The sequence below is a fragment of the Pholcus phalangioides genome, unplaced genomic scaffold, assembly GCF_987345545.1.
Source record: "Pholcus phalangioides strain wild (caught in Gottingen) unplaced genomic scaffold, Ppha-v1.0 ptg000008l_1, whole genome shotgun sequence".
NCBI classification, from domain to species: Eukaryota; Metazoa; Arthropoda; class Arachnida; order Araneae; family Pholcidae; genus Pholcus; species Pholcus phalangioides.
This window is the reverse complement of record NW_028301601.1, coordinates 22,060,221-22,204,399: the sequence shown is the minus strand read 5'-3', so window position 1 is coordinate 22,204,399 and position 144,179 is coordinate 22,060,221. Positions and strand designations below refer to the sequence as shown.

Sequence of the window (144,179 nt, the reverse complement as noted above, 5' to 3'; positions counted from 1 at the left end):
AGAAGGCCAAGAAGAAAATGTGTACATGTTTGTAGATAGATATGTGTTTGCATGAATGTGTAGTGTATGTAAAAAGAACTGGTCAAATTGGTTAAAAGTCATGATCTGGCTATAAGCAGGCAAATGTCATCACAGTTCACAGAAGCAGATCACACAATCTGTAGCTAGCAACATCTATTCGAAGTGGAATGGGGGAAAAAACATCACATGGTAGTCGTGGCGCAAAAAACCCCAGCAATAACATCAAAAATGCAATACAGGTAATAAAGTTCTGTTTCAACTCAGTGCATCAGAAATTAATGACTATTGACAAATTTTATGTAAGCAGAACAATCCAAAGTTCAAAAAGAGTCTTCTCGCTCTTTTTTTTTTAACACCTTTTTCATATGCACATCATATACAGGTCAAGTTCAATATGCAAGTTCAATTGGGAAATATATGTGTATATACAAAATTCAATAATGAGAAGATACAAATCGAATAGATGCGAATAAACGTCAAAAGTGGATAGATACATAGCATGCAAGTAATGTGAGTATATAAAATTGAATGAGAGAATTTATGTATTAAAATAGTATGTATACAATGAGATTTGTAGAAGAAAGCATCTTTACAAATTCTCCCATGTAAGGCGCCCAATTTGTTTGGGCCTCCTATATTTCCTTAAGCAGTCAGCATCATAGTCAACAATTTCCTCAGATGTTCGAATTGGGAACTAAACATTCGCTCGAATTGATCATTGTTTAATTTCTTGATGTATGTGAATATGTGAGGTATGTCCAAGTCTTGTCTGATGTTTATTCCGCGAACAAACCAAGGGGCTCCAACAAATCTTCTGAGTATTTTGTTCTGCATAGTCTATAGTTTTTTGATATTCGTTTTACAAGCATGCGCCCAAGCTGGCGAAGCATAGAGTAGAGTAGGCCTTATTATGGATTTAAAAAGAATAATTTTGTTTTTTAATGAAAGTTTTGCCTGTGGAAATGTGATGCGATTGAGCATACCCATAATTCTATTAGATTTGTTTATTACATGATCAATGTGTGAAGAGAAAGATAGATTTTTTGTTGAGGATACAGCCCAAGTATTTTATTTGTCTAACAGAGCTTAAAGATTGTGTACCAATTTGAAGTCGTCTGTCCGGTATTTTACGACGTCTAGTGAACCACAAAAACTTGCATTTGTCACTATTCAGTTGGATGGCAGATTGATCACACCGATATTCTATTTCATCCATGGTTTCTTGTAAATTGTTGAAGGCCTGATTTGCATCCCTGCTACTGCACAAAACTGCACAGTCGTCTGCAAATATGAGCCTCCACTGCGACGAGAATAATCAAACATAGCCTCCGTTCACAGTGCTGGGTGTCAGCGATCACATTTGAATTACCCACACATATTTACATAATATATTTATATAATATACGCTATTTACATAATATAAATTTCCCTTTTTATACAATTGTTGATACACATAAACATTACTATGTACGACACATATATTGGAAACAAATGCCATAATGAGCTCATAATACTCAAGGTTACAAGTCACCATCATACCATGAAAGTGTATGTACAAAAACATTCATAAATTATACAGGGTGTATTACTAAAATATTATGGTTTAGGAGCCTAAGTGCGCCTCTCTATATTGAATCTGCATCTGTTTCTACTTCCGAATCACTAGTGGATTGTTCACTGCTCCCACAGTAATTATGAAAATAGTTTCTTTATTATTTATCAGATAGCCCAAGTCTTGTCGCGGGTAACTTGAGTGATGTAGAACCACACTGGGGGCCGCTTAAGTGCTCTAAAACTGTACCACATGTCACTCAAGGGATCTCTAAATGTGCCACGGACCGTTCAAGTGTTCTGTAACTGTGTCGCGGGTTACTCAAGTGATTTTTGAATGTGCCGCGGGCCTACTTCAGTGATCTGAAAATGTGCCACGGGCCTCTTAAATGCTCTGGAATTGTGCCACGGGTCATTTAAGCGATTTGTAAATGTGCCACTTAGTTCATTTTTGCAAAATTAGGTTTGAGGGGGCAAGCCGCATCAGATAACCTTCAGGACCACATTTGGTCTGCGGGTGAAGGGCTTGCCATATGGCTTAAAAGATGGGTCGCAATGAATTTCTTAAAGATAAATTTTCAGTTCTTACCCTTCAGATAGCATTGAAATTAACAGAAATCGATTATAATAACATATAAAGGTATTTTCTTTCGAAATTTTAATTTTTTTGTACAGTAATTACGCATTGTTTGCGTACAAAACTGTTTCTTTCAATGATTCTGAATTTTTTTTTCTTCAGAAATTACATGAGAAATATTTTGAAGAAAGTAATTCAGAAGCTATTTCCCTCTCATCAGCTTTTTTTTCCCTTTGTAAAATACAGTACTGAATCGTATATGAATACTTTAGTTTAGGGTTACGAAGCGTCCTCCTTTCCGATGCCATTTCAAGCGTCCTCCGACGTTTCGGAAAATTCATACTTTTGTCCTACTTTTCAGGTTTCCGGAATTATTTTTCTGTTTTTCTGGGGAAATTTTTTCCCCCACTTTTGAAACATGTATTTCTTCATTGATATGAGTGTTTTTGTGCTGTCCCCCCTCGCACTCGAGCACTTCCAGTACTTTGGGGCACGGGGGCGGCAAAATGCTGTTTGCCCCGGGTGGCAAAAATCCTAGCTACGGCACTATCAGAAGGTACTCGAGCACCTCAGCATTGACTCAGAAATCAAAATTGCTCATGTAAAGCTCAAGACGAGCGGCCACGGGCCTGAAACACTTTCGAAATGTCCCAGATCTATCATAATGATGAACGAAACAAAAAGGCAAGATAAACAGTTGAAAGAAACAATTATGAAAATTGCATTTTAGGAGCTTCATGTTATTTTAATCAATCATATTCCCATAGACATTAATGTGATACATCGAATTTTTAAAATAAATTGAAGGCACTGAACTAAAAACTTATGACGAGTTGAGAATGAAAAATGATCTTTCCCCTTTCGAAAATAAATTAAAAATATAAAAACCCCTAAAAGAAGGATAAAGTTTTATCTTTCCCCTTTTTCGGATCATGTAGATTACCTGAAAACGCGTTAAATGGTCTGGTCATGGTGCTTAAATTTATTTAGTTATTAATATTTTAAGAGAATTCGATCCGGCAAAACACAGGGTCATGTTAAGTATAGGGAAAAGATCGGTTTGTTTGGGCTTACTTGTCAGCCCATAGGGTTGCCACAACGGCTTGAATTTTCGTGCCTGATGTTGTCACCTCCTTGTATTCTTTCCTCCATGACTATATTAGCTTTACTTTAGTTGGCGTATTTTACGAGAGAGAGAGCGCCATCTATGTATCTAACATTGAAGTATATCTTATTGGTTGAAATATTCATAATATTTTAGACTATAATAAATACTTTTATGCAAATTACACGTACGCCTTTAAATTCTCTCATTCACATAGCATTAATATTGCATAACTCTCTCAAGGCTTTTCAAGTCTCGTGAGAGATTCTTAGTCGAACGCAAAGGGGTCGTTCAAGTATCACGTCAGCATCGATGGGGGTTTGAATGATGTTTATATACGTCATCAACTACCCTTTACAAAAGTATGAAATATATTTAATGCTATCTTACTCGGTGTGACAAAAACGAGAAAAACCTTTCGCTAGTTTGTGGGTACCTGAAGTAACATCTTCCCTATTGATGCCACTTCCGTAACTACTCGCCTAAAGTACGAAAGGATGTTTAGAGGTGCCGCGAGTTCGATACCCGATTTGTCCTTGTCAGAAGACTTTCCTGACACAGGGGTACAACAGAAACGGCGACATGACCGCAGAAAAAATTGCTACGGCAGGGAGTCTGCCATCGAGGGGTTAGCGCACCAACCTCTCGATGAGTATAAAAAACAAGCTTGCCGTTCGGAATCGGCAATAAATTGTAGGTCCCGGTCTAATTAGCCCTCATGTGCTGAAAATAACCGTGGTGTGACAAAAAATGATCAAATGACCACTTCCGTGATCTTTAAATGTTCCGCGGATCCTTCAAGTTATCATGAAATATGTCCGGGCCGCTCAAGTGCACTAGAAATGTGTCGCGGTCAGCAGGGCCGCAACTAGATGCTGGTCAGCCGGGACAAGAGCGCATTTTGGCGCCCCCATGTAATGCTGAAGGAGGGGTTGATTGGTGAAATCTACTCCCTCCCTCCGGATCGGCGCCCAGGGCACCAGAACCGCCTGCACCCCCGTAAGTTGCGACCCTGGCCGTCAGCTTAAGTGCTCTCGAACTGTGCCGCGCGTCACTCAAATGATCCGTAACTATGCTTAAGTAATGTGGGATGATTTAAGTAATCTGGGAATGTGCCGAGGGTAAAGTGAGTGATGTAGAACTGCACTGGGGCCACTTATGTGCTCTAAAAGTGTGCCACATGTCACTCAAGTGATCTGTGAATGTGCCACGGGCCTACTTGAGTGATCTGAAAATGTGCCACGGCCAAGTTAAATGCTCTGGAATTGTGCGATGGGTCACTTAACTAATTAGTTATTACTAACTTTAAGGAATTGTCACTAACTGTTCTTACTAACTATTCAAGAACTAAATTGAAAAAAAAACAAAAACAGAGATAAAATAAATATTTAGTGTGGGGGGTATCAAAAACTAACTACTACAGTCGAATCCCGTTATAACGAACTCCAAGAGACCGGAGAAATCACTTCGTAATAACGAAATTTCATTATAAAGGAATTCTAGGTTTTTTTGCATTATTCCTATGTAAACTTATCTGTGGGATTAGAAACGTCTTCGTTGAAACGAGATTTTCGTTACATCGGTATTCGTTAAAACGGGATTCGACTGTACTATAAATATCCGTGAGTGATTTTTCGATGCTAGAATGGGCTTCGGAAAACATATTGGCAGAGATATGCACAAAGTACGAGTAGTTACAGAAGTTGGGATTTGTTTCGCCGGAATCCGAATTGAATCTCAATCATAAAATACTTTTGTGTGCATAATTAGCACATACTTATGCTTCGCACGTATGAGCGTATGCTCTGAAGATTAGTTACAGGGAGGCTTAGTAGGCTGTAGCAAAGGGCGACAAATTCTGAAGGGCAGTGAATTTGAGCAATGAGTGCTGAAATAGTAAAATGGGAGGAGGGTGGAAAGCTTTGTAGCTTACAGACGGTGAAACCGCAAATCCGTCTCTGCCTAGAGAGTGAGAGAACTATCTTAGTTAAGTGTCCAAACGAATGACCAAGAGAGTTCGTAAGCATGTGAATGACATAGGCGGCAATGGACCAGGTCATTGAGCGTAGAAAGAGTAACATAGTGATAACATATGCAAGCGAGTTTCTAAGACAGTATGCAAATGACTGACCAAGACAATGCGCAAGCATGTGAATGACAACAGAGTGAATTGGAGAGCGTACGTCAGTGAGCGACCAAAAAACGGCGTAGAGCGTTTGGAAGCATGTGAGTGATCAAAAGAATGACTTTAGAGAGCTGGGGACCAGGTCAGTGAGTGACCTGCAGAGTTTGAAGCTTTGTAACTGGCAAAAAGAATGACCTAGAGAGCATGGGATCAGGTCTGTGGGCGAATAAAGATTAACGTAGTGCTAGTGCAAGCGAGTGACGAGAGCAATGTGCAATAATGTGAATGACCAAAGAGTGATCTAGAGAGTGAGGACCCATTTAAGAAAGCAACCAAAAAATGACCTAGAGCATTTCAAGCATATGAGTAATCAAAAGAGTGACTTACAGAGCTAATGACTAGGTAATTGAGCGAGCTACAGAATTTGAAAGCATATAACCAAAAGAGAGAGAGCTACGGATGAGGTCTTTGGACGACGAAAATTATGACCTAGAGCGTGTGCAAGCGAGTGACCAAAAGAGTGTGCAAGCACGCGAATGACCAGACCAAAGACCTACGTGGTTTGCAAGCATGAGAGTGACCAAAAGTGCGTCCTAGAGATCGAGTGACCAAAAAAGTTACCTAGTGAGTTTGCAAACGTGTGAATGATCGAAACAATGACTCAGCTAGCAAAGGACCAGGTCTCCCTACAATCAAAAAAGTGACCTGGAGCGTGAGCAAGCAGATGGGTCAACAAAACAGTGTGTAAGTTAAGTGAATGACTAATAGAATGACTTAGAGAGCGAGGGAACATGTCAGTGAATGACCAAAAGAGTGACCAAGAAAATATGGAAGAATGTAACTAAAAGAGTGTCTTTAATATAGGGGTGGAATCTGAGCGGGCCCGGGGTGGCAAATTTGAGGATTCTGTGGTCCAGAAAATTAGAATAAGAGAAGGGTGACAAAATTCATATATCCCACGGGCGGGGTAACCTTATAACCACTCCTTTCAATGCTACGAAAAATAACATGTAACACATTACAGTAACTCAAAACTAAAATTTTTAAGAAGATTCACTGGAGCTATCGAGTTTTTTAGAATCACCGATATCCACAAAGAACTTTATGAATTTTCCTGTTACTGGTGCTTAAATAAGGTTTTTTCATAGTGATATTGACTTTACCGGATAAAGCAGTGTAGGTGAAGTTGCTTCACCTCACGCCGGCTGAAGCTTTACGAGCGTTTCGGACACAGAAGAGATTGATGAAAGGTTCAGGTCTAATCACCCCTACCGGACTTTTCTGCAACGCCGTCTATTGACAAAATTCTGGAATAATTTTTATTTTTCTGTACCAAAAAAAAATCCCTTTCCGTGAGAATAATTTTTTCGCCAGTGGCATTCAAATATACAAATTCCTCCCATTTTTCGTGGATTTTTGAACTATTTACGAATTTTCGGAACACCCTGTATATCCAAATTCGCTATCCATATACTGCTCTTAAATGTTGAACAATCTTGAAGCTGATATCATGTAATAATCACTGACATGATTTTTGAAGTTGCGATTCTTACGTTGGCTACACCGGTGTCGTCCAGCCTCTGCGCCTCGCTGATTGGTGCAACAAGACAGGACCAGTAATACATGAAATCCTACACGCAGCAGGCTTCCTCCACGAACACATGCGGTCCGATAGAGACTTCTACATAAATGTCAATTACCAAAACATCAGGAATGGTAAGGCTAATAAAAAATCCAGTGAATTGTTCATAATACACATTCACAGAGTAATATATCTTGCTAATTTCCATAAAATTTTTCCATATAGGAAAGAACAACACAAATTTCAAGAAACTCGATCCATCCGAAAACATTTTGCTCAACCCATTCGATTATGACTCGATTATGCTGTACGGTCCGTACAATGGCGCTAACAGACGTGGCGTGAAGGCTATGGAATCTGCTATAGCCGGCCAAACATTCGTTTCTCCGGAATATAAAGGTCTGAGCCAAGGAGACATCGACATGGTGAATGATTTCTACGGTTGCCAGACTCCATGATGGATGACTGATAATGATAATCAGTTACTGAGCATCAGACTATTATAGGAAATAATAAAGAAACGAGTGCATTCTTCTGAAACAAAAACTTATTTTTGAGAAACTTATGTGCTGGAGTAATCGTCTCTTCATATTTATTGAGAAAAGCAGCAATATATTATGATATTCTCTCAGATGAATAAGGGGCCGTTCAAGTATTACGTAAGCAAATTTTTAGCCATTTTTGACCCCCCCCCCCCCCTGCTAGCAAAATTTCGTCATCAGCTCTGCTCCTCTGAATACAATGATGGCTATGAACTGAAAATTTATTTTTAATAAATTCATTGTGACCCACCCTCTACGCCATATAATGATAAATTGCATAAACGTCCTTGGCCCGAAGAGCAAATATAGCCCTGGCCTGCCCTACTAAAAGTTAATTCTGTAAAAATGAACTAAGCAGCACATTTACAGATCGCTTAAGTGTCCTGTGGTACAATTCCAGAGCATTTAAGTGGCCCGTGGCATATTTTTAGATCACTTAGATGACCCGGGACACAGTTCCAGAACACTTAAGCGATCCTTGGCACAATTAGAGTATCCCTTGAGTGACATGTGACGTAGTTTTAGGGCACTTAAGTGGCCGCCCAATGCGGTTCTACATCACTCAAGTTACCCGCGGCACATTCTCAGATTATTTAAGTGATCTGCGGCATACGATTACGGATCACATGAGTGATGCGTCGCACAGTTCCAGAGCATTTAAGCGGCCCGGAAACATTTCCAGAGCACATTTAGAGAAAATTATAGTGCTTCTGTAGGGGACTTATCAAAAGGTAGAATGTTAGTTCAGGTGCCCAATAACTATCGAAAGGTTTTTCCGTTTTTTGGCGCACCGAGTAAGATGCCATTAAAAATATTTCATATTTTCATAAAGGGGGTTTGATGACGTAAGCATTATCCAAACCCCCCCCTCCCCCCTTGTCATCAAAGGTCATCAAATCGGAACCCCCCTCCCCCATCGATACTGACGTAATACTTGAATGTTCACTTATATGGGAGAATTATACCCAATAATATTCAAATTACCAAATTCCCGCGAGCGAAGCCGCAGGTAACAGCTAGAAGAATAATATGAATCTTTAAGTTAAAAAGCAGGGCAATTATGTTGGCAGAAATTAGAAAAATTCAGAAGGAATATGAGATTGTAGATTTAGCTGAGAGCTAAAATATTCAAAAGATGGGGCTTCGACAATATAATGGAAAAAAAAAAAACTCTTAAGGTTCCGCCGAGATTTGAACTCAGATCGCTGGATTCAAAGTCCAGTATGCTAACCATTACACCACGGAACCACATTTAACCCCCGAGGCTATTTTTTTATCGTTAAGCTCGTCACTGTAAGTGCTAAGATCTCGTAAGACAGGTGATAAAACATATCGGCTTTAGAAGCGAATGAATACGGAAATTTAGTGCTTTTTATTCGCGTATGCCCTTACTACCAAAGACGCCCTTAGAGGCTATGCGACAGGTGCGGTTGCATCGGGCCGGTGGTTAGTGAGGGAGGTCCCACACTTACAGAAATAAAAGTGGAAAAAATATACACACGCTCGTATATAAAAAAATACGATATACAGTAAAACCTCGATAAGTCGTCACCTCAAGTTATCGAAAAATTATGACGGCTTAAACGGAGTGACGACTTGAGAGCAGTTTCGTCAGTTTTAATATGCGATGTTATGAAAATCGTATAAATTTGAAGTAATATGACATTTATTAAAGTATGAATCAAAATAACAATATTAATAACATTTATAGATTGTGAAAGAAAAAATAATAGAATTTTTTTATCTCTTATTACTTAAATTATTGTGGTAAAATGTACTGTACACTTTGATTTAAACTCGCAATTTTTAATTTATAGACTAACAGAGCAACTGTTTGAATAAGTAGCTTTTCTTCATAACAGAACTCTCAATTGCACATTAATTTTACATATACATCTGATTTAATTTTAGTGTTTGAATTCTTCATCAGTAGTTCATGATGCAACTACAAAGTAATCTCGAACACTTTTGACTTTGTGGAGGGGCCCCTGGGCACGGAAAATTAAACTGAAGACCTCAACTTGGGAAAGAATGTCTAATTTTTTTCAGCAAAGATATTTTGTTTAAATTTCAAGCCCTAAATTAGTTGAGTCCATGCTTTCTATGATTATTTATTATCCGTGCCCGTTGCACTTTGACTTGATTAATTTGATTCTTCGATTTACATAATTTTTGATTTCCTTGCACTATATGTAATCTTTGACATATCAATAAATTTTGCTTTTGCCGAAGATGCCCGGGGGCGAAGTGCTTACGTTGCTTCTTGCGACAGAGCCTGGGTGTCTTGCGCAGAAATGAGATCTAGCTTGAACAGTTCCCAACGTTCCAAAAACCTTAGTCGGCAAATGAACTTCCCAAGCTTATTTTTCGCTACTTAAACTATTCCGTTTGGGTTTATAGGATTTTATGGTGACTTTTAAGCATATGGCAATGCTGTTAACAAGCTCTTTTGTTTTTTAATGGGAGCCATAAAAATAGTCTGTGTTCCTCTTTCTCAAACTTTTTCATAGTGACGACTTAACCGAAATTAGCGACGAGTAAACGAGGGTTTAATAACATTGTGGTCTATGAGAGCTGGAAGGGTCTGAAGAAAAATGACGACTTAACCGGAGTGACGACTTATCAGAATGACGGCTTAACGAGCTTTTACTGTATTTACTAAACAGGGTGTCTGAGATCCAACTGTTTAATTCTGGAATTATTTCTCTCATTAATTCTGAATTTTCATCAATTCTGGGCTTTTTCTTCGATTAATTTTGAATTTTTGTCGATGCTGAGGAATTATATCTTTTTCTTCAGTTTTCTAAAATTTTCTTCAGTTCGGAATTTTGTGATCGGATCAAAATTTTTTATTAATTCTTTCGTTAATTTTTCCATTTAATTATGTCGATATTTTCTTTTGTGGATGGGGATTTTTCAACATTATCCTGTATATTCTGTGATAATGTACGAATCTTTGAGTGCCCGATTCCCCCCACCCCTCCACAAAATGTATAAAATCCTGGCTAAGTGGGTGGGACCGCGTCTGATAAGGGCAGCTGTACTTACCAGAGTGGTGTATAATAAAATATAGTGGTAGCTCTCTCTCTCTCTCGACTTACGAAGTTAAATTGACGCGAAAAATCAATCTTAGACTGACCATATTTTCTCGAGAAAAATACGGTTGAATATAGGAGATCATTTCATGTCGCCAAAACGTTGCCAAGGGTTAGTAAAGTTTCAATATTCTTTGAAATAAAATTCTGGACGAAAACGAGCTCTTTTGTCCAAATTATACACAATTTTTTTAATAAATAATAAATTTTGTATTATTTTTTGAAATACGACATTTTTTTTATTGTAAGTTCATTTTTCTGAAATATGTTTTTTTTCCTTTGAATATCTCACCATTCTACAAAATGATATTCTCCCTGTACTTGACTTTTCAAGTGACGATAAGAGTGTCTATTTCTTGAGAAAAACACGTAGCAGCAGGAATTAATCAGGGTTCTTATTCAGGGCCGATTATCCACAGATTATCCTCCAGCACCCAAGGGCATCCCGGCACTCAATCTATCACCGATTATCGCCAATGTCGCTGGAATATTGCCAATTGAAAGCAATGCGCTACTGCAAATTAAAATAGATTCAGAGCCGTCTTAAGACCATCATAGCCGCCCCGGGCAAAGTCATTTTTCTGAGGCCCTACCTGGAAAACTGGCCCTACCTTCTCGAAAAATTCAACTACTGCTCGTTTCTCTGAGGCCCCCGGGCCGTGTCCGGGTGGGCCCATGCGTTAAGATGGCACTGAATAGATTAAAATGAAGTTTACAAAAAAAAAAAGTGCAACATGACAAATTTGTGAGATATAATTTATTCAGCTCAAAAGAATCATCTCAATGTTGATTTCATTAAATAATAAAATTCTCCGTTGAAATTACGGGAAAAAACGGGACATCTTTATAAAGAGTCGGGATAGAAAATACGTATCATATGGTCACCCTAGGTATATGGTTTCATGATATATAAATATTGTACATGGTATCTAGTATGTATTTCATGAAGAATAAAAGTAACAATAATACTTAAAAAACAAATACAAGAAGTATTCGTGTTTTCATCTTCTAAGAAAATAGTGATAATGATCTTTTAAAATTGTCTAGAAAAAATATTTTTCTTTGATGAAAATAAGATTTTTTTAGAAGATAAGAATCTTTTCATCGCTTACAAAAAAGAGATTTCCATCATTTAAGAAACAGGCTTTTATAGTACAAAAAGATTACACTGGCCAAAACAATTTTAATTTTTCATAACGAGAGTGAAATATGTTTTTTTATACTAATTTCGGGATGCTGAATATGAACGTAGAAAATCTCCATCACGTGCAGGTTTTTCGTATGCATGATAGTCATTTTTTGAAGTACACATCTTAAAAATGGAGATAATTGGCATATTTTTAATAACAGATTATAATATATTTATTGCGATAGTTATTTCGGCAGCGCCCGAGTGGCGTGGTAGTAAGATGCTCGTCTACCACCGTGAAGGTTGTTGTCACGGTCCCGGGTTCTTCACACACACATATATATAATATCCATAGAGTACACGTGTATATAATCAAAATGAAATTCACACGCATTTTTTTAGTATTTTACAAGGAAATAATATTATAAATCATTTTTCTTTCTCTCATGTATCGTGTTGTCTTCTTTCTGCAAAAACCAACAGTATACACTGATCATTGAACGGTCCCACGTGCCTCCTCCATAGTTCTAATGTCTTAGTAGAATGCTTCTCGTTGTTCATCATTACTAACTACTCCCAGGTTATCAGGGGGAAAAAAATAAAAATGGATTTCTGCAGTCATTCAATATCCAAAATTTTTTGCAGGAACAGAGCAGGTCTTGAACAAGCTGTTGTAATTTTCCTTGTTGGTTTTGGTTCCCTAAATACCCCTTGATTACGAATGTGAATGATTGCCATACATCGAGTTCTATGTGCAAACAAAATGACTCGATAGTTTCCTTATTTGAGGACTTGGAAATACTTCATCTTTCAGTTTTGTCTCATGTAATTTCTAGAAAATTTTCTTTTAGGTGCGAGAAACCTGGGCAACAAACCTTTGTCTACATCCTTCATAATGTTTTCCATCAGGGTCGTAAGTAGGATCGACTTAGGAGGGGGTCACAAAAGTTTTTGTGGGGGGGTTTGCACAACGATTTCCTTAAAGATAAAATCTTACTTATTAACCTTTAAAAAACAGAAATTTATTAAAATAGCGGAGAATTTTCATCCAGAATGTAATTTTTTTTTTCGAAAAGGTAAAAATCGCTCTCTCATATAAGTATACATTTCTTCAATATAAAAAGTTCCAGCAGGTTTCCACCACTACTGCCAAGTGCACATGATAATTGAAAATACAGTGTAAAGTATAAATATATATTATTGCATTGTCTCAGCTGTGAAAAGTTTCATAAAGAATTCGTAATTGTGAGAATGAATAAATATGAGGGAAAAACTGAATATTACATCATGATATGATTCATAATCCACTTTGAAGCTTTATATTTGGTCCAATAGCCGATATTCTCTTCACTCTTATGTGTTTTCTTACCCTTCCCTTCAAACCGCAACATGCAAACGACAGAGTAGCTGATGCCAAGGCCATACACTATAATATAGCCGCCCTGATCTGATGCGCCACGCTAGGAAAACACAAACGCGTAGCGTAATTATGTAACACATTTCTGCCGGCGCGAAATGGTCTGATTCGGTTCACGCTGCGCAAAAAACATATTCCTAGGAAAACCCGACTAAAGGAACGATTCCCTTCCCGTGAAAGTATTTCCGTCAAATATCGCCAAGGTCGATCTACACTTTCCCCAATTACGCCTAACATTTCGGCTCGTAGTACGAACATTTCTTTCGCAAGAAGGTGGAGCGGCTGATTTTTTTTATACAGTTATGGATGATAACAGGATCATTCACCTTACGTTGCAGCATCCCCATCAAACCGGTCCAGTTTCCATCATCTAATTTGTTCCCCCAACCATCATCTGGTGGCTTGACAACATCATACCTGCATAAATTAACCCAAAAAAAAAAAAAAAAAAAAAAATCATTCTAGCATTAATGAAAATCGTTTGAAATCGATAGAAAATAAACTCATACACAAAAAATACTTCAGTTTATGAGCATTCGCAAATAATAAGAATTGCCTCTTTTTTTACCTGAAACCAATTGTCTTAGCCAGCAGCTGCACGAAATTGAATTCTAATCCTGATGTCGGGGTACCATCAGTGTCCATATCAAACATGGAGGATATCTACGGTACGAAATAAAGCAAAACAAAAATTTACAAATTCAAATGATTTTGAAATAGTGCAAGATTAATGAGTAAAAAGGTAACTTCATAAAATTAAATTTAGATGTTTGAATTGATTGGTCCTATGACCTACATTCACCTGGATATTCCGTATTTTTTATTTTTGTCAGTCTCGACATTTTAATAAAAATGTCCAGTTTTTTTTCATATGAATATTCATGGTATATAAAATATAAATATGTGCTATGAATATTCATATTTCTAGTATTGTACATACAACCTCTGACAATAAAGTTCGGTGAGTGAAGTCAGAACGGCCGATCTGACAACACTGGCGAGAGAGAAGCAAAACGCTGCACATGCGTAGCGGCAGGTGTTGACCATCTGCCGCCACCGTTGTTCAGTTGAGCGTCGTTTGTGTTCCGTGAAAGACTTGTTTTACAAAAGTGCTTGTTTAGTGCGTTGGTTCTTAACTGAGAACAGGAAAATGAACGAACAAAAGATCACTGAGGATGAGTCCTGGTGTCTCAGGTACGACCCTGAAACGAAACGGCAAAGCAGGGAATGGCGTTCTCCTGCATCACCTCGTCGGAAAAAGGTCAGAGCAGAAAAATCACGCATCAAAACGATTCTAATCACCTTTTTTGATAGTCAAAGCATTATCCATAAGGATTTTCTACCTGAGGGAACGACGATGAATGCTGCAAGGTACATTGAAATTTTGACCCGTTTCATGAAACGTCTATGCAGGGTACGACCTCAGTACGAACAACAAGGTTCATGGTTTCTTGTTGACGACAATGCTCGCCCTCACACAGCCAATATCGTCAAATAGTTCCTGGCAAAAAAGGGGGGTGGTGCAAATTGAACATCCACCATACTCGCCAGATGAGGCTCAATCCTCCAGACTTCTTCCTATTCCCACGACTCAAACTCGCTTTGAAAGGAAAGAGATTTGACGATATTCCTGAAATCCAATGAAACGTGAACTCCATCCCAAAAGAAGACTTCTTGCAAAAGTTTCCAGGACATGTATAGGAGATCTCAGCGGTGCATAGTAATGGGAGGTGACTATTTCGAAGGACAGTAAGGTAATTTTCGTTAGCATTTCATCTACGTTAATGTTACAGGACTATTCACCGAACTTTATTGTCAGAGGTTGTATATAAGTACTATATGCTATATATTTTGAGAATTCAACGTTTTTATTAATAAAACAGTACATTTAAATTTACTGTAGACTATATTCTGGCTATATTTTTCGAAAGATGCAATTTCTAAGTAATTGCAGATATGATTTTTAAAATTGTCAACGCAGTTGGCAGTGTCCCACATTTTCCCGTATTTGCGATCCGAAAAGAAGGATGTGTCAGAATAAGATGGTAATCTATTTCTTAGAGCAGCGGTCCTCAACCGGTGCTCCGTGTGCACTTCTTAGGGGCTCCGCGGTGACTTGAGGAAAATAAAATAAATGAGTAAATTTGATAGATATATATAAAATGAAAAAAAGAGGTCTACAGGGTTCCACCATAAAAATTATATACAAAAAGGGCTCCTCGAGTCAAACAGGGCTCCGATATAAAAGTTATGTACTGAAAAGGGCTCCGCGAGTCAAAAAAGGTTGAGAACCGCTGATCTATACTAAGTTGTTCCTGAAACGCGGATGTGTATCCCTTTTGAGAAGCACACGTTACAAAACATCTTAGGAAAATAGCTTCCATAGAGTAACATGGCTAGAGAATCCATTCAAATGTCATTTCCCACGTTCTTTTGTTTTTTTGCGAGGACATTGCACATTCGTGATTCTGGTATGACGTAGCCGATATATTGGTTATTGTACAAGTAGAATTTGACAAAATTACGTTACAAAACAAATGACAGTATGATACATGGTAATTAGCTCAGCTGAATAAAGGCATTCTTTAGTTTTGACATATTTTTTAATAAAAATTTCTCATTTGTAAGTTTTTATTTTGGAGAATCTCTCATGATCCCCCCTCAATTCATTGACACGACCCACGGTTTGCACAATACCGTGATTCGCCCTTACCATAGTTGAATAACAATGTGTTTCAACAAATGAATTACTTACTAGCTCATTATTGAGCAACAGAATCTCCTAAAAATACATTTTGGAGGTGTTGAAACGTCTGTTGAAAATCATTCGTGTTGGAGATTCCATTCCGGTAAGACGTGTTTGCGTCTAACCTCGAAGGAAGGCCTCTGTATGAGGCTTAATCTAGATTCAGGTAAGAATCACAGTTTTTAGGGCTTCGGGTCGTGGGCATTGACACGGTTAGGTAGCTCTGGGAAGGGTTCCCAATGTTTTCGTTTGATGTTTTTGTGGTTCGTTGTTCTTTCTCCCCTGTTAGTTTTTGGCTTAGCTCTGTGGACCAGAGAGGTACCGGGCATCGTGACCCCCGGCAGTTTGAGTGAGCGAACCCTTTGCGTTCGTCCTCTCTGCATTTGGAGGTCAGTTGCTCAGCCGCTTACACTCAACATCGTCGTGGCAATGGTATCACTGGCTCGTTGTTTCGAGTCACTGTGCCAATGGTGCCGGGTTTTGAGGTGGTGGGCTAAGGGTTCGCAGAGCTGAGCAGAAACCGTTTCATTCAAGACAACTGCAGTCAAACGTTGATTTTTAAGTCAGTCTGGGTGTCTCGCGGTTTCTCCAGTTATAACCGAAGTGACTCCACGCTGATCCAAGGAAAGCCGCCCATTAAGTAAAGCCACTCATTTGCTTAGCTTAAGAGATTTAGAAAGTATTAATTTGTTTACTAGTGAGTGTAATTAATGAGATGATTTTAAGTACAGTAAAACCTCTCTTTTGCGGTCACTGGTGGGACGAAAATAAAATTCGTCCGTAAAAAATGGGTGACCGTTCATCAAGGATTTCAATGGTATAACTTTTATTACACCAAGGGAAAATATTATTTGGCCGTAAAAGAGGGGTGACTCCATCAGTGGATTGTCCCCGTTAAAAGGGGTTTTACCGTACTACACTTAACCGCACATGCATCTCGTAAACATTTCTCTGGGAAATTTCTAAGGAATTTGTGCATGCAGAACGTGTTGTGTGCATATGCGTGACTCCCAACGTACAGTCAAACTCGGTTATAACGACTTCGGTTGTAAACGACACCTCGGCTGTAAGTATAGCGTCGATAAAATGCAACCACCTCGGATACAACGACGAATTAAATTATTAAATTAAATTTCGATCCTCACGTATTCCCAAGGGATCAGCATGATCCGTCCAGGGACTTTGCAGGACCCAGACCTTCACAGCTAGAGGCTAGCTTCCTAACGGCTCGACTGCCAGGCGGTGACAAGCGTCACTTTTGTTCCTATGCTGATGACGTTTCCTCAAGAAATTGTTGAGATTAGAGCTGATTACATCCAGGGAATGTCCGTCTGTTTTTTTATACCTAACGTTGGGGGGAAAAAAGATTCATTGCATGTAAATCGTAACAATCGTAAAATTTGTCAACCAGGTGTTTGTTATATCAAGGTCAGGTTTCAGAATTCATCAAATATGAGCTAATTATAGGTGTTATTTCGAAGATGTTCGGAAAAATTCGCTAAATCAGAGTTCATTATATCCGATTCCGATAGTCATCTGGATAATAAAATGTTATCACGGAAATGAGACCGATTCATCCCACTTACCAATACGAAATGTCGATTATGCATAATAACCGGCAAATGTGATGAATTCAGCACGATTCATCATGTCATGGACGACGCTTGGGTATTATGCATAATCGACCGTAAAAGTGATAAATCTAGGGAAGTTTATCAAACTTACAAAAATGGTAGGTGATAACGCAAAATAAACGTATTTATCACATTTACCGTAACATTATCACCCTAATTAGTATAAAGTACACTGATTAACAGGGGGGGGGAAACGAGTCGCTATAACCGCGGGGTCGTTGCATTTTCATTGACAATAATGTGGGATGAATATATTTATGTGATTATAATTAATTATACTCATACTGAGTTATAATTATCATGATATAATTTATACGTTATTGGGGGTGTGGGCGGGGTGCATGTGTGGTGTAGCAGTAGTAGGTAGGGCCTCCAAAAAATGGCTCGGGGATCCATGATGTTCTTAAGTCAGCCACCTCGTTGGGCAGTTTACCTAATGTGGCGTTGTATTTGTATTTGTATTTGTAAATAATCTTAATTATTGATTTCAAAACTTCAACTAAGCCTTGTTGAAAATAGAGAAAAAATAAAAGGGGCAAGAGGTTCGTTAACATTATTCTCTATGAGAATTAGTTACAACCGCCACTTATTGACGTTATAACCGAGTTGTCGTAACAACCGTGGTCGTTGTAAGAAGGTCGTTGAGCGAAAATATTGAAGTAATATTGAAAAATTATGCAAATCCAGTCGTTATTGAAGAATATCTTATATCCTCGATTCATGGGAAAATTCGCCGACAGCAATTCATCTCGCCACGCAATTCACCAATATGAAAATTTCACGGACAAACAGTTCGTCACGAGTGAGTGAGTGATTGAGCGAGCGAGTGAATGTGTGATTGAGCGATTGAGCAAGTAAGTAAATATGTGAGCCAGTGAATGAATGTGTGAGCGAGTGATTGAGCAAGTGAGGGAATGTGTGAGCGAGTGATCAAGCAAGTAAGTGAATGTGTAAGCGAGTGATTGAGCAAGTGAGGGAATGTGTGAGCGAGTGATCAAGCAAGTAAGTGAATGTGTAAGCGAGTGATTGAGCAAGTGAGTGAATATGTGAGCAAGTGAGTGAATATGTGAGCAAGTGAGTGAATATGTGAGCAAGTGAGTGAATATGTGAGCAAGTGAGTGAATATGTGAGCAAGTGAATGAATGTGTGAGCGGGTGACTGAGCGAAGGAGTGAATGTTTGAGTGAGTGAATGTGTGAGCGAATGATTGAGCAAGTGAGTGAATATGTGAGCGAGTGAGGGACCGAATGAGTTGGTGAATCAGCCAGTGAACAAGCTAGTAAGTCACTAAAGTGTTCATGTGCTCACCAGCTCACTCACTCGCTCACTTGCTCACCTGCTCTTTCACACGCTCATCTATTTACTTACTCGCTCACCCACCCACTAACTCTCACTCACTCACCTACTTATTTTTCCAGTCACTCGCTCAGCACTCCTTGACTTATTCTTATTTCTCATTAGCTGTCACTCGATCAACCGTCAGTTTCTGTTATCCGTCATCGTTTTAAAAAAAAATGCGTAAATATCAACACAAACAAACAGACATCTTCAAAATTGTCCACGGATTACTTTTACACCCTACTGCAGCGGTTCTCAACCGGTGCTCCGCGGAGCCGTTGGGACTCCTTGTGCGCTCCTCAAGGGCTCCGCGGCCACTCCAGGAAAATATAAAAAAACAGTTATTTGAAAAAAAAATTATAATTACTTTAGAATAATAAAAATAAATCATTAATTTTGCTAAATAAGTAAACGGGGCTCCGCCATAGAAATTATATGCCGAAAAGGGCTCCGCGAGTCAAAAAAGGTTGAGTACCGCTGTCTTAGAGGAATAGTATCTCTTTCATAGAATATAAGAATTTATTTCGTAGAATATAAGAATTTATTTCGTAGAAGATGAGAATCCTTTTCTGAGAAGATAAGAATCTCTTTCCGAGAAGATAAAAAAATCCGTTTCATAGAAGATAAAAAATCTCTCTCTTAGGCCAGTATTACACTATAGAAGTTTGATAAAAGTCCTATTATAAAGTTTGATAAAAGTCCTATTATAAAGTTTGATAAAAGTCCTATTATAAAGTTTGATAAAAGTCCTATTATAAAGTTTGATAAACGTTCTATTATAAAGTTTGATAAAAGTCCTATTATAAAACTTGATAAATGCAGCCAATAAGGTCAACGGTTGCAATTTCTAGAATGTAACCAATAACCTTATTGGTTAAATTTTTCAAGTTTTATAAAATGGATTTTATCAAACTTTTATAGTGTAATACCTCCCTTAGAAAGTAATCTCTTTCGTAGATCTCTTTTAGAATACATCTTCCTTGGAATGAAGAATCTCTTCCGTAAAAGATAAAAATCTCTTCCGTAGAAGATAAGAATCTATCTCTTAGAAGATAAGAATCTATCTCTTAGAAGATATTTCTTAGATGGGAATCTCTTTCTTAGATGATAAGATTCTCTTAGATTTTCCAGAAATTTCAATACAAATTTCTGGTATTTTTCATGATAAAATTTTACCCCCTTAGGTATGAAATTCACAAAGATGATATCGTGTTAGAAGTTTTTGAGCTACAAAAGGGGAATCTCCGAAATTGAATAAAATCTCAAAATGGAATTTATACGCAATTTTATTATCTACCATAATGCTATTTGAACTCCAAGCGCTCAAAAATGAATTTACGAAACGGAGGATAGGAATTTGTGGTATGCTTTACATACTAGACTTATATTCAGGCATCCAAAATTTTGTGCTCTTGAAAATGTGTTGACATTTTTATCAACGATATATGATCTCGAAAGCGAATTTATACTTTTCATCTAAAATTTTATGCTTTCGGAAGTGAACTTAAATTTGATGCAAAAAAATTCCGTACTTCAAATTCCCATTTGGTGTCAAAACTTTTATGCTGTGGAAAGCGGATTTACAAACACTTTATGCTCCCGAAAGCATATATTGGCGTTTGGTATCAAAAATATTTTACTCTCGAAAGTGATTTTTTACATTTGATGTCAAAACTTTTGTTTTCCAAAGTGAATTTTCATTCACTCATTTCAAAATTCTATATATCTGCTCCAAGTTCACAATTCTCATCAAAAATTCTAGGTTCCTAATTCATATTTGGTTTGGAAAATTCTATGCTCAAAATTCATATTTGGTCTAAAAAATTATATCAAAATTTTAATTTATAAATTCCAGACTCATATTTGGTATCAAAATTTTCATTTATAAATTCCAAATTCATATTTGGAATCAAACATTCTTTCTATGTTGCAAATTCCCAATTGATAACAAAAATTCGATGCTCTCGAAAATGAATTTAAATTTAGATATGAAAAATCAAAATGCTACCAAAACCAATCTACTTATAAAAGATATAAGTAGATTAGTATCCCAAATTGAATTCTCAGAAATGGGAATCCAAATATTCGGTATCAAGAGTTTCAACCCCGGAAAGTGAATCTACGGAATGTACATGATGTACTGAGACACATAATCCTAAGAAAAAAAAACTTACATTGAGAGCAGCTATTATGTATTCCCTCACCATCTTCGTTGTTATAAGCCAGTCAAATAAAACGAGCTCTTGAGAGAAATACTGAGAATATATATAAAAGCAACAATTTGTTTCCGCGCTAAGTTTTAGGCAGTTGGATTACGTGAGATGGAAATTTATTCAACATGCATGTGAAACCACTTTAGTATAATACGAAGGCAAACCTACCGTTTTGAAACATGACGATGTAATATTGATAATTTTGTTACGTATTTCGAAATATTATAATACGTTATTTAGCGTAGCATGGCATTATACGTCCTGATGTCATAAAAAAGATATATATATATATATACAAACAAAAGCATTTAAGAGTGCTTGTTTGAAATATTTCAGCTATATTTGTGTGTGTTAAATTATTTAAGAGTGAAAAAAGGTTCACAATCAATCCATTACATAATTCACAATGTAACCATAGCAAACTTGAATAAACATCATTGAGTTTAATGGTTATTCCCGAAAGTCATTGAAAAATTTCGCCGAGAAACTGGCAAAAAAGATAAATAAATGGGAGAAATAACTCTCTTACGAAGCAGCGAAAAATACATAAATAGGAGATATAATTTGCAAACCAAGAAAAAAAAATACATTAACAGAAGAAATCATTTACGCACCCGCACAAATACATAAATAGAAGAAATAATTTGCAACTACATGAATCAGACGAAATGTTTCGCGGACCAGCAAAAAGAATTCCCACTTATATCATATGAAAAAAACAGTGTAATAGACTAGTCGGAGGCGCATATATGGCTTTACCGCCTGCAGTCCATTCGAATTTTGCTGCCCTTCTCCGGTTCTGATTTAATGTTCCTGACCACTAAAAAGGCAATATGCATAGACTATACCTTTTTCAAAATCAAGTATGTACTTAGAAGAATGGTGGAGTCACCAAGGTATTTCAAGGTTGCAAAACTTGCACCAGGAATTGAAGGTAGACTCAATATACAAATTTGTCAAACAAAGTTGGACAATTCGAATGTGCAACATCTCACAGATAACAGTAATTATGACAAAGTAGGAAGAAAACATTTTGTATGTAAAGTATATTATTGATGGCAATAAATATTGATGGCATTATTGATGGCAATATATCTTGTTGGCAATAAATAACCCAAAATATAAAGATAATTTTTCGAAATTGAATATAAATTGAAATATTTTTCTTTTGCTTAGCATATGTAAACATGTACGTAATTCTTCGCATTTTGTTAATAACTTTGAAATTAAGTGCGAATTTAGTTTTGAATCACTTACATACGGAGAGTTTTTTGCATGCATGAAAGAAGAAAAACATGTCTATATATTTTATTATAATTTAATTATATTTAGAACCATGTATATTTATTAGGACAAAGGATCCATTTTTTGCTAGTATCAGTGATAATTTTGTTTGCAAGTAATATATTTTGTTTAATTTGATTTTTGGAATAATATCTACGTATAATTATAGGTCAAAAAGTCCGTTATGTTTTGCAAGCGTGGAAAAATTTGATTTGAGTTAGGAGATAAATTACTGAGAAAAAATATAATGGGACGAAAAGAGTCAGTTATTGATAGGATAGAGTCGATTGGATAAGGTCTAGATGTCAAAAGCAAATTATTGCATTATAAAACAAGGGCAGATTTTACGACTTAAGCAAAAGATATAGTTGAAAGAAGCCGATAAATGCAATGATGGTAACAGGAGGGTAAAAATAGGCAGTCTGATCACGTCCTGATGTGGCTACCCGAGAGCGCAAGTAAAATTAATAAATATTCCGTCAGTGGAAATGAATATTTCCCTCCATGTGGATATCTCACTGAAAAAAATCATTTTTTAACATGCTTTTTTAATTATACCGGGTGTCCTGTAAGTGCTAATGTGGCCTCTATCTCATCAACCGTCCGCTTTAAGAAATGCTCAAAAGGCATTCATGAATTACCCTGTAACAGTTTTGAGAAGTGAAAACACAGCGTGTAGCAAAATAAAGAATCTAAATTTTTATACTGTCCCTTTGTCTCTCAATTTACAATAAGTAAGTTGTTGCACTGTATCTCCTGAGGCCAACAGAAAAAAAAATTCCATGTTACTAAGGACTTGAATATTGAAGCCTTACAATTTTTCTTTTGCACCTTCTTCTATAACTTCACTTACTTTTTCAGCTTATCCTTGTCTCATCACCACAGGTTGGGCGACCACTGTGATAGATAGCTATAAGTTTAGGTTAGGGGCCTTTCAAGTATTACGTCATCATCGATGGGGGGGGGGGGAGAGGGTTTCCGATTTGCTGACTTTTGATGACATTGAACATTGAAGGACCGGACACACCCCGCTTTCCAACTCATGGAGATATCGAAGCGTTCCCGAAAGATGGGTGCATCTGGAATTTTATTAAATGTGTATATGTATATATATTTATATAAATTTGTATAACAGAATAACAAGTCCAATTACCGGAGTATAAATCAACGAAATAATTATGATGAATCGTGATCTAAGAATGAACTTTAAATTGATATTGTAGCGTTCTTGGCACGTCTGGACTCCATAATCAAAGTTCCGCTGGTGGCGGTCCGTCCGCGTTCGTTGGATGTCACAAGTTATAGTCGTATAGGCCGTACAACGACAAATCGATGTCATGTTTGCGTCACATGGAAGTGTCCAAGTCAGCCAATGTTCGGAAACCAGCCTGGTGTTTTAGCTCATTCTAGGCACACATTCCTGTTCCATAAGCATCCTACGTCTTAATTCTCCTGGGCAATCAGGAGATTTTCATCATTCCCGAAGTTACATCGGCTGGCTAGCCGGATTATGCGTGGCATTGATTCACCGCGTTTACATGTTAACAGTAGAAAGACAGATCGCGAGAGTATACCTAGATAGACGGGATGGGGTCAAAATGATCCCTCCATGGTTTTTTTTTGCAATTTTTGGTTACCTTAATTTTTCAAATCACGGTATATCATTTTTAATACATAAATATAGTTATAACACAAAAAACAAAGGGTGAAACCACTGATCTGTTAATTTATTTTTTTTTATCTGGCACTTTAAGCATTCTGTACAAATCACCTCTGACGATGCACATTTGCCGCACACTGGGATTTTTGTATTGCATACAAGATTGAAGTGTTTTATTGTCTTTGCAGTTCCTTCTCACTTGGCATTTCTGTCGTTTTTTGTCTCCATCAATAGGTGTTTTGCATATTATCGCATTTTGAATTGTAGTTTTCAAGTTTAAATACTCAGCACGGAGTTCTTCACATAACTGCAATATGTAAGTTCTCCGATTCATCTTTTTTCCTGTTACATGTTTGTACAAAATCCAAGCATTTATCGCTGACATATCCAGAATGTTAGAAAATACATGCATTGGATAACGACGACTTCCAGTCTTGGTCGTGTATAACCGCACCAATTGATCCACGATGTCGACTCCACATATTCAGTTTCGTTATTATAGGCAACTGTTTCTGTGGTCTTTTTCCGACAAGGTAATCATTTCTCACGATTTTACGTTTCTTATTTCTCAATGGCGTTCTATTTTGTACCAACTGATGCACCATTGGAGAAATAATTTTATTTTGATTTAAATTTTCGTCATCAGAACCGCTACTTGCTTCTCCACAGTTCGGCATAAGGTAGATCTCGTGCTCTTCTGCATTTTCATCATCACTGCTTCTAGAGTTTCTCTCATCTAATCTTTGTAAGTCCTGGAGTATTTCTTCTTCAGTAAATATACGTTTTCTCGCCATTTCTAAACTGTTTGAAATGATCACGTGCACTCAAACTTTCTACGTCAAAGGACAAGCAATTTATCGGATAATATGGAAAGAATGCTTGACAAAAATCAAAAATTACACACCTGCTGACGGACACTTGCAGATAAGAATGGAAAGAAAAGAAAGGTCAAATGCAAAAAAAGACTTTCAGAAGGATTATAACCTATTTAGAAATCAGTTGTGACGATAACAGTAGTATTTACCGCATAATGTGCTAGGATATAAGGAAGGGGCCATAATGACCCCCTTCCATCTTTCTAGGTATATCCTCTCGTATCTTCGTTGATAAAAAAGACAACGAATAAAACTTTGGTATACAATAAGAACATGCTAATTCAGGAAAAGTCGATAAATTTCAGGTGGTTCGGTTTATTTTTAGCAGAGATATGCAAGCTTAAACAGCGTGCCGGGTAATAAAGACCCCCGCCGTCTTTCTAGTGTTAAGTTTTTATAGTTTTTCCAACAAAGTTCGCCGTTCAACGACGTATCAGTTTCATGAATTTCCAGTACCCCTACGTGGCCGCAAGTTGTAGACTCTACCTGGTTGATATTATAGCGTCCTTGGCACCATCACTGGTCTGGAAGGCTGAAATTCATCCTGCTTCTTCCGTAATCCACCCTTCTTGTCGTGCAGCAAGTATAAGTTACGGTCTAAAAATTGAGTCAAATTTTGAATGCGCGAGAAGTTCATCGGACTTTTTAGTATTCTTCTTTTGAATGCCGTCATCTGACTTTGTGACATATGACCAAAATGAAACGCCGATGTTTGTGGACATTGGCAGACGTAATACCATAGCGAGCCCGTAGCACCACACTTACAAGCATTGTGAGATGGTCGTCCAAAGCTCTGCAAGTATGTCGGAAATGGACCATGCTCAGTTAAAAGGATCGTTTCGGCCAAAGTAGAGCAACCAAGTCTTTTAATGTTGTCGCCTCTTTCGCAAGTTGATCCGCTTTTTCATTTCCAGCAATACCTACGTGCGCTTTGACCCAGACTAATCTTATGTTGTCGTGAGCGCGTAGGATAAGACGAATACTTCGTACGTAAGGGTTAGGTGAACGAGGATCATGTATGGCTAGGAGGCCAGATGCGCTATTTGTCAAGATTGTTACTGGACAAAGCATCTCTTCCGGGCTCGCTATATTAGACACAGCATTGAGTCTGAAAATCTCGGTTTGGAATACGCTATTCTCTTTAGCTAACCTTCGACTCCATTGCTCCTCTATTGAACCATCTTCCGCTAGTACCACATACGCGCAGCCAGTAGCCGTTTCTGTTTTAGAACCATCAGTGAATATTTTCTTAGAGCCCAAGGAATCAATATTATCAATACCGAATGACATTATTTCGGACTTGGTGAGATCTGTGCTTGGGTGAAACAGCCATTGCTTATGTCGCTGTTCGAATTGGTTCGATGAAATTCGCTGCTCGTCCAATATTATGTCCTTTTCAAAATGTAGCAGTCTGGTCTTGAGAGCCTCGTACTCCATGTAAATACTCAAAGCTGGTTTGCCTGTAGCCACATACAGAACTTCGTTCGCGGTTGCAACGTATGCTCCTGTAGCATATAGAAGAAAGGGACGCTGTGCGATATCCAGAGCTCTCTTTTGCTTTTGAGTTGGGTGCTGATACCAAGCGGCGCATCCGCATGAAAGTTGCCTTTGTACAATAGTCTTATACAAGATGTTGCGAAAGGCTCGCTGCATTCCCCATTTCGATCCGGTCAATCTGCGCAGTAATTGCAGTGTGCCATTTACTTTGTTGACCTGTTTTTGGATGTGCACCATAAAGTTCAAAATTTACTATCAAAGTACACACCAAGGTATCGTATTATCTGAGACGGTCGAATTCGTATACCTTCAAAATGGAGATCTTAGGTTTCTTTTTTTTCTTTGGGTGCGGCCACAAGAAGTGGGGTTTTTTCTACTTCCATTTGTAGTTTATTATTAGCCAGCCAAATGCTCAATTTTTCGAACACTGTCTGTGCTTCATCCGTTATTGCTCTATGGTCTTCGCCGGATATAACATATTCCAGATCGTCCGCAGATGCCTGTAGATATACCCGCGGGTCCCAGTTAATCTGTAAAAGCGTGTTAAGGACAAGTGACCACATCAAGGGGCCACTGCATGAGCCCTGTGTGGACACCCTTTCATCTGCTTTTTCATGGTTATTCCTCCGTCTGTGGAGATCATTATATTTTTCTTTCAAACCGAGCGTAACTCAGGTGTATAACCATCTATGGTCGATTTACTACCTAGTGAGTTGTACCGGAAGTGTAACTGTGTGTGTACCTAACAATCTGAGTGCGTATTGCTGAAGTGGTCGGCTGAAGTTGGTTTTCTGTGGTTCCCAACTTCAAGGCGCAAATGCGAGCCGATCTCCCCGTTAAAAAGTCTCGCCACAGAGAGCAACAGTCCTACAACGATAAATCATTCAATCATAACACTTCACTCATAGTTAGAAAAACTTGTGGCAGATGGCAGCACTACACATAACAAGCATTACAGAGAAACAACGAAACTTCACGTGAGGTTTCACTACACGTACATTCCCGCATGTACCCATTCGTTTGGGGGTTCCGCGGGCGGGGGGGGGGGCTGTGGGCGGGGTGCATGTGTGGTGTAGTAGTAGTAGTAGGTAGGGCCTCCAAAAATGGCTCGGGGATCCATGATGTTCTTAAGTCAGCCACCTCGTTGGGCAATTTGCCTGTTGTGGCGTTGTATTTGTATGTAGTGTTGTGTTTGTATTTTCAGTGTCGCCATCTATATTTCAAAAGTAAAATGAATAATGTGTTATGATTGAATTACATTTATATTGTTTGTCACTTCAGTGATCTCTAAATGTTTCGCGGATCCAAGTGATCTGGAACTGTGTCCGGGCTACATAAGTGCTCTGGAACTGTGCCACGCATCACTCATGTGATCCGTAATTATATGCCGCGGATCACTTAAATAATCTGAGAATGTGCCGCGGATAACTTGAGTGATGTAGAACCGCACTGGGGGGCCACTTGAGTGCTCTAAAATTACGTCACATGTCACTCAGGGGAAGTCTGAATGTGTCACAGATCGCTTAAGTGTTCTGGAACTGTGTCCCAGGTCATTTAAGTGATCTGAAAATGTGCCACGGGCCGCTTAAATGTTCTGGAATTGTACCACGGGACACTTAACATTTTTCCAAAATTAGGTTTGAGGTGGGCAAGCCACATCAGATAATCCCCCGAGGCCATATTTGGTCCGCAGGCCAAGGGCCTTTATGCGATTTACCATTATATGGCTTAGAGGGTAGGTCGCAATAAATTTATTAAAGATAAATTTTGAGTTCATAGCCTTCAAATAACATTGAAATTAACAGAAATTGATTGTAATAACCATATAAAGGTATTTGCTTCCGAAATTTCAAATAAAAAAAATATTTTTTATGCCCCCCCCCCCTTCCTATGTACGTCTCTGATCCCACCAATATGCGTTAGGATTCAGAGGGGCAGAGCTGATGACGAAATTTTGCTGACAAGGGGGGGGGGGGGGGGTCAGAGTTTTGCTGACTTGGGGAGGGGGTCAAAAAGGACTAAAAATTTGCTTACGTAATACTTGCACGGCCCCCTTAGAGTTCGGTTGGTTGGGGTTCAGCCAGCACCTGCTACTAGAAATAGAAGGCCTCGGCACGGGTTGACAAGTTCATCTGTAACGCGTCATTAATAAGACTACTTAGCGAGTTTGCCTCATTTTGATCCACAGCATTCTATTCCGTTTCTTCTTATTTTTGGCGTAGAATCTTCCTGGTTGGCTCGCAAATACCGCATGGTGATTGGATGTGGGGGCATAGAAATCGCCAATTCTCAGCCCGATTGGTTCTTTCCTGCACGACGATGATACTGGCACGAGAAGGGAATTTTCCCCCCTGAATATTCCAAAGCCGCTTGAAGAACTCTTAATGCAGCTTTGGAATATTCTGAGGGAAAGTGGACTATTTGCTGGCGTCACGAGCAGCGTGCGTACGCCTTCTATCTCTAGGAGGTGCTGGTTCAGCCAACGCCATCTACAGAACAGTTCTATAGGTAGCGTGCCTTCTCGGGCCCATTAAAAGGTAATGATTGTATAAAATAAGTATGCATTTTTGTGGGGCTCTGGTTCAGCAATAACTACATGACATTCAATTGGCTCCACGATCAAGGACACTGCCCTCATCATCAGATCCTAATAACTTCAGCGAAGCCAAAGCCGTCCACAAAAAAAAAATTGTATTATCTAAATTTAAATACCCATAAAAGCAAGTGATACAATTATAAAAAATAAGTATGAAATTTCTGATACCAGATAATTTTTGATGCTAAGTAAAGTTGATGTTGAAGTTTGAAAAATGTGAAATCGTTTACAAAAATATATAGAAATTAGTAAGGAATTAATTGTGAATTTTTAAGAGCTAAAAGACAAAATTTTCAAGAGATGGCACTTCAGTGACTCGTAAAATAGTAGGGTGAAATAATCAAAAAGTCAAGGTTCCGCCGAGATTTGAACTCAGATCGCTGGATTCAAAGTCCAGTATGCTAACCATTACACCACGGAACCACATTTACTACTGACGTTTTTTTATTGCCGTTAAGCTTTCCACTGCTGTTAAAGAGCTGAGACGAGACAGCTGATAAAATATCCCATCGGGCTTTTGGAATGAATAGACACGGGAGAATAACGTTTTTCATTCTAATGTCTTTATCACAGTCGTAAAGAATAGAATATAGTATTTAGCTCGACTTACGAGATAAATTCTCTCAAAAAATCAATCATCACGACAATATTTTTTCGAGGAAAATATGAGATGCTGCTAATTATCACTAACAATGTTGCGAAGGGTTCGCAAAGTTTTAATATTTTTGGAAAAAAAAAACTGTACAATTACGGGGTTTTTAGTGCAAATTATACTCTATTTCTTTAATTAATAATAATTTTTGTATTGTCTTTTGACCATGCACGGATCCAGAAAGATGTGTCGGGAGGGTGACATACTGCGTAGGTTTGTTGGCTCGTCCCGTACTTTAAGGGCCCCCTGGCAGTGCTGTCTTAACGCATGGGCCCCACCTGGGCACGGCACGGGGGCCTCACAAAAATGAGAATTAGTATAAATTTTGGAGAATTTGCCTGGTACGGCCTCAGAAAAATTACTTGGCCCGGGGGCCCATGATGCTCTCAAGACGGCCCTGGCAATTTTTTTTCATATTTTTCTACTCGTGAGACGGGTGATAGTTCCCTTTCTTCTGGATACGTGCACGAGCGAAAGCAGACATCTTCAGAGCTGTGAATTCATTGAAAGCAGGGATGTTCATCTGCTAATGAAGCCGAGGCAGACATCTTAATTTGCGAAAATAGCGAAGGCAGGCATGTATTCAAGGCGATGTGTTAAGGGGGTCATTTAAGTATTACGTCAACATCGGGGGGGGGGGGGGTTGGATTTGCTGACTTTTGATGACAAGGGGGGGGGGGTTTGAAGGTTGCTTACGTCATCAACCACCCCTTCTTGAAGATATGAAATATTCTAAGCTGCTGACGAAATTTTGCTGAGAGGGGAGGGTCAGTGTTTTGCTGAATTTTGCTGACAAGGGGGGTCAAAAATGGCTGAAAATCTGCTTACTTAATACTTGAATGGTCCCTTATTAGAGAGAAGGTCCAAATGTGGGTTACGATATAAATATGGGCAGAGGAGCACACATAGAAGACCATGGGGACTCATGCCCCTCCCCCCCAAACCCGACCAAAAATTTAAAAAATAATAATGTTTTCGTGAAAAATAATTGACTAAAATATCATGCAAAACGTATTTTCTTTCAAGGTTTCAATTTCATTTGATTTAAATGCTTTTTGAAGGTTGATAACCCTAAATTTCTCCTTAAGAAAATTTTTGTGCACACAAACTTCCTTTGTGGCCCTTTTCTTTACTTTGTGCTCGTTAAGAAAACCGATTCCAGGTGGGACCCACAGGTTTCAAACAGCTCAAGAATCATTCACAACACAATAAAAATTACTGAACAACCTTGCAATGAATGCGTACGTTGCAAGATCCGCGCGCTAACGTATACGCGAATGATTGATAGCACATACATCGCAGAAAATCCTTCGGAAAAACAGGTACGTTTTTGTTTTTGGTCAAGTGCTGTTGTACACTCTCCTAAAACACCCTCTGTCGTTTTTTTCTACTGCTATTCGACAGCACATTCTATGATTAAAAATGCTTGTTTAGGAGTCGTATATCACCTCTCAAAGTTTGTGCCTCAAATTTAGAATCACCCTGAATTACATGTAAGAAACATCAATGAAATGAAACCCCTTCCGCCACCTATCAAATGAAGCTGCTACAATTCTTTGATCAAAATCAGCGAACATTCGCTGTTATACGCGATATATTACACGATTTTTTTCGTAATTTTTTCCACGCAGCCAATCACGTTGCTTCAGCCTCTACGATAATTTGCGTAACTCTACGATATCTTCATTTTTTTATCTGATCGCGGATCACAGTGGTACAAACAAGGTTTAAGCCGGGTTTTCCTTGGAGCAGGTTTCCTGTGCCGCCAGACCAGACACGACCCGTGTCCCCATTCCGGGATATAAGCCTTTTACCCCCCGTGTGGGTTGGAAGGTTTCCTGTGCCGCGCGCAACGTGATTCGCCCAGCGCGACACAAGGCCATATAGCCGCCCTGATCTGATGCGCCACGCTAGGAAAACACAAACGCGTATCGTAATTATGTAACACGTTTCTGCCGGCGCGAAATGGTCCAATTCGGTTCGCGCAGCGCAAGAAACCTACCTATTCCTAGGAAAACCCACCATTCAGCACAGGTGGATATTCATGCAATAACATTAATTTCAGCTTTTTATTTACACTGCTGGCCACCGTAAATGCAACACCCTGAAGGAAGCATGCAAATAATATGAAATTTACAACATGCATTAGCGGAGGTGAGATATGCAAATGATTAGAATTTCAGCGCAGACGCACATCACGCGCGCCTGTGGCGCCACTTCAAAGCGCTATTTAAGGCTTGGAGATTTCGACGATTTGAAGTACGGCAATTGTGTTTTTCTTGTGGTTTTTTCACAAAAACGATCAATTATGCCTCGTAGAAAACAGCGATCATCTTTTGATCAAGTATCCGAGTTCAACAGAGGAAGGATAGTGGCCTACCGAGATTGTGGATTATCTTTCAGGGAAATCGGTAGTCGTGTTGGACGAAACCAAACAACTGTAATGCGGATATGTGATCGTTGGATGCAGGAGGGTACGACGGACCGACGTGTTCAATCGCATCCACCTCAGTGCACCACTTCACGTGATGACAGGCGTATTGTGCGTATGGCAGTGACGGATCGCTCAGCCACATCACGAACCATAGCACAGCACATTCAGTCTGTACCGCATCATCCGGTGTCTGCGCGTACCATTCGACGCCGTTTACAGCAGAGTGGTCTGTCCACAAGACGTCCACTGCTTCGTCTACCCTTGACACAGAACCACAGACGTCTCCGCCGCCAATGGTGCGATGAAAGAAAGATGTGGACGGCACAATGGAATGAAATTGTCTTTACTGACGAGTCACGCTTCTGTCTGCAACACCACGATGGTCGGATTCGAGTCTGGAGACACCGTGGAGAGAGGATGCTGAACAGCTGCGTTATGCACCGCCACACTGGTCCTGCACCGGGTATTATGGTATGGGGCGGTATTGGATATCACTCTCGTACTCCTCTATTACGCATTGCCGGTACTTTAAAAAGCCAGCGCTATATCTCCGAGGTGTTGGAGCCAGTTGTCCCTCCTTACCTTCAGGGCTTGCCCACAGCCATATTTCAACAGGATAATGCGCGACCACACGTGGCACGCATTGTCCAAAGGTTCTTCGTCAATCGCCAGATTGAATTGCTTCCCTGGCCAGCTCGCTCTCCGGATCTTTCGCCGATAGAAAACATGTGGTCCATGGTTGCTCAACGATTGACCCAGATTACATCCCCAGCTGCCACACCAGATCAACTTTGGCAACGCGTAGAAGCTGCTTGGTCTGCTGTACCCCAAGAACACATCCAAAGTCTCTTTGAATCAATGTCGAGGCGTGTGGCAGCGGTGATCTCCAACAATGGCGGCTACTCTGGCTACTGATTTTGGCAGGAACCACACTTCACAGAAGTCTATAAATTTAATCATTTGATGCTTGGTCAACATGTTATCTACAAAATAAATATTGTTGCGATATCTCTTGTCTTTCTTGGTGTTGCAATTTGGGTGGCCAGCAGTGTATATCTTGATCTCAAGCACGAAAATGAAAATTAATGTCTCCGTATTGTCTTGTTATCCCATTGCATCGCAATCCGTTTAGTTTAGGGTGTTTTGAAATTAATTCTGGAATTATTTCTTTTAATTATTATTTCTTCCATTGATTCTGAAATTATATCTCATTAATTCTGGCATTGTCTCTTTCATTAATTTTGGAATTATCACTTTTTCATTAATGCTAGAATTATTTCTTTCATTAATGTTGGAATTATTTCTTTTAATTATAATTTCTTTCATTACTTCTGTAGTAATTGCTTTAATAAATTCTGGAGTTGTTTCTTTCATTAATGCTGGAATTATTTCTACCTTTAATTCTAGAATTTTTCTTTCATTAATTTTGGAATTCTTTTACTTTAATTCTGGAATTACCGCTTTCATTAATTTTGGAATTATCACTTCATTAATGCTGAAATTATTTCTTTCATCGATTTTGGAATTATCTCTTCCATTAATTCTATAATTTTTTTAATAATTTTGAAATTATCCCTTTTTCTTAATTCTGGAACTATTTCTTTCGTTATTAATGCTTAAATTATCGCCTTCATTTATTTTGGAACAGAAATGATCTCTTCCATTAATTTTGGAATTATCTTTCATTAATGCTGGAATTATAACTTTCACTAATGTTGGAATCATCACTTTCATTAATGCTGGAATTATCACTGCCATTAATGCTGGAATTATCACTTTCGCTAATTCTGGAATTATCACTTTCATTAATTCTGGAATTATCACTTTCATTAATTCTGGAATTATCACTTTCATTAATTCTGGAATTATCACTTTCATTAATTATGGAATTATCACTTTCATTAATTATGGAATTATCACTTTCATTAATTATGGAATTATCACTTTCATTAATTATGGAATTATCACTTCCATTAATATTGAAATTATCAATTTCGTCAATGCTGAAAGTATCTCTTTCATTAATTGTGGAATTACCTTTAAATACTCCCATGAAAGGAATGCCACATGCGACTCATAAAAAGAACAAATCTTAATGAAAGAAACATAGAAATGAATCGATCTGCCTGTTTTTGCTTCAAAAAATGCTTGATTAAAGCTGCAGAATTTCTTCAGTGTAACTTATATGGGCCAATAATTAATCTCAAAACATCCTAAACCATATGGATTCATGCGATTGGATAATATAAGAAAATATGGACACATTAATTCACATTTTCGTGCTTTAGAAGATATAAATAAAAAGCGGAAATTAATGTTATTGCATGGATATCCACCTCAAAAGTGGGTCTGGCTCATTATTTTATATTCAATTTTCTGGGCTTCGTATCTCTAAGCGAACTCGATATTTCATAAACCAAGAATTCAATACAATTTTAAAAAATTATTTATGTGGCGGGAAACTCGACTAAATTTCCTCATTTCTATGCTAAAATCGGCAATTTTAACATTGATCTCTATGGGGGGATCGTGTTTGTTGGCACCGAGTCAGGTGGCCTTCCGACGAAAGATGTTGCGGGACACTGCCAAGGCCGAGACCGCTGACGTCATACTCCCCTCAGTAATATAAGCTCGATGGTTGTGGGACACCGTTCTCAGCCATGGAAAAAAGAATACACTCTCTCTTTTCGAAAAAAAATGTATTCTTTCCTCTATGGTTCTCAGTAAGACGCTTTCATATACCAGTGTATAAAGGGTCTCGCCCAGCGCGACTCAACCTGATTGGGTAAAAGGCTTATATCCCGAGAGGGACAGAGCCTGGGTCGTGTCTGGTTAGTAGTAGTGTATAAAGGGGTTCTAGTTCCCTCGATATACTGGGAAGGCACAGACCGCTGACGTCATACTCTCTCCAGTAATATAAGCTCCTTATAAACAAAGCTTATAAACTGACCTGAAAGATAAAAATTCCAGTCCAGTTATTTTTCCAAGTCACCAAGAGACATTCAAAACAAAGGACCTCCACATAGGCACACGCGCGCAACGTGACTCGCCCAGCGCGACACGCCATCCACTGACCAGTAAGAAAAAAGGCATTACTGTCTTCCTACAGAGCGCAATACGCCTCACGACAGTGCTTTACGTCGGGCGTTATTGACCGACTGCTTCTGGAGGAGTCAAATGCGTCGTGAGCCGCGCGTTTTGCCGATGTTCTCTTCACTCTTGTGTATTTTCTTTCTCTTCAGCCGGGTTTTCCTAGGGGCAGGGTTCTACAGCGCGCGCAGCGTAAAAATGCTGATTGGTTCAATGCGTCGTGCTGATTAACCAATCAGCATTTTAACGCTGCACACGGCGCAGAAATTCTACTCCTAGGAAAACACAGCTTTCCCTTCAAACCGGAGCATGCAGACGACAGCCCACCACATACTATAATATAGCCGCCCTGATCTGATGCGCCATGCTAGGAAAACACAAACGCGTAGCGTAATTATGCAACACGTTTCTGCCGGCGCGAAACGATCTAATTCGGTTCACGCTGCGCAACAAACCTATTCCTAGGAAAATCCGGCTTTAGAGCAGAAATAGAGTTATATTTCTTCTCGATGGGTAAAGATCGTGAGAAGTGAATTTTCCCACACTCCACTTTATAGTAATGTGCTGCCATCTAATGTCAAACTTGAACGTGACTCATGTGGTGACGATGAAGTTCAAAGTAAAAAAACTATATTCTTTATTCCGCTTAGTTCCTTATCAACGAAGCTCATAAACTGAACTGAAAATTGAAACAAAAAGTTCGGTTATTTTATATGAGCATAAGGAGACGTCCAAAACAAAGAACCACTTAACGAGCAGACGACAGACAAGAAGTCGATTTGTTCGGTTCCCTACAAGCTAGGCTCACAAACAGAACTTGCAGTTCAAACGTCCAGTTCAGTAATTCCCCAGGACACAAGGAGTCGTCCAAAACAAGGAACCTGGACAGAAGCAGACGACAGAGATTCTGAGACTTAATTTATATACTGTTGGTGCTGTCATCTAATCTCGAAATTTCAAGCAACTCATGCGGTGATGAAAAAAAAAGAGGGAGTGAGTTATTTGTTATTTTTAAGCATTAAATTTTTTTCTGGGACGAAAATTTCGGTAACAAAATTCCTATATTTTCAATAATCGATTTAATTTAGAAAAAATAATTATTTCTTTCCACAAAAAAATTCGGACTTTATGGATGATCGAACAAATAAGTGAAAACACGGATTATGTGGTCTTCAGATATAGGCTTAACAGATTCATAGGGTGGATGCTGCAAACCGAAGCCTACAGTGTTTTTCTTCGAAAAATATGGTCAGCTGAATCAAATATCACGAAATACGAGTTAAATGGTCAACTAGTTCGTCAACAAAACGAAGATGAAAACTGCCACTCAAAAAGTGGAACTGACGCAATTTTCAGTGGTCCCGGCGTGGCAGGTACAGTTTGTGCCTGATTTGAAAAAAAAAACCTTTATAAACTTCGAGGTAAAACCAAATTCAATTTCAAACAAAAACCAATGTAAACATTGAGATTTTAATTTAAAAATTTTAAAATAAAATTTCACGTGTAATAATATAATACAAATTCATTTAAACTAATCTAGACGTGCTCAAAATTTTTATAAATGAATTATGGTTAGGATGGTAATAGTAAACAATCTTGGTTTAATGTCTAATTTATCGCCTAATAAAACGTTGTGTCGAGTTTAGAGGGAAAATCAATTTTGATGTGCTGATTATGTAAAGATGTAGATCAATTTGTTTCGATGAAGGCTTTGATTCAGTTATAAATGTTAATGAATGCCCAGGGCCCCCCCATGATTTGAACATGGGCAGAAACTTATATCCGGCCCATGGCCCCGGGCGAGCTCCCTTCCCCAAATATTTGCCACCGTCTTCACGATGCCTATAGAGATTTTGGCTTTGAGGGGCACCCCCCCCCCCGTTGGATTTAATGAGCATTTGTCCAAGACCCCATTTATGTGGGAAAAGGTAAAAGCATAAACAACAGCTATATAATCTACTTTTTGCAATGCTTTCATAATTCCCCCCCCCCCCCAAGAAAATTGCCTGAATGCTCGAGGATAAGTTGCCAAGAGTGAAGCATATGCATGTTTTCAGAGGTCTTCCCTGCCAAAGAAAGAAAAAATCGCTGAAAAGGGGGATTGTACTGTGGCTGTTGAAACAAGGAAATAACGATAAAGAATGTGCAAAAACAGTAGATACATTCTCAGACTAAGGACATAATATTACTGGAGCTGCAACTAAATGCTTGTTCAGCTGGGGCAAGCATGCATATTGGCACCCTGCTGTAATGTTGAAGAAAAGGTTAGAGGGGCAAACTTTGCACCCCTGTGGTCTGATGCCCATTGCACCAGACCCGCCTGGTACCTTTCTAGTTGTCACCATGATTATTATACTATAAACTATTGTGGGGTTTATAACTGTGATGGCTCAAAGAAGAATGGAAGGCATGGGCGGAGATATGGGGGAAAGGGGGCTTGGGCGGGCATTGCCCCCCCAGAGTCAAAGGTGGAGTCGAATGATCTAATGTATATATGTATACATGAATTGACATCATCGTGCCCTCCAGACTTCCAAGTCTATCTCCGCCTGTGAATGGAAGTATGAATTGTAGAACCTGCAACATGATGAAACTTTGTTGTTTCTAGGCCGCACTAGATATACAGCACAAGTACATGTTTTAAGTAAAGCGACAGAAGAGCGTCCTATCAGTACCGTGTGGTTTGGCCAAAAGTGTCAACTCCTGATGTTGCTAGATTCATATCGCTTTCTGCCTCTTCCTGGCACTACTGGATCTACTATTTGTTGTTTCTAGGCCGCACTAGATATACACCACAAAACAAATCACAAATATGATATTCTATTTGGGAAAATAATTTAATATGCTGGGAAAACAGTACATATAATACAAAGTATAAATGGACAAATTCTTCCCCTCCTCTATAAAATTCCAACGGACTCGGTTCAAACACGGTTCTCGGGACTGTGTACAAAAACATATTGTTACTAGCAACCTTTAGGGGGTGACATCTTCAGACGATAACCAACAGCAAAAGAGGAAATGACAACTCACAAACATGTGTTTTAGACCTGTGGGTGCTCGACTTGGGCTATTTGTGGAAAAGTTTGATTTATGAATTAATTCTGGAGTTGCTTAAAACCTATGACTGCATAGGTGCTTGAGCATCACCCTGCTCTGATGACAACTGTACGAAATTCAGTGGTCAAATGTAAATCAGTGTTTCATAACCAATACAATTATTCAATCATTACACTTCACTCATAGTTAGAAAAATTGTTGGCAGATGGCAGCACTGTACATAACAAGCATTACACGGAAAGGAACTTCGTGTCAGTTTCACACGCAACACATACATGCACATTCCAAAATGTACCAATTTGTTAGAAGTTCCGCAGAGTAATATGGGCAAGGTGCATGTATGGTTTAGTGGTAGTGTTTCATAATTATTCTTTGCCAGGGCCTTTTTTTTGCCATATTTTCTGATGTTCCCTCTTTCTTGGAAAGGCCCCTCTTCCACATCCAGATTGAAACCCTTTCTATTGAATTTATTTCTGATAAAATTTTTATGTTTTTGAGAATTGTCAGCCGTCCATCATGGAGGCAGGGTTCTCTGCTTTGGCTTGTGGTGCTCAAAATGTGTCTCAGGGCTTAGGCAGCCGTGGATCTAAGACGATGTATAGCGAGGAGGAGCGATTTACTAATTAGGTTCATTAAATCATTCTGTATCTTATGGGTTAGATATATTTTCATCTCATTTTTTGGCTCTAGAGTGAGTGATCAGCTGTAAATGCAGCAGCAGATGTCTTTAGCTTTGAATGTAGGTGAGGCAAACGTATTTGACATCGAATGGAGAGAAGGCTGACATTTTCAGCTGAAAATGAAGCTGAAGCAGGTGCTGTTCCTGGGTGATGTGTTGGGAGAGGTGATTTATTTTTTTTAGGTTTGTTGAATAGTCCTGTATTTTTTATGGGACCAATAAATTTTCCCTCGCAAGTGTTGGTTCTCTAGAGCCATCGCCCCCTCCCCTGGATCCACACATATCTTTGGGGTACCATCAACCATTGTCAGGGGTGTCGCAATGACGTGTGCCCATTCACTACCATGAAGCGGTTCTTGGTTGGACTATTCTGGTGAGCAGTGGATACATGCCCCCACTCTGTTAACGATCAAAATTTTCCTTGTCTTTGATTGATATAGCCATAAATTGTTTTTCTTATTACGATCTGTCAGATATATGACTGGTCTTAAATAAAGAAACTAGGGCAAGGAAACTGCGGAAAACAAAAGTTTGAGAACCACTGGCTTAAGCTGTGCACATACTTGGACAAAGAGGTATCAGACGATTACGACTATGAAAAAAAATCGCATGGGGAGGAGGAAGAGATGTCTGCACATAGTCAGGTGGAAGAGCATAGAGAGACTGACCAATGAGATTCTGAAGGTTAAGGGGGGGATGATCATTCCTCTGCAGTTTTTTTTTAAAACGAGAAATATTAAATGGCGAAAAAGGACCAATCAGCAGATAAAGGTTAGAGGCAAAAACAAACTTCTTTGTTGGAGTCATGCATCTCACTGAGGTGCCTCTTTCTGTCCTTTGTCTTGCTCCTCGAATATGTGCAGTGTATAACAAAACAATACAACTGTTTTCGTCACTATTCTACATTCTCATACCTCTTCGTTGCCTCACCACGTGCATGGTCTTATGCACCAGAGCATAGAGATTCAAAGTATTCGAACCTCCCGTTATAAATTTTTATGTTGACACTGAACCACCTTCCAAATAGTTCACAAATACACTAAGAAGGGTTTGAAGTACAGGTTTGATCTGTTAGTTACTATGTGTGGCGCACAGTAAAATGATCATTTAAAAATGTTTTTGTTTTACGTTAAAGTGTGTGAAACCTCTATTATGATGCTAACTTCTCAATGCATATAATTTCTATCCCAGATGCCATCTGATCAAGGAGACGTCATTGCCCATAACAATGAGGAAGCTGCTGCTGCTCCGAAAAGCGCGGCTCAGCTCAAGAAAGAAGCCAAGAAAAAGGACAAACTCGAGAAATTCAAGCTGAAGCAAGAAAAGATGCAGCAGATGAATCAGAACAAATCTGAAGTAAGAGGCTATTTTTCATTTTGCGGCTTATAATTTGATGAGTTATCTATTTATGAAAAATCAGTTTAATGAGCTATATGTCGAGGGCTCAGAAGTCAATCGGTGTAATAAGTCAGTTAACATTAAAAATGAGATAAAATGATCTTTTTATATACTGTGGTCAGTACAAGTGGTGCTATCCTTGAAAACAGTTTAGTTACCCTTATTGTGTGGCAAGTTGGCTTCAAGACTTTGGGTTGCAACACTCATGCCACCTGATGTGGGGGAAAAACTTTTTTCACTGCTCATCGATTTTTCCCTTCATACTCCTTTCTCTGCTGAAGTAATGATTCAGTTTATGTCCCGAAATAATCCAACATGCTTAGAAACCATGGAATTTAATGAATGACGCACTGGTATTACCAATTACAAAAAAACCACAAGAATGGAAAATAAAATTTGTCAAAAAAAGTAAATTCCACACGGTTTTTGAAGTTGTGAAGCCTTGGCCCAACAAAACAGTTTAATACAGTGAAATAAAAAAGAAAATTGACAATGTGAGCAGAATATGCAGCAACACCACCCTGTAATGAAAGCGAAGTGACACAAAGTTCAACAACACAACAGTGTAGGAAAACATTTCATCCAATCACTAACATGCCTGCATACGAATATGCAAATGCGCTCTAATTTTAGCGAAAATACTAAAATAAAACGCTTTTATCAAGACAAGATATCTTCTCATTGCCCCTTAAAGGGTAAACAAGTAGCGCTATAAAAATCGGGCTACTATCGAAAGAGTTTTAAATTCTGGCGATTAGTTTCCGAGCCTCTCCATAAATTTGATGCACTCAACTTACAGAATCTGTCTCTATCGCTATTCATAGATAGTGAATATGCTGTTATGAAGATTATAATAAAACTGATGCATAGAGTTTTTAAAAAAAAATAGTTTTTCTGTTATTTTTTCCCCAGACGAAGAAAAAGCCAAAAGAAAAGAAAGAAAAAGATGTGATTGTATACGACAAGGAAACAAGTCCTGGCGAGAAGAAAGGTATATCAAATTCTGCAGAATAGGGATCTTCAATGCATAGCCTGCTGACGTCTATTGTGGTTCACTAGAATTATGAAAATGAGCCAATTATATCAGGGATTGACACATCTCAGCTACCAGGTCGCAGTGTTGACTAGGAAATCACTATTGACGCATAAAATTTTCTTTATGTGTGACTTGAGTCTAAGAAGTGCACAGAATTTTCTGATTTCATAAATCATTTGTGCTAGAGAAACTCATTAAGTCAAAAGTTGTAAAAAAACAACATTATTTTGGACCGTTTTTCTTAAACAAGAAAGTCATGCTCAGCTTTTTTAGAAAAGCCTAAAGTGTCTAATTTTTTGTTTTTTAGATGGATTATATAACAATGGTAATCAGATACAATCAGGTGAAAACGACTGACACATTTTCAATTTATTTAGACAAATTAATTTAAGACCACCAACGTACATTTCGGCACTCATCTGTGCTGTTTTCAAGGTGAAAAACAAAGGGTTCTATATCAATGGTCAGAATGGGAGAGCGTCTATGGGGGAATCAAAGGTGTTTGCTTCATTTCAGTATCTTTATTTTCAGTTTTGACATCATATGATTTGCTTGGGCCCCCCCCCCTCCAATTATTATTGTTCCGGTTTTTATTTTTTCAAAATAGAATTGTTTTGGGGTCGTTTTGTGTCATTTACAGATTGTTCTTGATTTACTGATAGCCTTGATATAGGTATCGTCATTTCAAAGAAATCTGAAAGAAATTTAGGGACCTCTTTGAAAAGCTCTTTATAGAACCTGTTTCCCACCTTGAAAATGACACCCATGATTGCTTGAAACATGTCAATGTTCTCAAATTTATTTATATATCGCCTAAGTACATTGATTATTCTTAGCCATTTTCAATACACTAAGGAAAGTTTTTGATTTCAATTAATACAGTCAGACCTTAACGGGTTCGACAACTATAAATTTTAACTTTATCCTGCTTATATATGATGTTAGTTTTTAAAATTTCCAGTCAGCATTAATAGCAAATTTAGCTTACTAGCTATGTCGTTTTCGTCATAGTCACTTTTGGGTCAAAAGGGTGACATTAATGAGTGAAATAATGAGATTTATTATATGAGTGAAATATGAGATATAATTGTTTTATGGAGTCTTGACTGCAATCAATGATGAATCTCATATTTTGCCTTTTTCTTCCTCTCGTGTTTAAGTTAAAGCATGTAATACTTATCTTATGAACTCTTTTTCAGATATAAGTGGTTCAATGCCTGACTCGTATAGTCCATTATATGTTGAAGCTGCTTGGTATTCATGGTGGGAAAAATCAGGATTTTTCAAGCCAGAGTATGGGGTGAGTCTCACCATAACATTAATTTTGGCCTATTGAATATTGTCTATTTTGCCTAATTTTGGTCTATTTTTCTGTATTTGTTTGATGCAATTTGCCTGCGATCGGACTCGACCATTTGCAATTTGTTGTCCCTTTCTGAATCAAGCTCTCATAATTGTAGAAGTTGTTAGCCATATTTAATGCACGTACAGTCTGATCACGATCATTTGAATGTCCTTGAAACTTATTCTTATCTGATCAGTGTCAAAGGAGACTACTCTTCTGGTATGACTTGCCATTTGGTTGCTGGGGCATGGCAAGTTCGATCATAACTCATATTGTGACATTGCATTACTATTACTACTTGCACTGTGACAACAATTCACATAGAGTGAGCCCATTTGTTTCAACATGATTGGGCAGCCTATACTGCTCTTGGTGAATGCAGCTCGTTTCTTGGAATGGATTTTCGGGAATAAGACAGTCTTTTCAGGGCTTTGAGCTGCACCCCCATTGAAAACTTTCAAGGGTGAACATTATAAGGGAGAAATTTTAAGCGCCATTTTCAGCTGACCCCAGGCATGAGAAATGGAAAGTAAGTATTTTCCTGTTTGTGATTGAAAGTTGCGGACACTTGCTGTGATGAGAATTTTTCTCAAGGGCAGAACATGAATTTCCATTTCAAAGTTTGAAAATCAATGAAAACAAACTTCAGCTGACTGAAACTGCGCTAGTCATGGGAATTGAACTCAGGTTTTAATGATGCGATACACTTTCAAGCATTCACTTGGGAGCCTTTGCGATGTCAGCTGTGAGCCAGTTAGCGAAGGTTTAAATATATGCATGCAGTTATCTTGCAATAATGGTACACTCATCTGCTCCAAGCACTTAAAAAATGAATGGATAGCCTTCCTGAGAGGGCGGTAGGTGTGATCATAGTGGGAGGTGGACCCACTCATAATTTATGTCTTATGTACGGGCCAGTGACTTAAAATATCCAGGCACTCATGATTAGATAGTGTATTTTTGGCCAGTATTTCCTCTGTACACATGCTTTATAATTGTTTTTCAACTCAAGAAAATATTTTTCTTCTCAAGGGAAGAGATTTATCGAATGTTAAAGATGAAGATAAATTTGTGATAGTGATACCTCCCCCAAATGTGACTGGAAGCTTGCACTTGGGTCATGCTTTGACCAGTGCAATCGAAGACTCAATAACAAGATGGTGAGTTTATTAATTTCATGCTTCTATGTTTCCCCCATTTATTTGAATTGAATTGCCCCCGCCCTTTCTTGTAACTTGTGCCAAAGCATAATGCTATTTCAAGGAAAAAGACTTTCTCGATAATTATATCAAGAAGAGCTTTAGAAAGAAAATTTTGTTAGTTTCTGCCATGAATATAATCTGCGATTTCGAGAAGCACACTGACTATAGTACCACAGAGATACAACTTCTCTTTCCGTCAGACATGGCAGACTCCTCTAACTTCTTTTCAGAGTACATCAGCCTCAATAACAAAAAGTATGTGTCCTTGATGTAGTGTGGGCTGAGAAAAACATCTCTCGATAATATTTGTTGTATTGATCATAATTCTTGATTAAGTACCTTTTGTTAAAATCTTTTGTGATAAAAGGTATCATAGTAAGACACTCTTTATAACAAAGATTTGCATATAAGCAATATATTTGCATATACAGCAATATCCTGAAGTTACGCAATAGGTGGGGCTGACAATAACTGTGTAATCAAATTTGTGTAAATTCAGGTGTGATTTTTCATGCAAATAGCAAATACATATTGTCTTTGGTTGATTGGGGACCAAAATTTATATAAAAAGAAAAAGCCTTTCTCCATTTTTTTCTTACTATAGGTATACCACTGTGATCCTACTTACTGTGGTACACTTCAATTGTAACTGCAATCTGATTTTTTTGAAAAATGATGCTGTATTCCCATAAAATCTGTGAAAAATTGAAATCATGTGTTAAACACTTTGAATGTGTTTTGATAATACTTTGGGAATGAGTACGTTTGCGTTTGGAGGCAAGAAAGCCCCTTTCATTTGTGGGTTACTGAGAATTGCAGACCAGGCACATTGCCAATATTGAGTATCACAAAAAAGGATGCTTAAGAAGGCTGAATTTTAATTTAAGATGGGCAGCAATGCTGGATTTGAGGTATGAAATTGTGACCTTTTCTCTGCAAAATGGCAGATAACATACAAAGTCTTGGAATTCTATTTCTAAATAACAGCAAAGTTTTCAACTTAAATGATAGCCTATAACCAATTAGTATCTTTTCCACCATATATGGTTTCTGATTGAGTAATTTTTATTTGATTATCACTTAATAATCTGCACTATCTGAGCAGCAAATCAGTGATTACCCTTGCATTCCAGAAGTATGCAATTTTCACGGGAAATTATGTAACTCAGAAATAGCAAATCTTGGTATTAGTATATAAGTTTTTCTTCTGTCATATAACTTGCACTTTGTATTTTTTGCCATGTTCTTTTAATTTCTTATAACTAGTAACTAGTTCAAGAAATTACACATATAGCGGTTTTGCAGAACTGTACTGACAAAATGAGAGGAGCGATAGGCCTAGTGCATGTCAAGATGAGCAATTTTTGTAATGGAACCTGGTGATGCAAATATAGTTTTTGGTTAGTGTGTGTTAACATGCAATTCTCGCCGAAAAATAGTGAGGGAAAAAGTTCCTAATGTTCTTGACATACACTATAACTTCTCTAATTTTAGCGATAGTGTTCTGGGCATCCTGTACAAAAATATTTCAACTGATTTTTGATTGAATGTCATTGGTATTTTTTAATTAAGTTCTTCATCAGTTTCTTCTCCCACTTCCAGGCACCGGATGAAAGGTAAAATTACGCTGTGGAACCCTGGTTGCGATCATGCAGGCATAGCAACACAAGTAGTAGTTGAAAAGAAAATTCATCGCGAGATGAAAAAAAGTCGCCATGATCTTGGACGAGAAAATTTCATCGGAGAAGTGTGGAAATGGAAAAACCAGTGAGCTTGTTTAAACCTTTGTTTCTCTTTTGTATGTAATTATAAAGTGGATCTTGAGTGTTGAAAAAATATTTTTGTTGAATGTGTAAAAATTTATAAGTAAAGTCATCCTATTTTTTTTTTCTCATCATGTTGAGCAAATGTGATCCAAAAACTTGATGATAAAATTTGTCAGAAGATTTTATGAAGAGGTAGAAAACTAAGAATTTTAAATGGGTTTTGAATAGAAAATTCAGATTTTCTTGCTTTTAACTCAGCAATTATGTTCTGTCATAGCTGACTGATATTTGGCTCCTGATCTAAAGGTTCTTACTTATTTCTGACTTTTATTTTTATTTGCACACTATTCCTCTCAATCACCATCAAGGTAAATTTTCTGCTGTTTTTATCCAAGAAATTATTATGATGGCTCTTAATATTCATCTTTAGAGTCCCCATCGACCTGGAAAGGCAGAGGAAATGAAAAATTGTCTAGGAAAGTCAAAGAAAATGTGAAATATTTGGCAAAAGTCTGGGAAATAAATTCTGTAGAGGGGGGAAAACGGAAAAACATTTAAAAAGTTAAGATTTTGAATTATATTTCTTGTGGAGTTTTGGTGAGGAAAAGGATCAAGCAGATTTTGCTGGGAACCCTGAACTGTATCACAGATAACATACTGCATACTCCTTTCCCCAGTTGTATCCCAGAAACACTTGAAAAACCTCCACATTTGGATGCTTCTTTACATTTTTGTGAACTAAAACGTGATATTTTTTAATCGGTGTCAGATTTATGGGTATAATTGCTAAGCCTCTGCCCTAAGAGTAACAATGCGAGATGATGAGGCATATGTATAGTACATATTCATTATTTTGAATTCCCTGCTGTGCTTTTTGGTTTTTTCATTTTGCCGTTCCTGTGTACCTGAAGTAGTAATCAGATACTCTGCTAAAACATGGTGTGCATGTTTTTTTTGGCACCTCCCCCTCCTGTAATATTGAATGAGTATTCCAGGCCAGTGTCCTGGGAACTGAAGCCTTCTATACCTCTCTAGAAGCAGCCTTGGCTTGTCAGTAATGAAATTTGAAGGTAAAATAGTGTGAATTTTTATATAGTGGATATGAAGGAGTGGAATCAAAATTTTTTATCTTTGTTTCTAGAATTTTCATTTCTGATTTATTATTATTTTTTTTCAGGAAAGGTGACAGAATTTATGAGCAGCTGAGGCTTTTAGGATGTTCTGTCGATTGGGACAGAGCAAAATTCACCATGGAGCCAGTAATTATTTCATTTTATCTTTTTACATAAAAAAAAAAAAAAATTAAAAAGGTTGAGAATATCAATAAACTTTAGTTTGGCATACGTGCATAAAGATTTATTTCAGAGAAATTTTGAAAAGAAATGAAAAGCACAACTGAAGTAATGAATGCTTAACCCAGTGGTCCTAACAAATGTGCGACACTATTCCTACGGACGTGCCCACAAATGTCAGGGCCATCGCTGTGAGCTGACAATTTGAATGTGTGCCTGTTCAGGTCATTAGACTATTCTGAGGAGTTGCAGACAAATGTTGACTGTTGACTAAGGCAAGGGAGTCATGGGTGGCAAAAATTTGAGAATCACTGGCTTAGCTGTTCGCCATTCATGATGACTCATAAATAAACAATGCTAAGAATTCTTGATTTTGTCTTTAATATTTGTCAGTGAGTAGACCTAATAAATAAGAATTGGCAGTTATGGTTGTTGTACTATGTATCTCAGAGATACAAGCTCACAAACATGTTAGATTAGAGATTATGCTAGACTAAGATTAAGTGTCTTAAAGCACATAATGAATTTCATCATTGCATATTGAGATGTATTTCTTACTCTTGCAGACAATGTACAAAGCTGTCATTGAAGCTTTTGTTAGGTTGCATGATCAGGGCCTCATTTACAGAAGTAACAGGTTGGTCAACTGGTCCTGCACTTTGAAATCGGCAATATCTGACATTGAGGTATATGTGGTTTTTGGTTATTTTATTATTTTTATATTAATAATACAGTCAAAACTTGTTATAACAACCTTGTGTTATATATTTGTAGCATTTGTTCTGTTACAATGTCAGATATGATAAATCCTAAACGTTTTTATATAATAATTGTCCCATGTGTTTTCCCTTCTAATATAACATCTGTTTTTGATAAAATGATGGGTGTTGTTATGTTAAGTGTCTATTCTAATGTATTCTCTGGGAAAAGTTCACATTATATTATATGAAGATTTTTTCTTCGAATAGGTAGATAAGCTTGAATTACCTGGAAGAACTTTGTTATCAGTTCCTGGGTATGCAAACAAAATTGAGTTTGGGGTTTTGGTACATTTCGCATATCCCGTTGAAGATTCCAGTGAGTATGAAGCTTTATAGAAACCAAATGTATTGCTGTAAGCGAACTATAAATTAAATTGAAAGGTGACTATTTGAAGCTGTGCATTGGGTTTTTAAATAAGTTTTTTTAAATTTCGTTTAGCTGAAGAAATAGTCGTAGCAACTACTCGAATTGAGACCATGTTAGGTGATGTGGCTGTCGCAGTCCATCCAGAGGATCCACGATACTCTCACCTTCATGGAAAATTTGTTATTCATCCTTTTTGTGATAGACGGATGCCAATTGTGTGTGATTCATTTGTTGATATGGAGTTTGGCACAGGTTAGTTGCATAATTGTTTTTTTCTTGAGAGTTCTTGAAGCTGGGAAGTATTAAGAACACGTTTCTAAATGTCAATTTTGTTTCCCCCCCCCCCCCCTCAATCTTTGTCACATCAAGACAGCATATTGAAATATTATTTGTGAGATATTTCTTGTATCGTCTTCATTTTGATTGTATGTTCACAAATCTATCACAACTTAGCTTTTCTTGTTTCAATAATTTACTTGACATTGAAAATTGTTCCTCTATAAAAATTTTTTATTCAACAAAACAACTTCTTTACATGGAGAATTGACTGAATTTCGAAACTGAATCTATTGTTGTATGGGTATTTTGAAATTTTAATTGAAGGGTGCTTAGAAAAATTCACAGAAATTCTATTATTGAAAGAAATGTAAAGATATACTTTGGGATGTGTAATTAGTAGAACGTCTTGGGAGTCAATGATAAAATTAGAAATGTATTTTTTCTTGGTCCACAACACATGCAGAAGAGGGAGACGTTCTGTGTATTAATGCGAGATCAACTCAAAAAAAAGTTCACTGGTTTCCTCTGGGGTTTTTGATATTCTGCCAAGTTCACTAATCAATATACTACAGAGACACAGATATTCTTTTCTTATCACATGCGCAGTAGTGTGACATTATTTGGTGGGCTGAAAAAAATGTATCTACTGTTGCTGCCTGGGGGGGGGGGGGGAAAGGTGGCTACAACTAAAGTTAAGGGAGTATGCAATGTCTATATTTCAGTGTATCACTCTATACAGTGAGTCTACTGACTTCAACCAGAATCACTGTTGTATTGATGTGCAATAATTTCCAACATGTACAAAAATCAGTTTTTCAGCATCATAAGACTGAAAAGTAATCATTTATCAGCAAATAAAACTATTTGAAATATAATTTTTATACCTGTCTTATTTAACCAAGAATGGGTGGGGTATAAAGGATGTTTCAAAAAGAATCATTTGATTTAAAAAAATCATAACTATTCAGCTTTTAATCCATTTTGATCAAATAATGTATAGGTAGAAAGAGGAAAATCTCTTGAGTTTCACACAGTTGCTGATAGGTAATGCTCTTCCATCAGCTGCCACTTCAGTGTTTGTGAAGATTGGCTTTTCCCACAGTTAGAAACCGATTTGGATGACTTCATTTTCCAGCGGGGGGGGGGGGGGGGGCCACCACCACCACACTGAACCTTGGACGTTCGAGACCTTTTCAACAATCACATTCCTAAACGATGGATTGGCCATACGGGATCTGACGATTCAATTAAACATCACTGGCCTCTAAGGTCGCTGGACCTCATAGTGTGTAATTTTTTTCTTGTGGGGGTTTATGAATGTTTATGTGCCTTCCCCTTTCAGCTACATTAGTCGAACTGCAGATATGCATAACAGCAGCTGTGGAAGTAGTAGATGCAAACATGCGTGCAAAAGTTTGGGACAAATTTGACTACCGTATAGACATATGCCGTGCATCCCTAGGTGGACATATTGAGCACCTTTAATTTGGTTTGTAAAAAAACTTTATACCAACCCCTCGATGAGTTAAAAAAAAACAAGCCTGCCGGTCGGAATCAGCAATAAATTTTAAGTCCCGGTCTAATTAGCCCTCGTGTGCAGAAAATGACCGTGGTGTGTGACAAAAATGATCAAATGATTAAAAAAACTTTATGATTAGCCATGTAATCTTAACTGTCTATGTTCAATATTTTTCATAATATACACATTTCAAATCGGGTTATTCTTTTTGAAACACCTTGTATATAATTTTACATTGTAATTCATTCTTCTCGATTCCCTAGGTGCTGTGAAAATAACACCTGCTCATGATCACAATGATTATGATGTCGGTAAGAGGCATGATCTTCCAATGATTAACATTCTTGATGACAATGGAATACTTAATGATCATTGCGGACAATTCAAGGTTAGTTCAAGATTTAATTTCTAAGAGTGCGCATGGCAATATGTCATGAGTATTTTTAAGTTCTTATGAACAGGTTTTTGTCACATTTGAGTTTTTAATTGGTTACAAATGAACTCACATGATGAATGGATTGAAATTCCATCAAAATCCTGATTATGACATTGTAAATGTTGAAAAATATTTTCATGTATTACAGTGAAACCTGTACGAAATGGAACGTCAAGAGACTGAAATAATATTCTGTTTTAGGCAGATTTCTGTTTCGTAAAGGTGCAAATCAAAACACTAATCATTGAACAGACTATATTTTGATTCTGTTTTAAACAAGTTTCCATATCATACAGTGTCCATCTTAGACAGGTTTCACTGTAATTTATTGGTTGTGTTTAAATAATTTAAAGAATGCCTGAAATATACCTTTCACGAATTGGTATTACATATATTACAAATGCTTAACAAATGACTGATTTTTCAGAAATGGTGTAATGTTGGTTTAAGGTAGGCTACATTTATTAATATTGGTTTGTGAATATTTTTAAATAGCCATTGTTGCGTACTCTTTGTACTTATTTTCTGTATTAGGGAATGAAAAGATTTGAAGCACGCCATGCTGTCATAGCTGCACTTAAAGAGAAAAATCTTTTCAAAGAAATTAAAGATCATGCTATGGTTGTTCCAGTTTGCAAGTGAGCATGGGGTTTTCAGCATATACACTAAATGTTTGCCTAAACACGTTTAAATTGACCTCTATGGATATATTCTTAACAAATTTGTGTGTTTGTGTGTCTCAATAATGATTTTAGATTAATTAAAGGGTCGATTCTTGCATGAGTCTTCCACAAAAATATTTTTCATTAAAAAAAATTCTTTCTAATGTGATGTAATGATGCTATAATTATTTTCAGTCGATCCAAAGATATTGTTGAGCCTCTTCTGAAAGTCCAGTGGTATGTTGATTGTAAAGACATGGGTAAAAGAGCAGCTGATGTGAGTTTTCTCAACCTTTCTTTCACCATTTCCATTGATGCCTCAGAGCATTTCTCACAATAGTGAAACCAGCTTTTTTGGTTTTATGTCTCAGTTTGACTCAGAAGAAGTCAAAATGAGAGTTTTTCTAGAAATATGTATTGTTATCAAATTATCTCCTTTTTTCCCCTTTACTGAGATGGGGGGGGGGGGGGGGGAGTACAATGCCCCAAGTTTTAATGACAAAGCTGACTGATCTAATGTATATGTATAAATTGGCATAATCATCGTGCCACCCCCAGTCAACAATCACTTTTGGAATGCTTACTTTGGTTACCGTGGTTTCCTAGCAATGCTTTCAGACATGTATATGTCTTTAGAATGGCTTGTCACCTCTTTAATGATGCCAAGTATTATGTGTAATAGTTTATATGCCTTTATAATGGTTTAGCACTTTTTAAATCCTCTCAGTAATTGAAGAAAAGCTAGGCTGTGCCGGGTATTTTAGCTAGTCATAAATATTATCAAAGGTTTAAAACTTCTTTGAGATGCTTTGAAAATTGACGTATCGCACAAGCTAACAGTCAGAGAAACTTTTTCAAGATGCATGTTTGTTTAAGCTATGGCACAAGCTAATGGTATGCATGTACTATAGTACAAGTTGTAAGTAAGTGGAGATTCTGGCAACTCTGGGTATGTTATACAAATACAACACCACAACAGTCAAAATGCCCAGCAAGGTGGCTGAGAAAAAGATGCCCATAACAAATATGGATGTCATATATTTCAAAAATAAAGCAACCCAATTAAAAATGTAATTAGAAACATTATAAACAATATATACACATGATAATGTGTCTTTTCATTATGATAATGATATGTGTTGAGATGTTGCAAAACTTCTATATATGTCATTAGCATACATATATTGGTAAATAAAACTTGAATTCAATCGATAGGTTGTGAGAGACGGAAAGCTGAAAATATATCCAGAAAATCATGTCAAAACATGGTATTATTGGCTTGAAAATATAAGGTAATAATGAAATTTCACAACAATTTTGTGAAATTGAGTGTTGACCACTGCCTATGATATGTTTAATGTTTCCATTAATGTTTTTAGAGATTGGTGCATCTCACGACAGCTATGGTGGGGACATCGAATACCTGCTTATTTTGTGACAATCAATGACCCATCTGTTGAAAATGGAACAGTTCGTATTGCTTTTATGTGTGTCACATACATTAATAAAAGATAATCTGTAAAGTATCTTGAGTGATTAGCTTTTGTTACATTCAATATTCAGTATATTCACAAAATATTTTAAAAAACTAACTTTCAGAGAGATAGAATACCAGAGAATACCAGACACCAGTAGAATTTTGTTTCAAGTTGTAAATATACAGTAATGAATATATTTTTTTCCAGGTTGATAACAGCAAATTTTGGGTGTCGGGAAGAACTATGGAAGAAGCAAAAACCAAAGCAGCTAAAAAATTCAATGTTCCAGAAGAGAAAATTTCCTTGAAACAAGGTGCTGTAAAAAGAACATCATATCGTCCCCACCCTTCCTTCTTTACGTCAGAAACATGAATTTGCAATTTAAAAATAAAACATTTGAATATTTACTCTACTCATGTTACTCTATGGAAGTTTTTTCCCTAAAATGTTTTGTAAAATGTGTTTCAATAGGGGATACACATCCGCCTTTCTGGAAAAACTTGGATAGTAAAATAATTGATCAAATCAGCTAACAAATCCAAAAGTGAAAATTTGCATATTCATGTCTCTGCCATGAGATGGTACTACAGTCGAATCCCATTTTAACGAATACCGGTATAGCAGAAATCTTGTTTTAACGAACACTTTTCTGATCCTCCAGATAAGTTTACATAAGAACAATGCAAAATACCTGGAATTCCTTTATAACAAAATTTTGCTACAACGAAGTGATTTCTCTGGTCTCCTGGAGTTTGTTATAATGGTATTCTACTGTATATATATTGAAATTAATTTTTTTTGGCAAGAATTTTAAACAGACTGGCATTACAATCAAAATTGTAGTAGTATTATTATTAGATATTCTTAAAACACAATCAACACTCATTATAATGTCTCTACAATATAGCAACCATTCCATTATAGTGACCTGTAGGATAAGTCCAAACCGTTTACACATACAGACTACCCTGTACACTTCTCTCTCGATATAATCACCCCTTCTGATATAACATCCGGTTTCCATGAGGATCGTTGAACTGTACATAAAAACTAATTCATCTTGAACAAAGCTTAACCTGGCATTTGGCACAATATAAAACTTGTTTTGATGTGTCTGAGGTAGATGCATTGTATCCAATGTACTGTGAAGCATTTTGATCAAGAAACTTATTCAAAGTTTTATTTATTAATTCATGTAGTAATAAGAATTTTATTGGAACAACATGCAGGTTTATGCACAAAATGCCGATCTGAAAGACTTAGATCCCTTGAAAATAATGCAGGGCGGGGGGGATGGAAAGACTTGATGTGGTTAAGTGATAAATTCAAAATCAAGCCGCATACATATTCTCTCCTAGCACGTATTGGAATTATGATATAGCAGTGTTATATTATGTGAATATGCTGATATTGTGTGAATGCATGGACAGCTGCAGAAATTAAATGCCTGATAATATAATTTCATAATTTGTTTATTACTACAGATGAAGATGTGTTGGACACATGGTTCTCATCTGGACTCTTTCCATTCTCTATCTTCGGGTGGCCAGACCAAGTATGTAGCAATTATTTATTTTGTCCATTGTTTTATGAACAAAATACAGTAGTTTATATATGACAGAATTTTCATTTAACACAGCCTTCATGATTTCTCGTTCCCTTGAGTAATGACTTATCCAGTAATGACCAATGTATATACAGTCTCAAAGCTAGTTTTTAATAATCAGTATGAACTCAAAATTAGTTAATAAAATCAAAAGTTCTCATAGGTGGGAATGATGTTTAATGAAGTTGAATATTTTTTTGTAACCAGAAGACTAGTTTTGGTTCCATAAACTAATTCGTAAAATAGTGCATGAACTGTATATGTAGACAGTGTGTTCAGTTTAAAATTTTACAGATTTTTACAATTGGAACAGCTGTACAAGTGTGTAAATGAAAGAATAAAAAAAAAATCTCTAAGTATAGGCAATGGAATGGCCCAGGTGGGTGGTAGAAGCTATGGGTTTAGTATACCATTCTAGGGATTGGCTTGAGTTGGGAGTCGAAAAAAACAAAAAAAAACCTGTGAAGGACAGCGATATAACAAAAGTTTGGGAAACAATGATTTAGAAAATTTTTATATTTTCATGTTAAATATTTATTTCACGTAAGGAGTTTAATGGGATGCTCTTGAGTTCCAATTTCGATGTAGCAGAATTGGCAAATGCGTTCAGCAGTATTCGTTAGCATAGAAAATTCATTTCTTATTCAATTTATTTTTTTTTAAATATCACCAATTAATGAATGATGCTTAATTTGTACAAGTTGGGCAAAAAGTCTGTAGAAACTTTATAAATTCATAAAAACCGGAAAAATAACCAAAATAAAAAACGATTTGCAGGGTTAGCATTGCTAGGTCACAGGAGCTTTTTCAAGACAGGAAAAAATAAAACCCAAAAAAAACAGCCTATAGGTGGTGCTAGCATACACAAGTCAAAGAAAAGATACACAAATAATGAAGAGAATGCCTCCAAATCGTTTATTACAGCAGTATGTGTTCCACAGGGGATTACACACTGCAGGCAAGTCACAAATCCATCAAGGGCAGAGCAGCAGGTCCACATACATGGTTTACAATGGTGAGTTGGTAGTGGATTAGGAGTACAAGTTCTTATAACCATCTCATTTGCATATTTCCACTGAAGTGGCTCGTACCAGCTCCACCTGTCAGCTGTTTTTTTAAGTTTTTTTCCTGTCTTAAAAAAATTCCTGTGATCTATCGATGCTAACCCTGCATAAGTTTTTTATTTCAGTTATTTCTCCAGTTTTTATGAATTTTTAAAGTTTCTATGGACTTTTTGCCCACCCTGTATATAGCTATAAAATAATTGTGTGTGTGATACAAATTGAATGCAAACGTTCTTGTGGTAAAGAGAATGAAAAATTTGAATAAAAGTATATGGCACTGTAAGGCTGAAATCACACTATAAAAATTTGATAAAACACCTTTTATAAAACTTTAAAAAAAACCACTAAAACCTTTGTTTTGTTGCAGCTTAACTTAATTGGCCCTTGCACTAATAAAACCAAAATCCAATCCAATTATAGCTATTGCAGACCTGCCAACTTTTTCCAGATTTAACCCGACAATGCCGAATTTTAGAATATTTACAGGGATCACTGTATTATGAATTCATATTGTTGGTTTCCACAACATAAGAAAAAATAAAAACTGGGAAAATAGAAGAAACATTGCTTTTGCGGTTTTCCACTGCCTCTTTTCTTTAGAAAGTAACCCCCCCCCCCCCATTAACGTGAAAAGGCTCTTGTGACATCACATCGCCTGAATTTTTGGCACGGTACCCTGTATGAATGGTAGTCAAAGCTGTCCAGATCTATGAATGTAAACGAACATGGTGGACTGTTCACTTTAAAAGTGTTTTTTTTATCCGCTTTTGATTATAAAACAGCTGGTAGATAATTCCATAGGTATTTGTAAGCTGGCCAATATTTTGTAACAAAAATTACAGAAAATCAAAATCTGTATACTGGAAAATGGTGCAAATCACTGGTTGCGGGCAAAATTCCTAATCTATTGTGACAAAAATTATGAGAATGTCCTGTGAAATATGGATAATATGATCACTTTATGTACTGCTTCTTATGTTCATTCTTATTTATGGCCATAAAAATAAAATTGGCAGGTCTGCTATTGTTTACATTCGCTCAAATGTAACTGATGTGCTTATTGGCTGTGTTTTTCAAGTTTTATAAAAGAACTTTTCTGAAACTTTTATAGTGTAATCCCAGGGCCAATTTTTCATCCAAAGAAATTTTGGACGAGAGGGAGTCTGGAATGTTACTGGTTCAAAGATGAAAAAGAAAGTGTGCAGAGAGAGAGAGTTGTGTGTGAATTTACAGAATATTTACCTTGAGTGTCGGTAAATCCAAAAATGATGGGGGGGGGGGGGAAGAAAAACAAGGAAATGGTTTTTTTTTGGTTTTAGATTATTTTTTCATGTGCCTCTTTATTCAGCACTTGTACATATTTTTCTCTTGTACACATTTCATTCCCTTTATTGTGCATTATATTTGAATTATTTTATTTTAAGACTGTAGATCTGAAAGCGTTTTACCCTGGGTCACTTCTAGAAACTGGTCACGATATCATATTCTTCTGGGTTGCTCGCATGGTGATGTTGGGGTTAGAGCTGATGGGAGAGTTGCCATTTAAAGAGGTAAACAGTTGCTGTAGTTAAAATTCTATTATTATCAACTGATATCATTCTATTATTTTCATCAACTCTAATGAGAACTGAAAGCAACTCAACAAACTTATGCAAAATAACAACATGTAATAACAATAATAAATAACAACATGTAACATAGCTTTCACTCTATTTTTCACATTGTCGCTTTTTAAATATGAATTAGGTGTTCCTGCATTCCATTGTGAGAGATGCTCATGGAAGAAAAATGAGCAAATCTTTGGGAAATGTTATAGATCCAATTGATGTCATTCATGGAATTTCGTTAGAGGTCAGCCTAAGTTTTTTATTATAAATACATATATTTATTTATATTTTGACTGTGTTCAGTTTAAAATTGTCCAGATTTTTACAACTTGAACAGCTAAAGGAGTGTCTGAATAAAAGAGCGATCTTTTAAAAACTTGAAAAAAATAAAAAATTTATTTTACGCAAGGGTTTGCATGAAATGCTCCTCAGTTCCAATTTGGATGTGGCGGAATTAGCAAGAGCAAAGGCTGGTCAGAAAGCAGATTTTCCAAGTGGAATCCCAGAGTGTGGTACTGATGCTCTTCGTTTTGCACTGTGTGCATATACTGCTCAAGGTATGTTATACTGTAGCACTATATGATTTTCTTTTTTTAAATTTCTGTTATTGAGCATGAGTGTTTATACCACTAATCTCAACTGATATGCTTGGAGGTTATTGATGTTGATGGGACGGTAACAACCCGTTTTTCACATCATCAAGAGGAAATTTCAAAGCATTTCCCAGGCGATGGATGCATCCGGAAGTCCAACAAACTTTTATTACATTCTGAAGAGGCACAAAAGAAAAAAAAGAGTGTGCTCACTAATTTGCTCACAATAACATAATGTAAAAAAAGATATAAAAATCATGCATGTATAAGTCCTAATAAATCATTTTGAATCATTGATATATAAATCATGATAAATCATTTTTATGTAAATCATGATAAATCATTTTTATATAAATCATGATAAATCATTTTTATATAAATCCTGCTAAATCATTTTTATATAAATCCTGCTAAATTATCAAGAATCGTCAATAAATAAATCAAAGTAAATCAATAAAATATGTAGACATCATTTGTCGAAAATCACCAATTCTATTCCAGTACCTTCCAACGTTGAGTAAAAGAGTCACTTACACTTAGCTGAGTTATCTGCTCAGCATCACTGATCAACTGCTAGGGTGTCTGTATGTTTAGGTATGCAGTCAAATTCCCATTGCCACTTACTTTGGCTCTTGATTTCTTCACGATCATGATCGTGTCAATGGTGGTGAAGCTCGTCCACAGATCATATATAATATATAATAATAACAAATAATAAAGATAAGGTCTTTAAATAAAGTAACATCTTGCCCCCTTTCAGTGATCAAGCGTGGTCTCGGTCACATTCACCAATAGGATTGCAAAGTGTTTTGATAAAAGTCTCAGGAGTATGTTTGAATCATGTTCATGATTTTCTGATTCAATGCATTTTTTTTGCAGGTCGTGACATAAATTTGGACATTAATCGTGTTGTTGGATACAGACATTTCTGTAATAAGTTATGGAACGCAACAAAGTTTGCTTTAACATGTTTAGGCCCAGACTTCATTCCTAGAGATAAATTCCAGGCAGGTGTTAAAATTTTTTTCTATGCTAATCCATGAATTTTTTAAAATCAATCATTATAATAGTATCAATACTTTATCAAGTTTACTATTTCAGTTCAGGTATGATATGAATTGTAAGAACATCAAGTGTGACTAATTTCTCAGAGAGACACAAAAATCTGCCTCTTGGAGTTAAAATTGAACTAAAACATGAGGAATCTCACAAAATTTGCCAAAAATTGGGGGGGGGGGGAAGTCAAAAAAAAATTCTTAGGGACAATTCTTTACCTGCCAATAAATGAAGTACAGTCAGCAATGAAGTTTGTTAAAAATTCACTGTGAAAAAAATTAAATTCAACCATGTTAAGAGATAGGCAAATCCGACGAAGCATTTTGCCTGTTTCAGCACTTTTGATATTTATGTTTGACATTCTCTCTCGCAGCATATTCCATCTACTTCGGTAGCTCATTTTCAACATTTTTATTTCTGCTTTATTTGTGTTTCTCGCTCCTTTCTTCTCCAGGAAAAGAACATTTAATAAAAACACCTTTTTTTCCCTGAATAAAGCTGATTTGTGAATTAATTTGCAACTCCAATTGATTTAAAAGGAGGTTCAAGTAATGACTACATTCTATTCTGAACTTCAACTCAAAATTTGATAAGTGGCAACTGTTGTTATAGGACTTGAACCAATGTTTTCCGAATGCCATAAATGAAAATTTTTCAAGAAAATTAAAAAAAAAAAATCTATTGATGAAAAAGTTACAAATAGATTGCCGACTTGTTAGAAACTGGAATATAAATAGAAAGTGACAAAAGTACTGTATCAAATATATTTAATGTAAACTGCTGGGGACACAATTTAGGCCTGTTTCATGAGAATCACCCATGAACTTGTTTCTGTATTTATATTAGATACTATACTGTGATAAATGAAACCGTAAAAAGTTGAATGAACTGCTATCTGTAACTCTGGAAAAAACTCAGATTGAAAATTCTCATTGGGGAAAAAATGGTTCCCACTTTTCATTTTGCTGGTTATATGCACCTGATGTAAAGGTTGATAGTAATTGTGTCTGAACTCTGATGTCCTCATTGTGGTTATATGTGAGTGATATCTCAAGTTTTAGAGCTTATGTTTTGATAATAACATCATGTTTTTTGTAAATAAAATATCCAATGAATGAATAACAACTATGGAAATAAAATTATCAAAAGGCTCTTGTAAATTCTTGCATTAGAAAAGGGGCTATTCAAGTATTACGTAAGCAGATTTTCAGCCATTTTTTGCAAAAATTGCAAATTGCCATTGTCAGCAAAATTTTGTCAGCAGCTTAGAATATTTCATATCTTCAAAAAGGGGTGGTTGATGACGTCCCGCACTATCCCGGATGCAACTAGAGTCACCGATTTGGGAATTCTCATTGACGAGCGACTTCTGAAGTTTTCTGAACATTGTTCAGCGGTTGTCAAAAAATCGAATAGAATGCTTGGTCTCATTTTCAAAAAGGTCTCTTCGCGTTCTCCTAAAGTCATTCTTCCGTTTTTTCGAGGCTTAGTTCGTCCTGGACTGGAGTATGCTGTAAGGTTTTGGAGACCATACCTACAGAGGGACATAGACTTGGTTGAAGGGGTGCAGAGAAGAGCTACGCGTGTCCTTATTGGCACACGGGGCTTGAGGTATGAAGAGAGACTTCATTTTTTGAATATGTTTACATTGGATGAACGCAGATGTCGAGGAGATATGATCGAAGTGTTCAAAATTTTCAATGGGATGGATAGGATGGACCATGAACTTTTAGTACACCGCCAATCGACTGCTTTTACAAGGGGACACCAGTATCGATTGGTGAGGGACAATGCAAGGTTATGGTGTCGCAGGGAATTTTTCTCCAATAGGGTTGTTAATAAATGGAATAGCTTACCCCCGGAGGTAGTAAATTGTAACACAATTGACACGTTTAAAAAGAAATACGATAAACATGTTGGGGTAAATCGAGAAGCTATCCATTCTTAGAATAAGACAACCATAAGTATTCTTTATGGGCATTGTATAATATTTTATCATGTGTATATATTGTTTGTAATTTGTGTTAATTGCATTTTTAATTGGGTTGCTGTATTTTTGAAACATATGACAACCATATTTTTATGGGCATCTTTTTATCAGCCACCTCGTTGGGCATTTTGCCTGTTGTGGCGTTGTATTTGTATGCAACCTTCAACCCCCCCCCCCCCCCCCGATGCTGACCTAATACTTGAATAACCCCAAAACTTTTGTAAAAAGCAGTTGACTTAAAAAATTAATTGAAGTAACTTTTAATTCTCCAAAATGTGGATGTTCTTTATTACACACACTCTCTCTCTACTACGACTACTTAACCACACATGCACCTTGTACATATTCCTCTACGGAATTTCTAATGAATTGGTATGTGCCAGAATGTGTGTTCTGCATATGTGTGGCCCTGATGGATTTATGTTGTCTCATATTTTTGTTGATGTTGTCATGATTTGTCTTCCATATTTGGAAGTAAAGATGGTAAATGGTCAAATTTTCATGTCATCTTGGTATCGAGTTATATGTCTGCCTGCTCTTTGCGGAGAGACTTTTCTTGAATGGTAGACTGACTTACATTCACACCTTGAAGTAAGTTGGAAAGCAGCAGAAACCAACTTCAGCTGGCCAGTACTGTAGGGCAATGGGGTTTAAATTTGGATCTTCGCAATGAGAGTCCAGTGCAATGCCCACACCGTTGCTCTTTATTATTCTGCATAACGTTAAAGCTAGGTGAAATTGTCAGTTATTAGTACCCTTATTCACATGATACACAACTTTGAATATAGTAACCTTTGTTTCCCACCATTCACAATGCACATAGTTCCCAGGAAGCTGGATAGTCAGGGAAAATGCAAAATATTTGGCAAAAATCACAGAAAATTAAAAATTTGGAGGGTTAAGATTTTGAATTATATTGCTTTTTCTGGAATTTTTGTCATGGAAATGATAAAGCAGATTTTTCTGAGAACCCTGAATGTAATGAAGGGTTAGTGTAATAATGCTCATTAAAATTAATGAAATTGAACAAAAAATTAAGTATGAGAATCCATCAGTAATTTATGATTTGCGTGCATTAAAGAAGGAATCTTCAGCCCGTTACTAGTGAGCACCACTGTGCTCCCTAAAGCACTCAAGGCACTCAATGCTTGTGTCCGATTTTATGCTCATGAGCACTTGATCAATGTTCCAATTGAACACCTTTGTGCTAATAACATTCGAGGACTAAAATCATCCTGATTTCATGCACTTGTATGTCAAACTTGCCATAAGGAGTGCTCTTCTTTTGATGGTGGGTACAGGCAGTGCTCATGACTGGAAAAAGGTTGAAGATCTCTTTATTAAAGAGTATTTTATGTAGCATAAAAGTAGTGTATCTTTCAATGTCATTGTGGAGTGTGATACTGTGTTCTTTATTTTCTTATAAAAAAATTATTCTTTTCTTCATCAGTCATCGGAGAGAGAAAGCCTTATGGACAAGTGGATACTAAGTCGTTTGGTTTCTGCAGTTGTAGCATGCAATAATGGATTTGAAAATTATGATTTCCCTGCTGTAACCTCTGCATGCTATTCGTTTTGGTTGTATGATCTGTGCGATGTTTATCTTGTAAGTATAATATTATTTTTCTGTCAGTGTATATCTTTGTTTCATTCGCAATTGGTTAATTTGATGATAATATGTAAATGCTAATCAAAGGTGAAATTCAATGTAGTTTCAAAGCTGCTACCTCAACCTTGAGATACACAGCATTCAATCAAAAATTTTTAATGTATGTTAAGGCTTCTCTTGTTCATAAAAGTAATTGATTGCACATTTAAACAATCAGATTTGTCTTTTTTTCAACATTGCAATATTCTATTTGAACAAGTACAAAATTACATTGATGCTTTCAAGTTGAAAAACTGACCTGCCTTACTGGCACACTCTTTCCCAACACTCTCCGTAGATAAGATTGATCTCATATTTGTTTCTACAAAATTTATTTTTAACTTGCTAAACACATAACCCACATACGCATCTCAAAATATTTATGCTTATGTTTAAACACAGCACTTTCCAGCATGCACAGATTCATCATGTGCTCCTTTGAGTAACATTTATGAGGTGTGTAGGGGTTTATAGTAACAGACATCCATCCACTTCATCTTTTCAAAGGATTTCGTTTAAAACATAACGAGAGCATGAATGAGGTTTTCCACAAGAATGGCCAGTGTTTCTTGCAAAACCCCATATTATCACATGTGATTTTGTGTTAATCATATTTTCAATGAACTATTTTGTATTTCATAAAATTGCATGCTTTGAAATGACTGGTAAGACGTAAACAAATAAAATACACATTTTTTTTTTAATAGTGCCTTTCTTTTTAAATGTTTCTGCTCATGTCATTTTTTATTCTATTTCATAATTTTCATAAAAGTTTTCACTCATGTGTACAGAAATCATATCCTATGGAAGGTAAATATGTTTTACAAAAATTAATGTTAAATCTTTATGTATGTATGAAAATGAATAAATTTGATTTGTCTTTCTCTATACAGGAATCTGTGAAACCAATTTTCCAGGGCAGCGATGAGAATTCCAAGAATATATGCAGAGAAGTTTTATATTCATGTCTAGGTGTAGGTCTGAGGTTACTGAGTCCCCTAATGCCTTTCCTCACAGAAGAATTATATCAGAGAATTCCTAGACGTCTTTCAGAATCTGCTCCTAGCATATGTGTCGCTTCATATCCTCAGGCGGGAGAAGTATATATATATTTTTTTTTACAATAGACGTTTCAATTTTATAATTTTCTTCACCATCCAAAGTTTTATTGTATACTTGAGACCAAAGTGACTTGAATAGTTGCTTTCTGCTTGGAAAGCCTGTCATGTTTATGAATCGTCCACTAAAATCCTACTTGGACAAAAATTCATTTTTGTGTGTCTGGTACATTATTAGCTTTAATTTTTTTATGCCTTGTAGCTGAGTTCAGTGCTTCAATCTCTAGCTCAGGGTCTTTTACTTTTTTGAGTCCTGAGCATCATTTGCTCGGTTCATGGAAAAATTTGCAAAACTTCATGAATGGATAGCTGATTGATGTAAAAGTTCACTGGGCAAGAAAATTGATAATAATTTGCGGAAAATGAAATTCATCTGAAAGCAGATTAAGTGGCGACCATATGTATTATTAAGAGAAAAAGTAGTGAGACTGAGTTGACCAATTAAAAGTGTAGAAGTGAGTTTGCGACTGTGATTGAGGAAGTGAATGATTGCTCTTTTAGTCATCTACTTGCCATCTGTCACTCACTTTCTTCTCCTTTTATTACTTGTTCAAAAATGGTGGTGATAATAATGGTGGTATGTCAGTTCATTGTTTTTCTGTTTTTTTTTCACATTTCATGTCTCTGAATTTTGCACCGTGAATTGATGGACTTCAAATATTTTGGACTGGCATTTACAAAACTTGCATTAAAGAAATATCACCTGTATTTGCTATTCATTGGCATGCAGACAAATTCAATTTAAATTTCTTAATGCCACAAAAATGGTGTGATTTGATTGAGATCTTGATCAAGACCTTTGGAGGCACAAAATGAGAGACAAGCATCAAGCACTCTATTGGGCTTTAAAGAGCACCTCATGAGCAACAAGTTGAACGTATCTGCTCTAGCTCGTTAGTTTTGGGTTTGAATCTCAAACTGAGACATAACGATTTTTTGAGAAGCCTGTTTAAATCAATTTTTATCGGTAGATCGTGATAAAAATATTTCTCATCTTAACATGAAAGGATTATGGTGGGATGAAATGATTGAATATTGTTTAATGTAATTTCCTGTGTGTAAACGTTTTTTTTTTCGTTTTTTTTTTTTCAATTTTCTGTGGGCGATCTGACATTACAGGGAATAAATACAATGATATTTTGTATCCTGGATCTGGACGAAATTTTTTTAGTTTTGACTTTGTGACTGTGCTTCAGAAACAGATTAAGAATATATGATAAAGCAAGTGCTCTTCCCATTATTTTATCACTATTTTACGTATATAACCCTATTGCCTCGTAAATTAATCAGTAGAGGAAATTGTACACACACCCACATGTGCAGGCTATAGAGGGTGATTCCATAATACCCCTTGCCACATTTAAATACAGAACCAGTGATTGTAGAGGCATAATTATGATTAGAAAAAGTATCCAAATAATGTCATTCTTTGCATATGCTCCTTAACATTATTCATACAGTCACTCACTTGGTTATGCATATGGTCACTCACTGACTCATAGGGTAACTCATGCACTCAGTCAATTAGTTATGCATATAGTCACTCATACAGTCTTTCCTGCACTTGCTCGATCATTCATACAGGTAGGGCAGGTGAAATGCCGGGGGAAAAGTTTCTGGATCTCCCTGCAACCAATGCATTGTTGTCGGTTGCAAAAACTGTTGGATTATCATCAAAGTGGAAAGTATCTGTTTTAAAATGGAAAATATATTAGTTAGTATTAAATGTAAAATGGATACATCATTTTCATGTTGCAAGGGATTTTTTTTTTATTGAAATAAAGAAAATTTACTTTTTACACTGACATCCTTCCTCTAAAACCCCAATTAGAAAGTTGTTGCCCTGTCTCCTGAGGCCATGAAAAAAAGTTTAAGTGCAATATTTGCTGAGATAATTGAATTCAAATATAATAGAAAAGTTGGGGGGTAGGAGCAACTCAAACTAACAGAAAATGCTTTTTTCCCATTTATGCTGTTGTTTCCTAACTTATCTCTCTTCGGTTGTTGAATTTAAATATCTCTGCAAATATTGCACTTATATCCATGGATTTTTTTATTGCCTGAAGACAGACAGGGCAACAACTTTCTAATTGGGTTTTAGAGGACAGGGTGTTGATGCAAAAAGTTTATTTTATTTTAATCACTAAAGTGAATGATGTATCTTAGTTCTACACATTATTTGGGTACTTTTACTAATTGGAAGTATACAGATAATTGGTTTGCTAGTAAAAGCTGGCAAGGGAGATTATGGAGTCATCATGTTTACTGAGTATTAGGATTTCAGTGTTTTTTTTTATTCTGGGAGTAATACAAAGGTGCAGGATGTACTCAGGAAATTACAGTAGCTTTCTTATTTCTTTTTTCATACTTGATAAACTTCAGTTTCATTTATCATTTTCTATAACATCTCTTGTAGTTTCCAAGCCAGAATAAAGGCCTTGAAGCGCACGTGTCATTTATGCTGGATGCTGTTCATAAAGTGAGATCCTTGAGAGCGGATTATGCCTTAACGAAGTCCTTAAAGCTCAATTGTAAGCTGGTTTTTTACACTTTTATACTATCATGTCTTCAAAAACTGTTTTTACATGTGCGAAGTAGTTAAACATTGCATTGAAATTATATTTTTTACGATGCACTAGTTTTTTCTTGATTTATTCATGGTTTATTTTGTTTTGATAAATTTTCTAGTATATATGAAGTGTGATACCGCAGAGGTGAAGGATTTAATAGAGCCATTTGCAAATGTTATATGCACTTTGACATCTTCTGCATCTATGGAAGTGATTCAGGATGTTTCTGCAGTTCCTGCTGGTTGTGCTGTGACAACGATTTCTGACTCATGTCAGGCTTATTTATTACTAAAAGTGAGTTTTTTGTCTGCTTTCTCATGAAATGCATTTTTTTGGGATTTATTGTCCGATTTTCATAGACATAATTTATGGAATATAAACATAAGTAATGTTTCATCACCATGCTTCGTAGGGACATATTGACATCACGAAAGAAATCCAACGACTGCAGCAACAGGAAGAAAAGTTGCAAAGTCAGCTCACAAAGTTGCATCAAGCAACTGAAGCCAAGGATTACGAGCAGAAAGTACCATTAGAAATCAGGCAGGCAAATAATGAAAAGGTATTTGAAATATTAAATCAGCCAATATTGCGCGTTATTTTTTGAAAATGATTTTCATTACCCCATAATAGATGGACTATACATTAAGAATTATGATAAATTAATTTTTAGAATCGTGATATTGCAAGATGGGTGCATCGATGAGGATTTTTTTCTCCTCAATTTGTCAAAATCACATATTTTACTGCTGTGATCTTCATCTTGAAATAAATGTGGCATGATTTTTCTTCTGCAGATTTCTTTGACAAGCGGTGAACTAAGTAAAGTCACAGATGCAATGAAGATGCTACACCTCATGAACTCATGAATGAACATTTATTTATTGCAGATTTAAATTATTTGTAGACACTTGTGAATATTAACATTCTGTTGATGCTATTCCTTACAAGCTGAATAAACTGCTACTTTTTTAAGTTTTTCTGTTTGATTCTCAATTTATGACACAAACTTCAAAAGGTGATAAAAGACACTTTAGTCAGCATTTTTGGACGTAGAATGTGGGGTAGAATCGCAATATCAAATGTGATAGAACATTTTTTAGGAGAGGAGGACCAGAGCACGCACACACACACAGCAACAGGAAATGTATTTTTCAGACGCATTTGCTGCAATATGTTCTACCAATGATTCGTGGGTGCATGTGGTTGTAAACTATATTTGTGCAACCTATATTTTTAGTAGAAATCACAATGTAAAGTTCAATTCATTTCTACCAAAAGGGGACACATACATCTTGTTCATTCACTTGTGTTTTTTATTCAAAAGTAAATACAAAGTGCTGATTCTCCCACTAGCAATAAGATAATTTCTCAAACGGCACCTTTATCAGAAGTGCTTTTAAAGTAACATTTTACAGAAGGACCTCTGGATAATGGACACCATTGAGCCAGAAAATTTTGACTGCTAACGAGGAGAATCCATTAATCTACAGCGAAGTACATATTTAGTCCTGTCAATGTGATTTAAAGGTGTGTGTTAAAGAAGGTGGCTGCTAATGGGAGTGGGGGAAGTGTCTGTTATCGGAGGCTCCACTGTGGAATAATTGTGTTTCTTATTACTCATAAGAGAGTGAGGGTGCCTTCTCCTTGTTTAGGTGAAACCCTTCTAGACTCAAAAGGTGGTGCAGAAATTTCCAATTTTTCAGACTTAACCAGCTCCAATTTCAATCAAAACGAAACATTTCCACTAATTTCCTTTCAAAACAGAGCATTTGTGAAATTTAAATGCAGATAACTCCCTTGCATATTGTTCACGAAACATACTATATTCCAATATTCTTATACCACTCATGTATGCTATCTGTTGGGCTATTTTACGCTTTTGTAAAACAAAAGTTATTTATTCCTCTGGAATACATTTTTCACTTCTACTCTCTCAGGGCCGTCATTTCAACTTTTTCCGGGGGGGGGGGGGCAAAGAGCATGTACTCAATGTATGCATATATAAATATTTTTATTGTATTTTCAAAAGCCGGGGTGGGGGGGGGGAGAGGCAACGGCCCCCCCCAAATGACACGGCCTACTTCTACTCGAAATTTAGTAATTGTGGAAATATTGCCTATAAAAGCTTCTTGGTCAATCTTTTAGGTTTACATAGTAAAATCACTCTTTTGTGGATGCCGGTAGGACAAAATAAAATTATATTTCAGACCCTCATGCCGCAAAGGTGTGGATTTTTCTCTGTAAAGTTTTTTATTTTGACTGCTGGGAGTTAAACCCTGACTTAAACGATTGTGTAAGTTTTGAGTTAAAAATTTGCTGAACATAAACTTCAGGGGGCTTTCATCAGAGGGCGGCACAAAAGTTGAACTTTCAGGGGGAGGGGGTTTCTAAGATGGCTTCCGGGAAAAGTGTGATTTTTTTACATAGAAAATTTAGTAATAACATTCTGGAAAACATTGTATGTGCATATGGATATAACCACACATATCATCTTGGTTGAACAAAATGAATTTATTCTTCGTACAAAAAAAAGACAAATTTTGAATTTGAAAAAAAAAGATTTGCTGACATATTTTTTTAAGTATCAAACTGCAAAATTTTTTTGAAAAATCCAGACCAGAATCAGAGTGTTAACCCTATGGGCCGATTGTTGGAATAACACGGGCCCAGATAGGCCTATGAAGAAAAGGAGAAAAGACTTTCCAAAAAATGAATGCTCTGGTTGAAAAGGGATAAAATGAGGGGTTTGTGAAATGCATAATTTTATTACGCAAGCGAAATTATTATTTGGCCGTAAAAGAGGGGTTTTACTGATTCTAAGTTATAAATGGTGGTACGATTTTTTTTGTTTTCGTATTTTGTTTTTAATGTTTTATATGTTGTCTTTTTCTCTACTGAGGAAGGAAGTTCACATATAATTTCCCGAAATGCGTTTTGCTTTTGTGTACATTAAATTTTGAAAAACCTTGTTGATCTTTTTAAAATGTTCAGAAATTCACCATTACAAGGTGATATTCCTTCGAATTGCAGTGCTCGTGCAAACATGTAACCAAATGCATCTAGCTTCATAGTAAGGTATCTTAATGTTTTCAGTAGTTTGGTTGGATTAGCATACATAGTACAAAAACGTTTTTACTAGGGTCGTCTGCTGTTGATTTAAAAATCTAATTTCTGAATTGATGCATATTTTGGCAATATATATGTCTGTCTCTCCTTTTTAGAGATATTTACAACATTATTAGTTATTATTTTGATGAAATTTATTACAGTTAAGCTTAGTTATAGAGGAATTTGATGTAATTAGATATCGATTAATATAACTTTTTTTATATTGGCGGACTGAAGTTCAGTTTCGGTTTGCAGTGACATCTATCTTTGATTTTGAACAATACTTTTTGATTTTACACGTACAAATTTTGATGTTATCTATTAACTTTTTTCATATAAAGAATCAAATTTCAATAATTTACTACTATTTGATCATTTTGATAAGCCATGCCCACTTATGAAATTATCGCATACAGTGAAATATCGGTTAATACGATGTTTCTTTTACCTTCATGAGTTTGAACCATTGAAATGACATTAAAAAACTTATGACGCTCGTCGCAATTCATATTTCGTAAAGCTTGTTTATTTATTATGTATTGTGTAGCAACCAGAGCTGGATAAATCTATTGCCGGACGGACATGTCCAGGCATTTAAAACTTTTACCGGATATAGTGAAACTCTACTACAACGATTAACTCCCTCTACAACATTTTTTTTTTCTTGTTTTAAAATGCCTATAGTCTAATATTAAACAGCAGCATCTCGATACAACGATAATCCCTCTGCAACATTTTTTCGTGGTCCACAGACTATTGCTATATTGAGATTTCACTGTATTCTTATACAGGCTGTCACAAATTCTTTTGCACAGCAGATATTTCTGTAAATCGTTGGCTATAGATACCTATAATTTTAATTACAAAATTTTTTAAGATGATGCACAGTTATTTAAAATCTCAAAATTTTTGTCTGTATAAAACAATAAAAGAAATCAACTTTTTACACATCCCAGTGTGCTAAAAGCTCTATTTAAGTTCTAACACACAAGATATTAAATATCTAAAATCATGTTTTGGCAACATATATATAACAACCCTCACACACACGATGCTGACAAATTTTCATTCGCTCTGAAGTTGCCGTTTTTAAGGACACAGCACAAGTAGAATGAACTCAAAAACCATTTGTTTTTGCATTCAAAATAATTACTATGGTTTTTTTGACAACTATTTAGACAATTATAGAATTTCATAACTTTGAATTTAATTTACATTGCACAGTTTGTGAACCACACTGTCAGTCATTGACGACAAATACTGAAAACTTCGATCGAACACAGATATCTTCATTAATATTGCATTTAAAAACACGACAAAAATTTTGTAAATCACTTCTGAGAGCTGCATTTCCATTTGACTAATTGGAAGTTTTAGCACACACACACACACACACGAAGTCAACGCAAGTTAATTTTTCCATTTTTTAATGTATACGACCCATTAGAAAATTTAAGGCTTTTGAAGTAACCATTTGGAAACTTTTTGTATTTGAAAGTATGTTTCTTTAAAGTTAACGGTTGCAGTGCTATCTGCTGTGCAAACAATTTGGAACAGGCTATATTTCATTTTACTGGCGAACCGTTGATCCTAGAGGCACACTTCCAGTTACAAAAAGTTTCCAAATAACATGTAGTACTCAGATATGTCATTCATGTTGCAAGGGGTTGTATAGTTATTAAAATAAAAATTGAATAAACTTTTTAAAAAGTCCCTGTGTGCTTCAAAACCCAATTAGAAAGTTGTTTCCCTGCCTCTCCTGATGCCAAAAATAAATAATCTACGTTTCTAAGAGCAATATTCACTGAAATATTCGAATTTAAAAAAAAAAGGAAAGATCAAGGAAAAACAACATTAAAAATGCGGGAAAACTGCTTACCCGAATTTAATGCTGTATTTGTCTCAATTTTCCTCTTTTTCTTCGAATTCGAATACCTCAGTTAATATTGCACTTAGAAACGTGGAATGTTTCTGTTGGCATCAGGACAGACAGGGCAACAACTTTTTAATTGGGTTTTTGAAAACATTGCTCGCATAAAAAGTTAATTTTTTTTAAAATTCTAATGTCTATACAACCCCTTGCAACATGAATGACATATCTGAGTAATACACGTTATTTGGATACTTTTTCCTAGTTGGAAGTATGCCTCTTGGATCAGCGGTTCTCAACCAGTGCTCCGTGGAGCCCTTGGGGCTCCGCGGCGACTCAAGGAAAATAAATGTGTAAATTTGACAGATAAATCAAAAAAGAGGCCTACGGAGTTCCGCCATAAAAATTATATACAGAAAAGGCTCCTCGAGTCAAATAGAGCTCCGATGTAAAAATTATGTACCGAAAAGGGCTCCACGAGTCAAAAAAGGTTGAGAACCGCTGGTCTTGATCGTAATCGAACACGATCCATTGAGAGGGAATGGCATTTAAATTAATTTTACAAAATTCATAAATTATTAATAATATTAAGCGAGGTCCACCTGCCGTATTGTGGCACGAACCATATTGAACAGACATAAATTTTTGTCATACTTTTAAGGTGCTTCATCATCTCTTTATCAAATATACGTTGCAATTCGTTAACTTTGACCATTTTTCAAATTTTTTATTGCTATTTTTGTTTAATTAATGTAAATTAATGGAAATAAAAGAATCAAGTACTGAAATTCAATGACCCTCACAAGGGTGTGGCTGACAGGCAGGATCGTCTTAGGAGCATCATGGGCCCCGAGCGAAGGGATTTTTTCGAGGCCTTAACTGAAAAATTCAACTATGTCTCGTTTTTCTGAGGCACCTCTTCTCTAGAGGCTCTTCAGGCACGGCCAACACCCCCTATAGATAAGAGGGTGTGTTATCTGTAGGGGGTGTTGGCACGGCCCGGGGTAGGGGAAGCATGTGTTAAGACGGCACTGCCATAGGTTCGCACCAGGCGTCCTCTTTTTTCAGTTTTGAATCTGGTGACCCTATCTGAAGACCACATAATCTGTATTTTCACCTACTTGTACTATCATCCATATTGTCCGAATGTTTTTGTGTAAAGAAATAATAATTTTTTTCTACATAAAATCGATTGTTGCAAATGTACGAATTTTGTTATCAAAATTTTCTTCTCATAAAAAAATTTTATGCCAAAAAGTAACAAAAAAAAAGAACTCACTCTCTCTCTCTTTTCATCATCGCATGAGTTCCCTGAAATTTCGAGATTAGATGGCAGCACCAACAGTACATAAATCAAGCCTCCATCGAGCTCATATTACTGGAGAGAGTATGACATCAGTGGTCTCCGCCTTGGCAGTGCTGAGAACATGAAAAAATAATTTCAGCATAGATGAGATAATTCCAGAGTTAATGAAAGAGATAATTTCAGCATTAATGAAAGAAAATATTCCAGAGTTAATGAAAGAGATAATTTCAGCATTAATGAAAGAAAATATTCCAGAGTTAATGAAAGAGATAATTTCAGCATAAATGAAAGAGAAAAAAATCCAGAATTGATGAAAGCAATTACTCCAGAAGTAATAAAAGAAATAATAATTAATAATGGAAACAATTCCAGAATTAATGAATGACAATTCAAGAAATAATGAATGACAATTCAAGAAATAATGAATGACAATTCCAGAATTAATGGAGGAGAATTCCAGAATTGATGAAAGAAATGATTCCAGTATTATATAATGAAATAAATAACTTTTTCACCTTTAGATGAGTTCTCCATCCTTTTTTTAAATCTTTAAAACCCAATATTTAGAGACCGAACTGTACATTTCTATGGAAAAATTGCCAGGCGGGAACTTTGTTTTGACCGAGTCACGTCATTTCCTTGCATTTGATGTCGCTGCAGTCGCGGCGGCTGAAAGCTCCCTCCAGTAATATAAGCTCCATGCAAACAACTGAGCTATAAGTAAACTTTACTTATAGCTCAGTGATGCAAGCCTTGGAATCTCTGTCGTCTGCTTCTCTCCAGGTTACTTGTTTTGGACGTCTCCTTGTGTCCTGAGAAAATTACTGAGCTGAAAGTTTGAACTCCCAGTTCTGTTTGTGAGCTTAGCATGTAAGGAACCGAACAAACCGTCTGTCGTCTGCTCATTAAGAGGTTATTTGTTTTGAACGTCTCCTTATGCTCAAATAAAATAACCGAACTTTCAGTTGGAATTTTCAGTTCAGTTTATGAGCTTTGTTTATAAGGAACCAAGCGGAATAAAGAATATAGTTTTTTTTACATTGAACTTCATCATCACCACTTGAGTCACTTTTAAATTTGACATTAGATGGCAGCACATTACTATATAGTGCAGTGTGGAAAAATTCACTTTTTACAATCTTACCTGTCGTCTGCTTGTGTGGTCGTCTGCTTTGTTGTTACTGAACTGGAAGTTTGATCTTTCAGGTCAGTTTACAAGGAACAAAGCTGAATGTGAAGAATTTAGTTTTTTGAACATGAGCTTCGTCATCAGCACATAAGGCACTTCTGATTTTCAAAGTACCAACGATATTTTTAAAAATGAATGTCTTAAAGTATTCTAGAGCAGCGGATCTCAACCGGTGCTCCGTGTGCACTTCCCAGGGGCTCCGCGGCCACTCGAGAAGAATAAAATAAATCAATAAATTCGATAAACAAACAAAAAAGAGGCCTAAAGGGTACCGCCATATAAATGATATACTAAAAAGGGCTCTTCGAGTTAAACAGGGCTCCGCCAGAGAAATTATTCATTGAATAGGGCTCCGCGAGTCAGAAAAGGTTTAGAATCGCTGTCTTGGATTAAGTTCGTCAGTAAAATGTCATAAGCCCTGTTACCTATGCACCCTTACTTGTATACGTTTCAGGATTGGGAAACTTCAATTTGAAAATTTTTAGTTGATAATAATATTGCATGGATGAGAAAATTCAAACTAATGGAATCTTTTATTAATGAATGAATAATTATTACTTTTAATATAACATGAATATCTTTGACAGTCAGGAATGTTATCTTCCAGGAAACCGAATATGTTTGGATTAGGATGCCGAAAACTTTCATTATATCTTGTTGAGGGCAATCGACTCACTTTTTTTCTTCCAAGCGATTCCTGCAGCTAGAACAAATTGGGTGTTTACACATATAGGGTACGACTTAGATTATAAATTTGAGAAGAAGAAAAAAACTCTTGGCATACTATTATGTGAAAAGGAAATATTGTGTCTCCCGAATCGAGTCCCCCAACTCAAGTGATCCCATAGGATCCTGTTAAATCTGTATCTTCTATCGCCCCCCTTTACCTTTCCATCGCACCCCCCCCCCCATCGCGATATTGCCCACTTTGGGAAACACTGATCTAATATAAGAAACAAATCAACTACGAAATACACTGAAGAGCTAAAAAAAACTGGTGGGGCATGCGTATGCAAATAAAGAGATATGGAACCAATCAGAGTACGGCGCTGCGGTCGGCAACGCCTATATAACACAACAAGTGTCTGGCATAGTTGTTAGATCGGTTACTGCTGCTACAATGGCAGGTTATCGAGATTTAAGTGAGTTTGAACGCGGTGTTATAGTCGGCGCACGAGAGATGGGACATAGCAACTCCGAGGTAGCGATGAAATTTGGATTTTCACATACGACCATTTCACGAGTGTACCGAGAATATCGGGAATCCGGTAAAAAATTAAATCTACGACATCGCTGCGGCCGGAAAAAGATCATGCAACAACGGGACTGACGAGAATCATTAAATGTGACAGACGTGCAACCCTTCCGCAAATTGCTGCAGATTTCAATGCTGGGCCATCAACAAGTGTCAGCGTGAAAACCATTCAACGAAACATCATCGATATGGGTTTTCGGGGCCGAAGGCCCACTCGTGTACCCTTGATGACTGCACGACACAAAGCTTTACGCCTCGCCTGGGCCCGACAACACCGATATTGAACTGTTGAGGACTGGAAACACGTTGCCTGGTCTGACGAGTCTCGGTTCCAATTGCTTCGAGCTGATGGACGTGTACGAGTATGGAGACAACCTCATGAATCCATGGACCCTACATGTCAACAGGGGACTGTTCAAGCTGGTGGAGGCTCTGTGATGGTATGGGGTGTGTGCAGTTGGCGTGATATGGGACCCCTGATACGTCTAGATACGACTCTGACAGGTACGTAAGCATCCTGTCTGATCACCTGCACCCATTAATGTCCATTGTACATTCCGACGGACTTGGACAATTTCAGCAGGACAATGCGACACCCCAAACGTCCAGAATTGCTACAAAGTGGCCCCAGGAACACTCTTCTGATTTTAGACACTTCCGCTGGCTACCTAAATCCCCAGACATGAACATTATTGAACATATCTGGGATGCCTTGCAACGTGCTGTTCAGAAGAGATCTCCACCCCCTCTTACTTTTACGGGTTTATGGACAGCCCTGCAGGATTCATGGTGTCAATTACCTCCAGCACTACTTCAGACATTAGTCGAGTCCATGCCACGTCGTGTTGAGGCACTTCTGCGGGCTCGCGGGGGGCCCTACACGATATTAGGCAGGTGACCAGTTTTTTGGCTCTTCATTGTATATATGCATGTTATTTAAAATACAAAATAGGCGCCACAACTATTTTGCATTTAAAATCTTTGATCGTACTAGAACTCTGAACGACTGAATTTTATTTAAGAACTAGCTGTATAATACCCGGCGCTGCCCGGGATTATGGGTGTGGAGGGGGGGGGGGGATTATGGAAGGATTCCTGCTATTGGTTGGCTTCGGGCTGTCCGGCCTGCTGCGGGTGGTTTGCCGGTCTTGGATGTTGGATTTTCCACCATGGCCCACGTCTCCTGAGACGAACCAGCTTATATTCCCTAGGGGAACAGAGCGGAGGCCACGGTTGGTATGGAGGCGCTGCCCGGGTATTCTTCAATTACTGGGGGTTTGAAAAAATGACATGCCATTATAAAGGCATAAACTGTTATACATACCTTTATATATATATACTGGCAGCATTAAAGAAGTGAAAAATCATTGTAATGGCATATACATGTGTCTGAAACGCATTGCTAGGGAGCCAAAGCAACCAATCAAAGTAAATATTCCGAAAGTGATTGTTGAGGCCCAGGAACAATTCTCGCCCGACTGTTTTTCCGCCCGTTCCGAGCATTTGCCCAACTCCGACGAACTTTTAATGTAGCCTACCCTTTAAGTCGGACCCCGTTTGGTGTATATGAAAAATTTGGTGAAGAGATCCGTCTAAAATTGAAGATTTGTACAGAGAAAATACACACAGACGTACAGAAAATAAATTTTAGACATATATAGTCTGTGTTTTTTTTCTGAATCACTATCTTATTTCTTCTAGCCGGGGTGGGGGGGATGGTACATTTAACATGGTGGAAAAACTATGCTCTAATAGGAATATATGCAGTCAAACCTCGTTAGTGCGTCATCCGGTTAACACGTCACTCCGCTTACCGGGTCACTTTCTGGAAGTCCCAATTGTCCTTAGGCAGGAATTGGCACAGCTATGGCTTACTCCGTTTAACGAGTCACTCTGCTTAGTAAGTCATATTTTTGCTCTCCCAAGAGTGACTCATTAACGAGGTTTGACTGTATATATAATTAAAAATATATATAATTAAATTACATATTAAAAATTAAATATATATTACAATATATATAATTAAAAATATTATTTAACTATTGATTAATTCGAATATATTGCTCATGTTCTTGATTCTATGTGCTATGCTGGTATAAAATTTTACATATTTTTGATACTTAATTTTCTCGCAAATTTTCATTAAAATGCATTTAAAACAGCTCGCGCGCATGATAAAGTACCATGACATCAATGTAATCGAATAAAAATTGATTCAAAATAAAGGAAACAGTTCAGTGAAATGAAGCAAATTTTAAAATTTAATTTTTTTAGATTTCAAAATTTGAAATTTTATTTTAAATAAGATTGTGTCCATGAAATCTCAAAACTTCATTTCATTTCATGAATTGAATGGTTTATTTTATTTTGAATCAATTTTTATTCGATTACGTTGATGTCATGGTATTTTGCCGCTGTGGTGGTCGAGTGGTTATAGTGCCGGACTCGTGATGCGAGGATCCGGGTTCGAACCCCACAGTGGTGGTCGGCTGAAGTTGGTTTTCTGTGGTTCCCAACTTCAAGGCGCAAATGCGAGCCGATCTCCCCGTTAAAAAGTCTCGCCACAGAGAGCAACAGTCCTACAACGATAAATCATTCAACCATAACACTTCACTCATAGTTAGTAAAACTGGGGGCAGATGACAGCACTACACATAACAAGCATTACACAGAAACAAACTTCACGTCAGGTTGCACTACACGTACACGCACATTCCCGCATGTACCGATTCGTTGGGGGGTTCCGCGGGGGGGGGGGGGTGCATGTGTGGTGTAGCAGTAGTAGGTAGGGGCTCGGGGATCCATGATGTTCTTAAGTCAGCCACCTCGTTGGGCAGTTTGCCTGTTGTGGCGTTGTATTTGTATTTGTATTTATCAAGCAAGCAAGCTCTTTTTAATGCATTTTATGATGAAAGTTTACAAAAAAAAACCCCACCCAAAAGTATCCATTATACCAGCATAGGGTAGCACATACAATCAAGAACGTGTAAAAAATCTGAAATAATCATTAAATAGTGTTTCTAATGATATTTCTAATAAAGCATAGAGTTTTCCATCTCATGTTATACAGATATCAACTTCCCTTAATAAGTTAAAAAAAAAAACCAAAACAACCGCTGAGATTTCTTATGAAAATCTATATCTGAGAAATATACGAATCGATTCGGCAGATCGTTTCTCCCCATAGATATACAATTTATTAGTTAATTTATTTTTTCATTCAAATCGTGTCCAAAACATCTGACATATTATATCATATTATATTGAACATTATTAACGGCAAAAAAGCACAGATGCAGTTCCAATCGTGTGATCTATTCCTTGTAAGGTACATAATACTCTATCAGAGAATGTCTCCAAAGGTGTTTTAAAATCTTATCCACATTCTTCATTGTACTAAAATCCATCTGTGATGTTTACAGGACAAAAACCTGTCAGAATCTCCAGAGTTGAAATGTGCACGTGACAGCTCTGTATTTTCTATAAAAGTTACCGTCAAAGGTTTAGGTAGCACATTGCCGAGCCGTACCATTCGGAGGTGAGTAATATTGGTGTTCTATACTCTTTCGACTTGATGTATTTTGAACCTAATGAACCATTTTCTAGTTCCACAAAATAAAGTACATTACGATTACTTAATTGAATTGATTCTCTGTGAATCTGAATATATAGATATTCTCAGATTCTAAATATGAAGGTAGAGTTTCATTTGGATCCAAATCAATATTTTCATATGATCTATGTATAAATCTCTGAATTTATTCTTCCTTAGGGCACGCAAATCAATTTCATTGTAATACGACTAATCATCAAAATCCCATCATTTGTTTTTGACATTTGGCTCTTGCCAAAATGAAAAGCTACGTCAAAATAAATCTTCGGTTTTTTTGTTCTGATATTGTTTAGGTCTTTTCCCCTCTCTATTAAGGGCAAGATGATTTACCCAGACCAATTAGACCGGGACCTACAATAGATTCTGAATAGATAGACTCCCCAGTTGTGAAATTCATATTCATCCATGTTGTGGTGTGCAAATGTCACTCTTTCATGTAATCAAATGCTTCTTGGTGGGACAACGCCTTTAGACGTCGTTTCGTCGCACATAGCTTGAGTGGCCAACAGCTGGCCCGTTAGGTGATTTTTGTGCGGCCCGTGGCTGGCTAAAATTACCGTGTATTAATATGATTTTCTTATCATTATTTAAGACATAATTTTTCACAGCAGACATGATTATGGCCGTAAATCGTTTATTTTTATAATGGGATGAGCCTGCTGGTCTAAAACAAGCAGAAACAAACAGCAAACCTGATTTCTAGTGACGATAGTGATTAGCTATGTTCTCATCACTGCCTTCTTGTAAACACTTGAAGTTTGTTATGGACATTTTTATCCCATTTCTTTTTCCGCCACTCCGTTGGGCACGTTACCAGCCTTTTCCGCCTCTGAGTTCGTCGGTGAATGCATATTTATGGTTCTGCTCACAGTGATGAAACTTTTTCAAAGTGTATGTCAACTCACAACGATACGTCGAAATTACAACCGACTAGTCTACGCAAAAATCAATAGTTCCAAAGAGCAAAAATGTGTCATATATTTGGTCGGGCTCATATTGTGCCGTTGAACAAGAAATTTCCACACCCAGACACGATGGTTTTCAGTGTCGAAAACTGAGAAACAGCTATCTCTAAATTTTGATATAGCAGGTTTGTGACACCTTCCCAAACCAAAATACTGATATCCTGTTCCAAGAAGGTAACTCAATTAACACGAGTACATGTATCGCAAATCTGGTTCCGTGTAATCTCATGGACATACAGGTAGTCTACCTGTTCCATGCGAAGTTTGCTAAAGAAACAGTAATTTTTGATGCATTGAATCTACTAGCTGGGTACCAAAAGAACAATGGACATGTATCAGTGTATGAAGAAGTGGAGCGCAGGGTAAAATTTCAATGACTAAATTGCCAGTTTTTTACCATATTATGGTGGACACAAATCTAAGAAATTTCCGAGTAATTTAACATTATGAGGCTTATAAACCGGAGTGTTGTCCCTAATGCGGCCCTCGACTCTGCAGCTGACCACTATGTTGGCCCTTGAATAGTGAGAAGTTGGCCTCCACTGGCATATAGAAAAGAAAATTAATATTAACTCAACATACGTATCATTAAATCTACTCATTATAAGAACATAATGTATTTCAAAGTGTAATATATACCACGGAACAAGCGGTTTTTAAGGAATACTCACTGCATGCAACCCTAACATGATATACATGAACGCTGAAATTCTGCAACCGGACTTATCCCGTTGTAGAGATCTCTTCTAGTTTGGCTTCGTGGTAAAGTCTGGAATGCATGTACCCACTTGTGCGAAATTCTAACTTTTTCAAATATTAAAACCTTTCAAAATGAATTCATGTGTACTTTTATGTTTTGTTTCGCAGTCAGCCATGCGGTTTTTAGCGGTTTTCGTTTTGTTGGTGTGTGCAGCTTGTTACGGAGCTGAGGATGAAGGGAACGTCACTCCTCGGGGTAAGGATTTCTGTATTTTTCTTTGAGGTAGAAACAATACTTACAATTAATAATAATAATAATAATAATAATGTAATTCTAGGGATAAAATATGTGATTTAATTTGCAAGCTGCTGCATCTGTATTAAAATAAAAACTGTTTTTTTTGTCTTTAACTCAAACCATGGGCCTTTTTACGTATGGTCCATGTGCCACATTTGACTCTCGGAGCGTTTTGTCGTGGGCTTGCCGATTATTTTCAGAAAATGTTTGAAAAAATTCAAAACGATCAATTCTAGAATTAATTAAAGAAATAATTTCGGAATTAATAAATGAAATAATTTCGGAATTAATAAAAGAAATAATTTCGGAATTAATAAAAGAAATAATTTCGGAATTAATAAAAGAAATAATTCCGGAATTAATAAAAGAAATAATTTCGGAATAAATAAAAGAAATAATTTCGGAATTAATGAAATAAATAATTCTAGATTAATAAAAGAAATAATTTCGGAATTAATGAAATAAATAATTTTGGAATTAATTAAAGAAATAATTCCGGAATTAATAAAAGAAATAATTTCGGAATTAATGAAATAAATAATTCTAGATTAATAAAAGAAATAATTTCGGAATTAATGAAATAAATAATTTTGGAATTAATTAAAGAAATAATTCCGGAATTAATAAAATAAATAATTTCGGAATTAATAAAAGAAATAATTTCGGAATTAATAAAAGAAATAATTTTGGATTTAATAAAGGAAATAATTTTGGAATTAATTAAAGAAATAATTCCGGAATTATAATAAAAGATAATTTCGGAAGTAATAAAAGAAATAATTTCGGAATTAATAAAAGAAATAGTTTCGGAATTAATAAAGGAAATAATTTCGGAAGTAATAAAAGAAATAATTTTGGAATTAATAAAGGAAATAATTTCGGAATTAATGAAATAAATAATTCTAGATTAATAAAAGAAATAATTTCGGAATTAATGAAATAAATAATTTTGGAATTAATTAAAGAAATAATTCCGGAATTAATAAAATAAATAATTTCGGAATTAATAAAAGAAATAATTTCGGAATTAATAAAAGAAATAATTTTGGATTTAATAAAGGAAATAATTTTGGAATTAATTAAAGAAATAATTCCGGAATTATAATAAAAGATAATTTCGGAAGTAATAAAAGAAATAATTTCGGAATTAATAAAAGAAATAGTTTCGGAATTAATAAAGGAAATAATTTCGGAAGTAATAAAAGAAATAATTTTGGAATTAATAAAGGAAATAATTTCGGAATTAATGAAATAAATAATTCTAGATTAATAAAAGAAATAATTTCGGAATTAATGAAATAAATAATTTTGGAATTAATTAAAGAAATAATTCCGGAATTAATAAAATAAATAATTTCGGAATTAATAAAAGAAATAATTTCGGAATTAATAAAAGAAATAATTTTGGATTTAATAAAGGAAATAATTTTGGAATTAATTAAAGAAATAATTCCGGAATTATAATAAAAGATAATTTCGGAAGTAATAAAAGAAATAATTTCGGAATTAATAAAAGAAATAGTTTCGGAATTAATAAAGGAAATAATTTCGGAAGTAATAAAAGAAATAATTTTGGAATTAATAAAGGAAATAATTTCGGAATTAATGAAATAAATAATTCTAGATTAATAAAATAAATAATTCTAGATTAATAAAAGAAATAATTCTAGATTAATAGAAAGAAATAATTTCGGAATAAATTGATGGAAACTCAGAATTACCGAAAGAAATAATTCCAGAATAGATGAAAATTCGGAATTAGTGAAAAATAATAATTTTTGAGACAAATAAATTTAGAGTTAGTGAGAAAAATAATTTCATAATATTTAAGGGAAATTATTTCACAATCATTAAAACAATAATTGCATAATTACTAAAAGAAATTATTCCAAGATATATTTAGAACGAATTTAATTTCACAATTACCGAAATAAATAATTACGGAATCATTTAAAGTTATTTCAGATTGAAACTAATATCAGAATTTATTCAGTAATTAGTCAAAAACATTTTCAGGATTAGTGTCAAAAATATTTTCAGAACTAATGAAAACTGATAACTAATAAAAGAAATAATTTCACAATAACTAAAAGTCTTCAATTATTTTTGTCTCTGTTGTGGACAAACTCGGGGTCCCATTGGCCGCTTCTATTAAAATGTCATTAAATTCACATGACTTGGTGACATGCGGGTTTTGTGGGAAATTTCCCTTTGACACTCCGTTCCCCCCATGTCGGCAGTGCCGTCTCAAGGCATGGGCGCACCCGGGAACGGCCCGGGGGCCTCAAGTGAAAAAGGGCCTCAAAAAATTGAGATCTGGTTGAAATTTTCGAGGTGTTTTGTAGGCCTCAGAAAAATCGATTGGCCCGAGGGCCCATGATACTCTTAAGACGGCCTTGCATGTCGGAAAGGTTGAAGACCACCCCCCTCCCCCTCCCGACTTAAACCTAAACTATTCTACGGTACATTGAACGAGACAAACACAAAAGGTTCCATCTTTCTAGGTGTGCATTCATCGAGATATGTCCATTTGAAATCTATGACTGCCACACCATTTACAGCGGAAGCATTCTAGTAGGAAGTTTTTTACTTTAACCGACAAGTATAACGATACCGGGTAGTATAATTGCGCCCGAGTGGTAAGATGCTCGTCTACACCACCGTGAAGGTTGCTGTCACGATCCCGGATTCAAACCCAAAGGAGGATATAGGTAAGATATTTTCCCTAACGTACATGAGGCGACCACCGATAGGCAGCGCTTTCATTTTCCATCTCATTGATGGCAGTAAATTGCAATATAGCGATATCGCCATAGTTGGTGTTTGGAGAAGTGGTATAATGATACAAACCCCGTATTTTACCGTGACATATACACAAGTATATGTGGTGACCAACAGAAACATTTAAAAAAAATGTGACGTCATAAAATTTTAGATATTAACTTGGAAAAAAATATCATAATAATCCTATTGGGGTCAATCGGGGCCTTCGTGATTTTTCCCTTCGTAAGAAGGGAAGTTACGGGGTAAGAAGGGAAAAATCACGAAGGCCCCGGGTCAATGCTCAGCACTTATTTTGGATTATTCATTTTGAGATCGTCCCTTTCTTCACTGCCGTGAAGTTTAAGAATCGTAAGTTGCGGTACACCCGTTATAATAAAAGATTACAAAAAATTTTTGAAATTATACTATCGATATAAATTTTTATAATTTAAATTTAATGGTAACATATGACACTTATTTTTCCAACAGATCCCGAAATCGAAGAAGATGAAGTATTTCCTCCAATGGAAAACTTAGACTTATTCGAAGGTGACATCGAGATAGAAAATGAAGAAGTTAGTCTTTACGCACACACATAAAATAAAAATTTAGAAATTTCGAAAATTTTAAAATGTTTCACAGATGATATTTTTCCTCTCCCAACGATATAGGCACGTAGTGCTGCCATAAAAGGTGATGCGAAACGATGGCCGAACGGCGTAATTTACTTCAGCATAGACCCATCTCTTGGTAAGACAGTCACCATTTATATACAGTGTTATAAAAATTTAACTAAAACTCACTTTAAAATATTCAGATATTATCATTATTTTAAATAAATTGAGGGATGTTATTGCACTTTTAGTTAGTTAGTGTGGCCTACTACTGAAGTAGACTGAAGGTAAATTTTCATTTTTTTAATAAAATTTTGAACTGAATACTTAAGTTTTCATTTAATAACGATGATGGATAAGAATTTAGATTTTGTTTAAAAATAATTATCAAATGGACGTAACTTTGAGTTACTTTAAGGTTTTAGATATAATGAATTGAATGTCTTATAAGTGGCCCACTAGTGGTGCGTTTACTTTGATTAGTTTTCAAAGAAGAAACCTTCTCCTATTTCCATTTTTTTTTAGAAAAATGGCGGGGAAAGATCCAGAGGGCAATGTGGCACATCCAGAACAATACATGCCTACGCTTCGTAGAAGACGAAACTGCTCGTAGCCGTATACACATGGACGCTTTCATGGAGTACGTAACTACAAAATATTGAATATACAGGGTGGGCAAAAATAAGTCCACCGTTACATTCTGAATATTAATGAAAATTCAATTAATCGACACAAAAAAAAGTGGTTTATGGAAAATTTTCCCCCGACTTTTCTTACACAATATTTCGCTCCTAGCACGTTTCGTCTCCGGTACATTTCGCCTGCCGTGACCGTATGAGTGACAATGTGCAAGTAAGTCGCTGTATGAGTCACTGAGTGACAGTGTGAGTGATCAAATGAGTTGGGCATTTGTCCAATGACATTTTGCCCACTCTGACCACATGAGTGATCTTATGAATGATTGTAGGAGTGACCAAGCGAGTGACAGTATGAGTGGTCAAGTGAGTAACCTCACTTGGTTACTCATAGGTTATTCAAACTGTCATACAATCAATCACACACTCATGTCATTAATGCGGTCACTCACTTGGTCATTTAAACGGTCACTCCCTGATATAGTCAATCGCAAAATCGGTTATTCATACAGGCACTCATACGGTCAATTGCACACTCACTTGGTCAATCACCTGATCATTTGGTGACTCTCACAGTCAGTCACTAATACGGTCAGAGCAAGCGAAATATCAGATGTGAAATTTCCGGGGACGAAACGTACCAGGGGCGAAATTTCCGGATTCCAAAAATAAGTGTGGTCTGTAAAATCACTGGGGTGATCGAGACTATCCCGGAATCGATGTTAGCAGGTATGTGGGGTTCAAATTGAGTATCGCTTAGATGTAGCCTGAGCTATACCGTGTGCTTATGGTAGTTTTAAGTAACGCAAATGGTAACAAGCATTTACTATGAACTATTTATGCCGCATTTTATATGTTATGTCGAGGTGTTTTTATGACAGCACCATCTGTGATCGAAATTCTGAACTTTTCTTAATTTATCTAAAGAAAAATAACTCTGGCCATGAGTATTTTGATGCGCAAACGAATTGTTTTTTTAATATTAAGTGGTTGATTACTGTGGAACCTCCCCCTAACGGATACTCCCCGTTAATTTATACCTCCCGTTAACGGCCACTTTTCTGATCTCCGGTCCCGTGGAATAGGGCTTTACTGTATTTTACCCACCGTTAGCGGACACTCTTAATAGCGGACAATAGTCTCAGACAAACTGTAATTTTTTTTTCAAACACTGTTCTTAATTTTTTTTTCATAAACAGAGAATTCATCTCATTCAACGGTGATTATGTATAATCCCAAGCTCGTGTTGATAAATATATAAAATCGTCAATTAATTACTTAATCAACTTAACATAACTATGTTAAGTTCAACTTAACTAACTATGGATGTTGATTCCAAATGGTAATGTTGGTTTTGTTTGTTGATAACATGTGAAGAAAGTCAACATTTCAAGACTTATAATATTGTTATGAATGTTTTCTTCTCTTCTTCACTTACTGTAATTAGATTTAATTTTTTATTGTAATATATATGTGTAGTGCACACGCATCATGTACGGATAAAAATAATTGGTTTGATGAAGAGAAGTAGGGTTATATAATAATAAAGTAGTATAAAATCTTCCATATTTACCAGACTTTCCCACTTTATTTGAGAATTATGCATAATCGCCAGTAAAAGGAACAAATGTAGGAAAATTTAATCAAACTTTCTTTATCGAGACAGTTGGTGATTATGCATAACCACCGGTGTATCACTTTTATTTCAACGGTATTTCACAGTAACATACATTTGAACATTAAAATGAATAGAAACCAACGGCGACCGAAGCCAAATGTCGCGCTTTGTGAAAGTGAAAGTCGTATAAACGAGGTTCTATTGTATATCGTACCTCTCCATTAGCGAACACTCCCTGTTAGCGAACAAAATTTTTAATTCAAAATTCCGTTATCGAGAGATTCTACTGTATTAATTTTTAAAATGTGTCATGACTCATGAGCGATACTCTGCATATCCTGTATTCTGGAGTACTATGTAAAATTTTTGCAAAACAATCTATATTATGTTGTATGGTCGACGCTCGATACAACGACCTCCTTCGTCCCGTCGAAAACAAACGTTATACTGGAAGGGTAGTTTTTTCGAAAGAAAAACATGTATGTGATAGTCGTTGCATGGAAACATTAGGGACTTACCTGTCGTATTAATGATATGCAAACACCAAACGTGCCCCCCCCCCTGTCCCTTGTGGGATATAAGCAGGCTACCTTGCGGCTGGGCCATGCTGGAAAAAGAAGAAAAAGCCCCGCCAGTCACCAAGATCACGGGCCGAACCCCGGCCGGCATTGTGCCACCGGACCTCCGACCCACGCAAAGGACAACAAACACTAACACCAAGCATGGCCTTCGATTTGAAGCAGATTACCTAGCGGTTAGGTCATGCTAGAAAAACTCTCTTGATCTCCGGGCCCGGCAGGCATCCCCGGCCCGTAAGCCACAGGATCCAACCCCACCGGGGGGCCCCCCATCGCCTCCGACTCACTTCAATCACACCCCCCTCCAAAGTCCTCGGAAACTCCCGCCGGCCACCAAGGAGCCCGGGCGGATCGCCCTCAAGAGACCAACGAAAACATCTCGAGCCATCCGCCTTCATTCCGTACTCTGTCGTACTCTGTCTATAACGTGGAATCGTTATAACGAGCGTCGACTGTATATACGTATATGCCGCTTACGAATATTGATTACAAATTTATAGCCGATGCAGTTCAAGTCTCGGCAGGACAGGAAGTAAACAGACCCTGCATTTGGCCAGTGGTTGTGGAAACTTTGGAACTATGGTGCACGAACTCCTTCACGCAGCCGGACTTTTGCACGAGCACACCAGGTCCGACAGAGATAACTATGTAAGAATTTTAAGCAACAACATCAAAGATGGTGAGTATCTAAGAATATTAGCAATTAACTCAATTAAAACCCATAAAACAATTTTAAAATATTTCCACGTCCCCAATAAAAATGCTACTTTACTCAATTGAATTCGGATATTGAAATTTAAAATTTTGTATCGCATTATGTTCTGAAAAAAATGATTGGCTAAAGGTTTCACTTGTGTTTTTTTTACTTTCACCGACAACACAATAATTTTTTTTTTAAGAAATTCGATTTGAAAAATAGTGATATTAACTGAATTTGATCTCGTTAAAACTGGTGAAAAGCGATTTCAAGAAGTACTGACGGCTTGCGCTTTTCAACAAATACAGTGAAACCACGATATAACGATATAACGGGGAAAAGAAAAAGCATCGTTGTAGAGGGATTATCGTTGTATCAAGAATTGGCATTATCATCACGTGCCATCAAATATATGTTATTGGAGGCATCTTTTATAAATCGGCGTTGTTAGTACCACCAGAAAATGTGCTTTTATGCATCTGGAAATTGTAATTGATTGGTTTATTAATGGAATTCAGTTACATGTTTTTTTCCTGTAAAGTTGTTTATCGCACTTTGCTATTGTGCCTTGCACAGAAAGTAGTGATAGCAATAACTTCCTTTGCGCTTTCAGTGATACACTGTGGTGTAAATTAAAGATGTTATGAGACGCCTTTAGGAGAACGAAAATGAGTTACGATGTTAAAATAAAATCCAAAATGAATTTGAGCAAAATAAGGAAAAAAAATGTCGTTGTCTGCTTTATAATCTCTTAAAAAAATATCGTTATGGAGCGATTTATTGTAGTAGATATACTCGATTATCGTTGCAACGAGAGAAGTGTAACATTGAACTATAGGCAATGCCAAACAAGATTTGAAAAAAAAAAATCATTGTAGAGGGATTTATCGTTATATCGAGTGTCGTTGTAGCGAGGTTTCAGTGTGTAATATGTATCTTCGCAGGTGCAAAGCATAATTTCCTGAAGCGAAGAGAAGGTGACGTCTTACTGAGCGACTTCGACTACGATTCCATCATGATATACAGGAGCGCCGCATTCGCTAAATTTCCTGGACTCCTTACAATCGAGCCGTTGCAGCCAGGAGTGGTCCTGAAGGCTTCTTACACCAAGCACAGTATGACTCCGAAAGATATCGAAGGTGTCAACAAACTGTATAATTGCCATTAGTACATCTGTGACCTCATTTAGGCATCAGTTACCTCAAATGAATTTGTATCAGTTCGGAAATAAAATTTAGAAAACGCATGCCTGGAATATAATTTTGTTTTTCTCTCTCAACGTCTTTTAGCCATTAGAAAACTTATTACCTAAACATTTTTGTGCACATTCAAGCTGAATAAAAAATTAAGACCCTAAATACCACAGTAGAGGGCAACATTTCTCAACCTTTCTGAAAGCAAGGACCAGTAAAATGTCTGAAACAATTCGACGAACCATTTCTATCCCGCATTACGGGACATTCTTTTATTTTATAAATTTTTATCGTTTAACGATACTTATTTGAATTTGTAATAAGGTCGTGAATAAATAGCGTTTTTATAACTTTATAAATTATATTATGATATAATTGTTACAATATATATAAATACGAATGGTCATCTCACATACTTGTCAGGTTCGACGTTTTTCAGCAAATTTTAACACCAATTGGTGATTTTTCTGACTTATGAGAACGTTTTCGAAGACGATTGGCAATGTCCCATATTTCACCAATTCGAGATCCCAGTTCCTCGTATTTTTCCTGAACTAAATATGGTTATTAATTCATTTGAATGTTTTTGTGAAACGTGTTTTTCATATAGAAATGTCCTCTCCACTTAATACGAGATTCATTGAAAGACTGATTTATTTGTGGAGATGAAGATTACAAGGAAGAAAATTCATCTCTGCCCCCACGGAGACTCAACCCCCGGTCCTTCTCTTGCCGGACCAGTACTCTACTATCTAAGCCAGTGGTTCTCAATCGGTGCTCCGTGGAGCTCTTGGGGCTCTGTGTGAACTCCCCAGGCGCTCCGCGGCAGCTCGAGAAAAATACAGAAAACCGTAAATTCGGAAAAAATACGAGAAAGTATTTTTGAATAATAATAAATCAGTTACTTTGATGAATGAATGAAAAACAGCAATACGTGGCTCCTCCATAGAAATTATATACCAGAAAGGGCTCCGCGAGTCAAAAAGGTTGAGAACCGCTGATCTAAGCTATGGAAGCAGATAGAATACTCCAACCTTGGAGCGTATATATATGTTGAAAGGCTCCGACATGGAGGGGCTCGAGTCCCAGTGGGGGCAGAGATGAATTTTCTTCCTGTTTTTGTCATTGATTTATAAGTTATTTATTTCTCTACGTTTGCAACAATTATTTGTTTCTATATTTTTGTCTTTCAGTAACTCCGAATTTTCATCAATTCGGGAATTATTTCTTCCATCAATTCTGCGTTTCCATCAGTTTGTCCGCTGGAGTCATTTCTTACATTTATTCTAGAATTATTTCTTTCATTAATTTTGGAATCAATCGTTTTTCAATGTTTTCAAAAATTTTCTGAAAATTATCGGAGGGCCACGCGACAAAATGCTCCAAGAGCCGAATGTGGCCCGTGGGTCATGCATTGAAGACCCCTCTGCTAGAAAATAGTGGGTATTTTGATTATATCGTCCTTTTTAAACTGCAAGGCCATCTGTTGAAAAGAAAAGCCGTCTGGCAGTCGAGTGGTTAGGGAACTAACTTCTTACCGTCCATGTCTGGGTTCGAATCCCGGTTCGGGCATGGATGTCTACTAACACTATCGCTTTTTCGCCAATTTTTGGACACCCTGTATGGGAGCATACACTATCGTGCTTTAGCACTAAGAAATGCTATAAGTGAATGCTATTGATGTTGCAAATACATTTTTAAACTATCATATGAAAACGCACGAAATTATTACCCAAAAAAGCGAAGTTTGAAGTTCGCACAAAAAAAAAAAAAAAAAAAAAAAAAAAACCACGATTCCGGATGTTAGAAAGCTTCAGTGAGTTTGTAGCATCTAGGATTTAAAAATTGTCAATTGGTGAAAAGACCAATGCTTAACGTCACGCACAACCATTAAGTTATTTTTCATTGTTGGAAAGGTTTCGGTTTTGTCCGCTTTTGTTTTCTCAGCCAATAGCCATGGAAACGTTGCGCGCTTCGAAACCAAACCCTTTGCAACAATGCTTTCGAAAAGATTTCTGGATGACACCGATTGCTTACTCTCTCTACGTCGTGATGGTAATTACTTAATTTTCAAAATAGGAAAAACCTAGCAAATGGAAGGGTGAAAGTATATGATTGGGGGGGGGGGAGAAAGTCGATGACACTTCTTGATAATTAAGAAAAAAATAAATAAATTGACTAAGAAAAAAAAGTGTGTCATGGCCTAGATGCTTTTTGATATACACTTATGTCCATAAATTGAGGATAACGTCAGCTCCGGCAAATAAAGGTTCAGAAACAAAACAAACGTTACTTATTCATAAAGCCCATTTATTAAACAAAAGATAAAGAACAAAAACGATGGTGTATGTATGATACCATTCATAAAAACTACGATTTTTGCTCCCTGGAGCAATTGTAAAAAATACCTCCTTTACAAAAACTTACTATTACATGGTTGGTATGATGGTTAATACATTGTATGTCTTCCATGCGATGAAATACAGTCCGTGCAACGCCTATGCATGCCGAGTATCAAATTATCGATCTGATCTTGGGGAAGATCACTCCACTCAGCAAGCAATGCTCTCCGAAGTTCCGGTACACATGTAGGAGGTGGTTGACGGGCTGCAACTCGTCGGCCAAGCATGTCCCACACATGCTCTATCAGATTCAAGTCAGGTGAGAATGCTGGCCATTCCATACGGGTTATATCCTCAGATTCAAGGCATTCGTTTACGATGTTTGCTCGGTGAGGACGGGAATTGTCATCCATAAACACAAATTCTGCGGCACCCCTAAACAAACGTACATGTTGTTCCAGAATGATGTCCCGATAAATTTGGGCTTTCATGGTTCCGGTTTGAACATGCAGATCTGTTCTGGAACCCAGTATAATTCCACCCCAAACGAGCAATGCTGCACCAACATAACGGTGTCCTTCAATGATGTTGTCTTGGTGGTAACGGATACCTGGCGTTCTCCATATGAAAGTCCGACGTGAATCAGACTGCAAACTAAACCTGGACTCGTCGGAAAACATCACACAAGCCCACTGTGACGATGTCCACATTGCACGTTCTCTACTCCAGACTAATCGCTGCCGACAGTGAGTTGCCGTGAGCGGAACACATCTGACAGCCCTGCGAGCATATAGACCAATATCTATCAAACGTCTGTACACAGTTTGCCTTGAAACTGTGGTACCCGTGGCTGCAGGTAGCTGACGAGACAGGTCGGATGCTGTGCTCCGTCTGCTTCTTTTGGCAGTTACTGCCAAATACCGGTCTTCATTCGGGGTTGTAACTCGGGGGCGACCTGTACTGTAACGTTTACTGACATTTCCGTTATCTTGGAATCGTTGCCAAAGCCTAGAGATGACACTTTGGGCAATTCCAAGTTCCTCGGATACTTCCATCTGAGTACGCCCACATTCCAGGCGGCCGATAATTCTACCACGTAAAAAATCATCCACATGCGTCCTCTGTGTCATAACTATTCGCTTATGGCACTGAGCGCCTTACAGAACTCTTGTGAACAATTTCACTTCTTTGCCACCATTCCTTATATATCCCCCCCCCCTCATCATGTCATTGTGACGTACTATCGGCATCATCTGGTGGCTTCCTGAAATTTGCATATAATTCTTGCAGATGTGTGTGATAATTCTACAGGTGAAATTTTTACTTTAGATTTCGATTTCCGTGTGATTCTGAATTATCCTAAATTTATGGACATGAGTGTATTAAAAACAGTTTAAAATTCGACTCACAGATGACGCTACACCAAAAAGTTTCGTAAAATGACTCGTAAAATGCGATACAAACAGCTAATTAATTTTATAATTGTAAGATAGAATCCAGCTTCACAAGGAGTTAACATGCTTTTGTGTCTTGATGGATTGGCCGAACACGGCTCCGAGTAAAAACTTGGGCACCAAGTAATTGAAGACTTTTATTTGTTCTCAGGTCGTTTCTTTCACCAATTCTAAAATTACTTTAAATAATTCTGAAATTACTTCTCATTGTTTATGAAACTATTTATGTCACGAAATCTGGGATTATTTCTGTCACTAATTCTGAAATTATTTCTGTCACTAATTCTGAAATTATTTCTGTCATTAATTTTGAAATTATTTCTGTCATTAATTCTGAAATTATTTCTGTCACTGATTCTAAAAAAATATTTCTATTATTTCTCTCACTACTACTGTAATTATTTCTTTTCTCCCAGTAAATTCAAAATTTCATTAAAAATTCAAAATTTTTTTCTTCCAGTGATTCTAAAATTATTTCTGTTATTTCTGTCAGTAATTCTGAAATTATTCCTTCCAGTGATTTTGAAATTACTTATATCATTTCTGTTACTGATTCTGGAGTTATATCTGTCACTAATTCTGAACTTACTAATTTCAAAATTTTGCCACTATTATCACACATTCTTTTTCATTTAGGGGTTTCAAAGTTTCAAATAATTTCCGTAAATTGCGTAAATATGTATGTCGACTTTTCACTGCAGAGATAATGAAATTAAGGTTCCCAAAATAAGTGTTTGCCCTTCCCCCCCCCCCCCCCCCCCGTAGAGTTGGCCTAAGCATAGCGTCCCTACAAGGGCGCAGGGCGGTTTCTTTTATTATCATTTTCTTCTTTTTCGCACTATAAATTCACTACAGTGTGACCATGAAAAACCTGATCGGGGGAGGGAAGCCTGCTAAAGACCCCAGTTGGGCGCCAAGATACAGTATGTGGGGTTGGGGCGCAATCAGATGCGCAGCGCTAATGATAGTGGTGTGCATGCGTGCTTAATATATATATGTATTTCTTTATTATTTAATCGTCTGTCAATGTTTTTCAGCTATACCCCTAAAAACTGTCGGCGGGCCCCGGTAAAGAGGTCCGGGGGGGGGGGCTACATTTGACCCCCGTCCATGCGTTGAAGATTCTTGATGTAGGAAATGAGTCGATATTTGAGTCAATCTCCAAGGAGAGTCAACTCCATTCTACCATTGAAGAAAATACTAGTTTTTAATGCTAATAATAATCACCGAAATGAGAGACAAATGATTTTCCCTTAAAAAATAATATTCAGTATATAGCAGCGCAAAAACAATCAGTTAATTGTTTCTTGTTCCATTCCCATGAATCAGCACCTTATAAAGATAGAAGGCCTCCGCAGTCTGCTTGTGACGTCAGTAAGTAGTTCATGTTCCCTCAGAATATTCAGGGAAAAAAATTCCCTGCTCGGGCCAATATCATCGTTGTGAGGAAAAGAAATGATCGGGCTCAGAATTGGCGATTTCTATGCCCCCACATCCAATCACTATGCGGTATTTGTGAGCCAACCGGGTAGATTATACGTCAAAATAAGAAACGAAATAGGATGCTGTGTTTCAAAATGTGGTAAACGTGTTAGGTAGTCTGAATGGCGTTTATGGCAAAAGGTGCAGAGGCTTTTTATCTCCAGGAGGTGCTGCATGAATCCCCTGAAATCTCTCCAAGGACCCTGATGGACCCTGAACCGTTGTTTTCATGGAAAATGTACGGAGCTTTTTTTGTTTGTAATCACCTGAGAATGGAAGGAAGAGTTTTTTTCTTTCGTCTCTTTTTTTAGACCGTATATGGAATTTACAAGTTGTTCTTCATTACGTGAGCAAGGGTGCCGCATTTTAGCGACTTCTGACGTTGGTAAATGCACGTATCTTTGGAATAAGAGGGGGCATGACCCTGAGTTCGACTGAAAAAATTGTTTGTCTTGACATGTATTATCACTTTTTGTCACTATAGCAGTAGATTTCTGCAATCTGCGCCTATAGCGCTAATGACTCTCATTACACTATTTTTATCTTCTCAAATTCCATTAACTCTATGTGTAAAACTCATTTTACGTTTAAAAAAAAGTAAGAATCGCGAAACGACACTGATTGGTCGAAATGCAGAACAGATGTTGTGGGACCTGACATTTAGTGGCATATGGTCACAACAATACCAAGAAAATAATACCTTTTTACGTTTTCTTTAGGGTAGAAATGAATTTTTTCAGCGTGACATGCGTGTTTGTGAAACATCTGCCGAAAATGGATCCAATGTAATTAATACTTTTCACATTTCACTTAGTGCCGCTAACCGAAGAAAGTATTTCATGTCTTGTAAAAATAGGCAACTTCAACGATTCAGCTAGCATATATCTATCTGGTGAGTCAATTGATATGACCGTAAAGATTCAGTTTTGTGCACTGTGTATTAATATTGGCTACATACATGATTTTTTAAACATTAATAAGTAGAGCCCAGAAGTTCAGACAAAATGCCATAAATGCCTTTATTTGCCTTTTTGCAAAATTTTTTTTTTTGTGAAAATGCCTTTTTTGAACTTTTTCTGCCATAAATGCCTATTTTAACATAGTTTTAAGTTTATACGTGAATTTCAGAGGCCATAATCTGCAAAACTTGGATATTTTGAGCATAGAAAACAAAAGAATTGCTCTTTTTAAAATTTTCGAACTCTCAGTAGTCTTATATGAATGTAGAAATAGTATTATTTATCATCGAAAAGAGCCCCCCACCCCCGCTTTAGACTCGAACGAGTGTCTGAGCGATAGAGAACTTGGTGTTACCAACTTTACTTTGACTGGATGGTGTTAGACGTGAATGATTTTGTTTCAGATGAACGCAGCTCATGTTAGAAAATCCAGGCAAATGTGAAATTTGCTTTTCCGCATGCTTCTCACAACATGTCTCGCTCAGGCATAAACTGCATTGTACACGTATAGCTGACCGATGACTGTCACAAGAGGTTATCAGTTAACGTTATGGCTCACACACAGTCAGGGCTCTGCCCCCCCCCCCCCAGCGCTGTCTTAAGGCATGGGGCCCACCCGGGCCTCACAAAAATGAATGTTTTTTTTTTAAATTTTGAAGAATTTTCCTGGTAGGGCCTCAGAAATATCACTCGGCCCGGGCGGTGATGCCTTAGAAGGTGAGTACATTTTTCCATTGGATGACTTGTTTTCCAGAGGAGGTCGACGCTCACATCTAGGGAGATGTGGAATTCTCGCAGTGGTGTGCACTGCTTGAGATAGTCCCCTGGTGCTAAGTCCTGTCTGAGTTCAAGGGAATGGAGTCCACCAACTAAATTTCCATATTAAGAGACATTGCTATTATGTGAAATGTATATTATTACTGGAGCCTAGATTATATGCAAGTGCATATTTAACCACTTTTTATAGTTAATGCATATATAAGTGCATGAAATCACCGAAGTTGATTTTTTTAGTACTTTTTCCTATTGATTGCATTGTACAAATGTTTGCAAGATTTATCTTTCCATTTTTCAAATTTTATCAATTTCTTTAATTTTTCCAAGAAAATATTTTACCATTGAGTATTCATTGTTTATTTTAGGGCATATTTTTAGGCACTGCATGTATTTAGGCGCATTTTAATGCACATTTTCAGGCATTTTTAAATGCATATTTTCAGGCATTTTTAAATGCATATTTTCAGGCATTTTTAAATGCATATTTTCAGGTATTTCTATAAATGCATATCTTCTAAAAATGCATATCTTTACTTCTAAATGCATGCGTTCTTCATTTATTTCGCATATTTTTTAGTTTTACTGTACGTTTTAATTTTCTCACGTTAGGCCGAGTTCAGTGCTTTTGATAGAGTATTTTCTTTTTTCAGTTTTGCGCATATTTTTCTTTTCTTCAGGCATACCTTTTTTTCTTTTTTGTGCATGTTTTTCATTTTTAGGAAACTTCAGCATTTTTAAATGCATAATTTTTTAAATTTATCGTATACTTTTCATGGGGGGCCCATTCAAGTATTACGTCAGAAGATTTTCGGACGTTTTAGACCTCCACCCCCGTTAACAAAATTTCGTCAGATCCGCCTTCCACCTCCTAACGCATAATGGGATCAGACACATACACGGGGGGGGGGGAGAACGAGCCCCTATATGCCCCCCCCCCCAGACAATCAAAAATTTATTTTTGATACAAAAAAATAAATTTTTGATTTTTGATAGAATTAAAATATCGGAAGAAAATACCTTTATATGCTATTGCAATCAATTTCTGTTAATTTCAATGCTATCCTAAAGCTAATAACTCAAAATTTATGTTTAATAAATATATTGCGACGCATCCACAAAGCCTTCCGTAACCCCTTCCAAAAGTCGATCCTGCGTACGCCTCTGATACATGGCAGAGTCTGACCGCCACCATCTGACACTGCTGTAGTGATCTTTGCTATGTACTCATGGTGATTATTTTTCACATGAATATATATAGACTGAAGGCATTACATTTTAGCTCGGGTTTGAAGTTTATTACTAATTACTGGTTCAAGTTGAGCATTAACCATAGTGATGGTATAGATTGCCGTTGCTTGTTGGTGCTAAGTACCGAGCATTGAACTCTCGTCTTCTTCATCATGAGAAGAGATGGATTAAATTAGACCATTTGAGTAATTTGAAGAAATTACTTTCTATTTATCGATGCGATTAATGGAAATATGGATGTGTAAGATCTTGGCTATATAGCTTAAGATTACGATTTTTTTTCTTCTCCCGAGTGCAATATGTGCCCACACCACGCGTGATCAAGTATTTCGGTGGAACGGTAAATAAATACACCAAACGTTTGCTTTGCATAATGTCCCACCGACGCACAAACCAATTGTGGCCACAGCTGTCCATCATACAAGAAAATCGTTTTGACGAGTATTAGGTAATTTGCTTGTCCCGTAAATCGCAGCTTGTTTTCTCGTCAACATCATACAGGAGCATACATTGGTACAGTGCGGGGGGGGGGGGTGATCCCACTCTACCACCGCCATTCACGAAAAATTGTATCGTTAACAAAGGCGGCTGGGTGAAAAAAGACAATTGCCTACGATAATCATGTACACCTTCGGTGAACTCCGTTCGAAGAGCATGCATCGGCTTATGTACGGGCCATTGATTTCCACTGATTTCTATCATATAGCCTATATGTTTAATTCTGTGGTGATCCATGTGGGTCCTTATAATGCTGTATACCCGTTGCAATGTGTTTTTTTTTTTTTTGACTTGGGTTCCTCGCTGGTGTGGCGGGTATGCACGGGCGAGCGTGGTTGTCGCTAGCTCGGAACGGCGGGGGATCTCTGCGGGGTTGGACCCTGCGGCTCTCGAGTCGAAATGTCCACTGGGACTGGATACCGGGAGTGCTTTTCCAGCATGGCTGAGCCGCAAGGTAATCCACTTACACCCCGCAAGGGACAGAACATTGGCCATGTTTGGTCTGGTGGTGACTTACGTACGGGAGTCCAGCAAATCACCCAAGGACAACGCATATAACGCGCTGAGTGGAAACAAAACAGTTTAGCCGACACCCCCGCCCACCTATAAGTGAGACAGAACGAGGGACGGGGGGTGTCTGTAGAGGTCTACTAGACAAGGAGGTATATAGAGGACTTATTAATGGAGGGTGTTAGTTTAGGTGCCCGCAAACTAGGAAAAAGGATTTCCCGTTTTTGACATTCCTAGTAAAGATAAAATAAAGAATATTCCATATTTTTGCAAAGGGTGGTTGACGATGTAAGCATCATTCAAACCCCCTCTTCCCTTTGTTATCAAAAGTCAGAAAATCCGAACCAACCCCCCCCCCCCATCGATACTGACGTTAATTACCCCAAAGAAATAATTTTAGAGTTAATGAAAATTGAGAATTTATGAAAGAAATAATTTCAGAGTTAATAAAAAATAAGTGATTCCAGACTTTCATGAAAGAAATGATTCCAGAATTAATGCTAATTATGTTAATTTCTTAAGACTTGTACTATGCTTTGTTTTATTCACTTATAAATTACGGTACAATTATATGGGGTGGAGACTATAAAACTAATTTATTGCCTTTATTTTCAATACAAAAAAGTGTTCTCAAAATTTTGAGTCGGGGGTGGGGGGGGGGTCATTCTTCTACACTTTTTAGAAATCTTAATCTGCTACCCTACGCCATAATGCTCTTTTTCGTATTATTCTTTCCTTAAACCGTAATAAAGGATAATGCAGTTTAAAAGATAATTTTTCGGAGAGACCTCACATATGATTTAACGTATTCCTACTTTTAGGAAAGAGATTTTTCGTAAACATTTTTATTATTTAGCTCCGAAATAATATAATTCACTACCACCAGAAATGCAAAATATACCCACACACGAGGCATTTCAAAATTATTAATTTCAATAGACGATGTGGACTCTTATTTTGAACTTTAGGAGGAGCAATAAAATTTATTCACTTTAGCTTTGCCACTTTAATTATGTATATTTTTCAATTTAAAATTAAATGTACTTGTTTGTGTTTGTCTATGTATGTGCGAGTTTCATTTTTTTCTTCATATATTTTTTTATCTAATGTTTTGTGTATATTTTACATTTCTCGCCATGCATTAAGAACTTTGTCATTTTTGTATTGCGTGTGTGTTTTTTCGTTGTTGATTTTTTATCTTTACATTTTTGTTTTAAAATTTCACATTGAATTGTTAATTGCAATTTTAATTGGGTTGCTATATATTTTTTTTGGAAATATATGACATCCATATTTGTTATGGGCATCTTTTTCTCAGCCACCTCGTTGGGCATTTCGCCTGTTGTGGCGTTGTATTTGTATAATTTTGTCTCGTTTATGTTGTATATGTGCCTTTTTTTTTAAATGTTTCTGTTCATGTCGTATGTTTTATATATTTTATTTCATTAATTATCATGTAAATTTTCAATCATCCGTACAGGCATCACAGCCTCTGGATGATAAATATGTTTTACGAAACAAATGCTAAATCTCTGCATGTTGAAAACGAATAAATTTGACTTGATTTGATGAATTAATGGAAATTCAGGAACAGTAAAAGTCATAATGAAAGAAATTGGCTGAATCGATTAAAATTCTGAACTAATGAAAGCATTCGAAATGTGGGGTTTCCCCTTTTTCATTCAAGAATCACGGTCCCTTTGGCCCTCAACGAGAAATGAAGATGAAATTTATCCATCCTGGGGGGTTGGGGTGCGACGAAGTCTCGTTCGCGAGATAAGTTTTCGCATTATAATTTTTTTTTGTTTTCTTAGGTGAAGCTTAGACGAGCTTTGTTTTACTTTAAAAAAATTTAATTGATATATATCTATTAGGGGGGGGGGGGCTTTGAAAACGCGGGGCTCGATGCAATTCTATGCACCTATCAACCACCCGTGAGGACTGGTCTGCTCGTGTATCTCTAGAAGGCGATGCTTGAACTTGTAGAATCGGAATTTCCACTGATTGTTTGGTGCTGCCATCTAAGCTCTTCTTCTTCCCTTTAGTTTATACAAGCCCTTATGCCACTATAAGCCATATGAGCTCAAAATTAGAGGTAACGACTGCAGTGATGGAATCAAGGCGCAGGAGTTTTCATTCAATGCATTTCCCTGAGAGAAAAATCCGCAAAACTGGACGAAAAAGTATAAATTTCCACTATTTGATTTAACTGTTAGTGCTTGCGATCTACTCTTTAAATTGAAGACGATTCAAACGATGATAATAAAATTCGGATCAAGACGCAGGGATTTTCATTCAGTACGGTTCCTTACGAGCGGGGCGCACAAACTGAACTGAATAGCAAGTTCAGTTCTCTCTTCGGGGCATAAGGAAACTTCCGAAACATATAACCTACGATAAAGCAGACGTCAATAGAAATTTTAATTCTGTGCGGTTCCTTTTAAGCCAGGTTTTCCTAGGAGCAGGTTTCTACAGCGCAGCGTGAAAACGCTGATTGGTCGAAAAAACCAGAATTTCAGGTTTTAACCAATCAGTATTTTCACGTTAAATTCTACTCCTAGGAAAAGGGTTTCTACGGTGCGTGCAGCGTGAAATCGCTGATTGGTTAAAAACCTGAAATTCACGTTTTTTAACCAATCAGCGTTTTCACGCTGCACACGGTGCAGGTAACCTGCTCCTAGGAAAACCTGGCTTTACTGACAAAGCGAACAAACTGAACTGATGGGTAGTTCAGCTCTTTCTTCAGGGCTTAAGGAGACGTCAAAAAACGAGGAAAATATTGCCGAACACAGTTTGACTCAAAGTTTTGAAATTTAGAAACTTTCCTGCAAGTTCACCTACTCATCGGTAGATGGCTGTACACGCACCAACAGGACTCATACATTATTCACGGTTACCAGACGACCTCTAGCAGTATTTCCTCCTTTTGGATGTCATTTCAAGCGTCCTCCTACGTTTCGAATAATTTTCAGGTTTCTGGAATTATTATTTTTTTCTTTCTTAGGAATCTTTTTAAATTCCCAGAATTTTTTTATGTTTTTGCTTTCTTTTGCGGTTCTGTTTCAGTTGGGAAAAATTATCGTAGTGGACAGTTTTATTAGCCAGAATAGTGGCGCCATTTGTCGTGAAAAAATTGGGAAAAGTAACGTCAGTGAGGGTGTGTGCCCTGGCGTCCTCCTTTGTCAGATTTCGAATCCGGTAATCCTACATATATATATATATATATCCCATATTAAATTAAACTTATTTTTAACTAGACCCCGGAAGTTCAGGCAAAATGCCATAAATGCCTTTTTTTTGCCTATTTTCAAACTTTTTTTTTCTAGAAATGCCATTTTTTTTAACTCTCCCTGCCATAAATGCCTATTTTAACACTCGTTCAATTTTTTCTTTAGCCAAGAAGATGGCGTTCGTATTCATCTTCACATGCAATTTTTTTATAGAATTTCATTGCTAAATTTTACGTAACAAATCGCACTTTTCCCGGAGGCATTTTCGCCACTGGAAGCCATCTCAAAAACTCCCTGAAAGTTCTAGTTTGAGCGCTGTCCTCTGATGGAAGCAACTAAAGTTAATATACATCTTTTCTAACTCAAAACGTACATCGTCTGAATGAAATACGATGCAAACATAGGCGGAGATAGACTTGGAAGTGTTTTACCTACCGAGCCTAGGGCGACCACCGATGGATGGAGCCTTCATTTCCCACCTAACTCCACTGGTTGGAAATTGCCGTATATCCTTGTTGCCAATAAAATGTCCTTCAATATGTATTGTCATATGATTATTTTATTGCCAAAATAAAATTTATAAAAATGTGTTTCTGAAAACGTGGTCAACACACGCTACCCAGGTTCCCTTAAAACCCGAACTCGGCCAGTTCGCAAATTGGCCAATTCCGTTGTAAATTTACTCGGCTAATGTCCGAATTTCGGGCTTCAGCCAGCCAGCTACTGTATATATCCATGTATCACAAGTCCGATGCGATTTGCTGCCACATCTGGATTCATTTCTGAAAATCGGACTTTAGCAAAACTCTCGGCCACTTCACGCCGAACTGGCCACACTTCGGGCTTTGGCAGTAACATAAAATACATATATATTTTACAGGAAAAACTTCAGTATGACGCTTCTTAGAATTTTAATTTTATCACTGTGTATGGCTTATTACACTGCTCAAGATGAGGAAGGTGTTACACCACAGGGTATGCATGTTGATATATTTTAACCATTAGAGAACACTTTTTGACTCAGAAATCGTTTCCGATGAATTTTCATTCCGTAATCAATCTTATTTAAATTACAGATCCCCAAACAGAATTCGATCAAATTAATCCAATGGAAAATTTGGATTTATTTGAAGGCGACATAGCGTTCGAAAATAAAGAAGTACGTCGTCTTTTTTTTGCATAAAATATCCAAAATTACCAATTAATGCAACAAATAATTTTTACATTTTTATTGATCATATAGGCTCGAAGTGCTGCTTTGAAAGGCGAAACTAAATTATGGCCGGATGGTATAGTGTATTACAGCATTGATCCTTCTCTTGGTAAGACTGAAATGGTTTCGAAATTAGGACGGAATTATATGAATGTTTTCATTTTCACACTGAATTTCTTGGATTGAAAATTATCAATTAGCATTATGATCTATGAAAGTGCCTTCAACGGCCATTAGAGAAACAAGCTTCCGAATTCTTAATCCATATTTATCGAGTGGTTGAATAAGAGCAGTTGTTTCTGGTGGAATATTCAGCAGCTGAACTTTTTTATTTGGAGGTGTGGCCCATCTATAAGCCCATGATTTTTGAAAGATGACCATGAATCTACGAGAGAAAGTGTTTCATCTGAAGTATGTTTTTTTAGCCATGTTCTGAGCTCCTGCCCACCCATTTTCCCTGATTTGTAAGCAACCATGTAAATATTGTCAGGTTGGAAATTTTTTTTCTTCGCAATAGCTCCGAACTTGCCAGTATTTTGCACGGGACGCACGGCAAACACAAGTGATAGTAATTTACCGCTCTTACTTATTATAAGCACCATTGTGTTTGAATGAGCCATAGAACTGACTGACTGTGTGCAGTGTGCTTTCAACGTGCTTCTAACCTACATATTAAAGCGTGAGTCCTGAATGAATTTCTTTATTGAAACTGGATTGATCTGCATTGAATATCTGATCATCTGTAAGTTGCAAGTCCTTGGAAAAAATTTTAATGCCATTAATGAAAGCTCGCGCATATTGGTGGATGTCTATGTCAGCCACCGAATCCTTTCGGGAAATTTTTCCAGTTATTTTACGGCTCACGATGTCGAATTTTCTTTTGAAACGTTTGACCCTTGTGTCAGAACCGCACAATGAATTTTGGTTCAACTGATTTGCTTCGAAACATGCCCAGAGCTTTATATCGCAGTCGTGAACATTGATCCAAAGTTTCCTGGAATTTTAAAATTTATGGAAAAACATAACTACTGATTTGCGATTCACTTTTTCTCTCTCGCCAATCATTTGAGAACGTTTCTCCCACCATCTAACTGCTCCACGCAATTGACATGTTTGAATTTGGATTTCACACTAGTGAAACTTCTGCAAACTTTCCTGGATTTCTGACCAGAGGATGAATCATTGTCGAATGACTACTTGCCAGTGTCACATTCAGCACTTTCACCATCACTAGATAAAACAACATTGTTGATTACTGCTACTCGTGGGGACAGTATTTCCATCGAGGCATTCACAACCATTTAAAATTGCAGCAATTCTTTATTTTTTAGATTGATCTCTTCAACAGTAATGTTTTGAATCTCCGGCCTCTCTTCAAACTGCGAGAAATGTTTGTAAGCTGTCCATGTGTTGATGAATATTTTTGGTACAGCATCCATACCACATTGTATGTATTGATGTAGCTCATAGTTTCAGAGCACAAATGGAAACACAGAAAACGAATTGTGAGCAAAATTTAGAATAAAAAGAATGAGCCGAAATGAAAAGCGCCAACTTGACCATAAAACTTGTGAAATACCTTATATGAATTCGAACACAAAATCAAGCAACTTTAAGATATAAAATTTGAAAATTTTAAAGGGAGTTGAACACTGTCGAGGCAAAGTTGATCAACTATTCCATGACCCATAATAATTCCGCCAGATATATTTATATTTTCGTGCATGTTTTAACGAGCACAATTAGTGGCAATGTTTTGGAAGCTTTTTGAGGATGACATCTTCTGACCCTTTCCTTTTTTAGAGCAGTTTTCTTGAATCGCTGGTCCAATGCCGGTACTCGATACATTTAGTTTTAATAGCTTAATAACTTGTTTATTTTTCAGATTTAAAACAAAATACTGTGTCTAAATCTGGTTTTTTTTATCTCTGTTGCCGTCAGCCGGTTGCAAATTATTTTTTCCTCATTCATTTACTTTTTTTGCTTGTCCCCAAATTATTTTTTCTTATTTACTTTTGCATGTCTACAAATTACTTCTTCTATTTATTAAAACTTTTCTCAAAATTTTTCCTTTCGGGAAGAAGAGATAGATAAATTAGTGGTGGACTGGCAGAAAAATGAATGAAAAGGTCTGCCTTTTTCTGCCAGTCCACAAATTATTTCTCTTATTTATTTATTTTTTGCCGGTAAGCAAATTATTTCTCCTATTTAGTTTTTGCAGACCCCGAAAATAATACCAACATTTTTTTGTCGGCTCCAAATAAATTCCTCTATATTTTGATTTTTTGGCCAGTCTTCATATTAATTCTCCTATTCTCACCTGTCCGCTAAATTTTTTTTAACCGTTTTAACCGGCCCGCAGGTTTATTAGGTTGATAACACTGCAATAGAGCGCACGTGACAATTCACAGGCTCGGGGGCCAGATACGGCCATCAGATTCATCATCCATCACCCAGAACTTAATTTGATTCGTAATGGATGAAAAATGTGTGACATTAATGACTGACCTTAATCCTAAAAGTAGGAGTAGCCCCGGGACAAAAAATTCACTTATAATGTAACGAATTTATTGAAAAGTTTGGAAAGTTTTTGATGTGCGAATATAATAGCAATGTTTAGAATGCAAATTTAGTTTTTTATTAGTTATGTAACGAGGAATGTCTATGGGTAAGTAACTATTCTTTTCAGACCTGAGCAAAAACTGACAATTAAAATTTATTTTTGTTCATTGTAAGATGTGAAAGAACTTTTAAAAAATAAAAATTGAAAAAAATGATTATTTGATTAATTAATTTGGTGCTCTCACGCATACCTCAAATCTTAACGCGAAAAAGAACCATTGAAAACAATTTAAAACCATTAAAACTGTCAAAAAATATGTACAAAAATGCCTCTGAAAAGCGGAGAGATTAAAAATAAAATTCAATTATGAAATTTATTTGAAAACTCCAAATTTTTATATTCTCTGTTGCTTATACACCTGCACTCATATCTACATTTAGTCATAAAAAAAATACTTAAGAAAATTAAGATTTTATAGTGAAAATCAATCTCCGGTCACTTTGATCGATATCGGTACTTGTAAATAAAACGAAATGTCAGTCCTTCTAGTATTAATACTTTCAATCGACTTTCACAGATCCATTGAGGAATTTGATTCAACTAGTTCTCTGGCATGCACAGAATAACACATGCCTACGGTTCGTTGAAAACGAAACCGCTCCTGACCGAATACATATGGACAGTTTGAAGGAGTGAGTATTAGTTCTGATTAGTTTCTTCAAGTGATAAAATTTGATTAAGTGGGGAAAAAAGTTTTTAAGATGAACTTACATTTAATATTGAATAATAATTTACCATTGAAAAACACGAATGGAATTTCAGGCAATGCAGCTCCAGTTTTGGAAGGACAGGAGGTGTGCAACCGCTGCATCTGGGTGAAGGTTGTGGATTTTTCGGAACGATATTGCACGAGCTCCTACATGGTTGTGGTCTTTTACATGAGCATACCAGATCCGACAGAGATGACTACGTCGTCATCATGTGGCAAAACATAAAAAGTGGTATGTGATTCAATTGAAATTCATAAAAAGGTCCTAACGGGAAATACTGTACTTGGGTATTGAAACATGAGTGCGCACATTTTCACCACAAATTCCTAGTAAAGAGTCTTCTGTCAAATTTTTAGGAGAGAGAAATTCTGACATATTTTTAGGAGTGTGTGTGTGTGTGTGCTCATTTCCCACATATTTCTAGTAGTACGCAATCTTCTAACGCAGTTTCAGGAGAACGTACACTTACCACGCATTTCTCGGGTAGTTCCCAATCTTCCTAGTCATTTCTAGCGGTACGCAAGCTTTCTGAATATTTCTGGTATTACGCAATCTTCTTACGCATTTTTTGAGAGCACGGACATTTACCACACTTCTACTAGTATGCAATCTTCCTACGCATTTTTAAAACGCACAATTACTCCACATTTTTAGGAGTAAGCACACCTACTATACATCCTAGAAGAATTCGCTATCTTTTTACTCATTTCTAGCAGTACGCAAGCTTCCTAAGTATTTCAAGGAGTACTCAAGCTTTTTTAAGTATTTCTAGGGTACTCAAGCTTCCTGAATATTTCTAGGAGTACGCGACGCTCCTACTCATTTCTAGCAGAACGCGACGCTCCTACTCATTTCTAGCAGAACGCGATTTCCTACGTATTTTTAGGAGTACTCTCATTTGCCGCTCATTTTTCGGCGTACGCATTTCAGGAGCACACAATCTTGTTACTCATTTCTCATAGGACGTGAATTTCTTAGGTATCTCCAGCAGTACGCAAACTTCTTACGCATATTTCTAGGAATACGCACTCTCCCTACTCATTTCTACAGAACACGATCTTGTAACGCATTTTTAGGAGTATATCTCATTAGCTGCTTATTTCTAAAAGTACGCATATTTACCACACATTTGTAGGAGTACACAATCTTCATATTCATTTTTCTCTCTCTCTATTTTTTCTTTTACAGAAGCGAAGCCCCAATTTGAGAAGACGAAAGAGGGAGACATTTTACTGACCGACTTCGACTACGATTCGATCATGATATACCGGGAGCAAGCATTCGCTAAGAAAAGTGGACTAAAGACGATTGTACCATACGGACCTGGTTCGAAGGGAAAAGTTCTCAAGGGACCCTACACTAAATTAAGCATGTCTCCGAAAGATATAGAAGGTGTGAATAAACTGTACAATTGCAAATAGCGATCTGTTAGCAATGTTTTGTAGTGGCGAGAACATGGAAATAAAGTTACAAACGCATGTGTGTATGAATTATTAATAATTCACACAATTTATAATTTCCTTAGCTATAATTTATATAGCTAATTTATTATATATTATTTATATATTTCCAAGCTATAATTTCCTTCAATTCAAAGCGAGATTTTTTTTTTTTGCATTTTTTCAAAATATTTCATTTCATAATTTCCAGCAATTTCTCCGTCAATAGATAGTTTTTTTTTACAGAATTTTGCCGTAAAATTAAAGAATAGTGGTGGCAGAAACTCTAAAGTTCTTGGGATAAAATAATGGTTTCAGAGACAATTTTTTTGGATTGGATTTTGGTTTTTTTGGCGCAAGGACCATCTAGATCAAGCTGCGTCAAGACAATTTTTCTTGGCTAAGTGGAAATCAAAACTTATTATGTGAGAAAAACTGCTTTACAAAATGAAAAATTGTTGGGCCAAAAAAAAGTGATGCTAGAAAATAGAATATTCCTCGTTCAGAAAAATGCTATCAGAAGCTCAGAAATTTTTTATATCAGAGATAAATGATGTCAGACACTCGAAAGAGTTTTTGGCCAGAAATAATAAAAATGACATAAAAAAAGTTTCTAAGGAATTTTGTTTTCTTCCAGAAACTTCAAAATTTTCAGGTCTGAAAAACGATGTCAGAAAATCCACAATTTTTTGGTCAAAAAAATTGTTTCAGAAAATGCAAAATCACGCCTGAAAATACAAAATTTTGTGGTCAGGAAACTGATGCCAGAAACGCACACTTTGCGTGAGAAAAAACAGTATTAGAACATCCAAAATTTTTAAGTGGGAAAAAGTCATATTAAATCATTCAAAATTCTTGGATCAGAAAAATAGTGTCAGAAACTAAAAAAAATTCTTGAACAAAAATTAGACAAACCAAAATTCTTGCGTGAGAAAAATGGCGTTAACGTTAAACTGGCTGGTTAAAAAATTAAAATGCTCCAGCTAGAAAATAAATACTTCTTGTGTGAGAAAAAAATGGTATTATACAATATCTAAAATTCTCGTGCTAGAAAAATAATGTCAGACAAATGAAATATTTTGAGTCGGCTAAACTGTGTCAGGAACTCAAAAAAAAAAAAAAAAATTGGTCAGAAAATAAAAATTCTTGGATCAGAGAAATGGTTTCAGAGAAAGTGAAAAAATTCCTCTCAGAAAAAACTAAAAAATTGATTAAGAAAAATTGTGTTAGAACATCAAAAATGCTAGGGTGAGACAAATAGTAAAAAGAGGACATATTCCGTATTCTTGGGTTAAGGAAATAGTTTTAAAGCCTCCAAAATTCTTGAAAAAGAAAATCGATTCAAAAACTCAAAAAAATTTTCGAATCTGAAAATGAATATTAATTGAAATTTTTTAGACCAGAAAAATGGTGACAAGAATTCAAAATTTTTTCTTGATGAGGAAACTGAAAGTTCTTGAATCAGAAAAATGAAAGGAAATGAAAAAATTATTTAGTTAGAAAAATGGATGATACTTGAAAATCCATTCAGAAAAATGCTGTCAGAAACTGAAAAACCCTTGAGTCAGAAAGATGTCAAAAAAAAAACACAAACATTTAATCTGAATTGTCTTTGATGTTTGTCAAATACGCGGATAATTTAGTTTCGAACGTATATATAGCATTCCATATATATTCTGTAATTATGTATTTTTTTAAATTTTATTCCCTTCTTTTCCCTAACTGATGTTAAACGGTGACCCTCCGGGGTCCATTACTCGGTAATATGGACCTGAGGGGAAAAACTAGTAGTCACCACACTTTGAAAAAATTCGTAAAAGTTGAACAAATCGTCGTACATGTATGCGATTCACATGAAAACTCATGACAAACAACAGAATTTTATTTCGCTTCAGGGCGGTATTCACCGACACGGTTTAGACTAGTCACAATTTTTTGATAACAGATCGACACGGATTGGTTAAATTCAGGTTTTTAACCAATCTATATTGATCTTGTAGTACTGCTTAACCGTACATGCACCTCGTACGCATTCTTCTACAGAATTTCTAACGAATTAGTACATGCAGGAATGTGTATGTACGTGTTATGAACTTACGTGAAGTTTCTTTCTGTGTAATGCTTGTTATATGTAGTGCTGCCATCTCCCGCTGATTTATACAAATAAATACAAATACAAAGACAATGCCACAACAGGCAAAATGCTCAACGAGGTGGCTGAGAAAAAGATGCCCATAACAAATATGGGCGTCATATATTTCAAAAATACAGCAACCCAATTAAAAATACAATTGCAAACAATATATACATACATGATAAAATATTATACACAAGAATACTTATGGTTGTCTTAATCTGAGTATGGATAGCTTTGCGATTTACGCCAACATGTTATCGTATTTCTTTTTAAACGTGTCAATTGTGTTACAATTTACTACCCCCGGGGTAAGCCATTCCATATATTAACAACTCTATTAGAGAAAAATTCACACTGTGACACCATAACCTCGCGTTGTCCCTTACAATCGATACTGGTGTTCCCTTGTAAAAGCAGTCGATTGACGGTGTACTAATAATTCATGGTCCATCCCGTTGGACCATTTTTTAACATTTCGATCATATCTCCCCGACACCTGCGTTCATCCAATGTAAACATATTCAAAAAATGAAGTCTTGATTCAAATTTAGATTTGCTGTACTGCATAGAGCGGTGGTATATTGGTGTGTAGTGGTGAAGTGCCTGCCTACCCTTCCGTTGGTTGTTGTGGGTTCGAATCCGGATTCCCTGTGTCACGTCTTTTTTTTTTTCTTCCGGATTGTATTATACAACGAAATCTTCATGAAGCGGATCGTCAAGAGACTGAAAATATATTCCATTTTTGACAGGCTTCTATATAAAGGTGCACGCACATCTGAAAGCATCAATCAATGAGGGTACCATTTTTTGATTCCATCGATGACAGGTTTCCGTCTGATACAATGTCCGTCTTGGATATATACCTCGACTTACGGAGTTTTCGGCTAACGAACGTGTTTCAGGAACGAATTATCTTCGTTATCCGAGGTATCATTCTATTTGAAACGCATGAGTTTGAATGCCATCTATCTTTCACAAAAGAAAACTGGAAAAAAAGGAAAGTTTTTTTTACGCAGCCGATTTAAGAGCAGCTTATCTTCGACTATTACAGCAGTATATATGAGGGTTAAAAGTCAATATTCTCTGGCGTAAAATAGATCGCTTAATTGAATGCGATTGTTTTGCAAAACATGTGCCTGGTTCACACAATCTTTTAAAATTCTAGCTTATATATCAATAAGTTTCGCAGTCCCGCCTTTACAGGCATACGGCAGCTCTAGCTTATATAGTTCAGTTGACTTTCACGTCTGAGTTCTGTGAAAAAATCATAGGACTACTCAGGGCCGCAACTGGATGCCTGGTCAACCGGGGCAAAAACGCATTTTGGCGCCCCCTTATAATGTTGAAGGCAGGATAAAAGATGAAATTTGCGCCCCTTCCGGTCCGGCGCCCGGGGCACCAGGCCCGTCTGTTCCCCCCTAGCCAACTAATCAGCAATTTAGAACGATCAAAGTTTTTCCTTCCTCGCAAGTTTTGTGAAGTGCCGTATTCTAGCGCATTGCATGCCGGGAAACAGCGCGTGGGAGACAGGCATGCCGTAATACTCGTGTTTTCCGGCATGACAGGAAATTCAACTTACATATTCTGGACAATTTTTAAAAAATTTTTATACTGAAAATCCATTGAATTGGTAAAATGTATGTTGTTATCTCTCCAAACCTCACTTTTGATGGCTTGCCGGGAACGAACCAGACATCAACATTAAAAAAATCTGGTGTCCGAGTTTTACTTCATGCCGGCTAATACGAGGGAATACGGTAAGTATTAGTTATAGCCTTGAAATCTTTTGATTGCCAACGTCAAGAGGATTTTTGAAAAAAAAAGACAAAAATTTTGACAAATGAGATTGGGGAATTGGAGAAGGGCGCAATATTATGCTAAAGACAAGCCGGAGATCGATCGACAGGAGACAGGCTGGAGGTGCACAGCTTCCGGCCCACCGGGAAGGGGGGGGGGCGGTTCCATCCGGTCCGTGAAAGGTCTTCTGGTAGAAAAGCAATAATACCTACAACACGGTCAATACATAAGCTGACCATATGCGCTTCATAAAAATGAGAACGGGATATCGTCAAACAAAAAAAAATGGAAAAAATTTTCAAAAGCAAGTAAAGTTGCAAAATATAGCCGAAAGCAAATATAGTTGTCAATTACCGCAGAAAATCTGTAAAAAGCGAGTAAAGTTGGCAATTTTCTGGAAAAAAATTATCCAAGGAAGTTAAAGCTGTGAATTGCAGACTAAAAAAAATTGTGTCAAAGGCAAGTAATTTACCAAAAAGAGTATACATTTGACAAATTATGTGGAAGAAATATATTTACATGACTATAACTAACTATGATAGAGTTATAATTATCATAACAATTTATAAAATATGAAAATAAAATTAATTCTTGATTTTAACATTCAACTAAGTCTCGTTGAAAATAAAGGAAGAAACGGGAAGTTTTTCTATAAAAAAGTTGGGACGGCCAAAATTAGGGAATATCCCGTAAAATACAGGTCGTATGGTCACCCTACTTACACAAGTTTCTGTCTTGAGAACGGCAGATATCTGGCCCGCGGACTAAAAAGGGCACCCCCTGACCAACAACTAATTCTGTGGTAAACAAACCGACTTCTGGTTATAGCATGCAGATTTCAAATGCCACCAGTACAGTAGGAAACTCTCGATAACGGACATCCATGCGACCAAAAATTTTGTCCATAAATTAGGGATGTACGATATTCAGTAGAACCTCGTTTAAACGACTTTCACATTTATACGACGTTTGTCTTTGGTCGTAGTTGGTTCCCATATATTACGGTGTGTAAAAGTAAAAGTGATACACCGATTTTGAAATTTACGCATCTGTAACCATTACCATTCAGAAACTAACATATAGTTGACTTCCTTTTCCAGATAAGTATCACAAAATAGTCCTCAGACACATTCCAACGGTATAAGAACTTACTCCATCAGACCAGACCAGAATTGAACGTTTCCGTCGCAGCCTAGCGTTTGCTAGCTCTCTGGCAATTCACTGATCATCAGGGGCGGTATGTGAAGGGAAAAAGACAAGTTTGTGCATGTGTGTAAGTTGTATAGCGTATGTATGTGTAGAGAATGAAAGAGCCAGGAGAGTATTGTTTACAAATCTTTGCGAAATGAATGCTCATCGAGATAAAACACAACACAGTCGGAAAACAAGGGGTCTTAAGGGAAGTAGCTGATGATATGCTACCCAAAAACCCCAAGCATTATAAAATTTTACACAATCGAGAGACACTAATCAGAGATGTTTAAATCAATAAAAGATTAGTTCATGCCAAAATGGTTGTGCAAACAAGTTTATTCGACAGTACAGATACTGTAGAACCGACATCAGTCATATAACCCTAATCAAGAACGTCAAAGAAAAAGTTACAGTGAAGACATGACTCACACCATCTCTGTATTGCAGCGGTTCTCAACCTTATTTGGCTCGCGGAGCCCTTCCTAGTACATAATGTCTACGGCGGAGCCTCGTAGGCATATTTTTTATTTGTCCATCAAAGTTACTGATTTACTTTTCTAATTCAGAAACATTCATAATTATTATTTTTTTTCAAATTTACAGTTTTTTAATATTTTCCTCGAGCGGCCGCGGAGCACCGGTTGAGAACCGCTGCTGCATTGTAATCACATCAATTGCAATATCACATGAATTTGACGCATTACTTTTCATAAAAAAACAATTTATTATTATTATAACAATAATAACCAAGAATATGGAAAATGGCCACATCGCTGACATTGCAAAAAAAAGGAGAAAATGCAACTGCAAGCTATGCACAAATTCAATTTGTCATTATAACTTATTCCATAAAAACTTCAAATTGATGGAGATATTCGATACCGTATATTTGACGGGGGGAGGGGGCCTCAAAAGTAGCGAAGTCATTAAAAATAATAATAAAATGAAAAGAGGATCGACAAAAACGCTCCGTTTAGTTGCATTGTTCTAGAAAATAACAGTTTATTTTCAACCAGCAAGAATTTTAAAATTAGTTAAATTTTCCTTTTTATAGATATCAGTGCAATCTCGGAAAAGCTGAAATACGATATTTTCAAAATTACTACCATTTGCAGCAACAGCAGCATGGCATAGTCTCAAAATCCGCAGAAAAACCCATGCATATTAATAGATAATACTTTCATAATTGATAAAAACTTCCAGAATTATTGAAAGAAATATTTCGTGAATAAATAGATTTATATTTAATAATAAGAAAGTCATTTTGTATTTAATAAAAAAAAAAATTCAAGATCAGTGAAAATTCATATTTGGTGAAAAAAAAAAAGAATTAATGAAAATTCATAGTTAATAAAACAAAATTGATAAAAAATTCATAATTTATACAAGAAATGAATGATAATTCATAATTTATACAAGAAATGAATGATAATTCATAATTTATACAAGAAATAAATGATAATTCATAATTTATACAAGAAATAAATGATAATTCATAATATATACAAGAAATTAATGATAATTCATATTCAATTCATATTTGATCTCAGAATATATGAAATTCCCCAATAATATAGGGCCCTCCGTTTGAATCTGAGCCCTGGAATCCGTTAACCTTTTGCGGTCCTATGTAGAGGTGGAATCGACATCAGTAAAAACCAGCAGGGCCTACGTCATCGTTATATCAACCCTTTGCAATCATAGGAATATCCCTGAAAATTTTCTCGTTATCAAAACTCATAACCTATAACAATAACGCAATAGCTAGCACCCAAGGGCTTTTCTCATTACGGGGGGAGGCGCTATAAAGTACGAACTGTACCAACGAAGTAATTAGACTCTGGACTATACGACTCGCATTTAATCGGGCCCCTGTATTATTCGGTTTGGTGGATCATTCTCCGTAATAAAATGACGAAATATTTACTTTGTCAAAAGTGTAATCAATTTGTGCAATCATATGTACGAAATAAATGAAAACAAATTTTGTAAGAACTAAGCCGACTAAAGTGACTAATCACCCCCCGCATCTCCGTGATACCACTTAACTAATGAAGTAGGCATTCTTCAGATTTTCAGCAGCCGCAGCTACAAAATATCTGGGTTGTCTTCAATGCAATAACAAATGAGATTTTAAGGAGGAGAGGTATCTCGGCAATGCCGCTAAAAGCGTGTTTTCATACACTATATGGTATGTATGATTTTATGTTTCCTACAATTATATGCAAGACATAATAAAATATATCTTATAATGTGTAAAATATTTCTTGTCTTGGACAAGGTTTTCCTGTAATAATTTTTTTTTAATAAACAGTACATAATAAGCATTTATAAGTTAGTTGCTTGTACTTAGACGTCAGAAAATATGAATGAGAGTGGGTTTTGGTGTAAAAAAGATGGTATGGGTGGGAGTTAAAGGTGTGCATTTAGAGAACTCCAGCTTACCTGGGCCACCATTTCTTCACATTGGACCGAATAGTCCAGAGTCTATTGTACCGAAAAAAAAATCCCATGATCGCAAATAGTTAAGACGCCACTGTGTGAATCCAGATACCACAGTATGACTTGTTGGTTTTCGAGTTTCATGGATTTTTTTTTAGTCCGGTAATGTCTAAAATTTTGTAGACCCCAATCTTAGACCATCTGTTAATTTTTAAAAGTTGGAAATAGCATAAGGAAATGCAGTCATTGATGTTAGACAGCAAAAAGCCTTGTCTTAGTCAGAGGAATACAGAAAACGTTCCCCACTGAGGAATATAGCGAGAATGGAAATAAAAAAAATAAAAGCCAAATATACGCGTCGTCTACGTAGAAGAAAAGATTCTAGAAGCAATTGTGATTCTTAAGCCAACCAGAGTGCTTCATTTGAGACTTACTATCAACACACCATAAGTGAGCAGTGCTCCAGCCACGTGAAATATGATGCTCCGGTCGAAACTCACTGCACCCCAGAAAGACAGCGAAATAGCTTCTCTGTTGTCCAACGAGTCCAACATCATCAAAGCCATCTCAGATTTCCTTCTAGGTTCCACGGTGTCGAACCCCTTAGCGATGACGTTCTGGTAATAGAAGCGAGACGTTTCTTTGATGTCATCCATACAGATCGGTATCTTGGCAGAGCACAGTATTATTGCGGCGACTGGTATAACCGAGAAAACGACCATTTCTACGTTCTCGGCAGCAATGAAGAGATAGGTATCGAGCTTAGCGAATTCTTTGATAGACATCGACACCAGCAGGTAAGTCATCTCGAACAAGAACATTAGGTAATATATCATCGCCACGAACACCACGCTGGAGAATGTCCCTTCGATCTCGTTCGCGCAGCGGCGTAGTTTCTCCCAGGATTTCATGACAGCCGGCAACGAATTCGGGAAGCTCGCTTCCTTGAGGTTCTCGTCGACTTTCTCCAAACACTTCGAGACGAAGATGCAGAAGGTGCAGTAGAATAACGCCATGATTGCCGGGACGACTCTCTTGTAACTCATCGACTGGGAGACGGCGGCGAAAAAGACGAAACGTTTCCAACCATCGGAACAATTCAGGGATTGGTTGAACATTTCAGGTTTCAGATACTTATTCACAGGACCGTCCAGATCACTCACAGCTAGTGCCAGTGTGGAACCGTAGATCAGTGGCTCGATGAGAATGACGATCACGACGAAGACGATGCAAATGTGGAATCTACTACAATTGATATCGAACTGCTCAGATATTTCCTCCATTAACTTCAGGAGGGACTTGATTTGGTTTTTTCTATGATTAATCAAATGCCATATCAGCAATGGAGATAAAGCGTATATTATTTCTGCAATCGTGTCCAATAGTTCCGTACCGATCCATCCCGCGTAGATCCTGTAAGCGCATACGTACACGAACTGCACATGGAGCCATAGGACGTAGATTGCTTTCAACGTATAACAAGAAAGAGATTTATCAATTACTAAGATACTCGAGAGGGGAACCCCGTAAGAATCCTTATCGTACTCCATTGCCAAGGATCGTCTAATCAAGGATAGAATCAGAACGAAGACTCCATGGCTTATAACTACGTAAGTGGTCCCAATGGTCAACACACAAGTAATAAAAAAAAAAGTCCCAGGATCGATGGCCAATCGCAAATAAATGAGAAATGTATTTGTTTTTCCGCGAAGGGGAAATCCCGTTTATTGTATAAATGAGAAAAGAAAATATTTAAACTGGCTAATCAAATACTCATTGGAACCGAGTTACCAACTGGTTCCGATATCTCTGCGCAAGATAAATCCCATACCAAATCGATATCAGAGCCAGTCACGGTGAGGAGAGCTTCGAATTGAAAATCGATAACTTCAACCGATAAATGAATCTTGGTTTCCTATTGATAGCTCTAAATGAACGTTTTTGTGCGTTTCATCATGAAACGTAACTTGGATTTGTCTCGACATATGGGGGTAATATCGCGTGGTATTCACCAGACGCGTACCACGTACATGGAATTATACATACTAGGTAGAGCAGTTACTGACAGTCTTATCTCCAACTGCAATTAATTACATGCTTGAAAAGTTTCACTTCATGGTAGGAGAATGAAAAGCTGCATATGTCGTATTTGCTACCTTTCATTAGGAATGTTTTGGTCTCCAGGTCCATTAAGCTGTACCAGTATTCTTCAACCGGTGCCGGTCCGTATATTATTCCACAAAATTGTTAAAGCCACTATACATAATTAGCGAGCTGCGTTACTGTGGGGCAAGAGGAATGCTTTTGAAATTTTTATTTATGTGATTAAAAATCGCTCACACAGCGTCAGTAATCAAATAGAGCAATCGAATGGAAATTTATGCAGCGCTCTGTATCCCAAAAACTGCACTTGAGCCACGCATATACACTCAGGTGTACCTGTCCCGCCCCTAATGGCATACAGTTGTTTCTGAAGGTCCAAGTAGAGCCAGGAATCTACTCGGTGCAGATTGGTCAATTAATTTGCTTCAAATTTATATCTTAGTCATTACTATCTTCTGCGCTGTCTCCAGTTTTGCTTAGATTTGATGATTGCTGTCTCTTAGATTTGATGGAAACTAGTATATCGTCTACAAAAGCTTGTACGTTTACTCTCTCTTCTGTAGTTATTGTCAATTATTCATTTATGACTAGCAACCACAATATATCTCCCAATGAGGACCTGCATTATATTCTTGCTCTTCTTCTGTTTGTCCCTTCTTTATGGCTATATTCGATAAAAAATCGATAATATGTTCTGTCAGTCCCAGAGGAACTTCATTCTTGTGCAATAATTCACGTATACTTATCAATTTAACACTATTAAAGGCGTTCTTAACACCGAGAGCATCGAGAGCCCACGCATATAAAACTCTTTTTCACAAAAAGAAAAGAAAATGGAAGTCCAGCTACAAAACAGTTGTAATTTCTTATACCAAAAAATTACAGTCGGCCTTGCTTAAACGGATATCAACGGTTTCATTATACGATATCCGATTAAGCGGGGGTATTCGATTTATACGAGGAACAATTCATTCCATTTCGATGAAAGAAATCCCAATGAATTTTTTCATTCTCAAATGAAAGAATGTGAAATAATCATTATGAACCCCCATTGGCACTAAATTGCTGTTCGAGAGATGCTAATGGTGCTCCCTGTGGGTAGGCTGCGAACTTCAAGAAGACCTTTCCTTTTGAAGAAAATAAATGCCACCTCCGGGGAACCCCGTATAGCGAATTATATATGCCAGGATGGGCATTAGTACTTCTTAAGGGACAATTCAATTGCTGTTTAACACCATTAGTACAAGGAAGCAGTAATTTTTCTGGATATTAGGCTGAGGTGATATCGGGAAGAAAAGCCATCTCGTCTCCGCCGGGACTCGAACCCAGGCCCTCTTGCATACCGGGCAAGCATGCTACCATCTACACCACTGGAGACACGACCCTGCCTTCCTTATTTCACGCACTGTGTCGTGAGGCGCTGAAATAGAGACATTAGTAGCCTCTCTTAACTTCAGAAAATGGCCCCCAGGTGGGACGGTTTAGAGAGAGATAGATGGCTTTTTCTCAGCCCAAGATATCAAGGAAGCAGTTATATTTCTGGATATTAGGCTGAGGTGATCTCGGAAAGAAAAGTCATCTCGTCACCATTAGTACAGTTTGTGCATCGAAAGTTGATGAAGGATCATATTAATAAAGCTTTTGGAACAAATCAGATATGGAATAAATAAATAAATGAAAATTATATTGAATTTGAACACAATATCATATCATACCTAAGATTTTACTCTTTATTGCGATAGCTAGCGTCCTCTGTGGGCTCAACAGATATACTAAACAAATTAAAAAAAAAAAAAAAAACTGAAAATTTTGCAAATACACTGCTCAAAACAATTAGGGGAGCAAGCAAAAAAGTGAAGAAAACCGTGCGAGACAGCAACGTATTGGCATACAATGGATAGTACACGCGTATCAATGCGCAATACAGAAAAAAGACGCAAAAAAAATTTGGAATTAAGCTTTAATTCTTTGAAAATTTGGAAAAAACATGAAAAGATGATTTAGGGCAACAATTTGGTTACATGTAAACGATAAAAAAAAGTACTGTTTAGACATGATGCATGAGTTTTAATAGGGAGTGCGGTCTCCTCGAACAGCTAAGACTGCTGCACACCTGTTTGCCATGGATGCGATGAGGTTATCGATCAGACTTTGGAGAAAACTGTTCCACTCCTCAAGAAGTGCAATCTGCAAGTCTCGGACAGTAACAGGCGGCCTTGGTCGCGCAGCAATGCGTCGTCCGAGCATGTCCCAAACATGCTCGATTGGATTCAGGTCAGGAGAACACGCTGGCCATTCCATACGCTGTATTGTTTCAGCTTCAAGCATGTTCTCCACCAGACGAGCTCTATGCGGTCGGGCATTATCATCCTGGAAAACAAAGGAATCTCCAATGGCTCCAGCGTAAGGGATGGCATGAGGTCGCAGTATCTCGTCTGCATACCTTCGGGCCGTCAAAGTGCCATTCCGAATGATATGCAGGTCCGTACGTCCGCCTATGCTGATTTCACCCCATACCATCCGACCAGCTCGTCTGTATTGTGACCTTTCACGAACGAATGCGGGGTTATTTCGAGTGCCCCTGTCCCTCCATACCAGAACACGTCGGGTGTCACACTCCAGACTGAATCAGGACTGGTCTGTAAACAGCACTTGGCTCCAATCATGTTGCTCCCAATCTCGATGTTCAGCAGCCCATCTTCTTCGGGCCGCACGGTGGCGTGGGGTCAACGGAATGCAGACCATTGGCCTACGTGCATAGAGCCGTCCCTCATGAAGCCGATTACGTACTGTTTGGCTGGACATCCTTCGTCCTGTTGCCAAGAGCAACCGTCTTTGCAGCTGCGTAGCATTCTCTGTTCTGTTTCGACGGGCTGTTAACCGTACATACCGGTCATCAGTTGCTGTAGTGGTGCGTGGCCGACCTTGCCCTGGTCGACGTCTAACATTTCCTGTTTCTTGGAATCGATTCCACAGCCTTGCAACAACACTTCTGGCGACTCCAACAGCGTCCGCGACACTACGTTGTGTTTGCCCGGATTCCAGTCTGCCTATAACACGCCATGCCATGGATTCCGGTAAATCACGTTGTTGAGACATCCTCAAGTCACCTTGTCTCAAAAAACAATACTGCGCAATCGAATTTCACAGTTACGGCAGTAAAACAGACGTTTCTGCAACATCCCGATTTATGCCCTTATCTCCTTTTTCTGGTTTTTGACGTCATGAACTTTGATTTGCATATGAAGTTTTCTTCTTCCGTTTCCTGCTAGGCTTTAAATTATGGATGATTCATTTTATGTTACTAATCGGTATACATCTTTGCGTAATTTTTTTAAAACCATGTGAACCATGTGCTCCCCTAATTGTTTTGAGCAGTGTATGTAAGATTGGTATCCAGACCACTTTGCTAGAATTTATTGAGCTCCCCGCTAGTCCGAGTTCTATTCAAGGTCGTCTCAATATCATCGGTCCCCCGGCAAAGTGATGCTGCACTTAGGTGGAAATAAACAGCCTACACATTTCCTACTTGTTTTCAAAATTTATTGTACTATACAAAATATTATTAGGTTGGGTCACTTATGGGCATAGAACCCCGGGCATGATCCCTCACAAGATTGGGACTGACAGAGCTGCAGCCCGGGGACTTGATATGGTTTTCATCATTTTTTTGTTTTTTAGACTATAAATTTAATATAGAAGGGTCTGAGAAAAATCTAGCCGGGGGGCCTGCGAAAAACTCCCATCCTAGAGAACCTGCTGCAAAATGTAGGCGGTGAGACCCGGGGGGGGGGGTACTCCATGCTCTAACATTGCCCTGGTTTTATGGGTAGTTTTGCTGGATTTTTTCTCGCAATGTCTGGTTCACTTTCAGTCATCTTTTTCATTAGTCTTCAGGAATATAACATGTAGCCTACATTAACTAAATCTGAACATTTTTTTTTTGTTTCGGCTCCAAGAAGCAATAATTTCGTTACAAGTTTGACACAGTGGCTTTTACCTTCCCGCTGCAGCTCTTTAGTGTTTTACCGAATCTTGGATGAGTTTTACACCTGCCAAAGGTAGATGCACAAATGCTACTACTGAACAAAGGAAATACGACAGTGTTGTACGTTTGTAAGTGGCGCAGATGTAATATAACCAATATTCTTATGTCTTTGGTGCGTGGTAATCTATTGTCTGTAGCAATCTCTGTGTTTGAATGTTTAAATCACAATCTATTGTTTGGTGAAATGTGTTGAGCATTCATATCCTGTAGCGATATTGTTTGTTTATTTTGTAATATGAAATGTAGCTTTTTTTCAGCAATATATTTTAGGATTGCCAAACAATGTTCGTGCGCTTGTTGAACATGAGAAAACAAAAATTGTCGTTGATTTACGGTTACGGATATTGGTGAAGAAGTAGATGATATGAAATCGTATTATTTTTTATAAATTATGGCTTCTTTTGAACCGAAAATATTTTTTCCCATAAATTCTAAAAATTATTTATTTGAATAATTTTAAAACTATTTCTTTCAATAATTATGAAATAAATTATTTCTTTTATTGATTCTGAAATGTTTTCTAACAATGTTTAAATTACATTTCCACTAACTCTGGGATTCATTTCTTAATTTTTATTTCCGCATTATCTATAAATTCTGCAATTGCGCAAGCCTTTTTGTCTGTGGGGCGAGGCAAAAAGCTTCAATTATGCGTTAATGGTTTCTCTCCAAATTAATAAAAGTGTCCTATCTCAGATAAGGAGACAATTTTTTTACACGCCATCTATGTATCGGTTGAAAAAAGTTTCACAAAAAATGATTTTAAAAGCATTCATTCCTTTTCTAACCTTTCAAAACAAGACGAAACGGTATATGATACGCACTGAAAAATTCCGACGATTTCAGTACAATCCTGTTAATGAACAGAAAAGTAAGGTATATTGGCACAGAGATAAATTTCCATAAAAAAGACGGTGGAACTTCGGTTAACGAGTGGTTCGGTTAGCGAGCAATGCGCATAACGAGCAAAAATTTTTCGCTTTGTGTATTTATTGTCACGTTTTCACAACTAAGCTGATGATTTTTTGCTTTCGTGCACATACGTACTGTGGAATTGTAGGTAATATTCTCCCCTACAGTGTCCGGTCAGCGTGCTTCACTGGAAAAATTGAGTGTGACTTATTATACGAAACTAGATGTCGCATTGTAATCGCGCGTATCTGCGCTTGTTTTTTGTATAAATTCTGCATGGCCAGGAGTTGACTATGGACGAACTGATGGACCTCCACTGCATGCAATAGCAAGAGCTTATATTGAAGGTATCTTTTTCTGAGGAAGAGAGAGAACTCCCTCACTTTTCAAATGTGATTAGAGAGATGTGTAAAATGTGGGAATCCGGGCAAAATTCTGTGGGAAAGTACCAATGAAATAGAAGCACAGCAAAGCAAGCAATAAATCTGCCCAACGACAATGCAATTTGCCATCTCCGAGAAATCCAAAAAAAGAGGCAAAAAGCAAGTGTCATTGGGTACGTTCTTTTTAAAACAACAGCGAGTCTGTAAATCGTACATACGAGTCAGTCCTCTTCTCTCTATCGTTGTTTAGAGTAAGTTAATTTGTATACATTATCGTATTTTTTCGCATGTTTGTTTATGGCATTATTACATTATATATACTGTACATATTTCACTTGAAAGCTCTAATTCTTCACCTGTCTTTCTGTGTGTGTGGCCCCTTTTTAGAGTATCCCAGGGCCACAAACGGGTCACATGGCATCAGGTTACGAACTACTGTAGTATTATACATCGTGCAAAGAAAAATCATTTCACTTGAACTTTTGCTGACATCTATCGAATAAAACTGTTATAATTTTCCAAATGAAGTTGCTAATCGTCTTCTAAATAGCGTAATAAAAAAAATATTGTATCAAATATTGATAATATTTTGAGAAGCAATAATGTATATAGAATTATTAACCCTAGCTTCATAAACATTCGTGTCTCAGACGAACATATTATATTGATGATTTTTGTTTTATAGAATGCAAGGAGCACAATAAAACACACTTTTAATTTGAAAAGTTTATTGAGCATTAATTTTATACTTTGAAAGTGTACTTATATTATTTTACTTCAAAAAAATATCAACCGTTAAAATTTTGAAGCAAGTTTGACAATTTAAGGCCGTTATTACACTATAAAAGTTCGATAAAATCCCTTTTATAAAACTTGAAAAATCTAACCAATAAGGTTATTGGCTACATTCTAGAAAATGCAACCTGTGACCTTATTGGCTGCATTTTTCAAGTTTTATAAAAGGTCTTCTATCAAACTTTTATAAAACTGGCAAAATGCAGCCAATAAGCGCATCTGTTACATTCGAGCGAACTCAACTGATTCGCCTATTGGTTGCATTTTTCAGGTTTTATAAACGAACTTTTATCAAACTTTTATAGTGTAATGCCGGCCTAAGAAACATAATTGTATACAAAAAAAAATTTTTATTATACCATATTATATTATTTTTCAGTACAGTTCACCAATCGGAAACCTTTTACCAATGTCAATTGAAAAATCATATTAGTTTTATTCGGTAGGTGGCAGAAGATATTTCAGATCAATGTGTGATTTTAAGTTATTAACATTAGATTGCAGTGGTTCGTAACATAGTACCATATGGCCCTATAGCGTCTCTGAGATATTCTGGGAGGCACAGGTGAAAATCAGATGGAGAGAGAGAGGTGATAGATTTCAAGTGAATTATGGTGGGAGAAAATGTTAATAATTTCTGGATCCGCACAGAATGGAATCAAGACCATCTGAATCCGCGGGCCCCTATGGGCAGGGCCCGGGATCTCATATCCTTAGGGGGGCACTCATGATGAGATCTTGTGCAACAATTTCTGGATGTAATTAATATGTAAGCAATTACTTCTCTCCAGCCAAGTACGGGTGACCCCAGAACACTTTGTCAGTACCGTCTTAATACGTGGGCCCACCTTGGAACGGCTCCGTGGCCTCAAGTTCGAAAGGCGTGCTCATGATAACGATATGTGGTCAAAATTTTCGAGAGCTTCAATTTGTGAATAGCATACTAGAGAGGCATTTCTATCCGAGTACGGGGGCCTTAGAAAAATTACTGTATCTAGAGGAGGGGGGGGTTGCAAGCCGATGGGACACTTAAGGCGACCCTGCACTTTCCCTGAGAACCCATGATGGTGAGACACCCTTCCCCACAAGAAGGAAGTTCACTTATTTCTAGCCCAGGATCGGAGCAGGCTAAGGTCAATATCTCTGAAAATTCATTGGCTCGTCCAATATATATACTTCATTGCATTATGTATATATTATTATTACTGCATTGTATTATTGATCAAATGCCGTTCTTATTACGACGTCTAACATTTCCTGTTTCTTGGAATCGATTCCACAGCCTTGCAACAACACTTCTGGCGACTCCAACAGCGTCCGCGACACTACGTTGTGTTTGCCCGGATTCCAGTCTGCCTATAACACGCCATGCCATGGATTCCGGTAAATCACGTTGTTGAGACATCCTCAAGTCACCTTGTCTCAAAAAACAATACTGCGCAATCGAATTTCACAGTTACGGCAGTAAAACAGACGTTTCTGCAACATCCCGATTTATGCCCTTATCTCCTTTTTCTGGTTTTTGACGTCATGAACTTTGATTTGCATATGAAGTTTTCTTCTTCCGTTTCCTGCTAGGCTTTAAATTATGGATGATTCATTTTATGTTACTAATCGGTATACATCTTTGCGTAATTTTTTTAAAACCATGTGAACCATGTGCTCCCCTAATTGTTTTGAGCAGTGTATGTAAGATTGGTATCCAGACCACTTTGCTAGAATTTATTGAGCTCCCCGCTAGTCCGAGTTCTATTCAAGGTCGTCTCAATATCATCGGTCCCCCGGCAAAGTGATGCTGCACTTAGGTGGAAATAAACAGCCTACACATTTCCTACTTGTTTTCAAAATTTATTGTACTATACAAAATATTATTAGGTTGGGTCACTTATGGGCATAGAACCCCGGGCATGATCCCTCACAAGATTGGGACTGACAGAGCTGCAGCCCGGGGACTTGATATGGTTTTCATCATTTTTTTGTTTTTTAGACTATAAATTTAATATAGAAGGGTCTGAGAAAAATCTAGCCGGGGGGCCTGCGAAAAACTCCCATCCTAGAGAACCTGCTGCAAAATGTAGGCGGTGAGACCCGGGGGGGGGGGTACTCCATGCTCTAACATTGCCCTGGTTTTATGGGTAGTTTTGCTGGATTTTTTCTCGCAATGTCTGGTTCACTTTCAGTCATCTTTTTCATTAGTCTTCAGGAATATAACATGTAGCCTACATTAACTAAATCTGAACATTTTTTTTTTGTTTCGGCTCCAAGAAGCAATAATTTCGTTACAAGTTTGACACAGTGGCTTTTACCTTCCCGCTGCAGCTCTTTAGTGTTTTACCGAATCTTGGATGAGTTTTACACCTGCCAAAGGTAGATGCACAAATGCTACTACTGAACAAAGGAAATACGACAGTGTTGTACGTTTGTAAGTGGCGCAGATGTAATATAACCAATATTCTTATGTCTTTGGTGCGTGGTAATCTATTGTCTGTAGCAATCTCTGTGTTTGAATGTTTAAATCACAATCTATTGTTTGGTGAAATGTGTTGAGCATTCATATCCTGTAGCGATATTGTTTGTTTATTTTGTAATATGAAATGTAGCTTTTTTTCAGCAATATATTTTAGGATTGCCAAACAATGTTCGTGCGCTTGTTGAACATGAGAAAACAAAAATTGTCGTTGATTTACGGTTACGGATATTGGTGAAGAAGTAGATGATATGAAATCGTATTATTTTTTATAAATTATGGCTTCTTTTGAACCGAAAATATTTTTTCCCATAAATTCTAAAAATTATTTATTTGAATAATTTTAAAACTATTTCTTTCAATAATTATGAAATAAATTATTTCTTTTATTGATTCTGAAATGTTTTCTAACAATGTTTAAATTACATTTCCACTAACTCTGGGATTCATTTCTTAATTTTTATTTCCGCATTATCTATAAATTCTGCAATTGCGCAAGCCTTTTTGTCTGTGGGGCGAGGCAAAAAGCTTCAATTATGCGTTAATGGTTTCTCTCCAAATTAATAAAAGTGTCCTATCTCAGATAAGGAGACAATTTTTTTACACGCCATCTATGTATCGGTTGAAAAAAGTTTCACAAAAAATGATTTTAAAAGCATTCATTCCTTTTCTAACCTTTCAAAACAAGACGAAACGGTATATGATACGCACTGAAAAATTCCGACGATTTCAGTACAATCCTGTTAATGAACAGAAAAGTAAGGTATATTGGCACAGAGATAAATTTCCATAAAAAAGACGGTGGAACTTCGGTTAACGAGTGGTTCGGTTAGCGAGCAATGCGCATAACGAGCAAAAATTTTTCGCTTTGTGTATTTATTGTCACGTTTTCACAACTAAGCTGATGATTTTTTGCTTTCGTGCACATACGTACTGTGGAATTGTAGGTAATATTCTCCCCTACAGTGTCCGGTCAGCGTGCTTCACTGGAAAAATTGAGTGTGACTTATTATACGAAACTAGATGTCGCATTGTAATCGCGCGTATCTGCGCTTGTTTTTTGTATAAATTCTGCATGGCCAGGAGTTGACTATGGACGAACTGATGGACCTCCACTGCATGCAATAGCAAGAGCTTATATTGAAGGTATCTTTTTCTGAGGAAGAGAGAGAACTCCCTCACTTTTCAAATGTGATTAGAGAGATGTGTAAAATGTGGGAATCCGGGCAAAATTCTGTGGGAAAGTACCAATGAAATAGAAGCACAGCAAAGCAAGCAATAAATCTGCCCAACGACAATGCAATTTGCCATCTCCGAGAAATCCAAAAAAAGAGGCAAAAAGCAAGTGTCATTGGGTACGTTCTTTTTAAAACAACAGCGAGTCTGTAAATCGTACATACGAGTCAGTCCTCTTCTCTCTATCGTTGTTTAGAGTAAGTTAATTTGTATACATTATCGTATTTTTTCGCATGTTTGTTTATGGCATTATTACATTATATATACTGTACATATTTCACTTGAAAGCTCTAATTCTTCACCTGTCTTTCTGTGTGTGTGGCCCCTTTTTAGAGTATCCCAGGGCCACAAACGGGTCACATGGCATCAGGTTACGAACTACTGTAGTATTATACATCGTGCAAAGAAAAATCATTTCACTTGAACTTTTGCTGACATCTATCGAATAAAACTGTTATAATTTTCCAAATGAAGTTGCTAATCGTCTTCTAAATAGCGTAATAAAAAAAATATTGTATCAAATATTGATAATATTTTGAGAAGCAATAATGTATATAGAATTATTAACCCTAGCTTCATAAACATTCGTGTCTCAGACGAACATATTATATTGATGATTTTTGTTTTATAGAATGCAAGGAGCACAATAAAACACACTTTTAATTTGAAAAGTTTATTGAGCATTAATTTTATACTTTGAAAGTGTACTTATATTATTTTACTTCAAAAAAATATCAACCGTTAAAATTTTGAAGCAAGTTTGACAATTTAAGGCCGTTATTACACTATAAAAGTTCGATAAAATCCCTTTTATAAAACTTGAAAAATCTAACCAATAAGGTTATTGGCTACATTCTAGAAAATGCAACCTGTGACCTTATTGGCTGCATTTTTCAAGTTTTATAAAAGGTCTTCTATCAAACTTTTATAAAACTGGCAAAATGCAGCCAATAAGCGCATCTGTTACATTCGAGCGAACTCAACTGATTCGCCTATTGGTTGCATTTTTCAGGTTTTATAAACGAACTTTTATCAAACTTTTATAGTGTAATGCCGGCCTAAGAAACATAATTGTATACAAAAAAAAATTTTTATTATACCATATTATATTATTTTTCAGTACAGTTCACCAATCGGAAACCTTTTACCAATGTCAATTGAAAAATCATATTAGTTTTATTCGGTAGGTGGCAGAAGATATTTCAGATCAATGTGTGATTTTAAGTTATTAACATTAGATTGCAGTGGTTCGTAACATGGTACCATATGGCCCTATAGCGTCTCTGAGATATTCTGGGAGGCACAGGTGAAAATCAGATGGAGAGAGAGAGGTGATAGATTTCAAGTGAATTATGGTGGGAGAAAATGTTAATAATTTCTGGATCCGCACAGAATGGAATCAAGACCATCTGAATCCGCGGGCCCCTATGGGCAGGGCCCGGGATCTCATATCCTTAGGGGGGAGGAGAGTCCAGTCAAGTCACAATGGAGGCAGTTTGTTTATTTTCGTGCTCCGTTAAAAATTTTGTTTTAAAACGTGAATATTAGGTTATGGCAGGCAGTAAATGCGTAACTATTGTTTATTTAGTGTAGGAGTGGGGGTTCACATATGTGGAGTTGTGTGGTGGTGTGATGTAGGAAAAAATTTGGATATCGTTAATGCCACACGTGCTATATCGGTGCAGTCGCGATCAACGGGCGACGGTTTCCATCTTCCGCTATCAATGACTGGAAATTTTCAGTGACAATCGGTGTAAATTTTTCATTTGATTTGTCGGCGGGAATGTCTGTTTCAAAACGGTGTGAAGATCATTCAAACATTCCAAGTAGTTCGAAGTGAATGGTATGATTACAAACTCCGGATATAAACTTCAGTGGTTTTCAAGCGGTGAAGGTGAACTACATTTTAGGACAGTCTGGACATGATAGGGGTGAGTGATTTTTGAAACTTGATAGCAGAGATCATTAACCAGAACATTTGCTATAATTCAACCTGTTAATCGTTGCCATAACTCTTATAAGTGGTGAGATATGATTTTGTAAAAAGAATCTAATGTTGTGTGTATGACTCGCCATTTTTGAACCAGGTGACAAGTTTTATTATACATGTAAATGATTTTTGGACTTTCCACTGCATTTTGTCATGTTTGGTGTTTGATGTCCTGAATTGTTTCTTTAACTGATTTTCTTTTGCCATGGTAAAAGTTTTTTGACGAACATTATACTATAATATTTTGTGAACGAATTTCATTTGGTGACCATTTAATCGGGTCACACATGTTTCTCATGCATTGGTGTTCATAATTCGTGGTGGTGTTGATAGTTTTGTGCTGAATTTTCATTTCTGAACATTTTGAACATTTTACTATAATTTTTTGTGAACGATTTTCATTTGGCGACCATTCAGTCGGGTCGCATACATGTTTCTCATGTGTGGTTATTCGTTATAATTGGTAATGGTGTTAATAGTTTTGGACTGAATTTTCATTTTTGAACATTTTACTATAATTTTTGTGAACGGATTGATTTTGTGACCATTCAGTCAGGTCACGCATACGTTTCTCATGTGCTAATATTCTTCATAATTGGTAGTGCCGTTAATAGTTTTGTACTGACTATGGATAAGTCAAATAAGACACCTGTAGGGATCCCAGCTTTTGATTCAAACATGGACAAAAAATATACCCTTGTGGGAACTTCAAATCAACCAGACTGTACAGATCACCCATTCCATACGGACATGAACACGTCAAATCCAATACTAGATCTTGAGAGAAGCGAGCACAATGAACGGGATAAAAAGAAAAAAGACCAGAGAGATCATCCAATCAACAAGAAAGTCTCCAAAATTCACCAAGTCTTTAAAAATTTTGCCAGGTCTTTCAATGAAACCTTCAATATTAGCTCCCGTTTAGTAACATCGGAAAACTCAGATGTCTCAATCTCGTCGTCAAACTCATCGATTGGCTCCCTCTCATCTTCGTCGTCAACGTCAGACGTGGTCTACAAACTGAATTCCTGCAACTCACAAACATTAATTTCGAATAAAGCAGAGCTGATAAAATGGAAACATAAAATGGGTATTTTCAACATACAGAAAACATCTTCATTTGTGCATAATGAACAACTAGAAAAGCAAGACTCGCTCAAGTTCAGCATAGAAGATTCAGAATGTCAGAGGAGAGTTTTTCGAGCAACTGATGCCTCTAATGAACCGATTACATTTACAAGTCAAGTAGCAGTGAAAATCCCATTGACAGAAAAGACACAAAACATAGATCTTGAAACAACGGAAACGAAAACTGAATCCTCAATAGTATTGAATAATAACACTCTACATGATCTACAGACTTCCTCTGTAGAAGAAATGGCGAGTAATTCCGGGGAACAGGAACAGGGCAGTGAATCAAAGACACTCCTCTCTGCTGATGATCTCAATTACAATGATTCCCAAAGTCAGTTGGGTGTTTCAAACACACCACCTTCTTGTCGGCGCAAACAGCTTGGTAAACTAAATACTGACATATCTTGTGACCCTGAATCTCACTCGAAAGAAACTTCTCTCTCACTAAATACATCGACGGTCCAACAACCCAATCACTTTCCTTCGAAAATAATGGACTCATCAGTTGAATCATGGGATGAAGGCAGTTATATGGATTCTCTACCAGAGGGAATTGATTACACCGGGAACGACAAGGAACTTCAGACAATGCTTGACTTTTTAGATTTCAAGAAAGAGAAACTTGATAAAAGCCACTTTCTCTTACAAGAGAAGTCAGCAGAAATACAGAACCTCACTTCACATAAAAATTTCAAAAGTTATAAGAGTGGAAAAAAAAAGAAAAGGTCTGGTAAACAAAACGTCAAGTCTCAAGTTAAGAAAAGGAGTGAGGAGAACAATGCTGCCAATATGAACATTTCCCAAGAAACAGAAAGTTTAAAAACCTCCAAGGGAAAAAAAGAGAACCTTGAGATAAGGGTGAAAAGACAAACTCAATATGAAGACAAACCTTGCTCTCAGATCAAGAATACCAAAAAAACTTCTCGTCGGTTAGAAACACCCAACTCAGCTGAAAAACCTGTCAGACGAAGTTCATCAAGACTTAAGGAAAAAGACAAGAACCTTGCCATATCTAGGGGTCAAGGAGGTTCTGAGGATCTCCTCAAGCCCAGTTTGATAACAGAAATGCAATCCAGTGATAATTTGAGTAAAAATAATTCTGTAACCTTACCTTCTCAACAAGCATCATCTGAAGTCATATCCAAACTCAACGGTCAACAAGTATATGCACAAAAAACGATGGGTGCCACTACTTCAATCTCAAGTGATTTTTCAGCACATAAGACACTCCAACCAAATGTACACGTACTCCTGGAGGAGCTTCGGGAAATTTTGAACTCCTATACAAGTGATAAAGCCAGAGGAAATGTAGGGTTCTGCATTCCCGCTAAACAACGCAAAAGAAGCAATAAAATAATTGATGCAATCAATATCTGGGCAGACAACATCCTCAAATCTACTAGGGACAACTTCTGCCAAACAGAAATATCTTCTCCTCAGGAACAAACGCTCACTTCGACTACACCACATTGTTTTACTCAGTCGCACCAAGACCGTCTCTCAGCTCAACCACAGATCGAGAAACTTCTCCAACAGCAGATTAGCAATATGGGTGAGATGCGCAACAGAGCACCACAACAACCTCCAAAACCACAAATAGATGTCGCCAAAGAAACTCACAGAGAGGCTGGAGTCAACACCAACATTCCAGAAGTATCGCATGATCTGCCACAATCAGAGAAAGTTACATTATCTCCATCTGCAACCACATCAATTAACACTGCAACTAGTATTAAAGCTGTCAACACCTACATCTCTGGAGTTGGAACTCGGGCAAGACTTGAACAGTGGTTAAGCAATAATTACAACCTCCCTGCAGCGTCACTGGAAAAAACCAACTCTATGATAGATTCTATTGTGGAATGGATTGAGGAGACTGTAAAACAAGAACTCAGTGGTTTGACACAAACAGACTCCCCATCACCACAAGGGCAATGCCTTGAAAAACAACATGGAACTGCGAGAAAATCGGCAGAGAAGAATTTGCCCATTGTGACTAATTCTGAAAAAATCACACAGATATCAATTCCCATACCTTCCCCTCCTCAACAAAAGGACTCTGTAATATCAAATCACTTAGATGAATTGAATGACAGTTCATCTTCATATTTCATACTTGACGAGATCTCTTCCAATACGGAAAATCCTTACCAAGAAGTCAGCTACAGGAAGAAGCAGAGGAAAAACAAGAATCGGCAAATCTATTCAGTGCTGTTATACAAGAACAGATTGGCTCAACCACATCAAAGTAACAGTAACAACCAAATTATTATCAAAAAATTTGAGAAAAAAATTCACAACATCAGACATATTAGAAATGGTACGGCAGTTGATTGTTACACTAAAGAAGACTGTAAAAACATCCAAAGATTTATACTCAACAACCGAAGCCTCCGGCAGTATATATATGTTGTGTGCCCAGGGACCGATGATTTTAAACAGCACCGACCTCAACCGCAAACATATGCAGGGGTTAAAACTTCAAATAACAAGAACTTTGGACGTACTTTCAATAATAAAACAACAGCAATGTATCAGAAAAATCCAAACCTCTTGGGTGATATTGTCTATGAATCCGAGGAACAGAATTATAAGAGAGAGGCCTCTTCGGCATTCAGATTTGGATCCGGCTTGGTTTTCTACAATCGTTGTCATCTTAAGAATCGTAGTGAAATTCGAAGCAGTCGTACTACATATGCAGGAATCTCTTGTGCTAACCAGAGAAATCTAACCTCAAGAGCTTGTAATACCGTGCATAAGTATGCCGATATCAATGAATCTAAACTGACATTAAACGCTATTGACCAAAAGGACATCAAGCAAGTTATGAATGACTTAGAAGAACAGTTAAAATACAGCAATCTACAGGAGCTCATTGCTACTGCTAGAATAGATGAACATAGAGGTCAAATCACTTTGATATGTACAGACTCGTCGGCTGCAAAGGTGATAAGTTCGGCAGTCGCGAACAATTTCAAGTTGAAGTTACACTTGAAAAATTGATAACAAGATAACACATCGTTTTCCTACACATATAAGTCAGGTAGCTTATTATATATAACTATTTTTATATTACATTTTTGATATACAATGCCTCAAGATAGCATCAAGGACGCAATAGCCAACTCCCGGATAACAGGTCAAAATAGCGGACGGGAAAAACACCCAAGATTATGTCGACAAGAGCAAATTCAATGCTCTTCAACGACACCATCTCCAATGGGCAATCTCAAATTACTACAAATAAATGTAGATCGAACTAGAGCGGCAATAAACTTGCTTGTAGATACAGCAATCAAGGATAAGATTGACATAATTGCCTTGCAGGAGCCAGGAATATCAGGGAAGCCACTGCGCGGATTTCCGAAAAGATGGAAAAGATGGATGTCCAGAAATGGGAAAGCGGCAATCCTGGTGCTCAATCCAGACATTCACCCTATGACATATCATACGAGCAACAACATCACGTCGATTAGAATCTCACAGCCTCAACATGATCTAATATTAGCTAGTGCGTACTCTTCACCAAAAGATTGTGTTGAGAATGTTCTTAAAGAAATGGACCAACTATTGAAACTGTCCACACAAGCGAACTTATTGTTGTGCGGCGACCTCAATAGTCATCACCCGCTCTGGGGAGACCATAGAACAGATACTAGAGGAAATAAGCTCATTGATTTTTCTAATAGGAACAATTTATATTTTCTCAACCATAGTAATTCTCCTCCCACCTTCGAGACGGATTATGGGAAAGGATGGCCGGATGTGACTATTACGAACTCGCATACAACACTACTGAATACATCTTGGAAAGTGGACGAGAAAGTGACTCTCAGCGGACATAAATACATTTATATACAAACGAATGTGACTATTTGCCAAAAGCCACAGAGACGATATAAAATAACAGCGAGGAAGCTAAAGGTTTTTATCTTGAAAACAAAAAGCGTAATTGAAACAATACAATACAATTTGAGGAAATGTCAAGACAACAAAACCCTCCAACAAATATGCCAGGAACTAATGACATATATTACTAACATGTGTGAGCAGACATTTCCAAAAGTGAAACCTTCACCAATTCAAAACCTCGCGTGGTGGAATGATGAACTAACGTTAGAAAGGAAACGTCTGCGAGCACTAAAGAGGAGGTGTGAAAGAGAAAATGATACAGACACTCAAATAAGGCTAAAACAATTATATCGAAAAGAAATTGCATTATACAAAAAGAAAATCAACAGGGCAAAAAAAGAAGGCTGGATGAGATTTTGTGAAAAAGCGACGGAGCCTTTTGGGAAAGCATACAAGACCGTCACAAATACAAGCTCTTTTCTTCCCCAAACATTCCTCGTAAATCCTGATCATCCAACAACATCTTTGCAAGCTGCCCAAAACATTTTAGAAGAAATTTTCCCCAAAAATAATGGGGAAAATGAAAATACTGTAATGCAGTCAAGAAATAAGCAGAATACTGATACCAGAAACGATCCACCTTTCTCAATTCAAGAAATTAATAGAATAATTGATAAACTAAATGTGAAAAAAGCTCCCGGTCCTGATGGAATAACAAATGCATTGATTAAAAGTATACATGCTTTCCACAAGTTCTTTTTCCCGACTCTCTTCAATAAATGCCTCAGCTTCAATATTTTCCCTACAGCATTCAAGAAAGGGCAACTGATACTTTTTCTAAAACCAGGAAAAGATCCGAACAATATCAGTTCATACCGTCCAATAATTCTTCTAAACACAGTGGGCAAAATTCTCGAAAAGTTGCTGACACAAAGAATCAACTATTACATCGAGAAAACGAAGTGGATCAGCGATAAACAACATGGATTCAGAAAAGGGTTCTCGACGGAGACAGCACTATCAAAGATTCATGACAGCATACAAACATTTAAGAGCCAAAAACAAGATGTTGCCCTAATATCAATAGATATTAAGGGAGCTTTCAATAACATTTCACATAAAACAATAGTAAGGCAACTTCTCAACATCTCAATGCCGGACAATGTGAGAAGAACAATGATTGATGCAATCAGAGAAAGACAGATATCCCTTTTTACGGATGAAGGTGAGGCCACTATAATTCAAACAAAAGGGTGCCCTCAAGGTTCCTGTAGTGGGCCTATGCTGTGGAACCTTGTCATAAATGATTTACTTACGAAAAACTGGCCAGAAAATATAAAGATTCAAGTGTATGCGGATGATATTGCTATGGTAATTGGTGATTCAACAATCCGCAAGGTCACCGAGCACGCAAAAACAGCAATGGTATTGTTGGATACATGGCTCACAAAAAATAAATTAGAAATCGAATTCTCCAAATCCAATTACTTATGGATTTCTCACAAAAAGGGAAGACCAACCATTAGACTGCGAAACAATCCAATAAGACACAATATGAACATCAGATATTTAGGAATAATGTTTGATAGAAACCTGACATGGTTCAAACATGTGAATTATCTGATCACGAAAACACAGAAATGTTTACAAAATTTTAAAAGAATGGCTGGTCCTGCATGGGGCATTAATACGAAAATTAGAAATACGCTTTATAAAGTTGTCGCCATCCGCATTATAGCATATGGTGTTATCGCATGGTTCAGTGATCCCAAACAACAACTAAGAACAAAAGTAGACTCTCTTCAAAGGAAATTCCTGCTATTCATCACTGGAGCCTTTTCCACAACACCAAACAGTGCTTTACAAGTATTAACTAACAATCCCCCACTACATGTACTTTTGGACAACGAAGTACAGAAAGCAAATTTAAGGCTAAAGCGTGAGATTAAAATAAACAATGCAACATATCTTCCTACAGATGTAGAGCATAAACATCCACCATGGACGTATCACCCGGTGAAAGATATTTTGCCAACACAGGTCTTGACCACAGATGTAGAAGAATCAACACATCGAATTATTTTCACAGACGGTTCAAAGACCGTGGATGGCGTAGGGGCCGCCTACATCAGTATATACATGGGTGAAGTAACAGACAAATGGAACTGCCGATTGCTAAATAACAACACTGTATTTCAAGCAGAGTTATACGCAATCTGGATGGCGGTCAGTTATGCAAAAAATTGTGCAGGAAAATCAACTATAAAGACAGACAGCATGTCATGTATACAGGCAATACGAGACGTAGAATCCCCTTACAGCCTAGTGCATGACATTAGAAAAACACTAATGGACCAAAGGAAGATTACAATACGATGGGTGAAAGCTCATGTAGGCATTGAGGGGAATGAAATGGCGGATAAATTCGCAAAAGAGGCTACAAAACATCAGCATGAAAACCACCTAATGAAATTACCGGCATCCTACATTAAAAATCTGCTCTTGCAAGAAGCGTCAGAGAAATGGCAACACCATTGGCAAATATGCACAACTGGAAGAAAAGTCTTCGACGTAATACCAAAAGTGGGTAAAATGAAAGAAGTCATGCCGCGAGAAATAGTAATGTTCCTCACAGAACACGGTCCATTCGGTGAATACATGCGGAGGTTCGGAATCAGCCGGACCAGTACGTGTAGATGCGGCCATCCGGGAAGCGTGATACACTATGTGACACAGTGTGAGTACACAAAGGGATACCATTTACAGGCGCCACCGAACGGACGAGAGATCTTGTGGAAACGGAAAATTATTTTTCAAAGATCTGCAACGAGGAAACTACAACAAGTCTTGGGCTATCTGATAAATTATAAAGAAACTATTTTGATAATAACTGGAAGTAGTGAACAATCCACTAGTGATTCGGAAGTGGAATCTGAAACGGATGCGGGTTCCATATAGAGGGGCGCACTTGGGCTCCTAAACCATAACATTTGAGTAATACACCCTGTATAATTTATGAATGTTTTTGTATATACAATTTCATAGTATGATGGTGGTTTAGTAACCTTGAATATTGTATGAGCTCATTATGGCATTTGTTGTGAATATGTGACGTACATAGTAATGTTTATGTGTATCAACAATTATTATAAAAAGGGAAATTTATATTATGTAATTAGCGTATATTATGTAAATATGTGTGGGTAATTCAAATGTGATCGCTGCCACCCAGCACTGTGAACAGGGGCTGTGTTTGATTGTTCCCGCCGCACTTTTATAGTATGATAGTAATTTGTAACCTTGAATATATATTTGTATGAGCTCATGGTGATATTTGTGCCCAATACTACCTTCATAGAGTAATGTTTTTGTGCATTCCCAATAGTATAAAAAAGGGAAATTTTTGTAAAGTAAATAATGTATGCATGTAATTCAAATGTGAATGCCCAGCACTGTCAACGGAGGCTTTGTTTGATTATTCCCGTTGCAGTGCAGGCTCTGTGTGAATTCTGTGTGTGTGTGTATATTGCATATTCTGCAATTGGACAGGCAAAACTGCTCAGCACTGTGGACGGAGGCTTTGTTTCTTCGTTTCCCGTCACAGTCGAGGCGCTGTATATATGTAATTTGTATACATTGTGCATTGTGTATTTTGATCATTCTCAAAGCTCTCCCACTTCAACTTGCCAGCTTCTTCCTCTTCTTTCTTGCACACAAGTCTTTTCCACATTTCTTTCGGAATCCCAGGCTGTGGTCTCCGGCCCTTATGTGCCACTGGGCGCACGTGCAGTTTTTCTCCCTAGTCATTGGATTCAGTCACCCATTTTTGTCAGATGGCTTGTATGTTGCATTGGTTGATGGCTGTCTTCCTGGGGAGAACGACGCGAGTAATTCGAAACTTGCGGGCACGGGGCAAGGGGAGCCACTACTATAAATCTTTGCTAACTTTTCCGACACAACTCTGCCTCTTTTGAGGGAACGGAAGTAAGGTGCTTTGCATCAGTCCGGGGTTGTGAGCGGTTCTATCTATCTATCTATCCTTAGGGGGGCACTCATGATGAGATCTTGTGCAACAATTTCTGGATGTAATTAATATGTAAGCAATTACTTCTCTCCAGCCAAGTACGGGTGACCCCAGAACACTTTGTCAGTACCGTCTTAATACGTGGGCCCACCTTGGAACGGCTCCGTGGCCTCAAGTTCGAAAGGCGTGCTCATGATAACGATATGTGGTCAAAATTTTCGAGAGCTTCAATTTGTGAATAGCATACTAGAGAGGCATTTCTATCCGAGTACGGGGGCCTTAGAAAAATTACTGTATCTAGAGGAGGGGGGGGTTGCAAGCCGATGGGACACTTAAGGCGACCCTGCACTTTCCCTGAGAACCCATGATGGTGAGACACCCTTCCCCACAAGAAGGAAGTTCACTTATTTCTAGCCCAGGATCGGAGCAGGCTAAGGTCAATATCTCTGAAAATTCATTGGCTCGTCCAATATATATACTTCATTGCATTATGTATATATTATTATTACTGCATTGTATTATTGATCAAATGCCGTTCTTATTAGTCATTTTTATGTGAATGAATATAATTGTAGAACGGATTATCCATGTTTCCATTATTTCCTATGGGGGAGTTTGATTCGTATAACGAGCAGGTTCGCGGAACGAATCAAGCTCGTTAAACCGAAGTTCCACTGTATATTTAAATGATAGCTCTAGCTCATTACTGAAGTTTGTTTTTTTGTATTCTTTTCGAAATACAGAAAGGTAAAAAAGTAACATTTTCCAGCAACGACACACGCAGAAATACAAACACACACAAAAAAAGTTCAGTGCAAGAAGAATGGTTTCGTTTTCTAAGCGAATGATTGATGTAAATGGGACTACAGCGAGTGCACTTAAACCTATTAACCTAACGTAAATGAAACCACAAACATATAAAACCGAATATGATCGGGAGTAAGAAAGAAAACAGCATTTACTTATTCATCACGTATTTCACTTAAAGGCCCCTCCACAAGAAAATACATTCTGCAGGAATTCCGAAATCATAAAACATTACGGCGGGAATGAATAGAAGAAATAATAACCGGAGACAAAACAAAAAAACCGGAGTAATAATTCACAAATAAAAGCTTTTAAAGTCATTAAAATGATGTATAGCACGCGGTTCGTTTTAAAATAATTTACATACTATGTCGTAAATAAGAAAAGTATTTCCCGCGAGGCATTGCGTACAAAATTTATGTCTATTGCCCGCCGTTTCGAGATGGACGTTGTAACCGGAATAATAATCCCATTAGGCGAGAGTTTTCGTTATTGTTATTTTTTCGTATGTTGCGACAATATTTTTGGAATCTTAATGTTTTGCCCATTATCAGTTATTTTCGGTTCGGAAAATAATGATAATGATGGAGAATATACAAACTCAATAGGCGTAAGAAGCTTTAGGAATCACAAAGAAGCTTTTGTGATGAGAAATTGCGGAATTATGTAAATGAATGTACATCGGGTTGTGGAATTTGGAAAGACTTTTTCCAACAAATAATATTCAAATACATCCAAACAAATAGTTCAGTTGATGTTTGAAATGGCGTTCCGGGTGTATCTGTTGATTGATCTTTCTGTTACGTTTATAATCACTTTCTGTATTCCTTTTCAACAATGGGGTCCGTTTTCTTTGTCTTCAGTAGACCTCGTGAGACGATGCTTTTCTACTGCTGAACCAGACGTGCACACCTCGCCCATATTCCTCTGCGGAACTTTCTAACGAGTAGGCACATGTTGGAATGTGTGTGCATATGTAGCGAACCTGACGTGAAGTTTGTTTCTGTGTAATGCCTGTTGTGTTTAGTGCTTCCGTCTGCCATCAATTCTTCTTAATTTAAGTGAAGTGTAATGGTACTTTTTACTGACACATGAATGAATAAACGTCAGAACTTTGTCACTGGACTTATCCCCTCCAGTGACAAAGTTCTACTACTGACACAGAGAATCGCCAAAATTTATGTGCTGTAAACTCGAAGGTTACGGAAACTTTGCCCCGGCATTTCGTCCCTACCACGTTTCGCCCTTGACATTTCGCCTGCCCTGACCGTATGAATGATCAAGTGAATGAACGTATGAGTGACAACATAATTCCCCAAGTGAGTGACTGTATGAGTGTGTATGTCCAAGTGAGTGACTGTAGGAGTGTGAAAGTGAGTGATCAAGCGTTCACCGTATGAGTGGCGAAGTGAGTGACAGTTATTCACTTGGTCATTCACTCGGTCACGTATACCGTCAGGGCAGGCGAAATGTGTAAGGGATGAGAAACATCGATGGCGAAATTTGCGGATCTGAAGCGCGGGCCACTTCGGCCTTGAGCGTCATTTTGTTCCAGAACGAATAAATGATAGAAGCATGCGCGCTAGAAGCTGATTCCTTGGGGTTTGCATAATAGCTGGTGATTCCGCCTCACCGTAGCACTAGTTAAGCAAGTCCACCTTCAATCGAGTTCTAATATTTGCAGCTAGGTTGCAGTAATGCTGTTTGCATAATCCCGTTAAATATACGTGTTTTGTTGTTGTTTAACTTTCGTTTGTACAAGGAATTCACGCAGTACATGTTTCAGTTTAGATAAGGATCAAACGTTAAAACCAATATCATCCTGATTTATAATATACAGGGTGGGCAAAGAAACGGTTTGCAGGGTTAGCATCGCTAGGCCACGGGAATTTTTTGACAGGAAAAACCTCAAAAACAGTCGATAGGTGGCGCTGACGTACACAAGTCAAAGAGAAGATACGCAAATAACGAACAGAATGCCTCCAAAGCGTTTATTACAGCAGTATGTGTTCCACATGACCACCGCCAGCAGGGAATAGCACATTGCAGGCGAGTCACAAATCCAGCAACGGCAGAGTGCAGCAGGTTCACATACACGGTTTACAACGGTGAACTTATCGTGGATTAGAAGGGTATGTTCTTATAGCCGTCTCATTTGCATATTTCCACCCACCGAAGTCGCTCGTACCAGCGTCACCTACAGGCTGTTTTTTGAGTTATTTTTTTCTTGTCTTAAAAAAAATTCCCGAGAACTAGCGATGCTAACCCTGCAAACCGTTTTTCTATTTCGGTTATTTTTCCGGTTTTTATTCAGTTTTTTAAGTTTCTACGGAATTTTTGACAGGCCCTGTTTATAAAATGCTTTTGTGAACTGTCGAAATCTTTTGTTAAAATGAATAGACGAAAAAATAGTACAAGTAACTCTCGAAATAAAACAAGTTACATTGTTCCAAAAAAAAGTGGGAGCAAGTAGCGGAATATGCTGGAGCCAACACCAGGAACTGGTAATGGTGAAACAACAAGTCCGTTGAGGAAAATGAGGAAATGGAATCAAGTCCATCAAAAACTCTTACGCAACTTGTTAATGCTCGTAGTACCTACCAGACTTAGATATTTGATGCCGAATGGATCGAGACGTTCTGGTCTAAGATAGAGAGAAGAGTTTTACGGTGCGTTGTCAACTAGATTGAGATGTTTTGCTCTGGGATGTCAACAAGATGAAGGCGTTTAACGCTCATATGTGAACCACATGAAGGCATTTTATTTTAGGGAAGTCCACATGATCGAGATGTCGACCAGATCAAAATGTTCCCACTCATTTCGTTCAGAAGATCTATAATGGTTATAGATCTAATTTCGTTGTATGATTTGTTTGCTCCAAGAAAAATAAAAGTTGAATTGCGTGGTGTCATGTCGATAAGATCGAGATGCGTTTCAAGAAAATGTAATCTCCATTGAGAAATTTTTTTTTGTTCAGGTCTAGGTGTTTTGAGTTAAGTTTAAACTTTCGGAATTATTTTTTACATTTAATTATTTTATAGTAACATTATTTTCAATTTAATAAATATGCTTTTGATTCAGATTTGTTTATACGTTAGTTAATTTTTTTTTGCTTAGGGTATCTATGGCCTAGCATTTTCAATAATCAGATCCAAAGACCTTAAAAAAATATATATATATTTTTTAATCCACTGCAACCGGGAATTGTCCAAATTCTGTTGTTATAGTGTAGCTTGGAATTCGTCGAGGCAGATGGAAAGTTTTCCGGACAAATTTATACAAAATACTCTCGAGATCAGCTTGGCACATAGGGAACCAGAAGGTGTTTCCGTGCATAGCATAAGTTCAAATTAGACTAGAATAAAGTCTAAAAGCAGCCGAGATAGAAGATTGTTTAGACTACGATAAAATTGATCGCATTGAAGATGAGGCCGATTTAGCTTTCGCAATCGATCTTAGCTTTGCCAAATGGAAACTCTCGGATGAGGAGAAGTGTATTCCTAGGTACATGTATGACGGAGTTATATCTATAGTAGCCTGCTTCCCAGAAACCATCTCCCATTTCCTTTAATTTTACCACATCTCCTGAATATCATCACTCCAGGGGGAGGCAAACAATGTTATAATGTTTGTTTTATACCTCCGTTGACTGTAAATGCGGAAAACCCTACTACTCCTCACTCCCGAAATTTTGGACGAATGCGGTATTAGTTCAAATTTTATTTTTCTGGGAGCAAGAACAAATGGGGAAAAGTTGATCAACTTTGCCTCGGAATATTAAGAAGACACCAACGAATATATTAATTACATTATAATACATATAATTATAATAATACATATACATATTAATTATAATACAAAAAATTAATTTGTATTTTCGTGTATTTGCCTTATTCGTTGGTGTCTTATTAATGAAGAGGAAATGTGCAATCTCTATAACAACTACAGATCGGAAGGTAATAAGTGAGAACATCTTGATCTAGTCGAACATCTCTATTGTATGGGCTTGTCAGCGTGAAATGTCTTCATTTGGTTCCATGTCAGCGGTCCCAAGGCAAGTAAGGGACCCGATCATCATCCGTACTTACATTCAATCACCGACAGATCAAATCATACAAAGTGACATATCACGAATTCAAAAGTCGTCGCATTTACCTCAATATAAATTCTTAAAAACGAATTTAGGCCAGGAAAATTACCACGATGAAAACTAGGGAATTCGTGAAAAACGGGCTTTCACACAACTTATATTCAGATTGGACTCAATCTTTGTGAATGGTAGAGTGATTGCGATTAATCAAGAAGAGCCCCTGCTCTTTGTGTAATGAAAGTTTACCAGAGACTTGGCAGCACGTGATCCTGAGATGCAAAGTTTACAGTTACTACAGAATAAAATACTTATGAGCAGCTACAATAAACAAATCCTGCACATACTTTACAAAAAATTCTGGACAAAATATGCCCAAAATATTCTGGTTTCTTTCGCATTCCAATGTTTCGGGAGGCATTTGCATTGTAGCTGCTCTTTTAAAAAGTTCTATTTATTCTAATATTTACCTTTGTTCATTATTGTGATCCTTTAGGTTTTGTAATTGTACCCGTCTTCGCAGTAATGCGAATTAGTGTACATGCATGCATACAACATGCGTACATTGTCTTACCCTTACTCAATTTATCTTTAATTGTATTATTAACTAGATTTAATGTACGATTCTTAAATGAGGTTTTTTTTAGATCACGTGATATCGCCCTCTTTCTTTGAGGGACATACAAAACATGTCTATGTTAACCAATATGGCGACTTCCTGCACGACTCATGAAATAAACAAATCTAGATTTAGGGAAACGTAGAAATGAATTTTTCCCTTTTTTTAAGAGGTGCTAGGTATTTCGAAACCCCCCCCTCCCCTACCCCCCGAACTTCAAGTTCTCCATCTGCCTGTTTCTGCTTCAAAATATGCCTAATTAAAGCTGTTTAATTTCTTCGATGTACCTTACGGGCCCATAATTCATTTTAAACCATCATAAACTATATGAATTTATGGAGTTGTATATTAAAAGGTAATATAGAGATAATAATTTTCATGCTCTGAAGACAAAAATAAAAAGTTGAAATCAATGTTATTGCATGAATGTCCAACTCAAAAGTAGGTCCGACTAATTACTTCGTATTTAATATTCTGGGCTTCGTATCTCTAAGCGAACTCAATATTTCAAAAATCGAGAATTCAATTTAAATTTTAAAATTATTGATGTGGCGGAAAACCCCACTTAATTTCCACATTTCTACAGTAAAACTGACAATTTTAACACTGGTTTCTATGGGGACCATCGTTTGCCTGATCCTCAAAGTGATGCTGATGATGATTATGACGTCTATTCAAGAAGCCTCATTACTGGGAGGTTTGAAAAAAATGGCAAATCATTGTAAAGACATGCACGTCAGAAACGTATTGCTAGGGAACCACAGTAACCAAAGTAAACATTCGAAAGTGATTGTTGAGGCCCAAAAACCATTGTTGCCCGACAGTTTTTGCTCATTTGGGGCATTTTCACAGCTCCGACGAACTTTTAAAGTAGCCTATCGCTCAAGTCGGGTCCCTTTTGGTATATATGCAAAATTTGGCAATGATAGATATGAAATTGTAGATTTTTATAGGGAACAAACAGACAGACAGAAAATCAGTTTTATATATATATAGATTCTACCTTATTATGTTGACACCATTGCAATTCGTTTTATGACCAGATCAAAAGAAATTGAATTTGAAAATTTTATTTTTCTAACGAGCCTCATCACTGGGATTCTTTTGTTCTACTACAGCTCGCAGTATACGAATATGTAATAGATTCTCCAAAAATACAGATGTTCGAGGTGTTTTTCCGATCACGTTAAGTTCTTCTGTGAAATACAGTAACTTTTCCAGAGTCATCTCATACAAAACTAAAAATTTTCCTTAAAAGATAGCGGAATCACATTTTCCAGGTACTCGCAGAAACTTTTTCGCGGGAACATCCTACATCCGGGAAACTTGAGAGAACGGTAGACACCATACTTGAGGAGAAATGCCTGATTTCTCGAAACTATCTCCGGGTTTTTAAGTAATTTTAATGTTTCTACGTATAACAAATGATTCCCAAGAAAAGAAGAATTTTCACCTTGAAGAAATATAATGACTTTAGTCTAACATCAAACTGCGGAATAACTTTCCTAAAACAATATTCAAAAACTTTCTAAAAACAAAAGTTGCATTTTTTATAATATTAACCATTTG

The 144,179-nt window shown here is 37.0% G+C and overlaps 4 protein-coding genes, 1 long non-coding RNA gene and 2 other non-coding genes across 8 annotated transcripts in view; 3 read left to right on the top strand and 4 right to left on the bottom strand.

Moving 5' to 3' along the window:
* The window catches only part of LOC149083992 (astacin-like metalloprotease toxin 5), a 14,975-nt gene extending 7,457 nt beyond the window's left edge, over positions 1-7,518 (top strand). Inside the window, exons 6-7 of the mRNA XM_089234347.1 lie at positions 6,920-7,095; positions 7,187-7,518. Of these exons, the coding sequence (XP_089090473.1) occupies positions 6,920-7,095; positions 7,187-7,419 (409 nt within the window). The 3' untranslated portion in view covers positions 7,420-7,518. The remainder of the gene's footprint in view (positions 1-6,919; positions 7,096-7,186) is intronic.
* A 1,161-nt stretch (positions 7,519-8,679) lies between these two features.
* TRNAQ-UUG (transfer RNA glutamine (anticodon UUG)) lies at positions 8,680-8,751 on the bottom strand. The gene has a single exon. It is a non-coding gene; the product is annotated as a tRNA-Gln (tRNA).
* A 16,967-nt stretch (positions 8,752-25,718) lies between these two features.
* On the bottom strand, positions 25,719-26,627 carry LOC149083990 (uncharacterized). The gene has a single exon (XM_089235245.1). It carries the CDS (start codon positions 26,625-26,627, stop codon positions 25,719-25,721), a length of 909 nt encoding a protein of 302 aa, XP_089091371.1.
* Positions 26,628-29,337: 2,710 nt separating this feature from the next.
* TRNAQ-UUG (transfer RNA glutamine (anticodon UUG)) lies at positions 29,338-29,409 on the bottom strand. The gene has a single exon. It is a non-coding gene; the product is annotated as a tRNA-Gln (tRNA).
* A 7,078-nt stretch (positions 29,410-36,487) lies between these two features.
* Positions 36,488-66,669, top strand: ValRS (Valyl-tRNA synthetase). Of its 2 annotated transcripts, XM_089234344.1 has the most exons (27): positions 36,488-36,583; positions 40,093-40,257; positions 41,212-41,290; positions 42,535-42,635; positions 43,713-43,840; positions 45,485-45,649; positions 46,826-46,907; positions 47,507-47,626; positions 47,909-48,017; positions 48,141-48,320; positions 50,130-50,254; positions 50,837-50,940; positions 51,160-51,241; positions 52,180-52,256; positions 52,344-52,434; positions 52,650-52,755; positions 53,927-53,997; positions 56,537-56,662; positions 56,859-56,963; positions 57,129-57,276; positions 58,192-58,319; positions 61,809-61,964; positions 62,900-63,106; positions 65,541-65,655; positions 65,813-65,988; positions 66,107-66,256; positions 66,492-66,669. In XM_089234344.1, exons 2-27 carry the CDS (start codon positions 40,093-40,095, stop codon positions 66,561-66,563), a joined length of 3,168 nt encoding a protein of 1,055 aa, XP_089090470.1. In that variant the 5' UTR covers positions 36,488-36,583; the 3' UTR covers positions 66,564-66,669. The 2 variants fall into 2 exon arrangements, with proteins under 2 accessions (XP_089090470.1, XP_089090471.1); XM_089234345.1 differs by lacking the exon at positions 66,107-66,256.
* On the bottom strand, positions 63,100-72,633 carry LOC149083987 (uncharacterized). The gene is made up of 3 exons (XR_016192936.1): positions 72,497-72,633; positions 71,955-72,094; positions 63,100-64,813 (listed from the first exon to the last, which is right to left on the bottom strand). It is a non-coding gene; the product is annotated as an uncharacterized LOC149083987 (long non-coding RNA).
* A 5,286-nt stretch (positions 72,634-77,919) lies between these two features.
* On the top strand, positions 77,920-106,622 carry LOC149083986 (uncharacterized). The gene is made up of 14 exons (XM_089235244.1): positions 77,920-77,963; positions 79,871-79,958; positions 83,253-83,338; positions 83,435-83,513; positions 83,903-84,017; positions 86,709-86,887; positions 87,850-88,072; positions 88,272-88,277; positions 101,479-101,573; positions 101,675-101,757; positions 101,842-101,920; positions 104,952-105,066; positions 105,197-105,375; positions 106,333-106,622. Exons 2-14 carry the CDS (start codon positions 79,877-79,879, stop codon positions 106,563-106,565), a joined length of 1,554 nt encoding a protein of 517 aa, XP_089091370.1. The 5' UTR covers positions 77,920-77,963; positions 79,871-79,876; the 3' UTR covers positions 106,566-106,622.
* The last annotated feature ends 37,557 nt before the right edge of the window (positions 106,623-144,179 follow it).

Bases quoted from the DNA above. Each gene is read 5' to 3' on its own strand.
- LOC149083990 (XM_089235245.1), bottom strand. From the start codon at position 26,627: ATGGTGCACATCCAAAAACAGGTCAACAAAGTAAATGGCACACTGCAA.
- ValRS (XM_089234344.1), top strand. From the start codon at position 40,093: ATGCCATCTGATCAAGGAGACGTCATTGCCCATAACAATGAGGAAGCT. The intron at 46,908-47,506 runs GTAATTATTTCA...TTACTCTTGCAG, and splicing joins CAAAATTCACCATGGAGCCA to ACAATGTACAAAGCTGTCAT. The intron at 65,656-65,812 runs GTAAGCTGGTTT...TAAATTTTCTAG, and splicing joins GAAGTCCTTAAAGCTCAATT to TATATATGAAGTGTGATACC.
- LOC149083986 (XM_089235244.1), top strand. From the start codon at position 79,877: ATGCGGTTTTTAGCGGTTTTCGTTTTGTTGGTGTGTGCAGCTTGTTAC. The intron at 101,574-101,674 runs GTATGCATGTTG...TTTAAATTACAG, and splicing joins GGAAGGTGTTACACCACAGG to ATCCCCAAACAGAATTCGAT. The intron at 101,921-104,951 runs GTAAGACTGAAA...CGACTTTCACAG, and splicing joins CAGCATTGATCCTTCTCTTG to ATCCATTGAGGAATTTGATT.